Source organism: Chiloscyllium plagiosum, chromosome 10 (genome assembly GCF_004010195.1).
Source record: "Chiloscyllium plagiosum isolate BGI_BamShark_2017 chromosome 10, ASM401019v2, whole genome shotgun sequence".
Classification (NCBI taxonomy): domain Eukaryota; kingdom Metazoa; phylum Chordata; class Chondrichthyes; order Orectolobiformes; family Hemiscylliidae; genus Chiloscyllium; species Chiloscyllium plagiosum.
The window spans coordinates 29,354,828-29,472,640 of record NC_057719.1 but is presented as its reverse complement, the minus strand read 5'-3'; the positions used below and the strand labels follow the sequence as shown (position 1 = coordinate 29,472,640).

Sequence of the window (117,813 nt, the reverse complement as noted above, 5' to 3'; positions counted from 1 at the left end):
TGGATGCTGCCTGACCTGCTGTGCTGTTCCAGCAATAAAGTTTCAACTTTGATCTCCAGCATCTGCAGATCTCACTTTCTCCTCGAAGATTTCAACCTACTGCGAATCCTCTTACAAGGATGCCTTCCTTGCAGAAGCTCTCTGCCTCTCTCTACAAAGATTTCAGTGAGTCCCTCTCTCACTGCACACCCCAGACCTATCACATTTCCAACGCCCCTCCTCCAAGTCCCTCCTCCCTACCTTTTATCTTCTCCTGCTGAACACTCTCTGCTCATTCCTGAAGAAGGGCCTGTGCCCGAAACGTCGAATCTCCTGTTCCCTGGATGCTGCCTGACCTGCTGTGCTGTTCCAGCAATAAAGTTTCAACTCATAAATTTCTAAAATCAACTGTTGTGTTTCAACTGAAAGCTGTTAAAAAAAAAGCAATCGTGGATAATGAATGTAAAGTATGAGTAGAAGAGTCATAGAGTACAGCATGGAATCGGGCCCTTTGGCCCAAACTGCTCCATGCTAACCATGGGGCCCACTCAGCTAGTTCCAATTGCCAACATTTGGTCCTTATCCCTCTAAACTCTTCCCATCCATGCAACTTTTTTTAGATGTTCCTATTGTACCTGTCTCAGCCATTCCATATATGCACCAACTCTGCATGAAGAAGTTGCCCCCTCAGGTCCACCTTAAATCTTTCCCGTCTCACTTAAATTCCCCGTCCATGGGAAAAAGACTATATGCATTCATCCTATGTTATAACATGGCAGTGAACCCCTCTGTTAATTAAACCAAACACCCAGAAAAATTCACCTTGCCTCGTAATTTGTTAAAATATTTGACTGAGAACTCCCAAATTCCACTATTTAAATAATCAATTTATTTAATGCTAAAAGTGAACATTAAACAACTCTAAGACCCTCTTTCTCTTAACTGCTTATTACCTGCTTCCAACTCTATACTAATATGCTGTTCCAATAAGATACTTATTAAAATTACATCAACTTAATTTCAAAACCATCTTCTGTGACTTCACTCTTCTGGCTGCTGAATTCCCTGGGTTGTCTCTTTTTACTGCAAGTACATTTCATATGAAAAGGTACCTTTGATAGAGAATGGTTCCTTAATTTCTTGGATCTGTCTCAATGGCAGTTGGTCTCTGACCAGTTTTCAAATGCCCACATTTTAATACCCCCATAGTCTCATTGGTTCAATGTTGTCAAAACAATAAATTCAAACTTGATTGGCTTTTATTATCCTGGGACATAATTTAAACTGATTGGTTAATTCGAATTGTTGTCAAAGCAGCAAAACTCAGGTATCCATTTCACAGCCAAATGTTACATAGTTTCAGTTTTCCAATACACAGGACTGTAAATCCCCATGAGTCATACCTCATGCTTTCTGAGTATAAGGAGGAAAATACTTAATATAATCACAGATGAACATTTTTTTCCTCTTGTTTTACTCTCTATAATGACTATTCATATCTATAGAGCAGTAATACTTTGCTTTACAGCTTTAGTAACCAGTCATGCGAGTATAAACTGAGCATCAGTATGAAGTTATCACATGGGTGTTATTAAGTCATAAGATGAGGAAGCATGGCTTTTTTTAAAACCCCCATCTAGCCACTAGGCTATAGTGAAGCTTAGAACCAATCTGGTCATCAAACCAACTAAGTGTGCTTTGTAAATATTCAAAGATGATATGTTAGTATTCCTTTATTAGAGAAATGAGGAAAAACATATAGGATTTTGCTGGTGGTTTAACTGCACAGAACAGAGATAACATGTCATGCATTGATGTAAAGAGAGATGACCATTATACCTTTTACCATGTTCCATGACTCAAAAGAGTAAAAACCAACGTGTAAGCACAAGTATTAAATTTAAACAAACAGTGTATGAAAATGATGTTAGATTGTAACAAAGGTTTAATTTAAATCAAAACCATCAGCAAGTATGGCTGAAAAAAAAATCCTGTTAAAGCACCCATTGAAAAATACTGCAAAGTAGCATGAAATAGCTACCTTTACCTTTGCTCAATTTGGAGATATCTTACCTTTGAAGGGCACTTGGGGATAAACTGGGCACTATTAGTAGACAGGGCCCTGACCCTTGCCGGCAGAAAGACATGTACAGACATTGCATTTGCTTCAACTTTAAATAGGCAAGTCAGTTGGGCATTGCCTTCACAGTTGAACTTCCCAATTCAAAATTAAAGCTCGGCAGTTAACTGTCATTCAATGAAATGATAGTCTCTACGGCAATGCCTCCATTAATCAGCACTCTTCTCAAACAGTATAAAATGTTGTTCCCTTTACATTGGTATTCTTGTAAAATATCATGATAAGTCCAAGACCAAAAAAAAATCTTTTTCATAAGTTCCATACTACCAGACGATTAAAATGTTCCAAACTTTCACCTTCTCCACCAGTACAATGGCTACAGTTTCAAGCTGCTTTAATCTTTAAATCTCCAAAATAAGATACATCAGCATCCTGAAAATATGAAAATAAGAGTTAGCAAAGGGAGGAGGAGGCTGGGAAACAAAGGTGTACATTCCAGCCGATTGAATTGTAACCAAGTTTCTGTTATGAACCATTAATATTTAAAACAGAAAACTGGAACATTGTTCTATTGGTTAAAACAATGCCACAACATTTTGTATGTAAAGTCATTTCAGAATGTAAAGTTTTAAATTCAACAAGGACCAGTGTAATAATTAACCATATTGCAAAGCATTTAGGCTTGCTTCTGACATGCACCAATAATTCTCTCTCAAACACACACATCAAAGTTATTTACTTCTGTAGGAATCACCAATAAGTGGGCGACACGGTGGCACAGTGGTTAGCACTGCTGCCTCACAGCGCCAGAGACCCGGGTTCAATTCCCACCTCAGGCGACTGACTGTGTGGAGTTTGCACGTTCTCCCCGTGTCTGCGTGGGTTTCCTCCGGGTGCTCCGGTTTCCTCCCACAGTCCAAAGATGTGCAGGTCAGGTGAATTGGCCATGCTAAATTGCCCGTAGTGTTAGGTAAGAGGTAAATGTAGGGGTATGGGTGGGTTGCGCTTCGGCGGGTCGGTGTGGACTTGTTGGGCCGAAGGGCCTGTTTCCACACTGTAAGTAATCTAATCTAAGTGTGCCATAATCCTTTAAAGAATAATCCTCAACTCCAGCTATTCTCAGAGGTACTTATCCTCTTGACTAAAGATACTCAATCCCTTGGTTCTGGTTATAAATCCAATATTTCTGGTTACTTTCTTTTGCAATAAAACATGTCTAATGGTGTTCTCCTAGCTTCTTTTCATCAAAAGATTCAACCCAAGATCAAGTCTCACCCATCTTCCATGTTGCTAATGATAGAGTTAGTGTTTTACTCTCCATATGGTGATAGTCTGACTAACAGTCATTTATTTTGGCCAACTTTTCTCTCAAGTGCAAACTGCACACACCAGTACAAAATCTACAACCAATTCCCAAACAAACTGAAACCAGAGATCATTCCTAACTTCTACCATCTCCATGACAACATAACCTGGCCTGTACTTAAACTGACCTGTAAACAAATTATTCCTGATTTATAATTTTTTCATGAAAGTAAACACCAAGTGTTGTTATACAAGAAAATAACTAGAACCAGGAGCAGGCCGTTCAGCCCCACCATTCAATAAGATCATGGCTGATCTGCTCCAGGCCTAAGCTCTTTTGTACCAGCTCTTCATTGCCCCCAACTCCAATATTAAACATTTACCTCCTCTTTAAAACATTTTCAGTGACCTAGCCTCCATAACTCTGGGATAAATAATTCCAAGCAATTCTTTTGTATCTCAGTTTTAAATGAGTGCCCCTTACTTTGGATCTATGCCCCCTAGTCGAGATTCCACCATTAATGGAAATGTCTTCTCATGTCAAAGCCCCTCAGAGTCTTGTATGTTTCAAAGAATATTACTTGTGCTGCTGTACTACTAGTTGTTCAATAATAGCAATATGATTTACATCATTTAAATACCTTACATTTTCATACATTAAATTCTATCTGCAAACTTTTGCCCACTCAGACTATCTATATCCCTTCCTTGACGTTTTACATCCTCATCACAACATGCCTTCCCACCTATTTTGTATGGTGAGAAAATCTGGATACACTCAAAGCACACTGTACCTCCATGCACCACCACACTCCCTGACTAAAGAACTACAGATAAATAATGAAGACCCCGAGGCCTGATCCTGAAACAGGATCATTAATCCCAATTCTGTCTTGTTTGTGTTAACCAATCCTCAAATGGACACTAATGCATTACCCCAATATCATAAGTTTCCATCTTGTACAATAATCTTTTATAGTACCTTACTGAATTCTATCTGAAAATCCAAAATTATATCTACCTGTACCCAGTTCTCAACTCTGCTTAATATATCCCCAAAGAATCTAGCAAACATGTCAAATAATTTCCTTTATACAAAGCATATTGACTATTTGATTGTATTAAGCTAATTAATTAACTGTCCTCCATTTTGTCCCTATTAATAGACTCTAGCATTTATCAGTGATGGATGCAAGGTTAACTGGCCTGTAGTCTACTACTTTGTCTCCCTTATTTTTTTGAACAGAATATCACCTTAGTGGTTTTAAAATCTCCTCTTCCCAGAGGCCACTTCAGCCCATTAATTTTTCAAATACTTTGTTCTTCGAGATTCAGACCATTACAAGACTTTTCCTCTCATTAGCACCTTACTCATCTGTCATCTTCAGGTATCTTATAGCGTCCTCCATAGTGGAGATCAATGCAAAATATTTGTTTATGCTACCTGCCATTTCCCTGTTCCCCTATTATTTCTCCAGTTGCATCCTCCAAGGATCCCACACACTTCGTTTAGCTACTTTTTGTATGTATATAGAAGCTCGAGCTGTTCATTTTTAGATTTCTCGCCAAATTTACTTCTCAGTCAATTTCTCCCCTTTTAGCATTTACTCATCCCTTGCTGATTCCTAAACAATTTCAAATCCTCTGACCTACCATTACTTTCTGACACTTTGTGGGCTATAGTTTTTTGATTTGATACTCTCCTTAACTGCCTTTGTTAATCACAGAGTCCATCCTGTGAAACAGCAACAAGAATGCCAATGCCTGACACAAGACTCTGTCAGGTGAGAGAGACAGTTTGATATAGGGGACAAGTTTGGTGCAAAAATCATGGAACAGGCCTCGCATGGGTGAGAGGCATAGTCAATGCGAGGTCAGGACCAATGATGTATAAAGTTCAGTTGCTCAAAAGACATTATAACCTCCCCCTCAAACAAGTCTCCCAAACTAGAAACTCCTCTCGCTGCCCATAGTTTGAACCCTGAGTCCATCATCCCTGGTCGGAACCCTGGCATGCCAACTATAGGTGCTAGTGGCGAAGTCTTGGATAAACAACCCTCACTCTGACGCATCACCCTCTGTGCCTTGACTGTACTAATGACAATGGGGTTCCGGCAGTGTTCCATAACTGTCCTCATCTTATCCATGAACAACAGGTTAATAAGAGGGCACTTTGTCTGGGAGGCCTCGATATCCAGCCATATTGAGTTTGGATCGTTACCTACCCAATCACAGACAAAGGACAGCAGGGAACTCAATTGATACCTCCTGATGTCTGGGAAATCAACTCCTCCCCTCTTTGAGGGAACTGCAATTTAGTAAATTTGATGAGGGGCTGCCCATGATTCCAGACAAAGGAACCAAACCACCCCATAAGCTTTCGCAGCATTGATCTGGGGAACATTATAGGGAGCATACGCATGGGATAAAGCAAACGAGGAAGAACATTCATCTTAATGAGAGATATTCGGCCCAGCCATGAAATTGGAAGAACCTCCCTTTTCTGGAGATCTAGCCTAATATTGTTGAGCAAGTGAGCAAAGTTAGTCCGAAATAACAGATCAAACTTGGGGGTAATAAAAATGCCTAGGTATCGGAACCCTGCCCATGACCACTTAAAAGGGAACTTAGGGCCACCTTCAACTTCTGGCACATCCTTAAAGTTCCCCGAAGGCATAGCCTCCGATTTTACAAACTTAATTTTATATCCTGAAATAGCCCCAAATGAATTGAGGGGCGGTGTGGACTTGTTGGGCCGAAGGGCCTGTTTCCACACTGTATGTAATCTAATCTAATCAAATGAATTGATACATTGTATCAAATGGGGTACGGAGGTCATCGGGTTCGATAAAAACAGAAGAATGTCATTCGCATACAGTGTAATCTTGTGTGCCCTCAATCCCACTTCCGGAGCGGTTATGTGGCCTTTCTGACGAATGGCTTCTGCCAGCAGCTCTATCACCAACGTAAACAACAACGGTGAGAGGGGGCAGCCTTGCCGACTACCCCTACCAATCCTAAAATTCCCAGACTTAACCTGTTGGTGATGACTGCGGCCAGAGGGTGGCGATATAAAACCTCCACCCATCTAGCAAAGACTCCACCCAACCCAAACTATTCTAAGACATAAAAAAGGTATGGCCATTCCACCCGAACAAATGCATCTAAGGAAATCACCAACCCCTGAATCGATTGTTGCTGACAAACTTGGACCATATTCAGCAACCTTCTAATATTATTAGAGGACCTACGGCCCCTTATAAAGCCAGTCTAATCCTCTTTAATAATATGGGGCAACACCCTTTCCAATCTCAGTGCCAGGATCTTGGACAGAATCTTGAAATCTGAATTTACTAGAGAGATGGGCCCGTATGAGGCACAATCCTCAGGAACCTTCCCCTTCTTAAGAATTAAGAAAATATTAGCTTCTCTCAAAGATGGTGGTAGGCATTCATGCATATATGAGTGATTGTACACCTCCAACATCAGCCCTATAAACCCCTTATAAAACTCACCCAGGAGAGGCCTGTTCCAAGGTTACCCCTGGGAGGTCCAGGTTCTTAAAAAGGGTCTCAATTTTAACCCTCCTGTCCTCGCAACCTTCAGACCGATACAATTCAGAGTAAAAACTCCAAAAAGCTTCATTAATCTTTTTAGCATTGTGTGTAAGGACCCCGGCACTGTCTCTGATTGCAGTATTGGATTGGGGAGCATGCTTTTTCCTAGTCAGGTACGCTAAATACTTCCCTGACCTATCCCCATATTCGAACAACCTTTGTCTAGCAAAAGCAAGTTCTTTCTTTACATTTTGTGTCAGTACTGAATTCAAGGCAGCTGGAGGGCCATGATCCGCTGTAGCTTAGTCACCGAAGGCCACACAAAATGTGCCTCCTCGGCGGCTTTCAAACACGTCTCAAGTAGATGCTACAGTTCCTCGTGGCTGAAATGGAGCACTGCGGGGTATCTCATGGAGTACTGGATGCCCAGGTTCCTCAACCTCTTTCTAACTTCACTTCAAATTACAGCTGCAGAGAAATCCTGGAAAAACATTATTTTTGACCCCTTGTACAGCAGTGCCTGCGGATCTTTTCCCAGGGATCTGGAAGCTTCTATGACTTTTTGCTTGTCCTTATATGAGTGGAAGTGCACTAGGACTGGGCGGGGGTGCTGCACTGGGCCTGACCTGTGCACTGTAACCCGATAAGCCCTTTCAATCTGCAGGCTGCTGGACTTGATGTGAAGGCCCAAAAACTTCGGCAGCCAGCTTTCAAAGAAGTTGACTGGCTGCTCACTTTCCTCGCCTTCAGGGAGCCCAACAATTCGGAGATTTATCCTCCGACCTCGATTTTCAAGGTCGTCGATATGATCTCACAAGGCCCGCACCTCTTGCTCCAGCACCTGGATCCGACTGGATGCGGATTCCAATGCAGCTTCCAAGGCCTTAGTTCGACCCTCCACCTCCTCCAGCCTCTCCCCGAGGCTCTGAATCTCCTGCTCATGCTTCTGCAGCATGGCTGTGATAGGTTGGACCTGGGCACGAATCTCCCCATGGATCTCCTCAATCGCAGCCCCAACGTTCAAGGTAAGTCCCTCCATCGCTGCAGCCAATTCCTGTGAGTCTGTCAGGTCCCCGGGGGGTTCAGGAGAGGTTGCTGCTGCTGCAGTCTCTGGTGTGGTAGGTGGTCCAGGGGAGTGTCCTCCCTGCTGCTGTTTGCTCGCTCCTTTTCCCTTTGGCATCCTTCCCACTCCCAAATATTAACAAATATGTGTTCTGTAAGGTGTTAAACTAATAATTCCACCACATAAGTTGGCCAGGGATGGCAAAAAACACCAGTATACCTTGGCTGTTAGGCAGAGTTGTCCACAGCAGTTCTACAGAATCGCCACCATCTTGCAGAGTCTCCAGATGCCTTTTAAATGCTGTCAATTGTACCAGCCTCCACCATTTCTTCTGGCAGCTCATTCCATACATGCACCACCCTCTGTATGAAAATGTTGCACCTTAGGTCCCTTTTAAATCTTTCCCCTCTCACCCTAAACCTAAGTCCTTTTCCCAACTCAGGGAACTATCCCAACTATCCATTCCCCTCATGATTTTTTAAAGCTCTTAAAGGTCACCCCTCAGCCTCCGAAGTTCTGGGGAAAACAGCCCCAGACTATTCACCATCTCCCTAAAGCTCAAATCCTTCAACCCCAGCAACATCCTTGTAAATCTTTTCTGAATTCTTTTAAGTTTCACAATATCCTTCCGATAGGAAAGAGACCAGAATTGCATGCAGTACTCCAAAAGTGACCTAACCAATGTCCTATACAGCCGCAACATGACCTCCCAACTCATATACTCAATGCTCTGACCAATAAAGGAAAGCATCCGGTTTCCTCCCACAGTCCAAAAATGTGCAGGTCAGGTGAATTGGCCATGCTAAATTGCCCGTAGTGTTAGGTAAGGGGTATGGGTGGGTTGCGCTTCGGCGGGGCGGTGTGGACTTGTTGGGCCGAACAGCCTGTTTCCAAATGTAAGTAATCTAATCTAATCTAAACTATATCAATACCAAAAGCCTTCTTCACTATCCTATCTACCTGTGACTCTACTTTCAACAAACTGTGAACCTGCACTCCAAGGTCTCTTTGTTCAATAACACTCCCCAGTACTTTACCATTAAGTGTATAAGTCCTAGTCTGATTTTCTTTTCCAAAATGCAGCACCTCATGTTTATCTAAATTAAACTCCATCTGCCACTCCTCAGTCCATTGGCCCATCTGATCAAAATCCCTTTGTACTCTGAGGTAACCTTCTTCGCTGTCCACTACACCCCCAATTTTGGTGTCACCTGCAAACTTACTATCTAGACCTCCTATGTTCACATCCACATCATTTATATAAATGACGAAAGGCAGTGGACCCAGCACCGATCCTTGTGGCACTCCACTGGTCACAGGCCTTTAGTCTGAAAAGCAACCCTCTGCCACCACCCTCTGTCTTCTACCTTTGAGCTAGTTCTCTATCCAAATGGCTAGTTCTCCCTGTATTCCATATGATCTAACCTTGCTAACCAGTCTCCCATGAGGAATCTTGTCAAATGCCTTACTGAAGTCCATATAGATCACATCTACCACTCTACTTTCATCAATCCTCTTTGTTATTTCTTAAAAAAAACTCAATCAAGTTCATGAGACATGAATTCCCATGCACATGAAGAATTTGGGTTTCTTATATAAGGAATGATATACTTACATTGGACACAGTCCAGACAAGGCTCACTAGGCTGATCTCTGGTATGGACAGGCTGTCTTTAATAGGTTGGGCCTGTACTCAGTGGAATTTACAAGAATAAGAGGCAATCTTATTGAAATATACAAGATTTTAGGGGAATTTACAAGGTAGATGTAGAAAAGTTGTTTCTCTTTGTAAGAGTGTGTCAAGGACCAGAGGGCACAATCTCAGAATAAAGGGTTGCATTTTAAAGAGAGAGGGAGAAATTTCTTCAGAGGGTTGATTCAGCGGAGCTCTTTGCTGCTAAAGGCAGTCAAAGCTGTGTGATTATATTAAAGGCTAAGAGATTTTTAATCAGTAAGTGAATCAGGGTTATAGGGAAAAAGGGCAAGGAAGTGATGTTGAGGATTATTAAATCAACCATAATCTTACTGAAAGGTAAATAGACTTGATGGATTGAATGGTCTATTTCTGCTCCTATGTTTTACAGTCTTAAACTTTAATATGAACTTGAGGAGAGCAAAACCTTAGCTTTTGCCAACATGGATCCTAGTGTTCTTCTTAAAATTCAGGTGACCTTATTGGGAAGGAGTATGCATATCTATAATTAAATGTAGAAGCACTGCCTTTGTGAACTGCTCAGGCACTTGTACAACAATTAGTCTCCATTCATGCCAGTCATAAAAATGTACATCTAAAACTTAGCTTAATGCATCTATGACAGATTGTAAACTCAAAAATAAAGTGTAACATTTAATCTTGTTAAAGTCAATTATACATCTGCAGAGATACCAAAAAAAACCATGCAATCACATTGCAATCTAGCAAAGACTTATTCATTCTAATATCTCTCTGGAGAGGGAGGGGAGGACGGAGGGAGAAAGAAGGTGTCCCCTTAACCAATGGCAATAAGATATTGTTTTCATAAATTTATATGCAATAATTTCTTTAATTCAAAAATAATAGCATTACCCAGGAGTACATTTAAAAGCTAGCAAATTTTGCCATGCATTATAATGTGTCCAGACAACTGACAGGTAACAATAATATCAGCAGGTTACATTTTCCAAAAGTGTACTTACCAGTCCACTTTTCAGGTTTTTTATTCTTTTCACAGACATCTTGTTTGCAACTAACCAGGCCAAGGTGGGAGCATACTGCCACAAATAAACATAAAGCAGAAGTGGCTGCCCAGAAATCCACATTTCCTTTAATTCATTTGCCATACCAACTAGCATCAGCTGGACACAGCGTGCAGTGGACATTTTGCAGGTTTGTGCAGAGTTGTCAGATATAGGCTAAAAAAAAAGCAAAACTACAGTATGTTGCAAGCAATTATAATTGTAAACGTAAACTGAAAAAGCTATAGGATTTCCAAATTCAGATTGTTTAATCATACTAGTCCAGCTTACAAGCTGTCCCCAAGGAGAGAATTCAAATGAGATCAAATTTGGGCACTGTGCCCTCAATTAGACAAAGAACTAGTTATCATTTATATCTCCAAAAGAAAAATACTTTACTTCTCTGTTCCAATAAACATCAAGATAAAAGGTGACACTGAAACTTTAGGGTTTCAAGTCCTCCCTCCCCAGCATACACCTGGCAAAAAATCCAAGCTATTGAGAACAAAATGGATGAACTTAAAACGAGACTCACTTTCCAAAGAGAATTGAGGGTCTGCTGTGCATTCTGTTTCACAGAGACATGGCTCATCCTTGCTGCATCTGACTACCTTACAACCTGAAGGCTTCTCAATTCACCGAATGGATCTCTTGGCATCCTCGGGCAAGGTAAGGTGTGGTGAAGTCTGCCTCCTGATATCAACATCTCCCGGTTGCTCAAACATGGTGAGCTTAGCAAGTCACTGCTGCCTGGATTGAGATTATTTAACAGTGAAATACCATCCATACTATCTGCCGCACAAGTTCACCTCCAATGACAGCGGTCTACACCCCATTTCATGCAGAAGTGAAAAATGCACTTGAAGTATACAGTGCTACAAATAAACAGCCTTGAGTTGGAATACCCAATGCCTTGTTCATCGTAGTCTGCGGCTTTAACCAGGCCAACCTCAAGAATGGATCAGTGGTGCTGGGAGAGCACAGCAATTCAGGCAGCATCCGACGAGCAGCAAAATCGACATTCGATTTTGCTGCTCCTCGGATGCTGCCTGAATTGCTGTGCTCTTCCAGCACCACTGATCCAGAATCTGGATTCCAGCATCTGCTGTCATTGTTTTTACCTCTTTCAACCTCAAGAATGTGCTAGCAAGATTCCACCAACACATATCTTGTCCCACTAGAGGACTGGACATCCTTGATCATTGCAACACAACCATAAAAGATGCCTACTGCTCCATTACCCATCTGCATTTTGGAAAATCAGACTACAATGCTGTGGTCCTCCTGGCTTACAAGCAGAAATTAAAGTCTGAGGACCCAATACAGAAAATAGCGCCACAAAGCTATCTACTCAGCACCCAACTTTTCTCCTTACACACACACACACGTGTGGCCAAGTTCCACACCAACTCCATTTACAAGTTTGCTAACGACACCACCATTGTTGGTTGGATCTCAAACAACAACGGGACAGAGTACAGGAAGGAGAGACAGTGCTTAAAGGCATGATGTAAAGACAACAATCTCTCCATCAAAGTCTGCAAAGTGGAGATGGTCATTGACTTCAGGAAGCAGAGTGGGGGGCATTCCCCATCTGTATCAGTGGTGCTGAGGTGGAGATGGTCGAAAATGTCAAGTTTTTGGGAGTGACAATCACCAACAACCTATTCTGGTCCACCCAAATTGACGCTACAATCAAGAAAGCACAGCATCGCCTCTACTTCCCCAGGAGGTCCAAGAATGTCCATAAAGACTTCCAATTTTTATAAATGTACCAGAAAATGCATCCTATCTGGATGCATCAGAGCTGGCAACTGTTCTTCCCAAGACCAAAGGAAACTAGAGTTGTAGACACAGCCTAGTCCATCATACAAATCAGCCTTCCATCCTCTGACTTCATCTATACTTCCTGCAGAATTGGGAAAACAACCAACATAACTCAAGACCCCTCCCACCCTGTATATACTCTCTTCCATTGGGCTGAAGGCATATAAGTTTGTGTACAAATATGAACTGATTAAAGAACAGCTTCTTCCCCAGTATAACCAGACTTTTGAATGGACCTCATTAATGCTAATCTCTGTACCTTCTCGCCGGCTGTAACTTTGTATCCTGTACTCTGTTCTGTTACCCTGATGCACTTCTATAGTACAATATGCCTACAGAGCGCGTAAGACAACACTTTTCACTGTACCTTGATACACGTGATAGTAATCAAATCAAAGATACTGAGTCTAATATGTTGAACTCTCAATATTCATTGCATGAATTTCACTTTAAATGATTACAATAGTGGATGCATTTTTAGTTTTCGCAATAAAGTTTTCTGAAGGTGTAGAGAGGTACCGAACCTTTAAGAGAGTTGAAGGACTTAGCAAGCACAGAGAGTGCTGGAGAATTTACAATGCAACATTTGGTCCAGCAGCTAGCAGTATCTGGGTTGCTAAGAGACAAGAACAAATTCAAATTCGGCCAATCAGTTTAAATTATGCACTAAGATACAAAACTCCAATCAAATTCAAATTTAGTATTTTGATAATATTAAAATCAATGGAACAATCCGATGTTTTGGGGTATAAAACCGGAAAATAATTGAACAATTCACCAACATATGCAGGAGAAAGTGAGGACTGCAGATGCTGGGGATCAGAGCTTAAAAATGTGTTGCTGGAAAAGCGCAGCAGGTCAGGCAGCATCAAAGGAGAAAGAGAATCAATGTTTCGCTTATGCCCGAAACATCGATTCTCCTTCTCCTTTGATGCTGCCTGACTTGCTGCGCTTTTCCAGCAACACATTTTTAAACCAACATATGCAGACTGCCCACAGAATAGCTCTCTTAACGGTACCTTTATCTATTCAATAACCATAAGAAGAAGAAAAGAAGACAGAGGAAGATACAAAGAGAAGATTCAACAGCTGGCTGATTTTGAAATTTGAATTTTTTGGTAAATCTCAATCGGGAGTTTTATCGGCCCAGTACAATAGGAGGGAAAGTAAAAGGTAGGTTAGAGAAAGGAGGTGTAAATCGTTGTTAATTAATCTCTGTTAGTCTTTTAAATAAAAAGTTGTTAATTTTTAATGTAAATGGTGACTTTGGGATAGTTTGTGGCCTCTTGAATTTTAACAGATTACAGCACGGGTTAAAATTATTTCTGTGTTGCTGGTTTAAACTAGCAGGGGTGGGATTACCCTGTGTCTTAACAGTTTGGAAGCTTTTGTCTGTCATTTGAACTGGTTTAGACAGATTTGAGTAGATCTGGAGGTACAAAAACCCCAGCAGATTTAAACACTTGCAGGTTAGTGTCCTAGATCTTTAAATAAAACATAGGCGCCCAATAATGGGTGGCATGGTGGCAAAGTGGTTAGCACTGCTGCCTCACAGTGCCAGAGACCCGGGTTCAATTCCCACCGCAGGCGACTGACTGTGTAGAGTTTGCACATTCTCCCTGTGTCTGCGTGGGTTTCCTTCGGGTGCTCCGGTTTCCTCCCACAGTCCACAAATGTGCAGGTTAGGTGAATTGGCTATGCTAAATTGACCGTAGTGTTACGTGAAGAGTAAATGTAGGGGAATGGGTCTGGGTGGGTTGCGCTTCAGTGGGTCGGTTTGGACTTGTTGGGCCGAAGGGCCTGTTTCCACACTGTAAGTAACTTGTTTAACTTTGGTGACTTGTGGTTGATAAATTAGAAGTGAAAGAAATGGCTCTTAAAATTGCTAAAGAGGTTCAGGGATTTGAAGATGATTCTCAAATTTGCCAAGAAAGTTTAGAAAGAAGGAAAAAGGCAATACTTTTACAATTAGCAAATAAGTTAGATTTGGGTTTAACCAAGGACAAAAGTAAAGTTCAAATTGTTAGGGTGTTACTTAAACACTTAGGTGTATCAGATAAACAGACAAATGCAGTAGACGTAGAAAGATCTAAATCACAATTGAGGAAAATGAAGTTAGAAGATAAACAAAGGGGAAGAGAAAGAGAGAGAGGAGAAAGAGAGAGAAGAAAGAGACAAGAAAAAAGAGACAGAGAGAAGGTTCTTTGCTGAGCAAAGAGAGAGAAGAAAGGGAGAGACAAAGAAAGAGAGAATTTAAACTTGAGAAATTATTTTTTTAGGCAAAGTAAAGTTAACAGGATGGAGATTAAAAGAGAAGGTAGTGATATATATGAATATGTCAAAACTCTGCCACATTTTGATGAGAAAGATGTTGAAGCCTTCTTTATTTCATTTGAAAAACTGTCTTGGCAGATGGAGTGTCCGAGGATTTATGGGTAATGCTAGTTGAGACTGAACTGGTAGACATAGCTAGTGAGGTATTTGCCACACTGTCAGATGAGGGGTCAAGAGATTATGAAGAGGTTAAACAGGCTATTTTAAGTGCTTATGAATTGGTACCAGAAGTATATAGACAGCAGTTCAGAAACACAAAGAAGAAACCAGGTCAGACCTATGTTGAGACTGAAAGAATTAAACATAGTCATTTTGATAGATGGGTGCATGCTTTAAAAATAGATAAGATCTTTGAGGCTCTATGAGAGATTATTCTGCTGGAGAGTTTAAAACTTCACGTCCATTGGTAAGAATTCATGTGGAGGAACAGAAAGTTCAGCAAGTGAGAAGGGCAGCAGAATTAGAGATAAATACATGTTGGTGCATAAGACAAGCTTCCAGCCAAAATTTCATCCTGTGAATGAAACCCTATTAAACCAAGAGTAGAGAACACTGGTAAGAATTTACCACAGGATAAAAAAGAATCCCAGAAGGGTGGAAAGGAGGTGATAAAGTGGGACACGTAAAGTCACATTGCTGGTCATTAAAAAAAAGGCAGTGTAGGAAAAGATGCGGTAAAAGAAGCTAAGCCAGTGCCATTAGTGAAGGTAGGAGACCCCAAGAAGAGCCGAGGAGCTGCAGGAGAGTGCAAAGCCTAGGCAGGGGCTGGGTATCGAATTAGTAAAGAATTCACCTCTGCGGGTAAAGTTTACTCAAAAAGAATGGGGGAGAAGAACAAAAAGTTATAATTTTGAGAGATGCAAGATCTAACCAGTCACTGATAGTAAGGGATGAGCAAATATGCACTCTTTCTGATCTGTTACCTGAGACTGTGGTAATTTGTAGGATAGATGGACAGAAATTTAGCATTCCCCGATGTAAGATCAGGTTGGAGTGCCAACGCTAGACTGCGGAAGTTAGAGTGGGAATGACTGACAGAGTGTCAGTTCCAGGAATTCACTTTCTTCTTGGCAATGATTTGGGAGGATCCAAGGTGGGAGTGACACCCCTTGTTGAGGAGAAGCCCGAGGAAGACCAAGAAACTGAGGAGTTAAAACAGAAATATTCTGGTATTTTCCCAGGCCATGTAGTAAACAGATTTCACTATCATAAGTCACAGCATGAAGAAAAAACTAAAAATAAAGATGAAGGAGTTGAAGTTCAGTTAGTGGATATCCTGTTTGATGTAATGGTGCAGGGAAAACCTGAACAGGCAAAGGGTCAGGCAGAAATGTTTAGTCCTAAAAGGCTAAGTGACTTGCAACAGCAAGACAAGACAATAAAATATATAAAATTGGATGCATACTCCAAAAAGGAGGCAGAGAATATTCCGGAAGGTTATTATCTGAAAGATAGAATCCTAAGACAGAAACGAAGACCACAGCAGGTTAAGTGCAAAGGAGAAACAGGCCAAAGTACACTGATTGTATTGCCAGTAGCATACAGACAGGAAGTATTACGGGTAGCACATGAACTACCTATAAGCGGTCACCTAGGGATATGAAAGACTCAGGCTAAGGTACAAAAACATTTTTATTGGCCTGGAATACACAAGGATGTGGTTAAATTTTGCTGTACATGTCAAACATGTCAAATGGTAGGTAAGTCACAGGCGGTAATAAAACCAGCACCTTTGTTGCCAATTTACATTTTTGAAGAACCTTTCATGCGGGCTATAATTGATTGTGTAGGTCCCCTCCAGAGAACTAGGAGAGAGAAGGAACTGGAGAAACAGATGTTAGTTACTGTCCTGCAGAGTGAGGAATCAAATCCAGCTTATTTGGATTTTGATGTGCCTCAAAATAGATTTTAAAAATGAAGAAGTCCTTGAGGAGTGGGCTAGGTTGGTAAGCTATCTGTCTTCAGAGCATAGAAGGCAGTTGAAAGATTTGTTACTACAATATAAGGACATACGTAAGAATCAGATGGGGAGGACTAATGCTATTGTACATGAAGTAAACGTAGGGATTACGGCTCCGATAAAACAACACCCCTATCGGCTTAATCCTTTCAAAGCCAGACAGGTCGAGGAGAAGGTGGAGGCCATGCTCAACAAGGGTATCATCGAATCAAACGGAGTTCGCCGATCAGCTTAGTTCCGAAGCCTGACGGCACTCAACGATTCTGCTTGGATTATCGGAAAGTCAACGCCGTTACAAAATTGGACTCATATCCAATTCCTACATTGGAGGACGGTATTGAGAAAGTCGGACAAGCCAGCTACATCACCAAGTTGGACTTAATGTGTGGTTACTGGCAGGTACCTTTATCAGAGACAGCGAAAGAAATTTCTGCGTTTGTAACCCCAAATGGACTATATCAATTTAAAGTGATGCCATTTGGAATGAAGAACGCACCTGCCATATTTCAAAGACTCATGAACAGAGTTGTGGCTGGGTTAACAAACTGTGCAGTCTATTTGGACAATGTAGTGATCTTTACTAAGTCCTGGAAAGATCACATGGTAAAGTTGCTAGAGCTCTTTGAATGACTACGAGAAACAAAATTGATAATAAAATTAAACAAAACTAATTCGTGAAAGCAGAAGTGATATTCTTGGGACATAACATCAGTCATGGAAAGTTGACCCCATAGAACACAAAGACAAAGGCTATCGAGGAATTTCCATGACCAACCTTGAAGAAAGAGGTGCTTTGATTCTTAGGACTCAGCAGATTCTATTGGAAGTTTGTTCCAAACTTCAGCAGTGTAGTGGCACTGTTAATCAATTTGCTGAAGAACACAAAATTTCGGTGGACAGAACAATGCCAGGAGGCATTCAACCACTTGAAATCAATATTGACCGCCAAACCAAACTTTTCAAAATCTTTGAAAGTCGCCATTGATGCTAGTGACATAGGACTTGGAGCTGTACTGCTACAGGAAGATGAGAATGGGATTGAACTGCCAGCTGGTTACTTTTCAAAGAAACTCAACATCCACCAGAGGAAATACTCCACAATCGAAAAAGAACAATTGAGTTTGGAACTGGCCTTACAACATTTTAATATGCATGTCACGAACAATGTGTCAGAGACGGTTGCATACATGGATCACAATCCTCTTACATTCTTAGAATGCTTTAAAGACAAGAATATGAGATTATTTCATTGCAGTCTTATATTACAGACTTTTAATTTAAAAATCATACATGTTGCAGGTCGTAAGAATGTAATCGCAGATGCATTATGTTTAGGTGAGATTTGTATATTCAATGTTATGTATATATGTGAAGATGTTAAGGTGAACCTAGATTAAAGTTATGTGTATATTATGGTAATATGGTTAAAGAATTGAAAAAAAAAAGAAGCCATCTTTTCATTATGATGGTTCATTTTTCTTAAGGGGGAAGGTGTTTTGAAGTTGTGGGTCTACTGTACCTTTAAGAGAGTTGAAGGACTTAGCAAGCACACAGAGTGCTAGAGAATTTACAATGTAACATTTGATCCAGCAGCTAGCAGTACCTGGGTTGCTATGAGACAAAAACAAATCCAAATTCGACCAATCAGTTTAAATTATGCCCCAAGATACAAAACTCCAATCAAGTTTGAATTTAGTATTTTGACAATAGTAAAACCAATGAAATGATCCGATGCTTTGGGGTATAAAACTGGAAAAAAAAATTGAACAGTTGGAGGAGAACTACCAAGCCACCAACATATACAGACTGCCCACAGAATAGCTCTCTTTATCTATCAATGATTTGTGAAACAGAAACCCTAAGAAGGAAATAAGACAGAGGAAGATACAAAGAGAAGATTAGACAGCTGGCTGGTTTTAAAATTTGAATTTTTTGGTAAATCTCAATTGGGGGTTTTATCAGACCAGTATTATAGAAGGGAAAGTAAAAGATAGGTTAGAGAAAAGGGTTGTAAATCAGTGTTGTTAATTGTTCTCTGTTAAGACTTTTAAATTAAAAAGTTGTTAATTTTTAATTTAAATAGTGACCTTTGGGATAGTTCTTGGCCTCTCGAATTTTAACAGATTCCAGCACAGGTTAAATCATTTCTGTGTGGCTGGTTTAAATTAGCAGGGAGGGATTTACCCCATTCATAACAAAAAAGTGTAAACAACAATTCTTTGAACAATCTTAGTAAAATTGCACTGGTAACTCTGGTGATTAACATTCACTGTACCTTATTTATCTCTTCGGTAAATGCATTTTTCACAATATTAGAGTGGACCAGTCCTGGACAAACAGTGCTAATTATAATCCCTGGGTAGTTCGCAAGCTCTGGTCGAAGGGAATTAAAAAATCCCTAGAAAAGATGTAGAATTATGCATAGGTGTTACGTTTGCTATTTTCCAATCTACTAGCACCGTTCATTATAAATGGATAAAATCAACTATGACCTGCTACCCAGAAAAAGAATGCAGAAAGCAGTAAACTACAGGCAAGTTACCCTAAACATCTATCATAAGGAAAGTTTCTTGAATTTATTAAGAAGGTTATAGCAGGATACTAAGAATATCATGTGATCAGAGAGCTATCACAGTTTTATGCAAGGGAAATCATGTTTCATTTATTAGGGTATTTGATGAAGGAACATTTACAATAGAGAAACAAAATGGTAGATGTACGACAGTTGGATTTCCAAAAGGCATTTCATGAAAAAATACCACAAAGATTAAAACACATCCTGCAGGAGGGGCAACATGGATAATGGATTCTTTAGGTATTAGGAAGAACAGAGCAAGGATAAATGGATCATTTGTCATAAGTCACAGTTTGCCAATGGATTGGCAGAGGGCTAAGTGCTGGGTCCTCAATCATTTTCAATCTCTACCAATGATTTGGATGAGGGGATCAAATGTATGATAACCAGTATCAAGATAAATTGGGAAATAAATTGTCAAAAAGGGAAGGGGGAGAGGCTACAAAAGGGATGTATACAGATGAAGCATGTGAGCAAAAACTTGGTAGATCACAGAATCTTTCCACACATAAGGAAGCCATTTCAGGCCATCATGTCAGAGCTGGCCCACAGAGCATTTTGACTTAATAGCAACTCCTGCCTTTTCCCCATAACTCTGCTCATTTTTTTCCTATCTAAATAATCATCCAATGCATTGAATGCCTTGATTAAACCTGCCTCCATCATATTACCAGGCAGTGTATTCCAAACCCCAAAGTACTTACTGGAGGAAAAACGTTTTTCTCACTTCACATTTGCTTGTTTTGTAAAAGACTTGGAAACTGTGTTCTCTGTCCTTTTTTTTAAATACTTTTATTGAAAAACTATTCTTTACAAAATTAGAAAGTTACAGAAACATGAAAATATAGCATCATAACATCAAGACCAACAATAAACAATAAACCAACTACTATACGACTCTGCAAAAGAAATAAAAACTGCACTTATTACAAATCAATATACAAGTAAATAACACTGCTCAGCGCAACTAGACCACAGCTCTCAACCTGAGACAGCCTCAATTATTAAACCCACATTTGTTTGAAATTCTTCCTCTCACAGCCTTAGGTTTGCCAGACCAAACCATCATGGCTAGACAAAAGCCCTAATCAAAACGGTGGACAGATCTGCTTCCAAGTATTTCAAAAAGGGCTGCCATGTCTTGTAAAAGTTGTCCATTTTCTGGCGCACCGTAGAGATAAGAAGGAAGATCTAAAGGAATGTGTTCCACAATTAACTTACACCACCCCAACAGACCCAGGGGATTCTCAGACACCCAACACATCAGAAGTTCTTCCTCGCATAAAAAGTGAGAATGTTAAAAAGCTTTTTCCCATGTACATCTAAGTGAGGTAAATTCGCCAGACCCAGGAGTAAAGGGTCTGGGTCCACCTTGACTTTGAACCCCTAGACCCTCTCTATTACTCCTGCCACAGGGCTTCAATACGCACGGAGCTTCAAAAGCATGTGAAGCTATCTGCTAACGCCCTTGCTATTTCTTTCCTTGCCTCTTACAGTAACCCAGGATAGATCCACATCTGGCACTGGGGACTTGTCTACCTTAATGCAATTTAGGATACCCAGAACTGCCTTCTTCAATATATTGACATTCTCTAGAATATTCACACACTTATCTCTGACCTCAATGTCAGTCATGTCCTTCTCCTTGGTGAATATCAATACAAAATACTCATTAAGGATCTCTCCCACTTCCTGTAGCTCCTCGCTTAACTTCCTTTTTGTCCTTGAGTGCCTGAGTGGCCCTACTCTTTGGAGATAGTTAGGACTGCAGATGCTGGAAAGTCGGAGTCAATAAAGTGTGGAGCTGGCAAAAGTACAGCAAGTCAAGCAGCACCAGAGGGACAGGAGAGCAGAGTGAAGGGTACCAACTGAAAACGTCGGCTCTCCTGCTCCTCTAATGCTGCTCGAATTGCTGTGCTTTTGCCATCTCCACACTTTACCGACTCGGAGCCTACTCTTTCCCTTGCTTCCCTCTTTCTTCTAATATATGCATAAAAGGCCTTGTAATTCTCCTGAGAGCAGTCAATGTTCAGTGTTTTCGCCATTATACTGAAAAGGTGGGAATGGAGTACAAGAGCAAGAAGGTGATAATTGTTAGACCTCAACTGGAGTATGGTATATAATTGCAGGGTGCCCCATTACAGAAAAGATATGAATGCAGAAGTGATTTACAAGAATGATTCCACGAATGAGAATAGCAAGAAGAAGTTAGCACTGTTCACCTCGGAGAAGGCAGTAGAGAGGAGAGTTGGTACAGGTTTACAAAGTCATGAGTGGGCTGAACAGAGTAGACAGAGAGAAACTGTTCCTGCTCGTAAAAATTTTAAAAAAGAACAAAGAAGACATTGGTGAGGCCACTTTTAGAATACCGCAATCAATTCTGGTCTCACTACTATACGAAAGATGTTGTCAAACTTGAAAGGGTTCAGAAAAGATCTACAAGAATGTTGCTGAGGCTGGAGGGTTTGAGTTACAGGGAACAGGCTCAATAGGCTGGGTTTTTTTTCCTACCCTGGGGCATCAAAGGCTGAGAGGTGACCTTATAGAATTCATACAGTGTGGAAGCAGGCCATTCAGCCCATCAAATTCACATCAGCCTATGAATTCTCAGCAAAGAAACAAGATCAACTGTATACACCAAATCTGCTTTAACTGAAAAATCACATCACTTTAAAAATGACGTTTCAATTTTCTTTAGTAAAATTAAAACAGTCATATCACTGTTGTTCATTTTAGTTCTATGATTTAACATAATGTTTATACATCTCTTTTAAAAATAATTAACTCAATATAGCACAGAATTGTGAAAAGGAACCATGACATCAGAAAATTAACAGTGAAGAAAAGGTCAATTAGATAACTTTGTGACAACTAAAATAATTACTGAATGCAATTATTATCACCTGAAGAGCATGTTTACTACTTGCATAACCTGTAGAAATAGGGGCAGCAACAAGACCTGCCAAACTACTGACAGTGATTATTTGTCCTTTCTCCTGCTTTATCATGTAAGGTAGCACACATTTGGTCAGCGAGATTGTACCAAGGAAGTTCAGGTGCATTATGGCTTCATAGACATCAAGGTTGGTGTCCAGGAATAAGGAGCGTTGGGAACGACCAGCATTGTTGATCAAAATGTCAATCTGCAAAGTAAAGAAGAAAGATCAAAGCTACTAAGACATAGTAAACAAGAAAATGAAAAGCTATGATTATTTCCTAGCTTAACAAATAAAATTTCCTTGGATTTTCAGTCTTGTTTCACAAAAAGCAGATCTTGGGTGTTCAATTAGCAATATAACTGCAATATAACAATTCAAGTAGTTCGGTAGATAGCAGCAAATGCTTTAGATAAGTAAGATTTTCATTTCTAAATATGTCAAACATTGCATATTTTAATGGGTAAGAAAAGTGGAAAATGTTAAAGAAGCTTAGAAAAGGATATGTTGAACTTCCCATGTGTAATAGCTCAAAGTATAAGAGCTTTGGTTATATTTGGCAGAACTGTAATGACAGTCCATTTAAAACACTGATCTACCAAATCTTAAACAAACCAGTATAAAAAGGAGTTCCATTTCCATGGAAAAGTCAAAACTACCATCACCGCCTCACTAAACTAAAAAAAAATTGCAAACACAAGCAAGGAGTAGGCCACTCAGTTCCAAGCTTCCTTAGTCACCTCTGATCAGATTGTAACTTCAAATCTGCATTCCCACCCAACCACTAATCCCCCACCCCTTTACTTAACAAGTGATATATCTATTTCTGCCTTAAAATATTCAAAAAGGACTTTACTTCCCTATTGTAACACCTGAATAACAGTTTTAAATTTGCTCTGAAGACAAACGTTAACTGGCTAGTTTCCCACTTTTTATCTCCACTTTTTGACTAAAGGAACTACATTAGTTATCTTCCAATCTAAAAATGGAACATTCCATGAATCAATGGACATTTTGGAAAATTCAAACCAATGTAACTATCTTACTAGTGACTTCAGTTAAAAGCCTAGGATGACATCCAAAATCTAGGCAATTATCAGCTCCATCAATTTTCTCAACACCACTTAAGTTCTTTTCCAGAGTTCCTCTCTCCCTTTCATTTCCATAAATATCACTGCTTCTAGATGTTACTTTTATCCTCTACACTGAAACTGAATGCAAAATCTCTGCTCAAGTCAACTGCCATCTAATTTTTCCATTATTACTTCTCCAGACTCACTTTCTATAGGACTAACTCATTCTGTTAACTCTTCTTTAAGTATTTATTGAAACTCTTACGATCCTTGAGTATTTCTGTTTTGCGCTTGTGCTAGATTTTGTTACTATAAAGCAAAAACATTTCTGTCCAATGTCATTTGACAGACCTGCTACTGTCTTTGCACATGGGGTTCAAGTTTGACACTATGTTTAACCTTTCTAGTTAACCACAAATGGCAGGTCTGTGGCTTGGAATGTTTCTTACTTTTTGGAATGTATCCATTCTGTGCATCCTGAAATATAACCTTAAAAGTCTTTCACTGCATCTTTGTTGACCTATCCTTTAAAACTGATTCTCCAAGAATAATTAGTGCTGCCAATTATTAAAACCATGGAGGACAGTCAAATGGTGTTCTTGTTTATTTAATTGGAAATATTGTAGAAATCACAAAAGGGCCAGATTTCATTAAATCACAAGCTCATTTCTAAACTATTTTTTGTTAAGAAAAAAGCCTGGTTCAATTCATATGGTTAAAATTTTACATCTTTCAGGTATTTTCTGGGAGCATTTTAAAACAATAATCAATTTATTTTTAATTTTTGTACATGAAACAATAATAGCAATTAACATGCAAAGTTTTCCAAACAAAGTTTTCTTACTTGACAAGGTCAATGATGTAAACAACTACACTAATATGGTGAAAAGAGTAAAAACCAAAATTAGTTATATTCATGTTACTTTATTTTTCTCCTCTTTAAAAGAAAATGAGCAAATCTCATGAAAAACAGAAATTAATTGTTCATACAGTGAACAATAAAAAGGAAATTACAGAATACAACCTAGTTATGCAAAAGGCTTGAGAAATCTGGTAGAAAGGGCATGGAACTAAAGGGAAACCATAAATGAGTGAAATTGAAAGCAGCAAAAAAAAAAGCAGCATTTGCATACAGGAATATTCAAATTATTCATTAAAAAATTTACTATTCTTCCAGTTTGTTGGTGACTGACAAAATAAAATCAGTTTCACCAATGAAATGCAACATTGTTTTCCATTCTGTTCATAAATTGTTTAAAAGGAACATCAGTTTTAAAAACATTTAATTGTTTCATACTCAGTCATGAAGGACAGATCATATCAGGAGTAAAACACAGCCAAAGTGAGTATATAGTTCAGGGAATTTGGAGGCAGCATGGGAATTTGGTGCGGAGTGGAAGGGGTGCTTTTTGTTATGTATGCAACTGAGCATGTGTTGCCTTTAGAGAGAGCAGGTCAAGTAGGAACTAGGGGAAGCAATCTGTTACGAAGACGTGTGTGCTTTTAAGAGAGTTAAAAGCAACAGAACCAACTGACAGAACAAACTGTTCTGAAAAAAAAAATAACATTTGGTCGAACAACTCAATTAGCTGGTTGCCTGGAACATAAACACAGATTCGTATTAGGCCAATCAGTTTAAATCATACCCCGAAAAATACCAAACTCCAATCCAGTTTGAATTTTGTATATTGACAATCTTAAAAGCCAATGACAAAATCTTTGGGGGTATAATACTGGGGAACATTGAATAGTTGAGAGGAGAACTGCCAAGCCACCAGCATGAAAAAACACTTTCCCAATGGTACCTTTATTGATCAGTAACCTGTGAAGCAGAATCCCCAAGAAGAAGAAAAGAAGACTGAAATACAGAGAAGAACCAAAAGCTGCCTGGTTTTGAGGTAAGTTTTGTTTTGTAAATCATAATTGGGAGTTTTATTAGACTAACATTGTAGAAGGGGAAGGTAAAAGATAGTTTGGTGGAAGGAGTTGTAAATAGTTGTTAGTTAATTATGCTCTGGTATACTTTAAGAAATAAAGTTGTAATTTCTACTTTAACTAGTTCTTTGCCTATCAAATTTTCACAGATTACAACATGGGATAAATCCTTTCTGTGTTGCTGGGTTAAATTGAGCAGGAGGGTTTACCTCGTGTCGTAACAGTTTAGGGGCTCGTCATCAGGATTTGAACTGGTTTAGACAGATTTGAATAGATCTGGGGGTACAAAACTCCCCAGATTTAAACACTTGGTAGGTTAGTGTCATAGATCTTTAAGGAGAAAATGAGGACTGCAGATGCTGGAGATCAGAGCTGAAAATGTGTTGCTGGAAAAGCGCAGCAGGTCAGGCAGCATCCAGGGAACAGGAGAATCGACGTTTCGGGCATAAGCCCTTCTTCAGGAATTTTGTAGAGGGAGGAAGAGAGCTTCTTCAAGGAAGGCATCCTTGTAAGAGGATTCGCAGTAGGTTGAAGTCTTTGTTTGTAAAGGGAGGAAGAGAGTTTCTTCAAGGAAGGCATCCTTGTAAGTTTTGTAGAGGGAGGAAGAGAGCTTCTTCAAGGAAGGCATCCTTGTAAGTCATAGATCTTTAAATAAAACGTGGGTGAGACAATTTGTTTAATTTCAGTGACTTGTAGTTGATTAAATTAGAAGTGAGAGAAATTACTCTTAAAATTGTGGAAGATGATTCTCAAATTTGCCAAGAAAGTTTAGAAGGCAAGAAAAAGGCAATACTTTTAGAATTAGCAATTAAGTTAGATTTGGGTTTAACTATTGACAAAAGTAAAGCTGAAATTATAAAAGAGTTACTCAAACACTTAGGTATGTCAGAGAACACAGAAGTGCAGTAGAGGTAGAAAAACTTAAAATTACAATTGAGGAAAATGGAGTTAGAAGAGAAACAAAGGTGAAGATCTGGACCCCCGGCGGGGTCTCTCGGTTCCACGATTGGTTAATAAACATTCGCAATTGGTCTGGTCCTTTAAGACTTCACTCTTTATTTCTTCATACGGTTGGGCACAGATCGTCCAGAAACACAGGAGGTTATACACTTCTGTGTTCACCAGAGGAGCTGCGCTCATGGCTTAAAACAAAGACATTTTTACACTTTTCTTCAAGGAAGGAACAGGCTATGATGGCATAGTCCATTCAGACAATTACCAATCAATAAATGATATTGTTTTATTTGACAGTTACTTGGTCCAATGATATTTCCTGGGAACCAACTTTGTTTTCCAACACTTCGGCCACACTTATCTCACTAACTGAGCCATTGCACCTGCATTTGAAGGTCAGTTAGGATAGCCAGTAATGTCTTATCTAGTCTAATTATTTCTATGCTGTAAAGGGAGCATTGTCTGCTAATCTCTATTGAAGCAAACAATGGTTCGTCAATTATGCAGCTATAGCAGAATTAAAAGCCATTTTATGCAGCTTTTAGCAGAATTGTCAGTTTGCAGCCTAGAAGCCATTTTGTCATATTATTTGCATTGAGAAGCCATTTTACTGCCAGCTAAGTTATTAAGAACATCTGTTAAGTGGTTGTTCCTGACAACAACTAGTTACCTCAGCCTGTATTCTGGTTTCAGATCCTCAAAGAGAAAGAGAGAGAGAGGAGAGGGAGAGAGAGGAAAAAGAGAGAGAGGGAAGGTTCTTAGCTGAGCAAAGAGGGAGAGAGAAGAGAGAGAAAAAGAGGAGAGAGAGGGGGGAAAAGAAAGAAAGAGAAAGTTCTTAGCTGACCAAAAAGAGAGAATTTGAATTTGAAAAATTGTGACTTATTAAGCAAAGTCAAGTTAACAGGATGGAGATTAAAAGAGAAGGTAGTGATATATTTAAATATGTCAAAGCTCTACCACATTTTGATGAGAAAGATGTTGAAGCCTTCTTTATTTCATTTGAAAAACTGTCTAGGCAGATGAGTGGTCTGAGGACTTATGGGTAATGCTAGTTCAGACTAAACTGGTAGGCAGAGCTAGTGAGATATTTGCTGCACTGTCAGATGAGGGGTCAAGAGATTATGAAGAGGCTAAACAGGCTATTTAAGTGCTTATGAATTGGTACCAGAAGCATATAGACAGCAGTTCAGAAACATAAAGAAGAAATCAGGTCAGACTTACATTGAGTTCGAAAGAATTAAACATAGTCATTTTGATCGATGGGTGCATGCTTTGAAAATAGATAAGACCTTTGAGGCTCTACAAGAGATTATTCTGCTGGAGGAGTTTAAAAACCCACTTCCAGAGATGGTAAGAATTCATGTGGAGGAACAGGAAATTCAGGAAGCAAGAAGGGCAGCAGAATTAGCAGATGCTGGTGCATAAGACAAGCTTCTGGCCAGAATTTCATCATGTGAGGGATAGAAGGGAGAAGGGAGAAGGGGAGATCCTACACTACAAAACCAAAAATTAAGAGCGCTGGTAAGAATTTACCATAGGATAAAAAGAAGCCCAAGAGGGTGGAAATGAGGTGAAAGGCCTGAGGTGTTTTCACTATAATGGAGTGGGACACAGAAAACTACAGTGCCAGTGGTTTCAGAAGGGCTCTGGGAAAAGGTGTTTTCACTACCAGAAGGTGGGACACGTAAAATCACAGCGCTGTTCATTAAAGAAAGGCACTGTGGGAAAAGATGTGGTGAAAGAAGTTTAGCCAATGGCATTACTGAACGTAGTAGAGGAGACCCCAGGAAGAGCCGAGGAGCTCACAGCCTAGGCAGGGGCTGGGTATCAAGTTAGTACCTGATTTCAACAAAGAATTTGCCTCTGTGGGTAAAATTTACTCAGAACGAACAGAGGGAGAAGGACAACAAGTTATAATTTTGAGAGATGCAGGATCTAACCAGTCACTGATAGTAAGGGATGAGCGAATATGCACTCTTTCTGATCTGTTACCCGAAAGTGTGGTAATTTGTGGGATAGGTGGACAGAAAGTTTGCATTCCCCTATGTAAAATCAGGTTGGAGTGCCAACTCAAGACTGGTGAAGTTACAGAGACTGACAGAGAGTCAGTTCCAGAAATTCAATTTGTTCTTGGGAATGGTTTGGCAGGATCCAAGGTGGAAGTGACACCCCTTGTTGTAGAGAAGCCCAAGAAACACCTAGAAACGGAGGTGTTAAAAGAGAAATATCCTGGTATTTTTCCCAGATTGTGTGGTATTTGGATTCCACTATCATAAATTGCAGCACGAAGTGAAAAGTAAACAGAAAGATCAAGAAGTTGAGGTTCATTTAGCAAATACCCTATTTGACGTAATGGTGTAGGAAGAACCTGAACAGGCAGAGAATCAGACAGAAGTGTTTGGTCCTGAAAAGGTAAGAGACTTGCAACAGCAGGTCAAGACAATGAAAGATATATATGTGGATGCATACTCCAGAAAGGAGGCAGAGAATATTTCAGAGGGTTACTATCTGAAAGATAGAATCCTAAGATGGAAATGGAGACCACAGCAGGTTAGTGCAGAGGAGAAACAGGCTGAAGTGCACCAGATTGTCATGCCGGTAGCATACAGATAGGAGGTGCTACGGGTAACACATGAACCACCAGTAGGACATCACCTAGGGGTATAAATGTCTCAGGCTAAGGTACAAAAACATTTTTATTGGCCTGGAATGCACAAGGATGTGGTTAACTTTTGCCGATAGTCTCATACATGCCAAATGGTATGTCAGCCACAGGCAGTAATAAAACTAGCACCTTTGTTACCAATTCCTGCATTTGAAGAACCTTTCACACAGGTTATAATTAATTGTGTAGGTTCCCACCCAAGAACTCAAAGTGGGAACCAGTACTTGTTAACCATAATGGATGTGTCTACCATATTTCCGGAGGCAATTCCATTACTGAGTATCAAGGCAAAAAGGATAGTCGAGGAGTTAGTAGCTTTCTTCACAGAGTATAGGCTACCCAGAGAGATTCAGTTGGACCAAGGATCAAATTTTACTGCTAGGCCCTTTGAGGAGATTATGGAGAGCTTACGTACACAGCTCTTTAAATCCAGCGCGTATCATCCTGAATCCCAGGGAGCTTTAGAAAGGTAGCATCAGATCTTGAAGACCATGTTGAGAGCAAACTGTCAGGATTACTCAAATGATTGGGATAAAGGTATACCACTCATATTGTTTGCCATTAGAGATGCCCCAAATGAATCTACTCAGTTCATTCTCTTTGAGTTAATATTCGGTCATGAAGTGAGAGGCCCTTTGAAATTAATTAAAGAAAAATTGACAGGACCAAAGTCGGAGATCTCACACTTATGTATTGGAGGTGAGAGAGAGACTAGAATAGGTGAGTTAGCTAAACAGCACCTAAACAGGACGCAGTATAGAATGAAGCGGATGGCAGATAAAAGCTCTGAGACTCGGATATTTTCCCAAGGGGATGACATGTTACTACTGTTACCAGTTACAGGAGATCCCTTCAAAGCCAGGTTTAGCGGTCACTATCAATTGAGAAAAAGTTGGGTCAGGTGAACTACCTAGTAAAGATGCCAGAAAGAAAAAAAGGTATTGAGTATTTTATGTGAAATGTTGAAACCATATTATATGAGAGAAAAAGAACTGGAGAAACAGGTGTTAATTAGGGGGATGGAAACCAAAACTGTAGCTCGAATATACGGGAGGAGGAGAGTAGTGAAGTCAGAACTAAGATTTCAAGATCGCAAGAAGACACCAGCAGACAAGGAGTTGGTTTGAAGTATGTCTACTTCAACACCAGGAGCATCCGGAATAAGGTGGGTGAACTTGCAGCATGGGTTGGTACCTGAGACTTCGATGTTGTGGCCATTTCGGAGACATGGATAGAGCAGGGACAGGAATGGTTGTTGCAGGTTCCAGGATTTAGATGTTTCAGTAAGAACAGAGAAAATGTAAAACAGGGGGTGGTGTAGCACTGTTAGTCAAGGACAGTATTATGGTTACAGAAAGGATGTTTGAGGACTCCTCTACTGAGGTAGCATGGGCTGAGATTAGAAACAGGAAAGGCGAGGTTATCCTGTTGGGAGTTTTCTACAGGCCTCCAAATAGTTCCAGAGATGTAGAGGATAAGATAGCAAAGATGATCCTCTATAGGAGTGGGAGTGACAGGGTGGTGGTTATGGGGGACTTTAACTTTCCAAATATTGTCTGGGAATACTAAAGTTCAAGTACTTTTGATGGGTTAGTTTTTGTCCAACGCAGGAGGGTTTCCTGAAACAGTATGTAGACAGGCCAACAAGGGCAAGGTATATTAGATTTGGTACTGGGTAATGAACCCTGCCAGGTGTTAGATTTGGAGGTAGGTGAGCACTTTGGTGATAGTGACCACAATTTAGTTATCTTTACTTTAGTGATGGAAAGGGATAGGTATATACTGCAGGGCAAGAGTTATAGCTGGGGGAAAAGCAATTATGATGCAATTAGGCAAGATTTAGGATGCATAGGATGGGGAAGGAAACAGCAGGGGATGGGCACAATGGAAAAGTGGAGCTTATTCAAGGACCGAGTACAGCGGGTCCTTGATAAGTATATACTGGTTAGGCAGGGAAGAAGTTGGTGTGCACGGGAGCTGTGGTTTACTAAGGAAGTTGAATCTCTTATAAAGACGAAGAAGAGGGCTGATGTTAGGATGAGGTGTGATGGCTCAGTTATGGTGCTTGAGAGTTACAAGAAAGACCTAAAGAGAGAGCTAAGAAGAGCCAGGAGGGGTCATGAGAAGTCATTGGTGGATAGCATCAAGGAAAACCCTCAGGCTTTCTATAGCTATATCAGGAATAAAAGAATGACTAGAGTAAGATTAGGGCCAATCAAGCATAGTAGTGGGACATTGTGTGTAGAGTCAGAGGAGATAGGGGAAGCACTAAATGAATACTTTTTGTCATTATTCACACTAGAAAAAGAGAAGAATACTGAGAAATAGGCTACGAGATTAGATGGGATTGAGGGGCATAAGGACGAGGTGTTAGCAATTTTGGAAAGTGTAAAATTAGCTAAGTCCCCTGGCCCAGATGGGATTTATCCTACGATTCTCTGAGAAGACGGGGAGGATATTGCCGAGCCTCTGGCTTTGATCTTTAAGTCATCATTGTCTACAGGAATAGTGCCAGAAGACTGGAGGACAGCAAACGTTGTTCCCTTGTTCAAGAAGGGGTGTAGAGCCAACCCTGGAAATTATAGACCTGAAAGCCTTACTTCGGTTGTGGGTAAAGTGTTGGAAAGGGTTATAACAGGTAGGATTTATGATCATCTAGAGATTAATACGTTGATTAGGGATAGTTAACACAGTTTTGTGAAAAGTAGGTGGTACCTCACAAACTTTATTAAGTTCTTTGAGAAGGTGACCCAACAGGTAGATTTGGGAAAAGCATTTGGTGTGGTGTATAGGGATTTCAGTAAGGCATTTGATAAGGTTCCCCACGGTAGGCTATTGCACAAAATATGGAAGCATGGGATTGAGGGTGATTTAGTGGTTTCGATCAGAAATTGGCTAGCTGAAAGAAGTGGTTGAAGGGAAATAGTCGTCCTGGAGTTCAGTTACTTCTGGGATCTGTTTTGGGTCCACTGTTGTTTGTCATTTATATGAATGACCTGGATGAGGGCATAGAAGGATGGGTTAGTAAATTTGTGGATGACACAAAGATCGGTAGAGTTATGGATAGTGACGAAGGATGTTACAGAGGGACATAGATAAGTTACAGAGCTGGCCTGACAGGTGACAAATGGAGTTCAATGCGGAAAAATGTGAGGTGATTCACTTTGGAAGGAGTAACAGGAATGCAGAATGCTGGACTAATGATAAGATTCTTGGTAGTGTAGATGAGCAGAGAGATCTCCGTGTCCATGTGCCTAGATCCAAGAAAGTTGCCCCCGAGATTGACAGGGTTGTTAAGAAGGCATATGGTGTGTTAGCTTTTGTTGATAGAGGAATTGAGTTTCGGAATCATGAGGTCATGCTGCAGCTGTACAAAACTCTGATGCGGCCACATTTGAAGTACTGCATGCAGTTCTGGTCACCGCATTATAGGAAGGATATGGAAGCCTTGGAAAGGGTTCATAGGAGATTTAGTCGGATGTTGCCTGGTATGGAGGGAAGGTCTTACGAGGAGACGTTGAGGGACTTGAGACTGTTTTCGTTAGACAGAAGGTTGAGAGGTGACTTAATTGAGATATATAAGATAATCAAAGGTTAGATAGGTTGGACAGTGAGAGTCTTTTTCCTCGGATGGTGATGGCTAGCACGAGGGGAAAAAGTTTTAAATTGCAGGGTGATAGATATAAGACACATGTCAGAGGTAGTTTCTTTACTTGGAGAGTAGTAGGGGTGTGGAATGCACTGCCTGCAATAGTGCTAGGTTCACCAACGTTAAGGGCATTTAAATGGTCATTGGACGGTCATATGACCGAGATTGGAATCGTGTAGGTTAGATGTGCTTCAGAGTGGTACTACAGGTTGGCGCAACATCAAGGGTAGAAGGGCCTGTACTGCGCTGGAATGTTCTATGTTACTGCTCTGCAGAGTGAGGAATGAAATCCAGATGATATGGATTTGGTGTGCCTCAAGATATATTAAAAAAGGAAGAAGTCCTTGAGGAGTGGGATAGGTTAGTAAGCTATCGGTCTCAGAAGCATAGAGCGCAGTTGAAAGATTTGTTACTGCAATATAAAGACATATGTAAGAATCAGATGGGAAGGACTAATGCTATTGTACATGAAGTAGATGTAGGGAATACTGCTCCAATAAAACAACACCTCTACTTGTTTAATCCTTTCAAAGCCAGACAGGTCCACATGGAAATGGAGGCCATGCTTGAAGAAGTTCACTGATCATCTTAGTTCCCAAACCGGACAGGACTCAAAGATTCTGTGTGGATTATTGGAAGGTCAACGCCGTTACAAAATCAGACTCATATCCAATCCATAGATTGGAGTACTGTATCAAGAAAGTCGAACAAGCCAGTTACATCAAGTTGGACTTAATGCATGGTTACTAGCGTGGTTAATGTGTGGTTACTGAGACGATGAAAGAAATTTCTGCGTTTGTAACCCCAAATGGGCTATATCAGTTTAAAGTAACGCCCTTTGGAATGAAGAATGCATCCGCCACATTCCAAAGACTCATGAACAGAGTTGTGGCTGGGTTAACAAACTGTGCAGTCTACTTGGACAATGTAGTGATCCTTACGAAGTCCTGGAAAGATCACATGGTAAAGTTGCCAGAATTCTTTGAATGACTATGAGAAGCAAAACTGGTAATAAAATTAAACAAAACTGAATTCGTGAAAGCAGAGGTGACATTTTTGGGACATAACATCAGTCATGGAAGGTTGACCCCACGGTATGCAAAGACAAAGGCCATCGAGGAATTTCCATGACCAACCTCAAAGAAAGAGGTGCTTTGATTCTTAGGACTCAGCGGATTCTATCAGAAGTTTGTTGCAAACTTCAGCGGATTCTATCAGAAGTTTGTTGCAAACTTCAGCACCATTAACCAATTTACTTAAGAAGAACACAAAGTTTCAGTGGATAGAACCATGCAAAAGAGGCATTCGACCATTTGAAATCAATATTAACCACCAACCAGTTTTAGCTACACGAAACCTTTCAAAATCTTTTAAAGTAGCCATTGATGCTAATGACATTGGATTTGGAACTGTACTCCGACAGGAAGATGAGGTTGGGATTGAACTGCCAATTGGTAACTTTTCGAAGAAGATCAACATCCACCAGAGGAAATAGTCCACAATTGAAAAGGAACCATTGAGTTTGGTACTGGCCTTACAACATTTTAATGTGTATGTCATGAAGAATGTGTCGGAGATGTTTGTGTACACGGATCACAATCTACTTACATTCTTAGAAGGCTTTAAAGACAAGAATATGAGACTATTTCATTGGAGTCTTATGTTACAGACTTTTACTTTAAAAATAATACACATTGGGGGTTGTAAGAATGTAATTGCAGATGCGTTATCGCGAATTGAACTGATAAAGTTTAGATGAGATTTGCATTTATTTAATGTTTTATATGTATGTATGTGTAGGTTTATGGGAAGAAGTTAAGGTGAACTCATATTGAAGTTATCTGTATGTTAGGGTAATGTGTTTTAAAAAGAAATTGAAAAAAAAGCCATCTTTTCATTATGATGATTCCGTTTTCCTTAAGGGATGAGGTGGTATGAAGATGTGGATGTACTATACCTTTAAGAGAGTTACAAGCAACAGAACTACCTGACAGAACAAAGTGCTCTGAAAAAATGGGCGGCATGGTGGCACAGTGGTTAGCACTGCTGCCTCACAGCACCAGAGACCCGGGTTCAATTCCCGCCTCAGGCGACTGACTGTGTGGAGTTTGCACGTTCTCCCCGTGTCTGTGTGGGTTTCCTTCGGGTGCTCCGGTTTCCTCCCACAGTCCAAAGATGTGCAGGTTAGGTGAATTGGCCATGCTAAATTGCCTGTCGTGTTAGGTAAGAGGTAAATGTAGGGGTATGGTGGGTTGCGCTTTGGCGGGGCAATGTGGACTTGTTGGGCCAAAGGGCCTGTTTCCACACTAAGTAATCTAATCATGTAAGTAATCTAATCTAATATATAATGTAACATTTGGTCGAAAAACTCGATTAGTTGGTTGCCTGGAGATGACAAAACAATTAAGAATTAGGCCGTTCAGTTTCAGTTATACCCTGAAAAATACCAAACTCCAATCCAGTTTGAATTTAGTATATTGACAATCTTAAAAGCTAATGCCGATGTTTTGGGGGTATAAGACTGGAGAACATTGAATAGTTGAAAGGAGAACTACCAAGCCACCAACACATAAGAACACTGCCCGAAAAATAGCTCTCCCAAAGGTACCTTTATCGATCAGTAACCTGTGAAGCAGAATCCCCAAGAAGAAGAAAAGAAGACTGAAATACAGAGAAGAACCCAAAAGCTGCCTGGTTTTGAGATAAGAAGTTTTGTTTTGTAAATCGTAATTGGGAGTTTTATTGGATTAGTATTGTGGACGGGAAAGGTAAACGATAGCTTAGTGGAAGGAGTTGTAAATAGTTGTTAGTTAATTATTCTCTGTTATACTTTAAGAGATAAAGTTGTTAATTTTTACTTTAACTAGTTCTTGGCCTATCGAATTTTCATAGATTATTACACACAATAAATCGTTTCTGTGTTGCTGGGTTAAATTTAGCAGGAAGGTTTACCCTGTGTGTTAAAACCCAATTCAGGCCTCCAGTCCGAAAAGCAAACATTAAAAAAGTTAGTTGAACATTGGAAATTCAGAAGGTTCCTCCAAGAAGCCATGTGGGACCATTTGAATTTTCCTAACACAGAGAGACCTGGATTTTAAGACAATGGGATTAGCTGCAGGGAAGCAAAAACTCGGCAGAGTGCAATACCAACTGTTGAATGTAGAATGTTGCAAGAGTGGCCATGGAAGTCAATGTGTTGGACTGGGGAACTCCAGTGCCACAGGTGTAAGCAAGCGGGCCACATTGCCCGAAATTGTTAGGTACAACTCAAGCAAGAGAAGTGGTGTCTCAAAGGAGGCAGTTCAGAAAACAAGACATAAGGTACATGTTGCCAACCAAGGAGTGAACCTGGAGTCAGCTACAACTGAAGGAGAAACAGAAAGCCAGGCCCAGAGTCAGAGTTTTGGTTAAATATCCTGTTGGTACAGAGCGAAGCTAATCACTTCTGAGACCTTCCCAATTTGGAAGCGAAGACAGTAAAGACGGAAGTGGATACTGTTGCAGCGGTGTCTCTGATTCCCAAATTAACAAAAAAAGAAAAAGTTAAAGGCAATGCCATTGAAGCCCACTAATATTACACTACAGACACAGAGGAAACAAGTGGTGCCACTGAAAGGCTATGTACTGGTAAAATCACAGCTAAAGGGACCAGTGTGCCAAATTGCCTTAGTACATAGTAAAGGTGACTCCCCTGCATTATGTGGACGCTCTTGGTTACAGAAATTAAAGTTAAATTGGGGTGTAGTTGGTTGACTGGCAAACTCAAAACGATTTGGCAAGAGATTTTGTACATACATAAAAGACATCTGCAAGGGAATCCTGGGGTAATGAAAGGAGAAGAATTTAAAATTCAGTAGAAGCGGAAGGCTCGTCCAGGGAGTGTGAAGTTGCGATTGGTACCACATACCAACTGGCCAAAAAAGTGGACACAGACGTAGAACAGCTAGTGAACCTGGGAGCACTGGAACCAGTAACCAGTGAATGGACCACTCCAATCTTCTTAGTTTTAAAAACTGATGATGCAGTGAGGATTGTAGTGGACTTGAAGGTCACAGTCAACTCAGCGCTCTATGTAGATCAATACACACTTCTACTCATTAAGGACGTGTTCAGTGGACTGGCTGGGGAAAGGGAATTCTTAAAAATGGTTCTGCTGCAAACCTAATTGCAGATGGGAGTCACAAAGGATTCCCAGCTGCTGCTGACAATAGTGACAGATAGGGAACTATTCCACTATAAGGGGCTTCCTTTTGGCATCAAGTCCATGCTAGATCTATTCTAGAAAGACATGGAACCAAATTATGTGTGATTTGCCAAATGTCCACCGTTAGCTGGACAATATTTTGGTTACTGGATCCTCCAAATAGGAGTATTCGAAAAACCAAGAAGGTTTTAAGAGCATGGCTTACAAGTGAAAAAGAAGAGAATTTTTTTTTAAAAAAGAAAGGAAGATCCCCAGAGAGTACCTGTGCTAAGTAAATCGATGACAAGGGATTACACGAGGTGCCCCAGATATGGGCGTTATCACAAAGGCCCTAAATCAGATACTGTCTCAAGAGAGATCATTCTTGAGACTTATCAATTATGATGGCAAATTTGTGTCTGATCTGCTAAATCCCTGCAATGATTGCTGGAAAAGGGTAGCCATGGAAAAGGCCCATTGCATTCACATTGAGGTCACTAGTCACTATTGAAAGTGGAGGAGAAGTATACCAAGTGGAAAAAGAAGAATTGGGCACTGTGCTCAGTGTTAAAAGTTTGCATGTCTGGCAGGCACTTAGTGCTGCTGATAGACCATAAGCTGCTAACCTTCATTATTGGCCTGCACACAAGATTACTGTCAATAACGACAGCACAATTTCAGAGATGGGCACTGGCTTAGTCAGCCAAATCATATTAAATCAAATACCAACAGTCGGAGAAACACGGCAATGCAATGTTTTGTCAATGTTACCATTCCTGGGAAATAAGGATGTTTCCAACTGGAACCAGAAAATTATATACCTTTCCCAGGAAGGCAAGGTATCAATGCAAAACTTATCTCTCCCCAGTTAAGAGGAAATAAGTGCACCAAGGGAACCCCGGTGTGGTGTGAAAGAAAGAAACAACCACAATCTACTTTTGGTGACCAAAGATAGACTCCCAGATTGAGAAGAAAGCAAGTTGATGTGAATTCTGAGCATTCGTAAGGAAGGCATCGCTGTTGTCACCCCTTTACCCATGGGAATGGCCTCAATAATCATGGTAGCTGATTCATGTCAATATCATGGGACCGGTAGAGGGATGGATGTTAATAATGGTCATGGATGCCCACTCCAAGTAGCCAGAAGTGGCAGTAATGATGTCAGTTATCGGTTGGAGCAATAAAAGATGAACCTAGATGAAATGTTTACCAGATTCAGGAACCCTGAACAAGTTATGAGTGACGATCGTCCACAGTTTGTGGTGCAAGAATTCAAGGATTACCTGGAAAATCACGAAGTCAGATATGTGAGATCAGCTTTGTATAACCCTGTGACAAACAGCCAGGTGCAGAGATATTTTCAAATCTTGAAGCAGGCCTTAAAGCCCTCAAGTTTCTCAGCATGTACAGGAACACACCACACAATGATGACCCAGTGCTCACCAGTGTCCTTACTGTTCAGCCACCAACTTAGAACCATGTTTGTGGTTGGAAGAAATCAGAGAGGTGGTCGAGTGAAATCAAGACAGACAGACTGCTGGAAGGGCAGGAACATCATGGTCAAAGGTACTCCAAAGAGGAGAGATTGCAATGGCATGGAATTGGATGGGAAAAACTGATCCCATCTGTGGTTGGCTCAAACAGGTTCATTGACATATACAGTACAGACTTGGGATGAACTGGGCTGGTGGAGATATGCAGAGCAGCTGGTTGCCACACCTCACCAACTATGTTTGGGGGTGGAAGCGGTAGGAAAAGAGAGAGCGAGAGCAAGAACAAGAAGGTGTCCCTCAGAATACCAAGCCAGACCAAATGGGATCGGTTGTGTTGACCAAGTCAAGTGTCTCCGACCCCAGGTTGGATGTATCCAGGGAGGTGACAACAGTCAGAGAGGGACAAAACTGCAGAACGATAGGAGCTTCTGAAGCCCAGGAGATTATGCTATAAAAAAAGGCTGAGATGAGGAGACGGTCTTCGAGAAATAGCCATTCCCTTGAGAGAATGATCATGTCATATATATTATGGAAGGATCACTTTCCACCTCCCCCCCCCCTCACCGCCACAATTTGTTTTGTAAATAACTGATATATTAAGAGAAATATTAAAGGGTACTGGCATTATGTATGTAGTTGGGTGTATTTTACCCTGTAGAGTAGGTCAGATGGAACAAGGGGAAGCAGTCTAAACCCAACTGTGGAGCTGAGAGGATGCATAATCAAGTATTCCCTGTTCAAGATTTCTCTTCGTCTATCTTGAGTTCTAACATAGAACATTACAGCATAGTACAGGCCCTTCGGCCCTTGATATTGCGCCGACCTGAAACTAACCTGAAGCCATCTAACCTACACTATTCCATTTTCATCCATACGTTTATCCAATGACCATTTAACTGCCCTTAAAGTTAGAGAGTTATTGTTGCAGGCAGGCCATTTCATGCCTCTACTATTCTCTGAGTAAAGAAACTACCTCTATCATCTGTCCTATATCTATCACCCCTCAATTTAAAGCTGTGTCCCCTTGTGCTAGCCATCACCATCTGAGGAAAAAGCATCTCACTGCCCACCCTATCTAACCCTCTGATTTTCTTATATGTCTCAACTAAGTCACCTCTTAACCTTCTTCTCTCTAACAAAAACAGCCTCAAGTTCGTCAGCCTTTCCTCATAAGACTTTCCCTCCATACCAGGCAACATCCTAGTAAACCTTCTCTGAACAGTTTCCGAAGCTTCCACATCCTTCCTGTAACGCAGTGACTAAAACTTTATGCAATAATCCAAGTGCAGCCGCATCAGAGTTTTATACAGCTGCAGCATGACCTCCTGATTCCGAAATTCAATCCCTCTACCAATAAAAGCTAACACACTGTGTGCCTTCTTAACATCCTTATCAACCTGGGTGGCAACTTTTATGGGTCTATGCACATGGACACCGTGATCTTTCTGTTCATCTACACTACCAAGAATCTTACCTTAGCCCAGTACTCTTTATTCCTATTGCTCCTTCCAAAGTGAATGAATCACCTCACACTTATCCGCTTTAAACACCATTTGCCACCTCTCAGGCCAGCTCTGCAGCTTATCCCTCTGTAACCCATAACATCCTTTGGCACTATCTACAACTCTACCAACCTTAGTGTCACCTGAAAATTTACTAACCCATCCTTCCACGCCCTCATCCAGGTGATTTATAAAAATGACAAACAGCAGTGGCCCCAAAACAGATCCTTGCAGTATACCACCATTCTATTTATGGTTCTCGAGCGCCACGAGCTATATTTTTGCTTCCTTTTTTAGCTCATAATTTGCAAGGTTTTTTTTTGAACAGGTTAAACTGAAGCCCAGGATCTAAGTCCAGCACAAAAGATTTTCATCACAGATAAACCACAAGTTCACTGGTTGGTGATAGCTATTAATTTGACTATTACTTTCAGACTGAAGATAAATAGAGGAAATATTTACAGGCTACAAACCAGAGGACCAGTATGAAACTTGTAAAAATTAAATTAAGAACTAAGTAATTAAAACAAAGATTCTGGTCCAGCACTGTGTTGTACCTGCATGATGTGGGTTCTGGAGGATCCCATTGTGGTTCATAGTGATCACATCTATAGGAGGTGTTGATTGCTCAAGGAATTCCGGCTCAGAGCTGATGAGCTAGCATTTGAATTTCAAACAATGCGACACAAACAAGCGGCAGATTCAAACCACTATAAATGCCGGAGGAAACATCACAGAAGCACTTCACAGGAGGCTGCCAAGCACTGAGGATGTCACCTAGACAGGAGACGAAACATCTGCAACACAAATTCCCAGCTCAGCAACAGAACCACAACAACGAGCACCTGAGCTACAAATCTTCTCACAAACTTTGAACACCCACGGGCGAGGAACGCTAAGACAAGCCAGGAAATGGGAATCCTGTGCCAACCGCCTTAGCACCACATACAAACAACTCCGGTTCCTGCAAAGCAGCAGATTCAAACCACTATAAATGCCGGAAGAAACATCACAGAAGCGCTTCACAGGAGGCTCCCAAGCACTGAGGATGTCACCTAGACAGGAGACGAAACGTCTGCAACACAAATTCCCAGCTCGGTGAACAGAACCATAACAACGAGCACCCAAGCTACAAATCTTCTCACAATCTTTGAACACATCAGGGAGGAAAGGAGTTACTTGGGCACTATATCAGGATACAGTCACACCCCTTAGATTAACCATCTTGTACATGATCAGTGGTATGTTTACTAGTGAGACTGGTAAAGGAATGCAGGAGATAGAGGGATATCTAATAGTTTGAGACACTTGTTCCATGTGTGGATGAGAGTGGGGACTGTAGAGAGGATGAGCAAACTGACCATGCCACCATGGTACAGGATGCCATTCAAAGAGAAATGAAATTGTAATTGCGGATAATACAGTCAGGGGAATAGACACTCTCTGACCAGGATTGAGAATTCCTAAAGCTCTGTTGCCTGCATGGTGCCTGGATTCAGGATATCTCATCTGGACTGCAAAGGAACTTCGAGTGGGAAGGGAAGACCCAGTTGTCATGGTCCATGTAGGTGCCATGATATAGGTAGGAAGAGAAAAGAAGTTCTGCTGGGAATATGAGCAGCTAGGGGCTAAATTTAAAAAAAAGAACAAAAAGACAATCTCCAGATTACTACCTGAGCCACAAATAATTTGGCACAAGGTCAACAAGATTAAAGAGCTAAACATGTGGTTCAAAGAGTTTGAATTCATGGGACACTGGCAAAATATCGAGGAAGCAGGACACTGTTCCAATGGGACATGCTGTGTACATCTGTGCGTGTGTGTGAGAGAGAAAAATGGAAGCAGAGAGGGGATGCTCAGAGGTAAAGTGGGTGCAGTACGTAAATGAAACAAGGCAAATGAGATTTTAATATGCACTAAATTTGGCAGGTCTGAGGTTATGGGTATCACAGAGATGTGACTGCAAGGGCATCAGGGCCAGGAACTAAATATTCAAGGATATATGTCCTATTTGAAAGGACAGGCAGATGGGCAGAGGGGGGCAAGGATGCCTTTTTAGTAAGAAACAACATTTTTGCTATCAATTTCATATTTTGTTTCTCTAATATTTTTGAGTCTAACACTTCTTGCTATCAATTTAATAGTGACAGTCAGAATTTGTGTGGTGTGGGTAGAGTTGAGGAACCACAAAGAGAAAAAAAAGACCTTGAGGGGAGCTGTGTACAGACCTCCTAGCAGTCGTAAGGATGTGCGGCAGAAAATAAATCAGGAGCAAGGAAAGACACTATTACAATGATTATGGGGTACTTCTATATGCAGGTCGACTGGGGATGAATCAAGTTGGCAACTGATTTCAAGGAAAGGAATTTATGGAAGGTCTACAAGACAGTTGTTTTCGAGCAGCTTGTAGTATAGACCACTACAGTACAGGCAACTCTGGATTGGTGATGCGTAATGAATCATACCTGTTTGGGGAGTTTAAGGTGAAGGACCCCTATGGTTGAAGTGACCATGACAGAATTCACACTACAATTTGAGAGGGAGGAACTGGAATCAGATATAATGGTATTACAATTCAGTAAAATATAACTGCAAAGACCTGAGGGAGGAGATGGCCAGAATTGACTGGAAGGAAAGCCTAGCAGGCAAGATAACGCAATAACAATGGAAGGGGTTTCTGGGGGCAATTTGGGAGATACAGCAGAAATTCATCCCAAGAAAGAAAAAACATATTTAGGATATATCAAGGCAACCACAAGGGAAGTCAGGGACTGCATGAAAGCAAAATAAAAGGCATACAATGTGGTGAAGATTAGTGGGAAAACCTGAGGATTAAGAAACCTTTAAAAAGCAGCAGAGGATAACAGAGAAAAAAAGCGGGGACGGGGAGATACGTGAAGGATGAAAGAAGGGTGCCACGGTGGTTAGCACTGCTGCCTCACAGTGCCAGAAACCTGGGTTCAATTCCCACCTCAGGCGACTCTCTGTGTGGAGTTTGCACAGGTTAGGTGAATTGGCCATGCTAAATTGCCCGTAGTGTTAGGTGAAGGGGTAAATGTAGGGGAATGGGTCTGGGTGGTTTGCGCTTCAGCGAGTGGGTGTGGACTTGTTGGGCCGAAGGCCTGTTTCCACACTGTAAGTAATCTAATCCAGAAAAAGATGAAATAAGAGAGTAAGCTAGCTTGTAATATAAAATATTGCTTGAGTTGTTTTAAATATCTAAAAATGTTAAGACAGAGGCAAGACTGGACATTGGACCACTAGAAAATAAGGCTGGAGAAGTGGTAATGGGGAACAAAGAAATGGTGGAGAAATTGAATTGGTACTTTCCATCAATCTTCATGGTGGATGAAAACAGAAGCATGCCAGAACTTAAAAAAAGTCAGAGGCATAAGTGAGTGTAGTGGCCATCAGTAAGGAGAAAGTGTTGGGGAAGCTGAAAATGTCAGAAGGTTGCTAAATCATTGCAGAATTCTGAAAGAGATAGCAGAGGACTTTGTGGAATCTCTCAGGAATCACAAGAGTCAGGGAGGGTCCAAGAGGACTGGAAAGTGGTTAATGTAACATCCCTGTTTAAGAGGGGAGGCAGGCAGAAGACTTGTCAAAGGTTGGATACTATAGGCTTGACCTAGATTGTTGATAAGAAGTTAATCTATTATTCAGGAGGAGATTGTGGAGTACTTGGAAGTACATGGTAAAACAGAGACATATTTGGCAAGGGGAGGTCATGTCTGCTGGAGGTAATGAGTAAGTTAGATGAGAGTTGAACCAGTCAGTGTGGTCTATTTGGATTTCCAGGAAACCTTTTGACAAGGTGCCACACAGGAGGCTGCTAAGTAAGACAATAGCCCATGGTGTAAGGGACAAGGTTCTGGCATGAAGTGGATAGCAGCCAAAGAGTAGTGGAGTTTCACACGGATCTGTGTTGGGACAACAACTATTCACTTTATGAATTAACAATCTGGACAAAGTAACTAAGAGTATTATTGCTAAGTTTGCAGATGACAAGATAGGTGGAGAGACAGGTAGTGCTGGGGGAGTAGCGAGGCTGCAGAAAGACTTGGGCAGACTAGGAGAGTGGACAAAGAATATCACATTGGTAAGTGTGGGGTTATGCACTTTGGTAGGAAGAAGATAGATTATTTACTAAACAAGGAAAGGCTTCAGAAATCTGAAGCACAAAGAGCCTTGAAGCCCCACTACAGAATTCTCTTATGATTAACATGCATTCAGTTGACATTTAGGAAAGCAAATGAAATATTAGCATTTAGTTCAAGAGGGCCAGAATACAAGAGCAGAAATATGCTGCTTAGCTGTTTATGTCTCTGGTCAGATGCATTTGGAATATTGAGAGTAGTTTTAGGCCCAGTATCTATGGAAAGATGGCCTTGGAGATCCAGAAATTGTTTCCAAGAATGATGCTGGGGATAAAGGGTTTATCATGAGTACTGTCTGAGGATTCTCGATCTGTACTCAGTTTAAAAAGGATTTTTTTGGGGTGTCAAGGGTGGACAGGGTGAGAGAAGAAACAGACAGGGAGAGACATAGAGACAATAGAGAGGGAGAGGGAAGAGATTTTTATTAAACCTACAGAAAGGTCTGGATTGAGTGAAAGTGGGTAAGAGTTTTTCACTAGTCGAGGAGACTGGGACCTGAGGGCATAGCCACAGAATGAAGGGACAACCCTTTAGAACTGAGCGGAGGAGGAATTTCTTCAGTCAGAGGGTAGTGAGCCTATGGAACTCACTTGCCAGTGAAGGTTATGGAGGTGAAGACACTGAGTCTGTTCAAGACAGAGATAGATAGGTTCTTGATTGTTAGGGGGATTGAGGGTTACACGGAGAAGGTGGGAAAGTGGGATAGAGAAACATATCCGTCACAACAAATAACAAAACAAACTTGATAGGCCAAATTGCCTACTTCTACTTCTGTCTTATGGTCTTATAATAAATGGAAAATCATGAGGAAACGTACTTTACCAAAGTACTGGATAACACTTTTTGTCGCATCCTTGTGGGAACTGCTTACATTCAGGTCAAGTAGCAGAACAAGAATGTCCTTTACTCGTAGCTTGCTATGATCTACAAAACAAGTCATATTCACTGAGTGAATACTAAAACAAATGAATATTTTATGCTAAATCATTTCATTCTTTTGGTTTTCATTTTTAAAGCCTTGCCTAAAATATAGCTATTAATAAATAGTTAAACTAAAAATCATACCATGATTAAAATTTGAAACATAACAAATTTGAACTTGAAACTTGAGACACAAAACACTCTACCCCATTTTAAAGTCTTATCCGGAGAGTTAGCAGGTAATCGTTTTGAATATTTTGCATTTCTGCAGTGAAATTATTTTTCCTGTCATACCTTGGGATGTCAGAACCTAGGACACCCAGACAGTGTTGAAATAATTCCACAAAATCTAGTATCCCATCACCAAGTCATCCTTTCTTTTTTCACACATGCATAGTACATGACATTAATCCAGCCAGCTCAGAGCTGGCTCCTAGAGTGAACAGAACTCCTGAGATTCTGGTCAGCCAGGACTCCCTGACTGGTCCAGATTAACAGCCCCAAATAGGGAACTTTGGATTCTATGAGGTCCATCTGGCTGACCTCGTTCCAATCACTATGAGTGCATGCATGCAAATCCTCTGAAAGCAGCAGGACAGGCGAGTTGGTAAAGAGTAGGCCATGGAGTTTAATTTAGATAAATGTGAGGTCATACGTAAGGCAAACCAGGGCAGGACATTTACAGTTAATGGTAGGCCCCTGGGGAGTGTTGTCGAACAAAGAGACCTAGGGGTGCTGATATATAGTTTCTCAAAAGTGGAGTTGCAGATAAACAGGGCAATGAAGACGGCATTTGGCAAGCTTGCCTTCATTGGTCAGAACATTGAATATATGAGTTAGGATACTAAACTTTTCTAAAACTGGGTTTTAGAGAGCTATGAGAAATAAGCTGGAGTAAAAGAAAGTGACTAATTAGGCAACACTGACAGGCACAATAGTCAAATAGGTTTTTCTCTTTGTCTCATTCAAAATTTGCAGGATTGCCATGAAACAAGTCTAAATTTGGAAAGTTCAAAGGGTAGAACATTGAACAGTACTGTTGATGATTGACACAAAAGCCAAATAAGAGAGTCCATATTCATGGTAAAATATACAACATGATAGCAGTTTCCAAAGGTCAGCCAACTTGATAATATTTAAGTCCTTACTGACAACAATATCCACGTGAAATCATTTTTAACATTCCTGTAGAGCATTTATATTTAAATATTTTCTTAATTTACAAAGTAAAACTGTACATTTTAAAAAATGTCCTTTGCAAAGCACAGATCAAGAAGAGGGTGGTGTACCTAAGAGGGCAATTCCAATCTAAAATCTTCAGTCTTAGTGATGTTTGATTAATTTATGATACTTGGAATATTCCCCTACTAGATGAAGAATTTCTAAGATCTAAATATTTGGAGGATCTTACAGTAAAATATTGGAAATGGAAACAAAAAGTAAAAATATAACAAAATGAAAGTGCTCCAACAGTGTATAGTGTTTCATTTATACTCCTTGCAAAAGCTCACATACCAGTCGACCATAGTTTTTGTGACACTGGTTAATTGTTCCATTGAGTGCAGCACTGGAATGTGGTATCTCAGAAGTTTGTACCCTCTTACAACTTCTTTTTGGTGATCTTGTTCACACTTGAAAGGTGAATTTAACCCTTTAGTAAATTTTAGAAACCCTAGTCTTTTGGCACATACTGACAAATACCAAACAACCTATAATTTCGTCCCCTACCCCTTCCCTTTCAGTCCCGCCTATTGGCTCTTGGCAAACATCCAAGTAGGCCAAATAATGGGGCCCGCATTCTGAGGCAGAAGCAGGATCACAAACTCTCACCACGGGCTTAGTCACCAAAAGCCATTGTTTATTAATTCTTTCCAAGCTCCATATAGCATAATCAATTATATAAGTCATTCTGATTGACCAAACCAAGTATGACACTGATTAGTTTAAGCACTGCATGATTCATCGCTAATTAGCTCTTCAGGGTGATGGACACTGACCAAAGTCACTACCCACTAAGGTCTGACTGGCTGACATTGTCACTGAGGAGTCCATTCTCTTCATCAGGTGTGTTATTAGTTTGCTAAAATAACTATTCTTTGCTCAAAAACTAAAGCAGAAATTGCTGGAAAAACGTCAGCAAGTCTGACTGCACATGTGGAGAGAAAGCAGATTTATTTCAGGTCCAGTGACCCTTCAAAGCTAATCTGAAGATTTGGACACTAAGATTTAACTCTGCTTTCTCTTTACAGATGTTGCCAGATCAGCAGTTTTTCCAGCAATTTTTTTTTGTTTCTGACTTCTAGCATTACAGTTTTTAAGAAAAAATAAATATTCTTTGCTTCTTTGTTAAAGGAAAAGGGAAGCTTATGTAATCTGGACTCAATGATGTCGATGTCTTGAACTCATGTCTTAATCCCAGCACTTAATTGATAAAGTTCCTGCAAAAAATCAGATACTTCATCATTAACAGTTTGTTTTTCTCTGGATTGATTATGTTGCATGAAATCTTAAAAACAGTTTAACGTTTCTTATACCTTGCCCAAAACATGAAGCACATTAATTTCTACAATTTATAATAAGGTTGATTACATCAATTCTAAAAGAAAAGAGTTACATTTAATCAATTAACAGATTATAACTCATTGATCAGAACTGACAAGCTCGAAAGTTTATCATCTCTTATTTGACAATGGAAGTCTGGATTTGAAACAAAACAAACATTCTCAGTCTTACAGCTGCAATTCTAAATTCCCAATATTTTTATCTTGCATTTGCAAGCTCTATGTTGGCTTAAGACCTTAACCCGATCCCACAGTTCTCAGTTGCAAGGGATTCCAAAGACTCATATTCTTCAAGAAATTCGTCCTCATCTCAGTCTTAAATTGGCACTCCTTAATTATGAGATGATATCCTCTTGTCTTAGAATCTCCCATGGATCCTCTCAGCATTTATACTGTCAAGCCCTTTAATAATCCTACTTGTTTCAATGAAGTGGAGGAGCCGGTGTTGGACGAAGGTGAACAAAGTTAAAAATCATACTACACTAGGTTATAGTCCAGCAGGTTTCTTTGAAAGCACTATCTTTCAGAGCGCTGCTCCTCATCAGGTATCTGATGAAGGAGCAGCGCTCCTAAAGCTAGTGCTTCCAAATAAACGTGCTGGATTATCATCTTTGTTGTGTGATTTTTAACTTTGTTTCAATGAAATTTGCTCTCATTCTTCTAAATTTTAATAACTATTGCTCAAAAGACAATCCCTCCCATATTGGGGATCAACCTCGGTGAACATTCTCCAAACGGCCGCCAATGAAATGATATATTTTCTGAACAAGGGGACACATACTGTTCACGGGACACCGGTATCTCACCAGCAACTTGTACGGTTGCAGTAAAACCCAATTTTTCATACTCTAACCCCCTTGAAATAAAGCTGAAAATGTGTTGCTGGAAAAGTGCAGCAGGTCAGGCAGCATCCAAAGAGCAGGAGAATTCCATACACGCACCATTCCATATATGAAAAAGTTGTCCCTTAAGTCCCTTTTAAATCTTTCCCCACTCACCCCAAACCTATGCCCTCTAATTTTCTGGACTCCCCCACCCCAGGGAAAAGACCTTGTCTATTTATCCTATCCATGCCCTTCATGATTGTATAAACTTCTATAAGGTCACCCCTCAGCCTCCGACGATCCAGGGAAATAGCCCCAGCCTATTCAGCCTCTCCCTTTAGCTCAAACCCTCCAACTCTGGCAACGTCCTTGTAAATCTTTTCTGAATCCTTTCAAGTTTCACAACATCCCTCCTAAAGCAGGCAGACCAGAATTTCACAAAATATTCCAGAAGCGGCCTAACCAATGTCCTGTGCAGCTACATGACCTCCCAACTCCTTTATAGGAGCGAGATACACAAATTATTCTAAATTCCAGAAACACCAGCTATAGTACATAGTAATGATACAGATGTTTGTCTCCACTCATCTGGAGTATGACCAATACCTGTTGTTTGAAGAATTGCCCTTTTAATTCCAATATCCTAGATTTCAACAGAGAATGATCTGCTTCTTTGTGGGGCTGTTTAACTTTATCTAAGGAACGTCCTGTTCTGGGACGCTCATGACCTGAATTGACTGCCTTTTTGCGACCTACTCAGACTGAAGACTCGATTTTTCCAAGTCCCTCTAATACACACCCATGTTCTGCCAAACTCCAACTTTGTAAAACTTCAGGTCCCCAACCTGGCTCAGTGACCCCAATTCAGATCTTATTGGTCTCATTCGTCTAAGATCCCCACCTGATGTCAAGCCACCCCAAAAGGTAATGGCTAATCTGAGCCACATCAGCCTAGTAAGTGAGATATTAAACCTTTTTTCCCCACTTAGGCCAGACAAGACTCGGGTTGCTTAAAAGTTTATTCACGCATGCATCAGAGATGAATAAATCAAAAAGTGGCATATTGCTGAAAATCTTTATTACAAAACCAAAACTCTTATATTTTTACATATAAGGCTTCCGACCAACTATTTCTACAGATAATTTCCAAAACATTACATTTTTACTTATACAAATATCTATCTTAACAATAATAATAGTCTACATACCATTGTGGTACGCATAACAGCATGATCCAATCATATTCAAACTAATACATATGATTATGTTATTCAATCATATAACCATCTTGTAGTTGAAAGTACATCTAACTGAAAACCTATACTGTCACTTTGACCCCTTTCTCGACTGATGGGTTATCATACGCCATTTATCACTGAGCACAGTGGTGAGCAACACACTGCAGGAAACTCCAATTACATGCAGACTGACAGTGATGATCTCAGCATTGCTGCTAACAAAATCACTGCTGGGAAGTGCACATTACCTATAATACTCATTGGAAGCCATGCAGACAGAGATAATTGGATAAGGGTGATACTGCTCTTTATTTCTTAACAATTGGATCAAGAGGATGGTGACAGCTTTCTTCATGTAAATGACGCCTGGGCATGAAAGATTTAAGGAGAAACTGAGGACTGCAGATGCTGGAGATCAGAATTGAAATCTATGGCGCTGGAAAAGCATAGCAGGTCAGGCAGCATCTGAGGAGCAGGAGAGTCGACGTGTCGGGCATAAGCCCTTCATCAGGAACTGATGAATAGAGGAAAAATGAAAAAAAAAGTCTAGCGTTTCAACTGAGGCAAAGAAAGATAATTTCAGGCAGTTCACAAGAAGAAACTTTACTTACATCCGTTACAAACGCTGATAGTGCTAAAATTATTTCACAACTCTTCAACTCTGTTTCAATCTCCAAGGATAGTGAACAGCACAACTAATTAATTTCCTTTAGTTACATACTAAATTTACTTTTCCAGTAATCTATACGATCATTAAAAATATTTTACTTACCAAGGCAGTTTTGTTTAACTCGTTCCAGTTCAGCAACTCTCCTAGCAGATAGCACCAAAAAAGCTCCTAATTTTGCTAGTTGATATGCCAGCTCCTCTCCAATTCCAGAAGAGGCCCCCGTTATCCATACCACTTTCTTGTAGAGTTTGTCTTCTATTGAATATTAAATACCTAGCTTGTAAATGTTATTCCTTGACTATCAAAAATACCTTTACAAACTATTAATTTCCATTCATGAATAAGTTGAGTCTTAATGATAGCAGAAATATTTCAAATAAAGACCCCTAGATCTTGCATTTTTGTTGATGTAAAACAAATGCTCAAGATTGGAAAATTGTGTAGGCATCTACCACAACAGATCTCTGCATACCTAAGATGAGCTTCTTAGAGGAGTGCAGCTCCAATCAAGAAGCTCAACACTATCCAGAAAAAAAAGCTGTGTGGTCAATTGACACACCACCCATTTACATTTACTTCCTTCATCAATGTATAATGGCAATAACGTGTGCCATCTCCAAGATGCACTGCAATAACTCACCAAGGCTCCTTCTGCAGCACCTTCCAAATCCACCTCCATGCAATAGTATCCCACTACCTTGATGCAATGTGTCACATTTACATAAATATAAACAATCATTTATTTGAGAATTTGGATTTTGAACTAGTGGCACATGGGGTTTGGTCTGCATATACAAGAGTAGTGTAATGAACAACTTGTCAGTACTTTGGGAGCTATGAAGATTTAAAAGCCAATGTAAAAGGGGTGATAATGGTAATTTGTTTGCATAGGGACAGTTTTACAAGCAGACAAAGTAAAATAGTAGAGGTGCATGAGCTTGTTTTCAGTTTGGAAATGTAAGGGATTTGTTTTTGGCTTAAGGGGTAAACTCATTGCTGGGGAAGTTTTTGTTTTCAGTTCACAGATATCTTGAAGGAAGTTACATGTAAGAAACACACACAAACCTGAAAAAGGAAGATGGTTTAGAATTGTTAAGAAATGGTTTAGGAGAAAGTGAGGTCTGCAGATGCTGGAGATCAAAGTTGAAACTTTATTGCTGGAACAGCACAGACATGTAAGAAACACACACAAACCTGAAAAAGGAAGATGGTTTAGAATTGTTAAGAAATGGTTTACTTCACTGTTAAAAAAAATCAGTGTGGAAGTTCCAGATCAAAAGTCTTTGGTTAAATCCTGAAATGGTTACTTGAAGTCAAGTAAGTTAGTTGTGGAACTAACCAAGGAAAAGAAATTGCTAAATTGGGAATTGAAAAGAAACAGCCATGTTAAAAGCTATAGATGTCATTAGCACAAAATGAGATTTTCTACCATACTGAGATAGAAGGGATTGTATTTTTGTGTAATTCAAAATCTTTCAAATTGTGTTATATGTAAATAGCTTGGTCAACCTTTCTTTTACAAACTTCTGTTTGTTTGTTAAAACCAGATCTACATTATTGCAGGCTTATGTGTCAGTGAAAGACCATCTTAACTTATTTTTAAAAAATCTATCAAGCCAGATTTCAGTTTGAAATGTGACTAGCCAATAATAGCATTAACTAGGATTTGGGACTCTTGTGGGATTTGAATACACTGGATGAATTATTCTGAAAAAAGATCACTAGATCCAAAATATTAACTCTGCTTTCTCTCCACATTTGCTGCCAGTCTTGCGAAGCTTATCCAGCAATTTCTGTCTTTGTTTCAGAGTTTCAGCATCTGCAGTTCTTTCGATTTTTATTTACCAACATGTAGACTGAGCTGGAGAGATTCAGCCCAAGAAAGAGACGAGATAGCCTGGGGTGGTTTTCCTTAGAATAGCGAATGAAGAATAGAATATAATATAATATAGGGAGACTTAAGAGAGATTTACAAAGCTATGAGGGACAACATGGGGATGGTTAACCTCATGTACCCTTAGTAGAAGGGTCAGCAACCAGGAGACATAGCCTTAAGGTAAGGAGCTGCAGGTTTATACAGGAAACTCTGCCTAAAAAGAGTGGTAGGAACACTCAAGGCATTTTAGTGGTATTTAGTTAAGCACGTGAAACATCATAGCATACAAGGCTACAGGCCAAGTGCTAGAAAATGGATTAGAATAGATAGGTGCTTGATGACTGGCAAACTTTAGCCGATAACTTAGCCATGGGCCATAATAAACTTGACAGTAATTGTTAGTGGACTATTTGATTGAAAGCAGAGAGTTGGGCACAATGACAATATAAGTATTGAGTACAGGAGTTGGGAGGTCATGTTGCAGCTGTACAGGACATTGGTTAGGCCACTTTTGGAATATTGCATGCAATTCTGGTCTCCTTCCTATCTGAAAGATGTTGTGAAAGGGTTCAGAAAAGATTTACAAGGATGTTGCCAGGGTTGGAGGATTTGAGCTATAGGGAGAGGCTGAACAGGCTGGGGCTTTTTTCCCTGGTATATGAATAGGAAGGGTTTGGAGGGATATGGGCTGGGTGCTGGCAGGTGGGACTACATTGGGCTGGGATATCTGGTCGGCATGGATGGGTTGGACCGAAGGGTCTGTTTCCATGCTGTACATCTCTATGACTCTATGACGCTATAAATGCCAAGATTGTGAATGACATGAAAATTGATGTTAATGTTATGAATTGCCAGATGAACTTGATTTTTCTTCACAGATTGTGCCTTATATGGGTTGAAACTATGGAGAGTTACTGCAGTTACTAGATTTCCCTCCAGATGGTATCAGGAACGTTCCTGGATTTTCAAACTACTTAATCCAGGATAACGGAGTTCATTGTAAAATTCCTAATGCTATTAAGCTGAAATTTGCCAATTAATATAAACCACGTATTAGATTTGGATGTTTTCATTATGTCACTTGAACATCAAAGAATATGGGGAAATGATAGAAGTTTACAGAATTATGACGGGCATGGTTACTTAGAGTTTTTTTTCAGGCTGGGGACATAGTTTAAGGTAGAAAGTTTAATTTGTCAATAAAGGTAGAGTTCAGTGAAATCTGAAGTGAGTTTGTATTGGTGCAATGATTAATTTTTACAACATTATTTGAAGTAGATTAATTACTGAACATAGAAGTAAAATTACAATCTCTGTACCTGGCTTGTTTCCAAAACATTCACACCATAACAATGTCAAATCTCCATCAGCTCTCAAGAACCGAATAAACTGCACGATCACGTAAATCACTAGACAGTAATACAGTAATGATAAGAGATCCATTGTCCTAGTGTTTGATAAAATAAAGAAAAGCCATGTGAATTGAACTAATCAAAACGTAACATGTAAACTTAATTCCCATTTCTTCACTAGTGACCTATAAAGCATAAACACGCCTCAGCAAATTAAGTTTAAGCCAGAAGTCAAAACATATTATGTATTATACATATTTTGCTCTGTTCGGATTGCTATTTGTGAATTATAATTACGCTTGCGACAACATTCTTAAATTGAATATCAAGTTTTCCAATGTTAATATTGAGTTACGTGGTTTACTAACTTTATCCAATCGTTTCCAAATTGGCGCTTTTAAAATGCAGTAAACCGTGTAATGAATTTGTACAATCGTTTTCTATACGAATGTGCCAATTCAACAGAAAAAAAACCTGAAGTACGACAACGCTAGAAATTTCAAATAAAGAACAACTTACGCTGAGATCATACATTCAACTTATCAGAAGGTCCCTCGGCGCTTCACGGCAACGTCAACGAACAAAATCTGACAGCAAGGCAGAAAACAAGATGTTAAAATACCTATCCAAACGTTTAGCTTGTCAGGAGGGTGTTGAAAGTAGGTGGGGTTTAGAGCAAGCGCACGAAAGTTTAAGAATCCAATGCGGTAAGGTCACCAATATCATAGGCAGATTGGAAGCTAATCAAACTAATTTTATCGACCGAGTTGTTATCTAATTTTTATGAAGCTTTCGTCTCAGTAAGAAAGTCGCCTTTGCATTTTTCTCAGTCGTGAAATTCCGAAACTCAGGCTGTCGGTCTTTGTCTACCTGAGAGTAAACAATTTTTAATATCTGAGCCTCAGGAATGACCCACCTTCAGTTCGATCAACATTACATCCGGGACCTGATCCACCGGTTCCAGCCCGCGAAATTCAAACCTTGCGGGAAGCTCGAGGCTGCGATGATGACAGCACGTGCCCGTTCGACCCATCCTGCAGGGTCTAATCTCTGCCGGGGAGGGGAACGTGCAAACCCTGTACCAACCCCCTGAAGCGCTTTCTGTCTCCGTCACACCGTCCGGCATATAATCAGCATTCCAAATGCCAAACATTCGCTACGGCGAAAACATAATTTCTCTCGTCGTGATCTTGCCAATCGCACCACAAACACGGTGGCGTTACTTTCACATTCCATATCGTTAAAAATCACACGACACCAGGTTAGAGTCCAACAGGTTTATTTGGAAGCACTAGCTTTCGAAAAGCTGCTTCTTCATCAGGTGGTTGTGGAGCGGGACCATAAGACAGAATTTATCGCAAAGGTTACAATGTCACGCGGCTGAAACATATTAAACAAACTTAGATTGTTTTTCAGGTTTTTCGTCTTTTAGAATTGTTTTGCTAGTTTCAGTTCCTTAATATGTAAATCCAAGAACTCCCTTTTTGTTAGAAACCCTGAAGTTATTTTGAGAATCTGACTTAAAACGTGACTTGAGAATGTACAGACCTCTCAGTTGAAGAGCATTTCAGTGACAGTCTCGCCTTTACCATGGCCATGGAGAGAGATAGGAACAGATAGTATGTGAACGTATTTAATTGAAGGAGAGGAAATTACACTGCTATTAAACAGGAGCTGTGGAGTATAAACTGGGAACAATTGTTTTACGGGGAATGCACAACACAAATGTGGAGGCTATTTAAGGAGCACTTACTGTGAGTGTTGGATAACTGTCTCACTGAAACAGGCAAGGATGTAAGGTAAAGGAGGCCTGGAATAACAAGAGAAGAGGAGCTTCTCGTCAAGAGGAAGAAGGAGGCTTACTTAAGGTTGAGGAAGCAAGGATCTGACTAGCTTTAGAGGATTACAGGGTAGATAGGAAAGAACTCAAAAATGGACTGAGGAGAGGTAGGAGGGGTCATGAGAAAGCCTTGGCAGGAAGGATGAGGGAAAACTCAAAACCATTCTACACTTATGTGAGGAATAAGAGAATGATCACAGAGAGAGTAGGGCCAAGCAGGGACAATGGAGAGAACTTGTGCATGGAGTCTGAAGAGGTAAGGGACACCCTAAATGAGTTTTTTGCTTCAGTATTCAATAGAGAGAGAGGGACCTTGTTGATAGTGAGAACACCATGGACCAGGTTAATAGGCTTGAACAGATATTGAGGAAGTGGATGTGCTGGAAATCCTGGGAAGCATCATGACATAAAAGTCCCCAGGGTCGGACCAGATATATCTAAGGTTACTATGGGAAACAAGGAATGAGATTGCTGCGCCTCTGACAATGATCTTTGCACCCTCACTCTACACGGCAGCAGTATCAAAAGAGTGGAGGGAGGCGAATATTGTCCCTCTGTTCAAGAAAGGGAATAGGGAAATCCCTGGGAATTACAGACCAGTCAGTTTTATGTCTGTGGTAAGCAAGGTACAGAAAAGGATTCTGAGAGATAGGATTCATGACTATTTGGGAAAATATAGTTTGATTAAAGATAGTAAGCATGGTTTTGTGAGAGGCAGGTCATGCCTCACAAGCCTGATTGAGTTCTTTGAGGATTTAGGGTGTAGATTTGCTTGCTGAGCTGTAGGTTTGATATCCAGACGTTTCATTACCTGGCTAGATAACATCATCAGTGGCGACCTCCAAGTGAAGCGAAGCTGTTGTCTCCTGCTTTCTATTTATATGTTTGTCCTGGATGGGGTTCCTGGGGTTTGTGGTAATGTCATTTCCTGTTCGTTTTCTGAGGTGTTGATAGATAGCATCTAGATCTATGTGTTTGCTTGTGGTGTTGTGGTTGGTGTGCCAGGCCTCTAGGAATTCTCTGGCATGTCTTTGCTTAGCCTGTCCCAGGATAGATGTGTTGTCCCAGTCAAAATGGTTTTTTTCCTCCGTGTGTAGGGCTACGAGGGAGAGAGGGTCATGTCTTTTTGTGGCTCGCTGGTGTTCGTGTATCCTGGTGGCTAACCTTCTTCCTATTTGTCCTACGTAGTGTTTGTGGCAGTCCTTGCATGGAATTTTGTAGACGACATTGGTTTTGTCCATGGGTTGTACTGGGTCTTTTAAGTTTGTTAGTTTTTGTTTGAGAGTGTTGGTGGGTTTGTGTGCTACTAGGATTCCGAGGGGTCTTATTAGTCTGGCTGTCATTTCTGAAACTTCTTTGATGTATGGTAAGGTGGTTAGGGTTTCTGGCTGTTTGGTTTGCTTGTCCTGGTTTGTTCTTGAGGAATCTGCGGACTGTATGTTTTGAGTATTCGTTCTTCTTGAATATGTTGTATAGGTGGTTCTCCTCTGTTTTCCGAAGTTCGTCTGTGCTGCAGTGTGAGGTGCTCATTGGAATAGTGTTCTGATACAACTTCGTTTGTGTGGGTTGAGATGGTTGCTGGTGTAGTTAAGTATTTGGTCAGTGTTTGTCGGTTTTCTGTATATGCAGGTTTGTAGTTCTCTGTTGTCCGTTCTTTCGATTGTGACGTCCAGGAATGCGAGTTTGTTGTCGGTTTCTTCCTCCTTGGTGAACTTTATGCCTGTGAGGATGTGATAAGATAAGTTGACGAAGGTCTAGCAGTGGATGTGAAGTATATGGATTTCAGTAAGGCATTTGATAAGATTCCCCATGGTAGGCTCATTCGGAAAGTTAGGAGGTATGGGATACAGGAAAATTTGGCTGTCTGGATACAGAATTAACTAGCCAAAAGAAGGCAGCAAGTGATAGTGGATGGAAAATATTCCACCTGGCGGTAGTTGACCAGTGATGTCCCGCAGGGATCTGTTCTTGGGCCTTTGCTCTTTGTAGTTTTTAAAAATGACTTGAATGAAGAAGTGTAAGGGTGCGTTAGTAATTTTGCCGATGACACAAAGGTCAGTGGTGCTGTAGATAGTGTCAAGGTCTGTTACAGGCGACAACAAGACATTGACAGGATGCAGAGGTGGACTGAGAAGTGGCAGATGGAGTACAACCTGGATAAACGCAAAGTGATTCATTTTTGGAAGGTCGAATTTGAATGCTGAATACAGGGTTAAAGACAGGATTCTTGGCAGTGATGAGGAACAGTGGGATCTTGGGTCTATGTACATAGATCCCTCAAAGTTGCCACCCAAGTTGATAGGGTTGTTAAGAACTGAAAAATGTGTTGCTGGAAAAGCGCAGCAGGTCAGGCAGCATCGAAGGAGCAGGAGAATCGACGTTTCGGGCATAAGCCCTTCTTCCTGCTCCTTGGATGCTGCCTGACCTGCTGCGCTTTTCCAGCAACACATTTTTCAGCTCTGATTTCCAGCATTATATGACTTCTTAACAGCCCTGAGAAAGTGAGGACTGCAGATGCTGGAGATCAGAGCTGAAAAATGTGTTGCTGGAAAAGTGCAGCAGGTCAGGCAGCATCCAAGGAGCAGGAGAATCGACGTTTCGGGCATAAGCCCTTCTTCAGGAAGAAAGGCTTTTGCCCAAAACGTCGATTCTCCTGCTCCTTGGATGCTGCCTGAGCTGCTGCGCTTTTCCAGCAACACATTTTTCAGCTCTGATCTCCAGCATCTGTAGTCCTCACTTTCTCAGGGCTGTTAAGAAGTCATATAGTGTTTTGGCTTTCATTAACAGGGGGATTGAGCTTAAGAGCCACGAGCTTTTGCTGCAGCTCTATAAATCCCTGGTTAGACCACATTTGGAATATTGCATCCAGTTCTAGTTGCCTCATTATACGAAGGATGTAGATGCTTTAGCGAGAGTGCTGAGGAGATTTACCAGGATGCTGCCTGGATTGGTGGGCTTGTCTTATGAACAGAGGTTGAGTGAACTAGGGCTTTTCACACTGGAGAAACGAAGGGAGGTGACTTGATAGAGGTGTACAAGGTAATAAGATGCATACATAGAGGAGATAGCGAGAGACTTTTCCCCAGAGCAGAAATGGCTGTCACGAGGGGTCATAATTTTAAGGTGATTGGAGGAAAGTACAAGGGAGATGTCAGAGGTAGGTTCTTTACACAGAGAGTGGTAGGTGCGTGGAATACACTGCTGTAGTGGTAATAGAGTCAGAGACATTAGGGACATTTAAGTGACTGCTGGACAAGCACATGGACGGCAGTAAATTGAAGTGTGTGTCGGTTAGGTTGATCTTAGATTAAGATAAATGCTTGGCACAACATCATGGGCCAAAGGGCCTGTACTGTGCTGTTATGTTTTATGCCCGAGATGTTGACTCTACTGCTCCTTGCATGCTACCTGACCTGCTCTGCTCTTCCAGCACCACACTCTTCCATCCTTCTTCCATACAAGTGGGCAGTGCCAAAACATCGTATCATCAAAGCTGCTTTCAGAATAACTCACATGTCAGTTCTGTGTTGGGGCCAGTTCATTAAGATATATTGAAGAGACGATGTTGCTCTTGCGGCTAAAGGGATCAAAGCATATGGTGAAAAAGCGGGAACAGGATACTAAGATGGCCTACTCCTGTATCGATTTTCTATGTTTTTATGTTTATAATATCCTTAACATTATCCCAATAACTGACGTTAACTAACTGGCCTAATGTTACCTGTGTTTTCCATCTCCTTCTTTATTTCTGAAACAAAAGGTGTTACATTGGTAGTTTTCTAATCCTCTCGGACTTTTCCAGAATATAACAATTCCAGGAAGTTTACTACCGATGCATCAACTATCTCTGTGGCTACTTTCTTTAATATTGTAGGATGCATCCCATCAAGCCCAGAGGACTTTAAGCATTAGATTCAACACAAAATAAGTCCAATTGATGAAGAGCAGCAATTAGGACTATGTCAATAGGATGCTTATTGAAATAACTAAACAGTAACATTTAACAGCAGAGAATGTTATGGTTAAGCTGTACTATGGCCAGATTACAACTGAATAGTTTCAGATTTAAAACATTAACTCTGTTTTTCTCTCCACAGACCTGTTGAGTTTCTCCACCATTTTCTGTTTTTATTACAACTGGAATTACATGTCCAGAAACAAAAGAGATAGTCAAGCATTATAGAGGCAATGCAACTAAGAGGCTGACTTCTAGTGTAAAAGGTTTGAGTTATAAGGAAAAACAAGTGATAACTGTGGCCTTTTCAGTCCGAAAAGAAGTGTGAATAGCTAATGCATGGTTAAGTATACATAAAAATAAGCAAAACATTTAAAGTCAAATGAGTAGGATAAAGAGGCATAGTGTAATGCAGGGCTGGATTCATTTCAGACATACGTGATTGAATAATTGGCAGAAACTCTCATTTTAAACTTTCAATTGGCAACAAAAGTAAAGGAAAAGTGAGTGACTTGTGTCTGCAGAACTGGTTTTTCAACATGAGTCAGCAAAGGGGAGAAAATTGAAGGACAAGCTTTGTCTTAGGTGCTTCTTTAAACATATCAAATGTGCTTCAGATAAAATTAATTACTTTGAAATATGGGATTTTATATCATTCCAAACTGCTAGAAATGGCCATGATTTAACAAGTCTTGAAAATAAACCTTACTTTAATGCAGACACTAAAGTGAGATATGATTTTAAAAATTGCTAACAGTGGAAAAACAGCTCCAAATAAGATATACTCATACTGAATTTCTCTTGACAGATCTCATTAGTAACAAGCATTTATTAACAAAGAGAAATTTCTAAAACACAGGGTTTTTGTTTTATATAATCGAAACATATTTATATTAATACAATGAAGTATAGTAGTAACCAGTTTTCATTATTATTTGATCACAAACAACTTTGCTTACAGAACAAAAAAAAAGCGGCATGGTGGCTCAGTGGTTAGCACTGCTGCCTCACAGCACCAGGGTCCCAAGTTCGATTCCAGCCTCGGGCAACTGTCTGTGCGGAGCTTGCACATTCTCCCCATGTCTGCGTGGGTTTCCTCCCACAATCCAAAAAGATGTGCAGGTCAGGTGAATTGATTGTCGATTGTGCTGGGATGCATTAGTCAGAGGGGGGTGGGTTACTCTTCGGAGGGTCGGTGTGGACTTGTTGGGCTGAAGGGCCTGTTTCCACACTGTAGGGAATCTAATCTAATCTAATCTAAATCTAAAACAAAAAAAATCTTGAGCACCGGTACCATGAGAGCATCGAATATAGCATTGTTCATGTGATCTGAGAGTTAAGGAAGTGAGTGGAAGAAATCAATACAAAGTGGTCTGAGAGAGTAGACTGCTGTTGATGGCAAATTAGCTTGTCTGCTTTTTGAAACCACAAAGGTTCCAGTCATTTTAAACAATGATGATTAAGTGCACATTACGTGATACATTGTCGAATTGGGTTAGTTTCTAGAATGTGCTGAATATAACTAGATTGGTGATGAAGTGCCAAGATTTGCCTTTAAAAGCCTAAACTAAAGGGAGGAAGGGAAAAGAATGGATCAGGGCTCTGGTTATCTCAGCCAGTTCTCTCTAACATCTAGGAGTGCAATGTAACAAGACCTAGCTCAGTTGAGATACCTTATATAATCAAACACTGTTTTCCATGACTGAGTGTGAAAAATAGTTTGTTACTGAAAATGCTGTGGATATGTGACATTGTCTACCTTATCATAAGTTAATAATTTCAGGAAAAAATGCATATAAAGAGTAGATACGAACATATGACAAAAATGGACAGAAAATAAAACAGCAGGTTTTCAACTACTTTGAAATTAGATATCATTCTGACATCACCAACCACCAGCAGTCATGAAATCTCCAAGACAAAAGAGGAAAAATATTAAACCTATTCAAGGAAAATCCATTTTTCACCCTACCAAGGACCTTCCTTTTGCTTATTTTTCTCGGCCTCCCTATCCCCACGCATTGTCTCATTCAAAAGCTGTAATATTTTCAGACTTTTCCCAATTCTGCTGAAAATCCATTGACCTGGAATGTTGGGCTGGGGAATAGAAAGTTCTGGATACATTTAAAAATGTGATGTAGGAACCAGATGAAGAGGTCCTGCCCCTATTTCATTCCGTCAAATTTTAGTTAAACTTCATCAAAGCCATTTGAACTTCATGCTGAGTTCAAACAAACAATTTTGGTTGTTCCAAGAACCTTAATCCAGCATATGTGTAATTATTTGATGTAGTGAACTTGATGCTTTTGATGGGCAGATGAAATAAGCTGAAGTGTTATGATCTTTTAAAACTTCCATACTCTTTAAACTTGAAAAAAAACTTAAGCTGTTCATGAGAATAAAAAAAATCTGCCGGACGGCTTTTATGGTCAAGCCATCTGGTAGAGGTTAGGAAAAAACATGGCTATCTGTTCCACAGTTTCAATAAGGTTATTTAGCTTCTTTTATATAAGGCACTGGTGAGACCACATATGGAATATTGTGTACAGTCTTAATCATCTTATTTAAAGAAGGCCGTAAATGCATAGTAAGCATTTCACAAAAGGTTTACCGGACTAATACCTGAAATGAGCAGGTTGTCGATCAGGAAAGGTTGGACACACTAACCATGAATTGTGAAGAGCAAGAAGTGACTTGATTGAAACATATCAGAACCTAAGGAGTCTTATCAAAGTAGATGTAGAGAGATGTTTACTCTTATAGGAGAATCTAGAACTAGGGGTCATTGTGTAAAAATAAGGATCACCAATTTAAGACAGATGAGGCAAAATTTTATTATTAGTAGAAAATCTATTCTTGAAAAATGATTGAAACCGAGTCTTTGAATATTTTTAAAGCAAAGATATATTCTTGGTAATAAATAGCGTGAGATTACTAATTACTATTTCTAACTTATATTTTAAAGTAATGCAACTACTTTTTATTTCTCTTTTGTCCAAGATTTGTACTTAGGTACTTGTACCTAAGATGATGCCATAAGACATTGTAAAAGCTTTTCACTGTACTTCTACAATGGAGTACATGTGACAATAAAAGAATGTTCTATTCTATTATATAACAGGGTAGACGGCTTGTAGATTTGAGCTTACAATTAGATCAGCCATGATCTTATTAAATGACAGAGCAGTCTTGAAAAGCTGAACACCTGCTCCTTGTTCATATGTCCATGTGTTCACTTCCTGTATTTTGCTTTTATTTCAAGGAAAATAGCCTTTGAATATTCTTCTTCTATCCCCAAGGCAATCAAAAGCTATTTTCAGAAGATAAAAATAACCCAACATCCTACCTTCTGAATACAGCTTCATCGGCTTCTTCCAGAAACATGTCCAGTTCCCTTATGAGCATTTATTATAAACCAGTAGCACCTGCTAATGCCAGCAGCATTTTCCAAAAGGCGAATAACCCTCTGGGAAAAGAAGAATCTCCTGACATCTGATGTAAAGCTATATTTACGTAATTTGTATGCACGCACTCTTTATTTCTACCTGACTTATCTAATTCAAATAACCCATCCAGATGAACATTCTTCTAGAATAAAACAAACTAAGACCCTGAACGTATTGTGATAGCTTAGGATTTTCAAGTTAGTTATTAGTGAATTCCTAAGAATCTTTTCCAGCATCTTCAAGCATGTGAGAGAATGGACACCGTATTCCACATAGGAATTAACTAAGGTCTAGTATACAGAACACGGTAGTGCTCTTATCTGCTTCATTTTAAACAAGTAGTTTAAGATGACTTTTGTTGCCACTGGCTCTCATCACTAGTTGTGCACACTTGGAGACTCTGTAACATCCATGTCTCTGCCTTGGAGGTATGGAAGTAAATTATTCAGTGTCTTGAGCCTTTGGCACCATTCAAGTAGATGATGGCTGATCAAATCCAGCTGCTTACCATTATACTGAACTTCTTGATGTTGATATCACTGCCTGATTTCACTCCTATATGTAACATTATGACTTGTCCTGTATTCATTCGTTAGATGAAATAGTTTATCTTTATATACTGTAAACTAAACATAATAAAATAAATCAGTAATAATATAATATATAATACTAACATGTAAGTTTTATTAGGGATAGGTTGGCCTTGGCAATAATGCTCAAATCCCAAGAAGGAAATTTTATAAAAGAACACAGTGACATATCCCTCTTTGTCTTTTTATTCAGCACAAGAAATGTAGTTTTTATTTTCATAAATCAATGTATCTTTAATAATATGAAGATAGATAATAACTCTCAAAGGCAATAGAGCAGTAAAGTTCCATTCTCAGATTGGATTAAAATTTGGAGTTTTTGTTGCAAGTTTACACATACAGTAAACTTTACACATACAGTAAGAAATCTGCAACAGAAATAATTTTTTGTTATTCAGTTCAACTTACAGCTTTCAATGCCGTAAAGATATTTTAACATGGAAACTTTTCATTTTGGGAGATAAGGAGCTCATGTAAGTCAGTAGGGACAAATGGAATGGTGTATGGGACCAAATGTAGGATGAGTTAGAGATGGTTGCTTTTCAGCCAGGCTAGAATTCACAGCAGATAGGAGACGGGATACAAAAAGAGAATCTTTGGAATAATTGGTTCTAAAGATAACAGGCGTACTTGAGGATTTCAATGGTGGCAAGTTTGAGCTAGGAGCAAAGCTGACTCATGTTGTAGAGGTAGAAATTAAGTAGTTAATGAAAGGATATAGGAAAATTAAGAAAGAAAATATCTTGCATTTAAAATAATGCCTTTGACAACTAATATACTGTAGTACCTCTGAAATGTAGTCCCTGATGAAATGTAGTGAAATTTGTGCACAGCAAGGATTCACAAACAGTGAATGGCCAAATAAACTGTTTGAGCTTCAAAGTTATGAGAAATGTATTCCCTATTAAGCATACAGCTAGTTTGATTTAAAACTCAAATATGTTATTTTCTACTTTAATTCACTTGTACATTTACTGTTTAAATTTTCTGGTCATTCAAAACATAAAATGAGTCTTAGTTCACTGTCAGTGTCAAACCAATTAAATTATTTTACATGGATTGGCTAGAAGATAAATGTTTACCAGGACTCCAGGAAATCTCTCGTTTTTTTTGCCTCTGAGTAGTCAAGTGATTATTACACACCATGATATCTAGATCATCTAAGATAATGAATCATGTTTTGTAGATTACTTCAGCCACAGATTTTACTGGATGCACATAAAGAATCCTCCTTATCTTTGAGATATAGTAAAGAAACTTTTACTCTGAAATATAATGTACACTTTATATGCCAAGCAAGTTTACTAAAAAAGTAAACAAAAATTTAATAACAGGAAATAGCACTTGCGGTAATTTTGCATTAAAGCAACTAAGTAGGGAAGAAAAAAAAATGTTCATAACTGATGGTCATAATTAAGTTCTGTTTTTATGCAATTGCTCTTGAAACACTTTCTTCATCAATTATAAAAAGTTGTCTATGTTAGATTTTCCTCTTTACAGGTATTAGGAGAAAGTGAGGACTGCAGATGCTGGAGATCAGAGTTGAAAAGTGTGGCACTGGAAAAGTAGAGAATCAACATTTCGGGCATAAGCCCTTCATCAGGATTGTCATTCCTGATGAAGGACTTATGCCTAAAATGTTGATTTTCCTCCTCCTCGGATGCTGCCTGACCAGCTGTGCTTTTCCAGTGCCACTCTTTAAAGATATTAGTCAAGTAGCCTTTCTTCAAAGACTTAAAAGCGAAATTTGTGATTTGAAAAGTCAGGGACAATAAATAATCCTACAATAGTAACCAGACATAAGGAACTAATTACTTAATTTCTTGTTAAATTAAAATGCAATTGTCAACAGCACAATCAGATATATTGGAACAGATCATTTTTATACTTGAATCAAGACTGTCACCTCCACTTCAACCATTTGGTAACCAACTGAGTGGCAGTTGCAACATTTAATTTAAAGTAGGACATGACTTTGGTGAGTAAAATTTATTTTTCTTCATTAGTAAGTGTTATGACAGAATGAAAGAGAATAAGATCTTTGAGAACAAAAGTCTCACCTGAAACAGTTTAAGGTCTTGAGACAGAAATCACCTACGATATTTTTCTGATACTTTTCTTAACTGGGTATACTTCATTAAGTTAATTAATAATTCAAATGTGAACTTTTCCAATTACTTCAAATTAAAATCTTGCAAACTAAAGGAAAAACAACATCATTATCTTGCCTGCAATTTGACACATAAGAATTTGGAGTAGAAGGCCATCTAAGACTTTAGGTGTGCTGCTCTGTTCTATCAGGTCATGGCTGATCTTTAATCTGTACTCTATTTTCTAACCTATGCCTATATCCATTATTTCCTTTACAGCTGAAAGTCTACAATCTCATCCTTCAATATACTCACTTACCGAACATCCACTGCCCTCTGACCTCCTTCAAGTCCAGAGGTTGCTGAAGAAATAATCCAAGTGATGAATTGTTTTTATACAAATCTGTTCTCAGGGGTAAGTTCTTCAAGCCACACAGAGTTTAAATTTAAAGGAGTCACAAGAAGATCTTCTCAAGTTTAACAAGGACAGGATTTGCCAGCAGTGCCCAATCCCACACAAGGATTTTTTGAAAACTGTCTTTATGGTGAGATTTTTCATAAATTTTAGTCCTAATTGACTATTACTCTTATCCTGAGACAATGATCCCCTAGTTCTCTAGAGTCTTCAGCCAGAAAGCAAAAACTGACCCTCAGCATCTAGCCTGTCTTTGCTTCTAAAATATTTATGTATGTTTCAATGAGATAACTTCTTACCCTTTCAAATTCCAGAGATGATAAAATCATTCTACTCAATCTCTCCTCATGGGACAACAATATCATCCCAGGAATCACTCTAGTGAGTCTTTGTTACACCCCCTCTAAAGCAAACGCATCCTTCCTTAGGTACAAAATCCAAAACTATTTCAAATGTGTTCTCACAAAATCCTATAAAGATTGCAGTAAATTTCCTTAGTGTACTGTCATATTTAAAACCATTACATTAAAGACATTAACAGCTGCCTTCCTTCTGCTTACTGTACCCATGATAGCTTTCTGGAAGTTTCTCAATTTCCACTGCAAATCAACAGCCAGTCTTTCATCATTTAAAAAATATGCCTATTTTGCTCTTCCTATCAAAGTGGATAATTTCATTTTTCTCAGCATTATACTTTATTTGCCACTCTTCTGCCCAATCTCTTATTTATATTTTTTCAAACTACATTCCCTCCTCCTATCAATTTTCACAATCCATAACCTCCTACAGAAAAGATACAGAAGCCAAAGCTTGCCTACTGCTCCTTCCCCACCGCTGTTTCAGCAGGCTGAAAATCAGAATGACTACTAATGTTGACAGCATCAAATAGCATAACAGATTGATATAATTAATTCAAATTGATTCAAGAAATTGACAAGACATTTAGTTCAGTTATGTAGGAAACAACCTTGTCACCTGATGTGAGGTGATCATTTATCTATTTTAATGAAGCTGCATGCCTCAGATTTTAGGATGAGTTTAACATGAATTTTCTGTTTTTCAAATTTATTTCTCATTGAATGAACTATAATTCTCTGTTTTCCATTTTTATGGGATAATTAATCTAGACTACTCTTTCTGATTTGTGTGTCTGTTTGCATTCCCAAATTACTCTATTCCTTTTACTCTTTTGAAATTAATTGTTTATATAGAGACACAGCCAAATTATTCTTCCTATCAAAAAGTCCTACACACACCAATCTATTTTTAACTGAATTTGCCAATTGCATGTTTCCTGCATTTTGTCACAGTCTTCCTCTGTACTCACCTCCCAATTTGGTTTATCTGCATATCCTGAAATTGTGCTTCTAATTCTAGAGTCCAAATCTTTTAAGTAAATTGTGAACAATTGAATTGAATTTATTGTCATGTGTACCGAAGTGAAATGCTTTGTCTTGCGAGCAATACAGGCAGACCACATAGTTAAGTAGCGTAGATAGTAAACAATAGCAGTCCCAGCACCAATCCTTGTTGGATATCATTTTCCATTTAGTTACCTTTAAACTCTGTACTGAGCTCGCAATTTTATTCAGGCCCTCAAAGAATTGCTTCTCTCTAGGTCAAACTTTAATCGAGAAATAATTGAGTGGTATAAGAAGAGTATTACAACTGTCATGGGTGATTTTAAGCAGCATATCGACTGGACATGGGTATGGGTAATATGAAGCATGAAGAATTTCTAGAGTGTATCGGGGATTATTTGTTACAAAAGTATGTTGCAGATGTTATAAAGTGGAGGTTGACCCCCCCGCCTTCTAAGACCTAACATTTAAATACCCAAAGAGGAACACCACACCCTATCATTTGTAAAGAGTGTGAACAATGGTGTAATCTACTTTTCAGAACCTACTAGTAATTAAATAAAACAAATCCCTGACACTCACTTCAAAAATCAACAAGTAACAATTTATTTATCTAACTCTAACAGTGAACAAATTAACTAAACTATTAACAAACTGAATAAAGCCCTTATAACTACTAACTATTACTGAATAAAACAATATTCTAATGGTTTAATGTTCCAATAAATATAAATCCCACTCATATAACAAAAAATATAATTTAGTCACTCAGAATTACAGCCAGGTAACATGTCTTCTGGTATGTTTACTGCCTTCTTCCATTGTTTCTTCCGTCAGGAATGTCTTCTTCATCATTGGTACCGATATTATTTAGATAGTGTTTTCTCTAATACATAGATGACTGAGAGAACTAATTTCTCTCTTGAGAGCTGAGAGATATTAGCTCTGGGGTCTTTGTCCAATTGCCCCCTTTCTTTTATGTTCTTGATAGGACCAATTGTATTGAAGAAATATTGATATACTATGTTGTCAGAACCATTAGATTTAAATTTAATAGGTTTTTGGTATCTAAATGCCTGGTTCAAATTGACTGGCTAAATTCAAAAACCTGTTATCTTAGTAAAAAAAACTGTTGCTTGACCTGCTAACAGTACAGCCTTTCGGTACAAATTGTTTTCTGTGGGCGTCGTTGGCTAGGCAGCATTTATTTCCCATCCCTAATTTGCCAAGAAGGCAGTTAAGAGTCAACCATATTGAAGTCTGAAGTCATATGTAGACCAGACCAGATAAGGATGACAGGTTTCTTACCTAAAGGACATTAGTGAATCAATTGGGTTTTTGCAACAATTGACAATGGATCCAATATCATCATGCGACTCCTAATTCCAGAATTATTTTTTATTGAATTCAAATTCTGCTTTCTGCTATGGTGGAATTTGAACATGGGTCCCCAAAACATGAGTCTCTGAATTAACACTCAGCCATCGCCTCCCACAGTGTTTCACTTCAGGCTGTCTGTGTACTGGCAAACGCAAGCTGCCTCTCATAGACATCTCTAAGCACAGAAAAACACCATATTTTAAAGGACCATGCAATGCTTTGCCCATTTTACAATTTAAAATTTTACAAACACCAAATTCTAATGTCCTGCCTCCCAACCTACAATTGTTTTACCAAACTTGGCAACACAGACCAATAACCAGGATCAGGCTATTTTAGATCTAGTACTTTGTAATGATGTAGGATTAATAAGCAGTCCCATACTTAATGATTCTCCAGGTTGGGGGGTGGTTGTCATGGTAGAATCTAAATTTCAGTTTGAGCGACAGCAAATCTCAAACCAATATTGTCAACTTAAATAGGGCAATTATAGAAGCATGGAAATCATTTTTCATGAATCCTGTTCACTGAACTCATTTAATCTTGAGGATATGTTTAAAAAATTTCTTATCTCCTAAAGGTAGCTAAGCACAATTTACTGAAAATCCATCTAACTTTTCCTATTCATTCCATATATTTGCACGAATTAATTACTTCAGATTATACCCAGCTCTCTGTATCTATACTATCCTCTTAACCTTGAATTTTATATATTGAAATGTTGTTACCCGTATCCTATCCCAACTATGCTTGTTTAGTCAAGCTCACCACGTCCTGCAGCGCAAGATTCAGTTCAGGGTTAACATTTCAGGTTGACAATCTTCCTTCTTATTCTCGTATTTCCGCACTGCATTAGTCTTGAATGGTCCTCACAAGATACCTCAATGTAGGATGTAATCAACTAATGCAATCTTAACTTTTAAATATAGTTTTTGATTATGTTTTCTAAAATTGCTAAGTGATGTAAAATTGCAGAAAAATAATAAAATCTTTGAGATGGGGGCAAAATGCAGTGTAAATGCACTGGTGGTGTTTAACATGAGGGTCACCACACCACAGGTAAAGGGAAAAGTTCAGAAAGAGAGTCCTTCATGGTAACCTCAGCTAGTCTGGCAATTGAACCCATGCAATTGGCATTAGTCTGCATCACACACCACTGTTCAGCCAAATGAACTATAATAACAATAAAAACTCCACTCCTGCAAATATCTGTGAACTACCATCCAGGAACTTAATCCTTGTGCCATAGTTATACTCAGGTCACTAGGTGCTCAGCAGAGACAAAAACAGAAATTTCTGGAAAATCTCTTGCAGGTCTGGCAGCATTTATAGAGAGAAAGCAGAGTTTACATTTCTGGTACAGTGACCCTGCTTCAGAACTGATTTTAGCTAGGAAAAGGTTGGTTTATGTGATAAAGATGAAGTGTGGGGAGGTGGGAGGAGTCAACGATAGGTAAATGTGGAATTCCTGAAGAAGGGCTTCTGCCCGAAACGTCGATTCTCCTGCTCCTTGGATGCTGCCTGACCTGCTGCGCTTTTCCAGCAACACATTTTCAGCTCTGATCTCCAGCATCTACAGTCCTCACTTTTTCCTCAAAAATGTGGAGTCCAGACAGAGAAAGAGAAAAACAATTAAGCAGATAAAAGAATGGTTAAAGGTCAGCCTGGAAGAACCTACTGCTGCTAATGGGGACCATTCATGGTTGGTAATGTGTTGTTTGTGCTGGTAGCCCACGTGATGATAAGGCCTGGCTGTGTACATGTTCAGGTAAGGGCAAGGACATGGGAGAAGATGCTCAAGCCCTAAAATTGTTGAACTTGATATTGAGACCAGAATGCTTCAGGATTCCCAAAAGGAAAATGAAGTGCTGTTCTTCCTGCTAGTGCTGAACTTCGTTGGACCACTGCAGCAAGCCGAGACAGAGATGTTGGCCAGGGAGCATGGTGGTATGTTATAGTGGCATGCAACAGGAAACTCAGGTTCATTTTTGCAAACAGAATTCAGGTGTTATGCAAAGTAGTCACCTAGTCTGCACTTCATCTCCCCAATGTAAGGGAGAACACAATGTGAGCAGCAGATATAGAAGACTAGATTGAGTCAAGTGCAGGTAAATTGCTGCTTCACATGCTAGGTGTGTCTGGGGTCTTGGATAGTGAGGAGTCAGGAAGTAAACAGACAGGTGTTACATCTTCTGCAATTGCAAGGGAAGGTGCCATGGGACTGTAGTGAGGTGTTGGGAGTGGAGGACGAGTAGACCAAGGTGTTACCGGTGGAACAATGTCTGCGGAAAGCTGACAAAGGACAGCAGCTAAATGTGATTCTGGAGATGGCATCCACTGTAGTTGGCGAAAATGGTGGTTAATGATCCAATGGATATGGATGCTGCTGGGATGGTAGGTGAGGACAAAGGGGGCTCTATCGCTGTGTGGGAGGCAAGACAGAGTGTGAGGGCCAAAGTGCAAGAGAAGGGTCAGACATGGCTGAGGGCCCTGCCAACCACGATGGTGAGGAATCCTCTGTTGAGGAATAAGGTGAATATTTTGGAGGCCCCTCGTCAAAGTTAGCATCATTGGAACATGAGTCAGAGATAAAGGAACTAGAAACATAGTCTTTACAGGAAGCAGGGTTTGATGATGAATAGCCAGGTAACTGTGGGAGTCAGTGCGTTTGTAGAGAATATTGGTGGCCAGTCAAGGAAGGGAGGAGATCCGGCAAGGTGAGAACAAGGTAGAAATTTTACAGTTTTCCAGTTCCAAATGAGAGAGGGAAGCAACACCAATGATGTCGTTGACATATGAAGAAAGAGTTGTAGGTTAAGACTAGACTAGGATTGGACAAAGAATGTTCCACATACCCCAAGAAGGAAATGCATAATTAGGGCCCTTGTGGGACCCATGGCCATACCTCTGACGTGAAGAAAATTAGATGAATTAAAGGAAAAATTCAGGACCAGTTTTGCTCAAATCGCTGACCATTCCACGCAACCGCACTTTTGCTCAGATCGCCGGCCATCCCACGCAGCCGCAGTTGCAGCCAGGAAGCCGGCAGATCAACGCAGTCGCAGTTGTGATCTGGGAGTATGTTACCGTGATTAGGTCGGTCAGGCGGGCGATGCGTCGGCATCTTGTTGTTATAGAGAGGGACTCTGCTTCGTGGTGAATGTGTTCACGGTGAAGGCCGTTGTGTTGTCTGGCTGAGGGTTGGTGAGTGTCCATGTCTGCGCCACACACGCCGTGATTATCGCAGAGCTGCAGGAGGCAGAAGAGGGCGCCATGTCCAACCATAGGCCTCAGCTCTGAAATTTATTGTTGAGGCTGTCATTTTCATGGTTTCTCTCTCCCACGCTGATCCCAGACACCCAGGATGTTTGCGGTTCCTCTAACTTTATTCTTTATTCACAATGTTTTTGTTTTTAAAGATGGTTTGTGCCTATGCATTGATCTTTGATAATTATTGGATTAGGAAAGAGGAGGTGTTTCCTGGGTGTGTGTTTAGTGTTATGTAACTGCGTTTTTTTCCTGAGCGAAAATGCTTTGCCCCTTGAACTCTCCTGGCAATCGCATATTTATTATCCTACCATTTGTAGGATGACCTTCTTTAAATGTTTTAATATTTACTGGGTAAACAAAATTCTAGTTGTGTATGATTATGAATGTCATTGTTGGATTTTTTTTAAAGCTACTGAAGATTATTTTAAGTTCGTTTAAAAATGGTGATAAAAGTTAGTGATATAACAATATCTTTAGATGTTGGGAAGATGCATTCATACATTGTTACCATTTTCAGCTGCTAAAGAATTTAAAATAGTCCTTACGTCGTAGTTCATTGTTGGAAAAAATCTGAAAGGGGTCAGAAAATATAAAAATGGGGATAAGTATAATGTACATTTTTGTTTTCCTCAGCATCATTATACGTGCTGGATGGACAGATTTCAATTCTCTATGCTTATTGCAAAGATGTTAATTGATCATTTCCTTTTTTTTGCCTTTTTTCATATTTTCATTTTGTCAATTATTTAACTTTCTATTCTGGCTTTGAAATGTACTTGTTTCAATTAATGGAGCAGTGAGTCATTGTGATCAAAGATTGTCCTGAATTTAATCTCAGTGAAGGGGGGGAAGAAGCTTGGGATCGCTTTTATGACAGAACGTAGATGTTCTGTAAAACACTCATCCGAGCTGTGTTTTGTCTCCCTAATGTAGAGGAGACCACGTTAATTGCTCCCAACACCTCACCTCACCACACCCCCAAGGCACTTCACTATGCAATCGCAGAAGGAGCAATACTTGTTTTTTGCCACCTCCCACTAACGCCACAGACACATCTTTCAGTTGAAGTAGCAATTTACCTGCGTTTCATTTAATTTAGTCTACTTTATTTGCTATTCACAATGGTTTTTCTACATAAGGGAGACGAAATACAGTCTGGATGATTGCTTTTCAGAACAGCAATGATGTGTCTGTAAAAATGACCCTGAACTCCTTGCCACTTCTGGACACAACTGTTTTCTCGTTACAGCATTTCTGTCTCAAACTTATTACAGTAGTCCAGTGAAGCTCAATGCAAGCTGGAGGAATAACACCTCATCTGCTGCTTGAGCCCTCAGGACTCAACATCAGGTTTAACGATTTTTAGTGCGTGATGACCCCCTTCCTTGTTTGTTAACCTTTCCCACTACCCAACGTTCTATCATGAGATGGGACGCTTTTAGTACAGCCAATTCATTTTCAACTATTCATTGTCCCCATTATCATCTATCTGGCTTCTGCTTCTCTGGTTGGCTATCAACAATCTCTTTGTCTGCCTACTGCTTTTTCTGTCATTCTGGACTCCCTCTCCACCTGTCTGCTCAATGCCCATTTGTTCCTCAGCATAAATACCTTTTTTTGGAATTGTTTCTCATTCTTAAGGAGGTTCACAGGATGTGAAATATGTTTTCTCGCTACAGATGCTGCTGGACCTACAGAGTTTCCAGCAATTTCTGTGATTATTTATTACCAAGTATGATATTGTTTTTGAAGAGGAACAATATTAACATCTATATTTCAAATGTATATATTATGTCTGAAAAGACAGTATGTTACTGTTGGTACTGGGTAATTTAGGTTTTAGTTAACTTATGTTTACTGTTCTGAACTACTTTGGAAATTACCTAGTCAAATTCCATGGATGAGTAGAGCCTGGTACTGGTACTATTCATCAATTGATTCAAAGGTAATCGGGTTCAAATTCTACTTTAGAGACATGAATGCATAATCTATCCTGATAATTAAATGTAATACTGAGGAAATACTGTGCTCTGAGGTTTCTGTTTGTATTGTCAATGAGCATTAAAATCTCATGGCCATATTTGAAGTATAGGATAGCTCTTCTGGCATCCTGGCCAATATTTATTCCTTAATCAACATTGCTAAAAACAAATTAGTTGGTTAATCACTTTTTTGCTATATGTGAGGCCTTCTGTGTATAAATTGGCTATTTTCTCTGACATTACAACACTAACTTATCAAAAATAATTAGTTGACTAAGTGCTTTTGGATACCCTGATATTCTAAACAAAGCCTATATATGCAAGATGATAAAAAAAATGCAAATTAAACATTTGTGCATTTGTTGATCAAACCCTCTCCTTCCTGTACTTGCGTACTAATTATCTCTTTGCAGTTCTCCTTTCTGGCTGAGTCGTCATATTCTAAAAATAAACTGGGGCAGTGGTGGGATGGTGGTAATGTCTTTGGACTAGTAATCTCGAGTCCACAAGCTTTCATACCATGTGACCTGGCTAAGAGCTATTTAGATTGTAGTTTAGAATCTATGACAGCCAGTGCCAAGACATAAACTTTGTGACTAATCTTAAATGCTTTGAAGTATTCCTAATCCTAAAATTCCTTAACAAATGTTTGTTTAAATTAGGGTGAGCTTTTAAAAATACAAATAGATTTCCTCTACTTCACCTTAAATTAATGCAGTGTTGACCTTCTAGTTTCCCAGGCAGTGCTTGGTACAAGTAATATCAGGACCAGATTGCTGAAATTCATTGTTTTAAAACTTTCAGATTAGCTTCTTATTTGGAACATTACAGTGATATTAGATAATCTGTCTGTGTATATCGGTTAAGAGAGTATGCTTTTTTGGAGATGGTTGTCCCTTTCCTATTTCTTCCCCCCCCCCCCCCCCCCCCCCCCCCCCCCTTCTCTTCATCAGTTCCCGGCATGGCAGTAAGTTCCAACTTCCTATGAATCATTTATTCCATGCAAGTAAAGCTAAGATTAACGAAATAACTCAAAGAACTGTGAATGTTGAAGGTCTGAAACAAAGATAGAAAGTGCTGTTAAACTTAATAGCTCTGCCATCATCTGTTGAGCAAAAAACATTCTGAAAATGACCATTCTGACAAAGGTCACTTAATGTTTTTCTCTCCACAGATGCTGTCAGACCTATTGCATTTTCTGTTTTTGTGTAAGATTACCAAAACTGTCTTGTTAAAGGACTATCTGATCAAGATAACACTTATTGTGCAATAAATTGCATAGTTCTATTGCCTGTGTAAAGTGCCAATGGTTATTACCATGGGGAGGATCAAGAGTGAGGCAGGGGGAGGTTGGTTAGTTCAGTTGACTGGATCGCCTGTTTACAATATAGAATATTGCTAACACTGACTGAGATTTCCATGAGCGCCTTTGCTTCTCAAACCCTCCCGTTGCCTGAGTCATGGTGACTTTGAGGTTAAACCATCACCACTTATCTCTCTTTGAGAGAGCAGCCCTACTGGTCCATTAGGACCAAGGTGACTCTACCTTTTTATTGTATTGAGTAGTCAAAAATTTATTTTTTCAGCAGTTCTTTTCTTACAATGAGTATGGATAAGTCCAAGGCATTTCTGAATCCAAATTAAATAAATACTGCAAATCCACCCACATTTGTATGGAGCAGTGAATGCACATGTTTAAGAAATGACCGTAGAAATGCAGATCCAAAAATAACTCCCAAGTCTTTGCATTTGTCCAGTGAAGATATATTTCAACAGTTACTAGTAAGGAAAAGGGTTAAAAAAAACCCAGCAGAGAACAGCTTTTTAAAGATGCTTGAGAAAAGTTATATTGACCTTTAACAATCAAGTTATTTTGTACCACATCCTGTGTAGAATGCTTTTTGCTCACTTCAGTGGATGATAGAGTCATAGAGATGCACAGCAAAGAAACGGACCCTTCAGTCTAACTTGTCTGTGCTGAACAGATATCCTAACTTAACCTAACCTAGTCCCATTTGCCAGTATTTGGCCTATATCTCTCTAAACTCTGGGCAGCCATGATCATATTGAATGGTGCTGAAAATGTGTTGCTGGAGAAGCGCAGCAGGTCAGGCAGCATCCAGGGAACAGGAGAATCGATGTTTCGGGCATAAGCCCTTCCTCGTCGATTCTCCTGTTCCCTGGATGCTGCCTGACCTGCTGCGCTTCTCCAGCAACACATTTTCAGCTCTGATCTCCAGCATCTGCAGACCTCACTTTCTCCATATTGAATGGTGGTGCAGGCTCGAAGGGGAGAATGGCCTACTCCTGCACCTATTGTCTATTGTCTTATTCATATACCCATCCAGATGCTTTTTAAATGCTGTAATTGTACCAGCCTCCTCCACTTCCTCTGGCAGCTCATTCCATACATGTACCACCCTCTGTGTGAAAAAGTTGCCCCTTAAGTCCCTTTTAAATCTTTCCCCTCTCATCTTTAAATCTGTGCCATCTCATTTTGGACTCTCCTGCTCTCCCCCTCCCCCACCGCCAGGGAAAATACCTTGTCAATTTACCCTATCCATACCGCTCATTATTTTATAAACCTCTATAAGGTCACCTCTCATCCTTTTATGCCTCCAACGCTCCACAGAAAACAGCCCCAGCCTATTCAGTCTCTCCCTATAGCTGAAATCCTCCAACCCTGGCAACCTGCTTGTAAATCTTTTCTGAACCCTTGCAAGTTTCACAACATCTTTCCTATAGCAAGGAGACTGTAATTGCGCCAAAGTATTCCAAAAGTGGCCTTACCAATGTCCTGTGCAGCCACAACAGGACTTCCCAACTCTTCTACTTAATCACTGACCAATAAAAGCAAGCATACCAAACACTGCCTTCACCGTTCTATGTACCAGCTACTCCACTTTCAAAGAGTTAGGAACCTGCACTGCAAGGTCTCTTTGTTCAGCAGCACTCCTCAGAACCTTACCATTAAGTATATAAGTCCTGCCATAATTTGCCTTTCCAAAATGCAGCACCTCACATTTATCTAAACTAAACTCCATCTGCCAGTCCTAGGCCCATTTGCTCATCTGATCAAGATCCCATTGTAATCTGAGGTAACCTTGATGCTTTTAAAAATAAAACAAGCAGTTGCTGTAAGCGTATATCAGATTTTTCAAAATATAACATTCAAGGGATGTTCCTTTGGAACAGTTCAGGTTAAATGTTATTTAAATTTTGTCACCACTGATGCTTGTGAATAAAGAAAGCATGCATCACACTGTTTGTACTGTATTTTGACTATTGTCTTTACATCAGATTTATATGGTTATGCAGATTAACTGGCAAATTAATATCTAATCAGTTGTCTGAATGAATCACTTTTCTGTACAAATATTTGTATAAGCTGTATTAATTGATAAATTGAAGATGAGCCTGCCTTTCAAATGTGTGTCTTGCTTTAACCTTGTTTGGGAATCTATTTATTTTCTTTGCTGAAAAGAATTTCTTCTGAGATCCATTTTTAACTAGCTGCTGGTCAACTATAAGAGAGATTATGCTCACGTTTCTGCTATTGTAAGTACATTCATTCAAAAAAAAAATTCTGTTTACTTTTTCAGTGCTGAGCATATTGGCTGAAAATGGGAGCGTTTCTGGATAAGCCAAAGATGGAAAAGCATAATGCCAGTGGTGCAGGAAATGACCTACATTATGGACTGAGCAGCATGCAAGGTTGGCGAATTGAGATGGAGGATGCACATACAGCTGTCATTGGACTACCACATGGACTTGAAGCATGGTCTTTCTTTGCAGTCTATGATGGGCATGCTGGATCCCAAGTTGCCAGATATTGCTGTGAGCATTTGTTAGATCACATCACCAACACCCAGGATTTCAAAGTTACTGATGGCATGACTGAACCTACGGTTGAGAAAGTAAAAAGTGGAATCCGAACAGGTTTCTTGCAGATAGATGAGCATATGCGAACAATCTCTGAGAAGCGCCATGGTTCAGACAGAAGTGGGTCAACGGCAGTGGGTGTCATGGTTTCACCCAAGCATATTTACTTTATCAACTGTGGAGACTCTCGAGGTTTGCTTTGTCGGAATGGCAAGGTTCATTTCTTCACGCAAGATCATAAACCAAGTAACCCACAGGAGAAAGAACGGATCCAGAATGCTGGTGGCTCAGTCATGATTCAGCGTGTGAATGGTTCCCTTGCTGTTTCAAGGGCTCTTGGAGACTTTGATTACAAGTGTGTCCATGGGAAGGGTCCAACAGAGCAGCTTGTCTCACCAGAACCTGAGGTTTATGAAATTGAGAGAACAGCGGATGATCAGTTTATTATCCTAGCGTGTGATGGTATTTGGGATGTCATGGGGAATGAAGAGATCTGTGAATTTGTTAAATCCAGACTAGAAGTTAGCAATGATCTTGAGAAAGTGTGTAACCAGATTGTTGACACGTGCTTGTACAAGGTATATCTGAAGTCCTTCCCATTTTACTGTATAGGTCATTCTGTTATAACGTGTGTTTCATCGATGCGAATTTGCTGTAACACAATTGACAAATTGGGGATGCTGTTTCTACAGCGAGAACCTTTAAAATGTGTGTTGGCTGTAATGCAGTTACAGCACCAACACTTTTAAGTGCTGTTTCTAAAGCATGATTTTTCTATATCACGGAGTTGCACAAGAATGCAACCATTGCATTATAGAAGAACTAACTTGATCTTTCATTTTTAATCTTTAATCCATTGGTTAAACCAAAGGGCCACCAAGTAAAGCATATTGTTACCCTGCAGTCTTAAATTACATCATCTTCTATGCAAGTAACCCAGTTAATATTATGTTGTATATACTAGGAGAAAGTGAGGGCTGCAGCTGCTGTAGATCAGAGCTGAAAATGTGTTGCTGGAAAAGTGCAGCAGGTCAGACAGCATCCAAGGAACAGGAGAATCGACGTTTCGGGCATCAGCCCTTCTTCTGAAGAACGGCTGATGCCCGAAACGTCGATTCTCCTGTTCCTTGGATGCTGCCTGACCTACTGCGCTTTTCCAGCAACACATTTTCAGCTGTTGTATATACTAGCAAAGTTCTGGATGCAATTTCATATGTAGCTGTATTCTCCCTAGTCTGGTTGTGTGCTAAATAAGAGTACTGGCTAGGTAACATCAGGACTAGGTCGCTAAAATTACTTCTTGGCCTACTGCTAAGTCTTTAAGAAAGGATCCATAATTTCTTTTGAAATAACAGAAAAATTCAAATTAATTTTGAGGAACATCAGTGAATATAGATTTTGGGTCTAGTAGCGTAACATGTTGGAGTGCCTTGCGTTAGTGTGTAGTGAGTGTGAAAGTGAAGGCATTCTTTTTCAACTAGCAAGTTTGGAGCTTGGACTGGTCATTCATGGGAGATATTGTGCAGATTTCTGACTCGAGGAATGGAAGAAAATGCTAATTGTCATTGAAGGCTATCTCAGTATTGTATTTCTTTCTAGAGCTGCAGATTCATATGACTTGATTTTATTTATAAAATAAGCTTTCAAAAAGCTACAGTTGATAAATAGTTACATTTACATCGGGATGATAGCCAACACTTTCAATGGGCTGTGCTCGAACTTAATGTTGTTACCTATTGCGCTTATCATACTGAAAATGGAATATTTAATTAGTTATCCTACTAATAGACTGCAATCTTATTTGAACTGGAATTGGTTGTAGCTAATGTAGGATTTCAGCCAGTAAACCAGTGTGTTGCTTTAAAACTTTTAAACAAATACTTGATCTTGAAGAGGTAATAAACCTGTAGTAGAATCAAAGTCAGTTAAGCTCGATGGAGTCTATTCAGCACACAGATCCTGTGCCATCCCATCTGTAGCACAATCTGGTCAATCTTGGTCACTCACTGTATCCTTGCATCCTACTAGTTTATTTCCCTTGAGTATGTATTCAGTCTAGTTTAAAATTATTCATCATCTCCTCTTAAACCATACTTGGAGGTATGTTGTTAAAGATTATTGCCACACCCTGCATAAAGATAGTAGTTTTTCTCATTCCCTTCAGCATCTCTTACCCAGAACTTTTAGCTAGTGTTCCTTAATATATGTTAGGAACAGTTTTCTTTGTCTCTCTTTCTTAAACCTGTCATAATCTTGTACACCTTTAACATATCTCCTTCAACCTCCTTTGCTCAATGGAAAACAGCTGCAGTTATTTGTTATTTCATGTCAGCTTAGAATGGATCAAGATGTTACTCACATACCTCCAAGCATGGTTTAAGAGGAGATGATGAATAATTTTAAAACTAGATAGGATACATACTCTCGAGAAATAAACTAGTAGGATGCAAGGATACAGTGAGTGACCAGGATTGACCAGATTGTGCTACAGATGGGATGGCACAGGATCATCAAAGCAAACATAATCTTTATGTCTTTAATTTTTGATTTAGAAATCCATAAACTAAATTTCAGCCATCTTTTTTAAAAAAATTGTGTAAACTTAGTGAAGACAGTGATACATTAAAAAAGTAAAGAACTTGCAAGTGCTTAAGGAAAATACTGCAGAAATGTGAAATTTGATATTAAAATGAGAAGATGGAAATGGCCAGTGAGTCAGGCACTATGTCTTGAAGGAAAGTTACCATTTCAAATTTTATCAGGACCTTGAGTTTTTAATATCTTTAAGGTAGAATTAGCTCCTTGATTAATTGTGGTGTCAATTGATATCGGGTAGGCTGGTAAGTGGAGTTGAAACCACAATTTGATCAGCCATGATCTTTTCGTGACAGAACAGGCTCGATGCACCGAACGGTTTACTCCGTCTCTTTTGCCTGTTCATTATATATGCAGACAACTGAGCCATACTGGAGTGTCATTTAAACAAGAGTGATACATTTGAATCAGTGCGATATTAAATGCTTATAGTCTGAGTGCCATATGGTTAGTGTAGTTTTAGGATTCATAGTAAACTTGCCAACTTTTATTCAAACATTGTGAACTATTCTCAAACATTGTGAACTATTCAAACATTGTGAAACTGCATTCCTCATTTTAGTGCAAAGAATTTTTTTCATTACTGCCATAAGCAAGGGCTTATCAGAAATGCCCAGAATTTTGAGAGAAGGAAAGACTGATTTTAAAAAAAAGTTGAATTTGAACAATTGTAATATTAAAGTAATAGGGGAGACTAAAGCAAAGTAAATAAGATATGGGTGAACAACATTAGTAGATTGACAAAAGATTGAGTAAAGGATAAAGATGAGAATTGAATATAGAAATTAGAATTAGTGGAAGAAAAGGATAAGGAGCTATCCATTGTAATTCTTTTTAGTCTGTCTTCAAATGCTGGTTGAAGTTATTAGTCTTGGCTGGTAAATATTTGGACTTGGTAACTTGCTATATAGTGGAACAAGCATTACCTTACAAAGATCCTATCACTTTAAATGTTTTGCTTTACTAATTTGAGTGCTGTGTATAGTCCACATGTAAAGCTGTGAAAACTGAGTATCAATATTTCTGCCCTTCTGCATATTTGCTGACTATTATAAATTACTATATTTACATTTAAAAATTGAAACTGCCTGCTCAAATGTAGCACAGCTGAATGTGACTGGAGAAGTTTATAATAAATAAAAAAATAGAAAGCATCAATTTAAATGGAACTACATCATGTTTGATTCATGTGGTCCAATTAGTTTGCATCCTTCAATTCAAGTTCATCTGAAGGCTGCAGTTAGTGTTACCCGCTCAGGTAACTTCATGATAGATTGACTGGCATTCTTTAACTTTACAGCAGCTGATATACTAAAGGCTAGGTGGGTTAGCTATGGTAAATGGGTGGTAACAGGGAAAGGTTTGGAGGTCAGTTTTAGTTGGGATGCTTTTTGGAGGGTTGATGCAGACTCGATAGGTCTAATGTCCTCTTTCTGCACTGTAGGATGTCTGTGACTGTATGTTTATTTTTTTAAAACTCTTTCATTTTTGCAAAACGTAATGGGAATAACTGGGTTCCTGGTTGTATTCCCAAAACTCCCCAGAATTTTCTTATTTTTTATGAATGTTTGTTCCTCTATATTTTAATATTAGCAAATGTCTTTATTATGAGCATAAAGCACATATTGAAGGGAAACTTGTTTTCTACCTGAACTTCCAGCAAAAATAGACAAAAACCCTTCATGCACAGATATTGAATTGCAACTTGCTATAAATCTTGCAATTTGTGTTATTATAAAAGAAAGTATATGACTAACAGTATTTTCTCCCCCTCAAACAGGGGAGTCGAGACAACATGAGTGTCGTGTTGATTTGCTTTCCAAATGCACCAAAGGTATCACCTGAAGCAGTGAAGAGAGAGGCTGAGCTGGACAACTATCTGGAGAACAAAGTGGAAGGTGGAGCATCTAAAAAAACACTTGCTACTAAGTAATATAGTTTAAGTTAAAGTGTTAACCCTCTAAGTTCATTAACGTGAACTAGCCAACTAAATTCTATAAATCTTTAACTTCAAGGAGCAACTGAAGATAAGTGATTCTGTCTTTCATTACACTTAATGGATATGATGTCTAATATCTGAGATTTTGTTACAATGGTATAGTTTTAAAATTGTACTTTTATATAAAAACAAAATCTCCTGTAGTCATAATTACAAGTCTGAGCTTAGAGGGGTAACTTCTTGAAAAAAAAATACTGTGCTTTCAGTTGCGTATCTTGTAGCATATATTGTAGATTAATCTTTACTCTTGACATTTTGGCTGTGGGGACCACACCACTTGCAGGACAACCAACTCCCAATAATTCTAATGTGCAAGGTTATGTGCATTGTTAAATTAACTACAGAAAACTACATTGCTGCTAGTGTGATGATTTGTTGGTTGTTTGTTAGTTTTTTTCTTGAAAACAGCCTTTATAAAGTGTAGCTCTGCACAGGAAATGTCACTGTTTCGGTTCTGCCAGCCAAAAAAATGGAATTGTCACTTGTTTGTCTATATACTGTATAATTCTATAGCGGAATGTTGTACGAGGTTGAAACAGAATATCCTCTGTGATGGAAGTTTATGCATTAAGGTGTCCTGGGTATAAGTCTGTCATTTCAAAAAAGGTTTATATTTCTATTTTAAGTTTTCAAGAAGTCAAGTGATATGCAATATCTACAATCTACAAATCTACAATTTGTTCAGTTAGACAGTAATAAGGAATGACTGTAAACAATATTTATCCACAGCCAATAATCCCAATACTACTTTATGAAGAATATTGAAATGATACCATTTGGAACTGAATCTTAACTATGCTTACACCTCATGAATTCACTACCCACAGATCCACATAATTGCAAATTGGCTCAGACCCAATTTGTTTTTTTTCTCTCTTCCCTAATTGACTGGTTGCCGCAGATTAAGTGATCATTCATGTAGATCAGGATTGTGGATAACAGGGATTTGCTATATTAAAAGTGCAATCAAAAATGTACAATTTCAGGCTACCTGATAGCTGCAATAAAATTTCAGATTACTAGATTTAAATCCTAGTCTGTACTGTTTTCCCACTAGGTTGTGCATAACATGCACAATTGAAGGGGAGACAAAGCAGGTGTGGAGGTACCTGCACAACTTAGATCGCTGTGGTTGCGATATGTATTTTATCTCAGTCTTCTCAAAGGCATCTTGGGATGGACATTAAATTCTAGTCCTGCCACTAATGTTCATATCTAATGAAACTTAAAATATTTTTTTTAAAAATGAGACATTGTGCCCTTAAAAGCTTTTTATAAAGGTTAATATGAAATATGTTAAATATGAAATCTGCAACCATGAGTCTGTGAGGTTATCCTACTTAGTTTATAATCTCAAGGCAGCTATGTACTAAATAGGAGCTATGACAATACAGCACACTACAATCTGATGTGCTGTAGCAAAAATGGAGCTTCAGGTCTGAATTTGTCCCTCAGTTGATGCCTGTATAAGTCTATGGTTAGGATTATGTTGACATCAATTCAGGTTGTACATATCAGCCTAATAAGGGAGTACATCAAAGGTCAAATTTCCCGCAGTTTGAGGCCCAAATCTGATTTCTGAAACTTGCCTCAGGGTTGTTAGATGTCATTCAGTGAATAAAACTATCTGAACATTTGAGAATGGTTAATATGTGTGTAGTTGGTCTAGTTTAGTGAAAATACAATTAACATATGTATGCGCAAGCCATATTCAATTTTTGTAAGTATTCAGTTTTTACAATGTATGCATCAATTTTTTGGAGATGTTATTTTCATCTTGAAGTGTGTTGGCAGTGTTATCTCTACGTTGCAATCCCTGTTACCAAATTTTATACGTTACATTCCAAGTGACTATTATTTTCCTTCTTAATATAATGAAGAATGCTATTTTATTTATTGAATAGAAAATAAGCCTATTTGAATTATGGGAGGCTGGTGTATTTGGAGTCGCTGGGATCTGTCATTTTTAATATACCTGGTGAAGGCCTTAAGTGAAGCAATAATGAACAAAAGGTGTATATTGAAAAATGATGCACAACACATAATGTATTATTTGAAGTAATATCAAATGTATGCTAATAGCTGGATTACCTTCTGATAAACTATTGCACACCAGCAATAACTCATTTTAATTGATTTAATGTTATTACATTATGCCTGACTTATATCTTGAAATACTAACTTTGCTTAATTTCATGTTGAATCCATCTCTCTTATATTCTGGAAAATGTTTTTAAATGTTTCATGCTACAGTTATACAATCATCTGGTCCCCAGAAACCGTAAGACCACAAGGTGTAAGAGCAGAAGTAAGCTATTCACCCCATAAAATCTGCTCTGCAATTTACTGAGATCATGGCTGATCTGCTAATACTCAACTCCATGTTCCTGCTATTTCCCCATAACCCTCTGTAACCTGATTTGGCAATTTAATGTTTTCACATTATCTTGACTATACCTTCTCCTGCCTCAAAAATTCAGTATTTGAAAATCTGTGTGGAGGAACAGAATTCAAACCATTTTCATTTTGTATGAGTTCAATGTAAACAGTACACCATTTTTGTTTTGCCTTCATTTTAGAGAAAGTTTATAAATGGAAAATTGATGCCAACATTCCTGTGCTTCCTAGTTGTCTACATTTTTTTAAAATAAGAAATTTTCTTTGTGTGAATTACTTTTCAACCTGCCTTCACCTCCATCCCCTCCCCAGGGTGAGAATAGTGGGAATGATTTGTATTCAGTAAACTATTAGGATTTTAAGACAGCGAAAGGCATTATGTAAGCTTTGCAGTAGGTGATTTTAAAAGCATTTTTTACCATAGTAGTGGTACTTCAGGTAACATTGTAACAAACAATTGGTTAGCTCCCTACAGATAGATCGGTACAATGGACATACATATAGGAATAAACTAAATGATGATTAATTACTAAAATTCATGCCTGTTATTAATGAGCTTTGTTCTGTGGAAGTACCTTTTGATTGCTCTTGCCTGTGACTGGTAAAGGCAGTTTATTTTGACTTGATTGCAGAAGAAAGGATGACGTTCTAAGTTTATCAACTTGTTGGCATTTTTATCTCTGCATTTTAGTCAAATTAGAACTGTAAGAAGGGTGTTTAAGGAAATATTTTGTGACAAAAGGTATTAATGTAATGCAGTCATTGCTTAATGTTTGCACACAAACTCTAGTGTCACAATTATCTGATATGCATAATATTGAGTAGTTTAGTTATGGTTTATAATATATGGGTAGCAAGTGGCTGTAAATCTTTTATTTTTGTATAGTAAATTATATATAGGATGATTAAAATTCAACATACTGATGTAGATAATATGTTAGCCATATTTATGAAGATATGTTGAACGCTTCTAATAAAATTATTTACTGAATCAATTCTGACATCTTTGATTTTTTCATTTGGCTAAATCTTAGGAAGTATTTATGGACGATTTCACTAAATTTGTTCTGCTTCAGTTAGTCTCAATTAGAGTTCAAGTCTTCAGATTGTTCCCAAATTAAAAACTATAATCTTACAAATATATTTTTTCTTTTTATTTATGTTGTTATTCATGTTAAATGTGGACTAATGATACTTTTCAATCCAAAACATTCAAATTGCAATGCAGTTTTTAAAATGTTAATTAACCATTTGTTCTCTATGCACAGATATGAACAGAAGTAAAATATTTTTCTGACTGACAAAATGTTCCACTGTTACACTTATCCAGATGATGCTTCTTAGACAAGAATATTGCTATTATAGTTAGCTCATGCAAAACTATATAAAATTCTGTTTTGGTGTGATGGGTTCACATTTCATAGTTGCTGTTTATGTTTTAGTATATACATTTCTGAAGTTCTGTTATATGCATACAACTTTGATATGCATGTCCCACTGACCTGGAAGTCCTTCTGATTCCCCAGAAATCTTTGAGAAGCAGGGTGCTGAGGGGGTACCAGGTCTAGTCCAGGTGATGCGTGCTTTGTCGTCGGAGAGCATCCCAAACCTCCCACCAGGAGGTGAACTAGCCAGCAAGTGAGTGTATAATACGTGGAAATAATCTTTAACTAAAAATCTAATTGCACTGTTGAAAGGATCTTAAAGGGGGCTGCTAATCACCTGCAATTATGTCTTTTTTTTTCCAGCACGACACTTGGCTCTTTAAATGACTTTTCTTTAACAGTAAGAATGGACATTATTCCTAGAGCCAAGAGAATAAACTTTGACTCAGCATTTCAGTACAACATCTTTGTTGAAAAGTGGTGATGAATAAATTGTAGGTGATATGAAAGCATTAGACAATATATGTTGATTGGATGATATAAGTAGTTATGTTTCATACATACTGATTAACAGTCCCATTTTAACCCTTTGCAGTGCAAAATGAAATTAATTGTCTTTTATTTGTGTTGATGCTGAAATTTGTAGATGATAGAAAATAAACAGTTGGTACTTAAAATGTGAAAATAAAACAGACTAGTATACACAAATGTGCCAAGCAGAACTCGTAAATTTTGACTCTTGGGTGATTTTGATCCGATGTACCCTTAAAATTGGGAATTATGATTTTAAAACTGCAATGTCCTTTTTTTGTTTTGTGCTTCTTGAATTGTATTGAATGCTGTTAAATTAAACCTATTGTTTGTCTTCATAAATATATGGTTTTTTTGCATTTAAGTTCCATGTGCAATTTTGTTCACAAGACCATACAATTCATGTTCAAATGGCATAAAATTCAATCTAAGGTATGAAAAAGATACTGCGGGTATTTAAATGAGATTTTTGCCTGGTTATGGTTGGTTGCTAGTTTCATTTCTGTTTGAAAAATGTATTTGTCACCTTTGGTTAATAGTAAAGTGTAAATATACTTTAACGTAACTAAAGCAGTACATTTTTTGTACAAGTTTTTCAAAATTGTGTAATTTATATTTCTAATGCAATCAGGAAATTCCTGACATTGCCACGCTGGATGATGAAATGGCCTTGAGTGAAAGGTTATCACTTTTTAATTTTTCTCTCTCACAGTGAAAAAATTTCAGAGAAGTAAGATGTAGCACAACACTAAACTAAATTTATGAAAGAAAGTTTCAAAGCAATCCGTCAATAATTAAGTGATTGATTTTAAAAAATGACAATTAAAACTTGCTAAACACCAGAGTTAACTACTAACATTGTTTTTGCATTTTTGGTTAAGAAGCAGAGCTAGAGACAGAAAAAGACTAGGCCCCAACTCCTGGATATCAAGAATTGGGTGGAGATTGGTGGGGTGGTTTTGGTGGGGGATCTAAGGAGTTAGGTTTAACTAACGCTGAAATTGGTTCGTCTCTTGTGGTACACACTTCAAATTGGCCTTCACAGAATTCATAGGAAGGCTGGACGTTTCAGCCTGAAATTTCCTCCTCCCCCACCATTTTTGGAAAAGAAAGAGGCAAGGTTGGGTGTGTATTTGCCTCTCTGTTATTCTGTAGGTTCACATACACACATTGTCGCATGCATACTCCACCCCTTCCCCCCCCGCCCACCACCCCACACACACACACACACACACCAGGATTCTGTCCCTTCCTCCCAGCTCTGTGCACTGTTATTCTCCATTCCTTCATGTAACATCAGCTAGGATATAGGTCATGATTTGTAGAAGGTGGAAACCAGGCTGAAAGAGAATTAAATAATTACGATTATAGTTGAGCAAAATCATGAATCAGAGTCTTGGCAGCACATGACTGAGCTGTAGGTGAAGCTGAGCCACAGCTCAGCTGGAACTGGCAGTATCATGGAGTCAAAGCAGGTGATCTTAGTGATGAAGTGGCTGTGTCATGAGAAATTTAAACCCTTGTCAATTTAACAGCAAGGTTGCAAGTGGTCTGCTTCGGCTTTATGTTTGCCAGGGCAAGGGGTCGAGTCAGTTGTGAGAGAATTGAGTTTATGATGGGAACTGAAGACAATGACTTTGGACTCCAAATATTTGAAATTTCTGCTCATCCAGTATTATATGTTGAGCAAGCAGTTTTACAATTTCGAGACAGTGGAAGAGCCAAACGAAGTGGACATGAGGTAGAGATTTTTTTTTCCTGTGTACACACAAGCTGGTTTTGTACTTCAGATGATGTCTCTGATCAGCAGCAAGTAATTGAGAAATGGGCAGGGCTAGAAATAGATTTTTGAAGGACCCTAGAGTTAAAGAAGTTGGAAGTGAAGCCATTGCAGATGATTCTATGGCTATATAGGGATTCAGGCAAGCGTAGGCCCACTTAGTTGAACAAATGTAGATTTGGCAAATATTCAATAAAACAATACTTCAGTTTAAATTCAGATGTATTTTTAAATTGGAAAATAGTGTTATAAAGTAAAAATGATTTTAGTAAAACAGCTTTTGCAATAAACCCAAATGATGTTTGTTTGAACGAACTTTGCTGAAAATCAGTTTTCCTTTGTCAGTTTTGCGGAGCACTTAAACAAAAGCCATATCCCATTGACAACCACCTTACTGTTGCAATTTATTATGGTTTGTTTTTAAAAAAGCAATAAAAATCTGAAGTAGATATTGTTTGCCACACAAAGGCAACAAAAATGAAGCTATGCACATCGGTTCTCCCGTGGCCAATCAAAAGTAAGTGGCATTTTCATTTGCTGTTGTAATGTTTTTTCACAAACATTTGATAGTTCAGTCACCTGGGATTGTATTGTAATTAGTGAATGACTTTGCAATGTGAATTTTCAAAAACTGCTCTTACTAGTAAAGAGCCATCTAAAACTTCTTAAATGTTGCATACTTACAATTTACTTTAATAATGTGTGAATCAAATGGAGATCTGGATGATCTGTTGAAGCTTTAATGTTAAGAAAAGCTGCCCTAATAGTAACCTATAACTATTTGATTGTCATAAAAACCCATCTGGTTCACTGATATCTGCAATTCTTATCTGGTCTGGCCTTCTTGTAACTCCAAATTTACAATAGTTCGGTTCACTCTTAACTGCTGTCAGGGCATTTAGAGCTGGGCAAATAAATGCTAGTGATGCTCACATCCATATATGAATTTTTTTTAAAAAGGTGACTGACACATTTTACAACTTCAGAAGCATTTGAGTATTTATTTTATATCAATATCAACTTGAATATGCAATGAGAAATTAATGTTTCATTTTAACTTCTGTTTTCATTTTTAGGCAGAGTGTTGTTGAAGCAGTTTACAATAGACTGAGTCCCTACCAGGCTGACACAGTGAGTAATCACACATCTAATTCAAATGCCTTAATACTCATCATTTCTATCCCAGAAGATTGTATAAGGTAATTGTATTAGTGAACCTCTTCATCTATGATTAGAACCAATCAATGTCATTATGATAGAAATGTTTTTTGCTTCAGGCAAAATTATTTTCAAGCTGAGAACTTGCTGTTATTAGCAATGACACTTGTATTATAACACATCCTCTTCACATTACGAATTGTCTCGATAAAAAGAAACTATTAAATGATACAATATTGCAGTACAGAAGGAGGCCATTTTGTGTGCTTGCTCTTTGAAGTAACAATTCAGTTTAGTTCCCCATCCCAGCAATTTTTCCCAAGCCTTGCAAATTATTCTTCAAGTACTTGCCTTTTGAAACTTATGATACAATATGACTTGTTTAACTTTTCAGGTAGTGTGTTCCAGATCTTTAAAACCTTCTGTGCAAAAAAAATTCCCATTTCCCTTCTGAATCCTTTCCCAATCTGTGATATCCAGCGACAGACATATTTGCCAAAGAAAGAGAGAGCCAGCAAAACCTTTCATTACTTTGAATACCTGTATTTAGTCTCCTTTTTCTGCCGTGACATAAAGAATCCTAGATTTCCCAAAATAAGTTGTTGAAATGACCCAACAGGACTGCAACATCTGTGCAGAGTGAAACAGAGTTAATGGTATGAGTTGAGTGATTCTTCTTTGAAACTGATGCTCCACACAAAGTTAAAAATCTCAACACCAGGTTATAGTCCAAAAGGTTTAATTAGAAGCACGAGCTTTCTGAGCACTGCTCCTTCATCAGGTGGTTGTGGAGTATAACATGGTCGTTCTAACAGGTGAGAGACTTTATTGAAAAAGACCTGGATTGTTTGTTAAAACTCTCATCTGTTAGAACGACCATGTTGGTTTCCAGGTCTTTACCAATATATAATTTCAGTTACATCACGCTGTAAACTCTTGCTATAAATTCTATGTCTTATAATCTTATACTCCACAACCACCTGATGAAGGCGCAGTGCTCTGAAAGCTAGTGCGTCTAATTAAATCTGTTGGACTATTACCTGGTGTTGTGTGATTTTTAACAATGTCTTTGGTCTCATTAGTCACCAGTGTGTGGAGATTGTTAAAAATAGAATCTAGTTTACTGAAAGGACCAACATCTTAGAAATGTCAAAGCAAAACCACTTCTCCTGCACAGTCCCTTAGTGTAATAATTCCTGAAGCATGGTTGTTCTCAATCATTCAGCAACCTTTTGGAAAAATGATTGATCCAAGATGAGAAATTTCTTCACCGTGTGCTAAGCCCATGGAATTTCACTACCACAGAAAATGGTTGAGGCAAAAACATTGTTGTAAAGAAGAAGGTAGTTATAGCTGTTAACCCTAAAGAGACTAAGGGATTTGGGGGTGGGTAGGAAAGACATCTGCCTTTTACTGCCTTACGTGGCTTAGTATCATACTTGTTTAGGACCACTTCTATGGGCTATTCAGCTTGATGATCAGCTATGATCATATTAAATGGTGGAACAGACTCCAGGGTCGAATCGCCTACTCCTCCTGTCTTCCATGCTTCTATGAAAAAAAAAGCACACTAGAGAACTCTGTTTTATCTTGGCTATTCTATGATTCTTCTATGATTCTATTAAATACTTAAATGCATTTGTCCACATAAACTCCTCTGTTAGGTGCAATATTGTACTTAAAATATTATTCTGATGTCTGAGCTTGACTGATTTAGAATAACAGCTAAATTACAGGATGCTAAGAATTCTTCTAAAATAATATAGCTATTGAAATTACCCTGTTATTTCACTCAGATTGTAATGTTAATTTGTTATTTTCAGAAACCAGTAACAATTCTGATAATTGTGGCCAATTTATTTTTTGAAACACCAGTATATCTAACCTGAATGTCTTAATGGCAACTGTCAAATGATATTCTTCAATCCCTGAACAATCGCCTCATTTGTTTGTTAACACTTGTTTTACTTCCTTTTATCACCTCCAAGTAAAAGACCAATTTGACATATTGTGACTTGAATTCTGCCTCCCAATCTGATCACTGCAAAGTTTTGCCTAATTTCTCCAATTGACACAAAATATGTTAATAGGTTATGCAGCTCAAGTTTTTTAATCTACCCTGCCACTATAGGGAGTATTATGTTGATTAATACTGCCCCATATGGAGGCAGCAGGAGCCAGGATGGACAAAAAGTCCAGTCTACCAGCTCCATCTCAAACTTGGTTCATCTTCCCAAGGATGACAGGAATCACCACATCTGCGTGAACATCAGCCAGGCGAGTAGCCTGTTAAAACCCATTGACAAGAATTTTCCAATTGGTTTTCTCAGACCCATAAAACTTGTAGGGCAAATGGGATGGCACAGTGGTTAGCACTGCTGCCTTACAACACCAGGGCCCTGGTTTTGTTTCAGCCTTGGGTGATTGTGCAGAGTTTGCATGTTCTCCTTGTGTCTGTGTGGGTTTCCTCCCACAGTCCAAAGATATGCAGTTTAGGTCGATTGGCTTTGCTAAATTGCCCTGCAAGGAGGTGTATGTTAGGTGGATTAACCATGGTAAATGCAGGATTACAGGGATGGGGTGAGCCTTATTCAGATTCTTCTCAGGGGGTCAATGCTGACTCGATGGGTCGAATGGCCTCTATTTGCGCTGTAGGGATTTCTTAACTGTACGATATGGGAGTGGAATTAGACCACTTGGCCCATCAGGTTGTCTCTGTCATTTGATCATGGCTGCAATGTTTTTTAACCCCATCCTCCTTCCTTCTCCCTGTACCGTTGATTCCCTTAATAATCAAGCCCCTAGCAATCTCTGATCAAAGTACACTCAGTGATTTGGCCTTTTGTGACAGTAAGTTTCACAGATTAACCACGCTTCTGCTGAAGAAATTCTTCCTGATCTCAGTTCTTCAGTCTGAGATTCTAGTTTCTCCTGTTAGTGGAAACATTTTCTCCACTCTGTCCAAGCCTCTCGGTACACTACAAGTTTCAATGAGATCTCCTCCGCAACCAATCCTTTTCGGCTCCATCGACCCGCTCCTCATACTACAAGCCGTTTATCCCTGAGATCATTCTAGTAAACCATCTCTGGATACCATCCTTAGATACAGGGCCCAAAACTGCTCTCAGCATTTCAACAGCCCCTGCTGTTATACTCTAGCCCTCTTGAAATGAATGCTAACATTGCATTTCTGAACTGCCAACTGAATCTGCATGTTAACCTTGAGAGAATTCTGAACGAAGACTCCTAAACCCCTTTGTGTTTCAGATTTCCTAAGCCTGTCCCCATTTAGAAATAGTCTACGTCTCTGTTCTTCCTACCAAAGTGCATAACCTCAGAGTTTCCCACATTGTACTCCCTCTGGCATTACTTTGCCCACCCTTCTAGCCTGTTCAAGTCCTTCTGTAGTCTCCATGCTCACACAACACTTTTTGTTCCTCCACCTATCTTGGTGTCTACTGCAAACTTAGCAATAAAACATTAGTTCCTCACTGTGTCATTGGAACTAGGCCAGTTGACAGAGTTGGCCACCCCTGTTTGCCTAGCTATAATAGCAGCCAGGGGCTTTCACAATAGTGACACAGCTGCTGATGTATTTTAAAATTCCAGGTTTCTAAACGTTGAACAAAAGATGAACAAATGGAGATTCTCTCACCTTCTCTGCACCTCTGATCTGGAGAACTTCCAAATTGAGATCTTAACCACCATCCTTAATTGGCTTGCTGTCTAGCCAATAATTGGCCAAACTGGAGAAAATCATGGCCATGTGATTGTTTCCCACAGTGCAGGTTTCAACCCACGTTTGATCTTGATATCCCATCTCAGCTAAAAGAGAGAAATCCTGCTGAAAACAGCAAAACTAGAAATTGAAGCCACTGTAAAGTAGTATGAGGAAACTCTTGTTTGAAGCAACTTAATTTTGAAACCAAGATATAAAAGCTATGACATGAATTTAATGTTCTCACCGTAAAAATGTGAAAGTAAAGGATTAGTGAACTTAATTTAGGGCTGATTTTAGATCTGAGCATTAAGGTTTGGCTGTCTTTTCTTTCAGGGAATGGAAAAGTACAGATTGCATCCTGAACTGAGTTTGAAGCCACCTAAAATTCGGAAAAGTTTGAAGTAGCATTAAAACTTGCAATTCTAAATAATAAAGCCTAGGTTCCTCAAATAACCATTTATCAAGTAGAAGTATTGGCCCCTGAGGTTTGCCTTTTTCTTTCATGACCATTAATACAGTTCCTTGTTCTTATTTTTTAGTCTCCTTTCCTTTTCCAGTTGTTCTTGCACACAATTAGCAATCTCAGAATAAGTCCAATACAGGGTCTTGCATCAAAGCTTGGCATGCATTATCATTCCTTACTTTAGCGTACAAAATACATACTGTGTTAATGAAGCTAAACACTCCATAAGTTATTTCCAATTTGGAATGGAGGAAAGAAGGAATGAGGTGGGAAAATAAATGTTACTACTCTTGTTGATTAGCTTCTCAAAAAGAAACTTGCCTCAAATGATGTTGTGAATAAAAATTTTCATGACTCACCTGGCATCTGTGTGCTGCAGTGGTACTATCTTTATACTCTGCGTTTTACACTGTGATTTTTAAAAATAGCGGAAAATAGTCTGTAGGATAGAATTGGTGCATTTCACTTGAAATAACTAATTTTCTTTTAAACAGTGCTTTCAATCAGCAAAAATTACCTTGGTGGTAGTGGCTAGAAACCAGTATGTTCTTTTATGCATGCACTGACCACTTCCAGTGGTCTTTCCTCATTGATCTGAGTAAATATTGTAGTTTTAACATCCTCCAAACTAACTGATTGATGTGGTATAAAGGATGTATAAAACTTCAAGCTCTTGCTTTTAGGTGGTTTCAGAAGATCAGAGTGTGCATCTGATTTTTTTGGGATTGTTTACCCTTAAACAAACGGGAGAACAATTATTTATTAATTATCTGTTTATAATCTTCTTTCAAGTTTTAAGTTAAGAAGACATTTGTATGAAGATGATAGTGCCATAGTTATGAGTAGTGAGTTCTCACTGCCAATTAAATTGATGCAATATGAGGTCGTCTGACATGTTATATACTTTCCCCTCCAGCCCCTACGCTGTCCTTTTTCACTATTATACTGCTGATTTTCATTAATATGTGATTATAGCTGTGTCCTGAGTGAATGACTTCTTCTGCTTTAACTGGAAGGATTGTCTCAACCATGGGCTCTGTCATTGTGCGATTGACTTGTTTACAACACTTTAATATTAATTTTGTTAGCCATATATTTTTAATTCTTTTGCAATTTCATTCCCTTTGTCTGTCACTCCAAGGATGTTTTTTGCTACTGTGTGATGCCCCATCAGAAGTGAGAAGTACTATTTGATAAGAGCTGCTCTGCTGTCCGAGAGTCATAATTCTGTTTTGCCAGAAAGTAATGTTTGTGAAGTCTGGAATTTAGAATGGCTGCTACTTGATTTTGAATGGAGAGGTTGACTGTGACTGACTGAGATTGTTAAAATTCAAAGCTACTGGATGGAGTATTGCCAACTACTAATTTATGTCAAATATCCACCACAGAAACTTTGCATGTTGTTTTATTAAAAACTATAAATCCAGTCAGTTATTTTGGTTCTTAACTCTTTACAGTCTGGGTTGTCTAGATATTTCTGCACTTTTTGGCACTCCAGACTTTAAAGGGTTATGCTTCTTTTTTTTTAACAAGGAACCTTCATCTCCTGATGATATGTGGTAACAGCTGACCAGGAGCTTGCATATATCCACAATCAAGGCCATCGCATATCTGCGAATCAGAAGTCTGCAAAACATTGTTGATGTTGCGAAGGAAATTCAACAAGGGTGTGAATACAATACCGGAATTCAGTAACCAGCAATGATTCACCTAAGATCTGATTTATTTACGGTGGCTGAAAATACGAAGATCGAATTATTTCCACTATAAATTGGGCATTGTTTACTTTAATTTTATTGACTGATTAAAAGTGCAATTCTGTTTTATTTCAAGAAAAACCTTCTATTTAATGGAATATGACCTCCTTGCAAAATGTACTGGGTAGAAAAACTGACCAATATTCCCTGGTAAAGAATTTGCAGTAGAAGTGGTTTATCAAAAGTAAAATCCTCTTCATGGAATTTTTGTTCCTATGTTTAAATTGAGCCTTGGGTAAACTATTCTTCTAATTATGTCCCAATAACTGAGATTATGAATGCTCTGTAAAATTTTAATTTGGATTTGGCAGGCCAAGATGTGAGTATGTCACAGATTAAACTTGAATGATAGCATTCACATTATTGTCGGCATTTTAAAAGCTGACTTTGCAGTGCTGGTGCAAGTGATTTATTGGGAATTATATAATGCCCTGTCTCTTATTTTGAAAAATTCTAGCTAAGGATTTACACTATTAAATGGCCCTGTATTCTTGCTGTTAAATAAAACATCCACCAGATTCTAGATTTTCTCGCCATTGTACTCAACAGCTAGTTATAATTATACATTTTAATGCTGCCTTTCCAGTTCCAAAAATTAGTGTTCCTTATTTATCTTCCTGGGTTTATACCTTTGTTTATGTATCATCAGCTGGACAGACAGGTGAGCAGACCACATGTATTTAAGTTGTATTGCTGTGTCATCCAGTAGATGTGTTGTCTGTCATGGTGAAGACCATTAGGTTAGGTTTTTTCCACCCAGAAGATGGCAACCTTTCACTGACTCATTCCGCTTAAACAAATCACCACGAATGATGCTAGATTCTTCTTCCAGCATTGGAATGGAAGTTTGTGATCACAGATAGGTGGTGAGTTGCATTATTGTCAGGATTTGAAGCACCAAAATACTTCCACCATTGATAGCATATAGAAACTTTGCATATGATCTGTACTCAGTCAAACCTTTTACTTGTTCCTTTTCAGCTGTGTGTGAATGATATAATAGGTAGAATTCCTTCCTAAAATCATGAATAAGAGATATGGATGCATTATTGTAATTCATTAGCAATTTTTATTTCTTTTTTGATATTCGACAATCTGTGGCATTATATAATAACCTCTAAATGTATTCTTCGAGGATAAATAATGCATTTCAGGATTAAATTGGCCTAACACTTTATTCCAAGTGATTCAAATGTGCAAATTTTTCAAAATGAATTTTGAATATTTGCTAATAAGATTACTTTCTCATTGGACTAAATATTTCATTCATTAGAGTTAACAGTGGAGAATTAAACATAAAAATGAGGTCTATTGCAGGGTGGGAAAGTTTTATTTAATGTATGTTCAAAATATGTGGATTAATGGTACAGCGTTAGATCTACATGTTGAGTAGGATTAGTTTCATGGAAAAGGAATTGGTTGTGACACTGGATCAGGTTTCCTTATACCACTGTGACCAGACAGCTTGATATAAGAGATTATTGAATGAGCTTCCAGCTGTTTCATGTTCTGAAATAAAAAAAGTAGCTTGTGACATTGGATTTTCTTTTAATCTCATCAGAGCAAGAATTTTGTTTTCTCCATCATGGTTTAAAATTGCATTGTACAGAACTTCAGTAGAATGGAAATCTAGTCATAATAAATTGATGCTTTTTAATGGTTTTTGGCATAGTGCTATCTGGCTACAAAACAGATTCCATTTTGAAGACAATGCCCAAAAGTTCTTTTTAATTACACTAGCTATAATTCCCAACCCAAATGCAAAAAAAAGAGTAAAATGTTCTAGCTAATGAAGCAACATATGTTTGCTTGTTTGTTGCTACTTCACAATACTTTTCATGTAGTTTAAAATCTGAAGTTGCTTTAGGAGCAACTTTACTTAAATTTTCTCCCATATTTGCTCTCTAGTATAATTCTGTTGTGCAGACCTGACTTAATAAATTTATCATTGAGCAAGGTGAATTTCAACAGGAAGTTGAGCTCCAATATTCCAGTTCTCTGGCTGAGACATGGAATTCACTGCTATGCCTTTTGAACAACCAGTATAATTTAAGGAAAAAAAGAACCAGGCACAATTATGTGACATTTTACAGGGTAGCATTATGAATTCTAACCCATCTCTCCATTTTTTAAAAAAAATCTGCAGTTATAAACTAGAATATTGAGATGGTTTTTGAAATATCATCAAATGGATCTTGTGTGGAAAATGATTAAGTTATGTATTAATGTACAAGATTAATAAACTTACAAATTTAAAGTGTGCCCTTAATAGTCAGTACTTGTGATTTTAAGTAAAGATTGCTTTTTACAATCCATAATGAAATTTACATTACTGGCAAAATAGTATGTTGACTAATTTTATGAAGAACATTATTCCCAAGTGCATTTTCTAATTTGAATTGTTTGAAAGGAATACTTGTGCTCAAGACAGTTGACTGCAAATTTTATGCAAATTTAAATTTACATTAAATGAAGAATATATTTTAGGTAATTTTTGAGTGGGGCTGACCAGAAAACTTGCAAATGACGAGTTATGGAAATTCTGATTAGCTTTAAATGTAGATATTCAAATGATTACTGGACTGTTCATGGTCTGTTTTCCATTGAATGTCTGTTATATTTTAAATAAAATTTATTTTAATATATTTTGGATAATTGCTTAGAAATACAAGTTCCATTGGACTATCATAATGACCAAATTGCATAATTAGTTCAGTACAGAAGTGTTGGAGAAATGGGTGAAATGTAAGAGGGCAATTCGGTTCTAAAATTGGCTCATCCTTCATGTTAGTTTTGTGAACAAGCATCAATTTAATCTGAAGCATTTATTGTCTTTTGTATAAATTGTCAAGTGCACATTTACTTTACCCATCATTGTGGAATGATGTCAGATAAATGAACTTTCCCACCCACTGTTGCTTATGCTATGTGTCAGAAAATGTAACTGTAATCAAACCAGTTTGCCTTACTTTGTTCTAGAATAGCATTTGTCCCAGCACATTGCAAAAGAAGGGATTATATGCCGCTTTAGTCTAAAATTTGCTGTGCCTATATTGGAAGAAAACCTTTTGAATTACCATAGATATTCATCCTCTACAGAAATATTGATTGTTTATGATGTTTGTTATCAGGTTGCATCTACATACTGCTGGACTTCACTTACAATCGATATATATTTTTACAGATCAAAAATAATGGCATTGGAAAATATTTTAATTTCGCATAGAAATAATTCCACTATCAGTGAGAAGTAATTTAAATTTTATATTCAGTTTATCTCACACTAGAATGTATTGTTTGACGTGTAGAATATGTAACAAAATTTGGTACATTATTGTTCAGAGCAATTAAACTGTTATTGGAAATTGATTGTGTTTACAGAAAGCTTGTTAATTGTATATTTTGTATTATGTACTGATCCCAACTCCAAAGGAAATAGTGTGAATTTAGTTCCTAACTGTGAGGTTGTTCTATTCGTTTGGAGTCAGTTGAACAAATTGCATATGCCTGTGTATTGTTATGTTTGCACACTGTGGTGGTTTTGAAATACATTTATGGATGAAGATGCCATTAATTAAAGTGTCAGGCTATTGCATAATATTTTTGTGTTTTTACCAGAATTGAATCATGAACATTGCATGAATGTGCAGATGAATTGTTTTTGTTTGTGGTATGGAACCTTCAAAGACTGTTTGTTTAAACTAGGCAGAAGTTTTAAATTATGCCTGTAGAAAATCTACTCATTCTTCATCTGAATTTAAAGCAAAGTGTGCAAAACATTTTGGTACTTTAAAAAAAAAATAATGAATGGAAAGATTAACTGTATGGTTTAGACTAGTTCTTTGGTTTTCAATATACCACAGCATGCAATAATATTTTGTTATTCATGAGCTCTCCATTCTCAGTGCAGGAACTGGAGGATAAGCCAACTTGAAAGGAAGAAAAGTTGCAGTCACAATAGGCAGTGTTCTGAGGCACCTCAATTAGTGAATCAAGAGCAATCATAGATTTTGGTGTATATGGCCTGGCTGTACTTTATTGGTAGTGGTTTATGACCAAAGGTGCATAATTTCTTTTAGGTAATTATAACTTTAACATGCAAATCATAAGATCTGTTGTTGGCATTTTGCTTGTAATGGCTATCAGCATGCAAATTGTTGTCACTTGTGCACTGGTTCAAATCTCATTTTCCCAACTCAGCTGATCATGCTGCATGAAAAGGGTATGAATCAACTGACTTGTAGCCAATACCCAATTGTTAAATACAAAGAAGGAATTAAAAATGGGCAATCAGCAGCATGTACATTTAAAAAAGGGATGTATTAAATTATGCAAAATACTTTGTGGAATACTTAATGCTATTTTTACTTTTGAGTTGAAAACTAGGCAGGTATATAACACTCAGATTTTTACATTTTATTGTTTTATCCAGTGACTATCAAATGCCAAGTTTCTATCTGTAACACTTGGCATTTTACTGATATGCCATGCAAATGTCTGTTACTAAAACAAAAAATCATGATATACCTTTAGCGTTTACATTCAGAACACATCAAAACCTGCTTTAATTTTGTCTATCTTCTGTAAAGTTATTGAAACAAGATGCTTCGAAATAGAATTTTTGAATACAAGGGTCCAAATCAGTGTTTTGCATATTTTGTTATTGTACATTCTTGTGACCAATCTTTACTTGATAGATCAAATGAATTAATTTTTGAAGTTCCACAAATAATTTTGAGCAAATAATTGGAATACACATGAGCCAATTAAATTTGGGTTTATCTGCTGTCATTGATAATAATCATTGGTTGTACTTCCTCTTTTTAGAACTGACTTCTATGATAAATGTAGCCTGCAGCTTTTAAACCAATTTCACTTTTGATATGTTATATCTCATGTTTATAACACTAAGATTATTTTTCAGTAGGTAAAGTCTGTTCAGCTTTATCGAGTAGTGAAACACAGTATTGCGTGGATCTGCTTGTAGTGATCAACATGATTTAATCATCGAACAGAAGAATGCTTTTTCTATTAAAATACATCATTAAGTAAGAAATCAACTTTTTTCCTAAGTAATATTGAAAAGTGTGCATATTACTAGCTCTTATTGTGCAGCTGCAATTGTCACATTCATTAAGGGACTGAACACAACTTGTGCAGGTGAAAGGAAAGCCGGTGAGTAGGGAATGTCCTTGTGTGTGTCTTTGTATTGCTCTATAAATGGTTACAGCAGCTGCTTCTACTTGATTTTATATAAGCTACGATGTTGGTAGTTTTTTCAAATGTGGATGGCAATTGGAATAAAAGTACTGAATTTAAAACATTTTACCAAAATGTTTTGCTTAAGCTATTTTATGAACTATTCAAAAGATAGCACATACAAATGAATGGACAGAAAGGAAGAAAGTACCTGCCCTCACTATTTTAAAGTGCATCACAGCCAACAAAAGTCATTATAGGTGTAATCAAAATTGTAGGAAAATGACAGTCAAGGTTCCATAAACAGCATTGAAATAAATTAAATAAAAGATAAACTAAAGAAAATGTTGACCTGGATACCGGGAGAACAAAATCCAAACCATTGATTCTTTTATATTCACCCAAGGAACCAGTTGATTTAACGTCTCCTGAAAGATAACACCTCTGACATTGCAGCACACTCTACTCCATTCAAGTGTCAGCCGAAGTTGTGCTCAAGTGTTTGAAGTGAAGCTAGACTCGTGACTTTCAAATGCTGTGATGAATGTGCTACAAGGAAGCCGAGGCTGACTCCAAAAGATATGTTAATTAGAAAATGGTGAAGAAAAATTCTAATTTTAACCTTCGCTGTGAAAGTTTGCATCTTAACCAAGTGCACAGTAAAAGTAGAAGGTTGCTACTGTATACCAATGCTTACAAAACATTTTTGTGCTTCTTATCCCAAGTCTGCTATGTGAAGAATAAACTTCATAACTGTCGAGTTCAGCACCTTAATGAGAAACCTTTTTCCCTTCCTTTTTAAGTGTTAAAGAAGGCAAGTTCCAATGCAAGTGCCAGTTCTCCTCTTCCTCCCCTTCCCTTCCCTCTGACTTCATCTGTTTTTCCAATCCCACCTCTTGTTTATTCACTATACCCTCTGACCTTCCAGTTCCTATTGAACAATCTGTGCTCAGCAGAGGACTTAGTTTTATATTATTTGGTTCATACTTCAGTGAATTTTGGGCATGACAATATGTTGAAGTGTTCTTCACGTTTGTCTCAATGCACAGGAGTTGTCTCCACAATCCATGGATCCTTTCATACATCCAATAGTCTCCTTTCACATGGACCATTCCCCTGTTTTCTTGCCTAGACTCGATTTCTTCATTGAGAATTGTGAGCATGGTATTTGCGGCTGTAATTTCTTTGCTGCCATCCTTCAACCTAACCTGCACGTTGCTTCCTGTAAGGACTTCATTCAATTTTTCCAGTTCTCCATCTCTATCCCATCTGTTTCGATGACACCTTTCACAGGAATGCCTCCAATATGTCCTTTTTACTCAGTTGAGGACTCCCCCCACCATAGTTGACAGGAGCCTCAGCAGTGTCTGGCCTATTTCCCACACCTCTGCCCTCCCCTTTCCCTTTCACTTTCCACTCCACCAGTTTCTGTATTTAAAGGATCATCCTCCACTATTTTGTCACTTATGGTAAACATATCTTCACTTCCCATCTGCGCTGTCTGAATTCTACATGACCACACTTGCTGCTCCCTGGTCCACTCCCAACAGTTCTACATCTGTCCTCACCGTATGGATCTTCCCATGGAATCGCAGAAGGTGTCAAACTTATCCTTTACTTCTTCCCTCCTCACTGTGAAAGTGATTTACTTGCAAGTCTTTCAGTCTAGTCTACTGTATTTACTATTCACAATGCAATCTTCTCTGCATTGGCAAAACCAAATACTGGCAGGGTACCTGCTTTGTAGAATGTCTCCCCTCCCTCCATAAGAATGACCCTGACCCTCCAGCTGTTTGCCATTTCAAGCACCATCATTCTCTAAGGCGAATATTTACCCCCTTGGCCTGCTGCAGTGTTCCAGCAAAGCCCAATGCAAGCTGGAGGAATCACACCTAATTTTCCATGTAGGCAATTTATGGCCGTGAAGACTCAGCATTTGAATTCAACAACTTGAGAGCATGACCACCGTCCTCTGATTTTGATTACACTCTCCTCTCTCCCCAGTGTGATTTGCATGAGTTTGCTATGAGCAAGCCAACCTCTCTCCATCTATTCACAAGTAAGATCAGCATCTATTTTTCATGTGCATCTCTGCTCCCATTAACATTCCCATTATCTTTTCTCTGGGCAGTCTCACCAACGGCCTCGCTGTTCCTCCTGTTTTGGCAACAGCATAAAAACTATGACTCTCCAACCCGCATCAATTCTAAAGATGTCATTAGACTTACTGTTAGCAATATTTGTCTTTCCACTGATGCTGTCAGGCTTGTGTTTCTCTTTATTTCAGAAATGCAGCATTCCATCTGTTTTGCTTTTATTCATAATTATCTATCAACAGTAGTTAAGGAAAATCCTCATTTCTAGAAATCAAAAATTACTTCTCTCACAGGTAAGATCTCTGCAAAATTCTATCAATACTAACTCTCTTTCGATTCCACAATATAGTACGTCTTAGTTTGGCGTGAAAGATTTTCTGGGGTACAATGCAAAAACAGAAATTTAGAAATCCTTAGTGAATTGAGGCCTTGAAATTTGCCTGTCAATTATAGATAAGAACTAAGTGCTAGAACATATTTGTTGCATGTATACATTGTTATGACAAGCATTATCAAAAGCCAGTTAATCTTTAAGGCTAGACATCCATGGTAGAATGTATGACTGGTGTGCTGCATTTATATTTCTCCAATTCAATGAAATTAGTAAAGGAATGAAGGAAACTTCCTTTCAAATACTACAGTCTTGGAAAAAAGGTATCCATATGGCTTTTGAAAATCCATTCAAGAGGAAAAAACTCTCTTGAACGGAGATGAAAAAGGGGATTAAAGGTCACAGGGACAAGGCAGGAGAATGAGGTTGAGAAACGTATCATTCATGATTGAATGGCAGAGCAGACTGAAAGGGCCAAATGGCCTAATTTGTGTTCTTATGTCTTATGGTCTTTTGATTGAAGTCTATTTCTGCACATTAATGGAGTGCTGTGGCTATTAGCGGCAGAAGAATTGTATTCAACCACAACCTGTAATCTCATGGTCTGTGATATGTCCTGCTCTGGTGATTGCCTGGCAGGTAATGCAATCATGATTAATAAAACAGCATAAGAGAGAATGCCAGGAACAGCACTTGGCATACATAAAAATTGAACTGTCAACCTGGTAAAGGTACAACATAGACTGCTTGCATGCTCAGTGGCAGAAGTAGCATGTTGTAGACAAGGGTAAGCAATCCCACAACCAACAGCTTTGCAGTCTTACTGCATCCAGTCATAAATGGTGGTGGACAATTAAATCAGTAACAGAAAGAGGAGGTTCCATCAATATCCTCATCTTGTACAATGCTGGAGCCCAACACATTAGAGCAAAAGACAAACCTGATCTGTTTGTCAGTGTTCAGCTCAAAGTGCTAAGTAGTTGGCCGATTTTGAAAACCTCAGAGGTCCCCAGCATCACAGATGTCAATCTTTAATCAATTTGATTAACCCATAAGATAGCAATTACAACCATAAAATGGCAATATTTTTGATCATCAGAAAATATGTTGGAAATGGGTCATCTGAACCACTCTTAATCGTAAATAGCCTGTTCAATTTAGGCTAGTCTGCTCCTGACCTCATTACAGTTCCGGTCCAACACGGACAAAAAAAACTGAATTCCACCTGGAATCTCTCCTCTAGCCTTTTTAACTTTTATTTGTTCATTTGAGAAATGTTAAGATAGCAGCATCAGTCACGTTAATTTCTCCCTCTTCCACCCATTTGAACCTATTTTCCTCTGAATTGGCTGCACTCCACGCTGTCAGATCCAGTCCTGACTTTGTCATGAAGCTTGTCAACAAGGGTGGTGCTGGGTTTCTCTGGTATGCAGAGGAACCTTTTATTATCCGAATGAGATAGATAGGCAGTATTTCATTTGGATAATTGTTTGGAATGACAGATCCAATACCTCTCTGGGAATTTTCTGAAGTTTCCTATTTCCTCTCTCTGCCTGCCTTGGTCCATCTCTCTGTCTCAGGGTTTGTTTCTGAGTAGACACACACTTGTGTGTAAGCTTCCCATCATTTCATGAAGCAGTGACAGAATGAGCACTTGCTGAGTTGGCTCCCCATTCAAGAGACTAGGCAACAACACAGTGGGTCAAGTAACCTCTCAACCCCACGCCTGCCCTCACCTTCAGCTGGCCCATCTCTGACTCCTCCCTTTCCTTTCTTGACCTCTCTGTCTCCATGTCTGGAAATAGGCTGGCCATGGTATCTATTCCAAACTCTCAGACTCCCACAGCCACCTCAATTATGCATCCTCGCACCCTGCTTCCTGCAAAGACTCCATCCCATTCTCAATTTCTTTTTCTCTGTCACATCTGATCTGAAGATGCTACCTTCTGCAGGGGGCCTCAAATGTCCACCATTTTACTCAATTGAAGATTGCCTACTACCGTGGTCTGGCCCTTAGCTGTGTCCAGTCTATCGCCCACACTTCTGCCTTCACCCCTTCTCTTCCCTCCCACAACAGTAATAGGGTCCCCTGCTCTTCACTTACCAGCCTCAAAATCCAAAGGATTGTAAGCCATCAATTCCGCTGTATCCAGTGGGATGCCATAACCAGACATTCCCCTCAATTTGTCAGCAATCCATTTGGACTGTACTCATTGGGTAACCCTGGTCCACTCCTCTGCATTCCCAAAACTTCCCCACATTCCCAAAGCATCTGTCCATGCAATCGCAGATGGTGTATTATCTACCTGTTTACCTCCTCACTATCCAAGGCCCCAGACATACCTTCCAGGTGAAGCAACGATTTACCTGCACTTCATGCAATCTAGTCTACTCTCTTTATAGACTTGCCTGGTAAAGGGCTTTTGCCCAAAGCGTCAACTCTCCTGCTCCTTGGATGCTATGCCTTTTCAACACCACACACTCGATTCTATTTGTTTACAGTGTGGTTTCCTGTACACTGGGGAGATCGCTTTGCAGAATGCCTATCTGGTGTCTGTGAAAAAGAACCAGAGTTTCCAGTTGTCTGGCACTTGGTGCTTCTGTTCCTGTGTCAACATTTCTGATGCAGGCCTACTGAAGTGTTCCAGCAAGCCTTAGCACAAGCTCGAAGAACAGCATCTCATTTTCTATTTGGGGACCCTGCAACTTATAGGACTCAACATTGGGTTCAATAACTATAGAGCCTGATTCCATTCTTTCGTGTTTACCCACCCCGATACCCAAAATTAACATAGATTGCTTTGAGCACAACCCAACCCATTTTCACCCACTTTTAGGCCTGTTATCACATTCCATGGTTTGCTTTCCGCACAGCCTACCATTCTGTCCTGGCCTGATGTTAATTCCCTACCTATCATTTTCATATCTCATTGTGGTCTCCATCTCCACATATCTGTTCATCTGTCCAAATGCCTCTCTCCCCATCCTTCATAAATATCAGCTTTTCCCAGCCACTATCAGTTCTGGTGAAGAATCACTGGACTTGAAATGTTAATTCTGATTTCTAGCAGTAGTAGATGCTGTCATAGTCATAGTCTTAGAGATGTACGGACCCTTCGGTCCAACCTCTTCTTCCGACCCTCCGAAGAGTAACCGACCAGTTATCACAACCCAATCTAGTCCCACCTGCCAGCACCCGGTCCATACCCCTCCAAACCAATCTTAAACATGTCAGATCTGCTGAGTTTTGCCACCAATTTGTTTCTTTTTCCGAGCAATGTTGTTTCAGTATTTGTTTTGTATTTTCCCATGGAGCATGGCAATCATATAGGTCAGTTGGCTCGTGTAGCAAAACAGTGTCTTGCCTCATTTAAAGGTGCTTTCTTTCAAATGAAAGTTTCAGGTATGAAACAGCTGATGAAATTTAAAGATTAATGAGCTGTTTATTACAACATCATGACAAAAGGTGCAGAGGAAATTAGATTAGATTCCCTACAGTGTGGAAACAGGCCCTTTGGCCCAACCAGTCCACACCGACCCTCTGAAGAGTAACCCACCCAGACCTATTTCCCTCTGACTACTGCACCTAACACTACAGGCAATTTAGCATGGCCAATTCACCTGACCTGCACATCTTTGGACCGTGGGAGGAAACCAGAGCACCCGGAGGAAACCCATGCAGATACGGAGAATGTGCAAACTCCTCACAGTTGACCAAGGCTGGAATTGAACCTGGGACCCTGGTGCTGTGAGGCAGCAGTGCAAACCACTGAGCCAAACTAGTTCCAGAGATGAGGGATTTTAACTATAAGGTTGGGTTACAAAATTTTGATCAAGAGAATCATGACTGGATATGAGGAAGGACTTTTTCACACTTAAGTGGTAGTGAGCTGGAGCTCTCTGCCTTTAGGGATGGTGGATGCAGAGGTGATCAATGATTTCAATAAAAGTTGGAAGGGCACTTGAACAAAAGTTTAAACACCTATTGGGGATAGGGTGGAAAATTGAGGCAGATTTTCCACTACAAAATCCTCTACAAAGAATTGGCATAGACGCAATGAACTAAATGGCCTATTCTGTAGTTATAACCCTATCCCTCTTGGTGACTATGTAGAAAACAATGATAATATGATTTAAATGTGGCTAAAATGAGGCCAACCAGCTAGCATACTTCCAATGGTGATATGCTAGAAACAGTAGAGGTCCAAAGAGACTTGGACATCCAGTTGCCTTGGTCATTGAAATGTTATAAAGAGGTACAGAAAATAACCAAGAAGCTAATCAAATTCTAGAATTTATCTAAATGTCTAGAATGCAAGAAGATGCAAGTTATGTTTCAATGACGTAAAGTTCTAGTTAGATGTGGATTACTGTCAGCAGGTCTGGGTGCCATACCTTTATAGGATATAATGCCATTGGAGAGTGCAATACAAATGTACTTGACTCTGATTATTAGTATACAAGGGAAAATTGCATATTCTAGATGGAATTCTAGATTTCAAATGAAATGTCTGATCAACGTTTTCAAGATCTTAAGGAGAACAAATGAGTATTTTTTTTGGTATAATGACATTGCTGCTAGGCCAGCATTTGATGCCCATTCCTAATTGCCCATGAACTGAATGGCTTGCTAGATCTTTCAGAGGACAGAATCAATCACATTGCTGTGGGTCTGGAGTCACTTGTAGGCCAGATTAGAAAACAATGGCAGATTTCTTTCCCTGGATGATATTGGTAAGCCATACAATTTTACAGCATTTACTGATAGCTGTCTTCATCACCAACACTTGGAATTGAAGACTACTCAATTTTATTAATTGAAGTTTAATTCTACTCTTTGCCATCGTGGAATTTGACCATATGCCCCCAGAGCACTAGCCTTGGCCTTTGAATTATTCATTCAGTTATACTACGACAACATGATCATTTCCTCCAGTCTTTATAAAGAGAAACTGCTTTACCTAAACTCAATGATTGGTGGGGCATGGTATAAAATTTTGAGTTAGATCTTTAAGAGTGAAATTGGGAAACATTCCTATGTGCAAGGGTGGTAGAAATGTGCAGGTCCTCTATAAATGTTAATTGCTGCAACTTCAACTGTTGGTTCCATAATCCAAAATTGATGCATTTTTAAGACTCTTGGGATGGAGTCAAAGGTTTGTAACTAGAAATTGGTCATGGCTGGATCACCCATTAACTCATTGAATGGCTGAATAGTCTTAAACAGCTAAACATCCTATTCCCTTTCCTATGTCCCTAAGTAGAAAATATTAATTACATTAAGGGAAGGGTTTTTCTTCAAGAGGTGAGCGTAAGAAGCAAGTTGACTTAATTACTGAATTATCAGAATTGATAATTTTAATTCTGATGCAATATTAGGCTGTACTAATTAAGTTACTATAGCTACTGTGGTGAAAGTGAGGACTGCAGATGCTGGAGATCAGTGTGAAAAAGTGTGTCACTGGAAAAGTACAGCAGGTCAGGCAGCATCCGAGAAGCAGGAGAGTCGACGTTTTGGGCATTAGCCCTTCATCAGGAATGTGATAGCTACTGTGGTGTCAAGTTACTGGTTACAATTTATTAAGAAAATGACTTCAGCATGATTTTTTGTAACTGAATTTCTGGCAGTGGTATCGACTTGTTTTCCTGCATATCTGCTATTTTTTTAAAAAAAAACTTATGTACTGTATGTATCTGTTCTTGTACAGCTCCACAGACTGCTGACAATTCTTTCCAAACCAATCCAAATAGATGTTCTTTAAGCAAAAATCTGAATGAATATCGTATGCTATTTACTGACTGGTGAAGGAAGATATGAGGCTGCAGATCAAACCGCTCCTGTCTCTTTGCTTTGAAATTGGTTACTGGATAATAAGAGGGTGAAGCCTTCCTGACTTTCCTCTCCTGAAGGTCTTTCCTTCTCCCAGCCATCTTGCCTACTGCCCCATAGGGCGGCGCAGTGGCTCAGTGATCAGCACTGCTGCCTCAGGGAGCAGGGTTTGATTCCAGCCTCAGCCAACTGTCTGTGTGGAGTTTGTACATTCTCCCCGTGTCTATGTGGGTTTCCTCTGGGTGCTCTGGTTTCCTTCCACAATCCAAAGATGTGCAGGTTAGGTGATTTGGCCATGGGAAATTGCTCATAGTGTTCAGGGATGTGTAGGTTAGTCAGGGGTAAATATAGGGCAGAGGAATGGGCCTGGGTGGGTTACTGTTCGGGGGGTTGGTGTGGACTTCTCGGGCCAAAGGGCCGGTTTCCACTCTGTAGGGATTCTAATTCTATTTCTTTCATAGTTCATGAGAATCCAAAGGCCAAATTTATCATAACTGGAATCTGTTAACTTGGCACAAATCAGGTTTGCAACACTAATTGCACATATCTACTGAGCATTTTGATATTTCTGTTGACACCAGAGGGTGCTGAAGTGCTTTGGGTATAACTTTTGATTATGCATTGTGGAATATTCTTGTTTGACTCACAAGAGGAATTGTAAAATTCATTCAAACAAGGAAAAATCTTTGATTACTCTCCCTTTTGATAATTGCTGCTCCATTAGTTTCTGATGAAGTGAGCCAGGTCCATTCGTTGTCCATTATTGAAATTATTTTTGTATTCTGCAGCTCAAACATCTTTTGCATTTCAGTACAAGAGCCCCAGTCATTTGGAAGTTTTGAAATCAATGCTGTTCAGTCACCTGGGGCTCTTTTCCAGGGGTGCTAATATCCTTTGTTAACTGGGATAAATTCTATTTCCTTCCATTATATTCCAATGCTTGTTAATGTAACAGTATACCTGAGGGCAAAACCCATACAAAGAGACTAAAGTAATGGCTAGCAAATTACTCATCATGTTTCTGTCAATGTTAAAAGTCAGAACAACGTGTGAAATAAATGCACCTGGTGTAAATAATTATAGACCTGAAAGAGAAGGTTTATGTGCAACGTGGCATGGAACATTAAATGGCAGACTAATTGTTTGCAGAACGGAAAAACCTGCTGCTGATGAGTTTGAAATCTGTTCGATTAATGCAGTCTTTCTGCCAGTTTTGTTTAGCCATGTCATGGTCTGTTTCCTTTAGTAAAGCCATTAAGTCTGACTAATGCAGCCACCCAGCAGTTAGCCCTGTCTTCCCTGGGGCTGAGGATATAATGTCAGTGGGTTACGATCCAATTCACTCTGAGCTGGATACATTAAATCTTTTTACTGCAGGTCTTGTCAGGCAAGGCCAATCATCTGCTATCAAATGCGCTGAAAGCATCCTAGCTCATAAAAGCAATTTCATGTGCTCATTGATACAGAATGGATTGTTGCTAAACCTCCAAGGCATGTTCTCAAGGTCAAACCATTGATTTTTTTTTAAATATAAAAATTGGCTTGTATCAAAATATGACCTTTAGAAAAAAATAAGTGCGAATGAATGTTTTTGTGTGTGTGTGTGTGTGTGTGTGTTACCTGGTGTTGTCACATCGCACTGGAGCCTACAGTATGTTTGTCACAGAGGCCACCAAAATGTATAATTTATTCACAGCTACACAATATAATTTTGAACAAGATCAAGCTACAGAGTCTATCAGGTTGCTCTTGGTGTACAGGGACTTGTACTGGGCACTGAGTTACGCTAGCAGGTAACTGAGAATTTAACCAGTTCCTGTGTTCAATTTAATATATAATCATGACACATTTTCCATCATTGTTGGTATTTGGATTAGGACTTTTTTGGGACATTTACCACATAGAAAATCAATGTTATCAAATTAGCAGGCAGTAACTAGTGGGATGCCATAGGGTGGGTACTGGGATTCACAATATATATTAATGATTTGGATGAGGGAACAAAATGTAACATCTCAAGTTTGTAAATGATACCAAGTTGGGTGGGAGGGTGAACTGTGATAAGGATACAGAGATCCGTCAGCATGAACTGGATAAATTGGGTGAGTGGGCAAATTAATGGCAGATACAGTAAATTTTGGATATATGAGGTTATTTACTTTGAAAACAAAAACAAGAAGGCAGATTACTACCTGAATGGCTATAGTTTGGGAGAGGGGAGTGTGCAGTGGGACTTGCATGTCCTTGTGCAACAATCGCTAAAGGTAAGCATTCAGGTGCAACAGATGGTAAAGAAGGCAAGTGGTATGTTAGCCTTCGTTGTGAAAGGTTTTGAGTACAGGAGCAGGGATGTGTTGTTGCAGTCATACAGGGCGTTGGTGAGGCCACACCGAGAATATTGTGTACAGTTTTGGTCTCCTTCTCTGAGGAAGGATGCTCTTGCTCTTCAGGGAGTGCAGAGAATGTTTACCAGGCTGATTCCGAGGTTAGCGAGACTGACATATGAGGAGAACGTGATTAGGTTAGGACTGTTTTCTCTGGAGTTCAGATGAATTGGGGGGGGGGGTGATCACATAGAGACTTAATTCTAACAGGACCATACAGGGTAGATGCAAGGAGGATGTTCCTGAACCAGAAGTCATAGTCTGAGGAGTTGGGATAGACCATTCAGGACAGAGATGAAGAGACATTTCTTGACCCAAAGAGTGGTGAGCCTGTTGGATTCATTACCACAGGAAGTAGTTGATGCCAAAACATTGAACATATTCAAAAGGTGGTTAGGTATAGCACCTGGGGGCGAATAAGATCAAAGGTTATGGAAGTAAACAAGATTAGGCTATTGAGTTGGATGATCAGCCATGATGGCGGAGCAGGCTCAAAAGGCTGAATGGCCGCCTCCTGCCCGTGTCTTCTGTGTTTCTGTAGTGTAATGTTGCACATTACACATTAGAATAAACATTTTATCGTGGCTGTGTTCACAATTACAGTTATCACATTATGGTAGATATGATTACAGTTTTGTTTTAATTTTGTGGTTCCTAAGTAGAGGTATTGAGGGGTCAAAAACAGGAAGCACTCTTTAGGATACAACAAGATTAGTTTTAAATTACTGTTTGTCTTTTGGAGAGCCCGTTGCCTTTTGTTTGTCTAAGTAAATGTAGATGACTTAACAAATACTAACTTCACAAACCCAGCTTGAAGATTCTATAATACTAAATTTTGTTTTTAATTCGCCAAATCAGGATTTTTACTCCTGACTAATGTTAGTTCTAGCAGCTCCACTGCCTCCTAACCATTGATGCCCATAAATCAGAAATCTCTAAATAATTAATCTGATCTGTGTAGCCTGATAGACAGAGAGTTTTGTAAATGATAACGATATCACCTAAGGACATCTTGACCTTTTTCCTCTCAATCTTGAATAATTAAACATATTTTGTATTCCTTTAATGACCAAGTGCAAAGTATAGATGGTGAAAACATTAGCTCAGATGATCTAGTGACCACAGAGGTATTGGAACAGCATAGACTGTAGTTGTGCATCAGGACCATATGGAATCTCAGAAACAGCTGACTCTGCAGGAATTATCTGGGAAATTGAATTTTCTGTTGGGCAATTCCCTTTCATTGGAACTCTTTGAAAGAGTCCATCAAAGCCTTAGAGGGTTCCAACTCTTAATTACTCAGGACAAGTTAGAACGTCATTTCTATCCCTTGATTAACTACCAAACTGGATCTGTGACTCACCATTGACCCCTCAACTCTACCAGAACTACTCCCCTCCTGGGCCTTTTACACACTCCAGATTTCTGATAATTACACTCTGACCAGAAACTCACTCCCACCATAACAAGTAACCTGACTCTGTTCCACATCCCTCCAATCAGACCTTGCAAAACCCAGCTATCCACCATCCATTGCACTTACTGTGCAAACCCAATAGCCTGACTCACTGGCCAGGGGAGCTGATGGCATTGTGGTAATGTCACTGAACTAATGATCCAGAGACCCAGGCTAATGTACTGAATACTAATTCGAATTCTACCACAGCATTTGTACAGTATAAATCGTATTAATAAATCACTGATATAAAGTTAGTGTCAGTGAACGTGACTATTCAACCCACCTGGGACCCCCTCCTTCTGGCATGCTAATGACCTTACCCACTTGATATCATACTGACATCACCCACCTGGCACATTATCCCAATATTTGTATTGCATAATTTTTCTTTTTAGCCCCTGTTTAAGTGGTGGCTGTGCTACACTGCATTTAAATCACAGTCACTGTGCACTGACTGCTGTAATAGGGGACACCGTTGCTACAAAGATTGTGTTTGCTGCAGGTTCATGTACTTGTGGACAGAGACGTAACAGGAAGCCTCTCTACAAGTATTGCAGTGCAGAAGACATCTCAAACTAATTTTTAATCTGAACGAGTTGCAAATAGGTTTCTGCCTCTAACTGGAATGTCGAGGCTATTGTTAAAAAGAGACACCAAGTTGAAACTTATCACCTTGCACTTATCAGGACAGAGATACAAGAAATCCAATTGATTTGCTTTCAAAGTTTAGTTTCTTGCATCTCAGTCCTGATGAATGCAAGACAAAATGATTCAACTTTGTGTCTCTTTTTTTTAAACAATAGTTCTTAACCTTTCATCCTATCCCTGATACTGAAGTGCTGCATCAAAGAACATAAATTTTGAACTGATCAATAACTGAATACTTGTTACAGTAATGCAGGCCTGACTATTGGAAAAATAGTCTTCAGATTCACAGACAATACAAATAATTTTGTGAAGTTCCTTGTTAGAAAAATAGATTGCCGTTCGATCTAGAGGTGGGACTAAATGCAAGAAAATATGTAAAGCATAGTCCAGAGCGTGTGCATCTTGTGGGTTGCACCTTAAGACTTTTGAGTAGAAGAAACACCAAGGGGTTGTTGTTGTAAAGTAATAGCAACAAATTCAGTTTTGAATATATGTTACATGGACGTAACTAGATGAAGTTGACTCTTTCCAGAGTGCCTTCAACATGTGAATCTGATTTGTGAATTGTGCAGTGTGTGATCATTTGCAAAGCTTTCAAAAAAGAAGAAAGCAATGTGTACAATAGGCAAGTCCAGTATGGTCAATTTCAATTTTGTTAACAGGTTTCCTGCACTTTTCTGACCAAATATTCAAGTCAATGACCAGAACCAGACCATCAACTGAATTTGTCTTTAGTATATTTGCCTCTCTTGCACTAAATTACAGATATTGTTTTTCTAACAAAAAAAATTGCAGAGGTGGTGAGAGCGAGCAAGTAAGAGCGTGTTGCTACAGCTGCACAACAGCCTATGACTATAACTGCTTGCGGTAACAGGATCTGCACTTGGCTATGTACATTTATCAACTTACTAACAGAGGATCATATGACACCAAGAAAAGTCTTGCAAATCGATAACTCCTCTTTAAGAAAGACTAATGTAGTGAAACAATGTTTTTTGGTTTACTCCTCCACACTTAGTATGCTTTCATAAAATGTTCCTAATTTAAATACATATTTATGGTTGATCATTGATAATAATCAGAAACATGATACACTTTGGAGGTGCTTAAAAAGGAAGGAATCTCTAGCACAAATGTAAAATAACAAATGAATAGATCATTTATCAATAAATAAGGAGCACATTTCAGAAAGAAAAGGCAGTAACTTCACGCTGCTTGTCTTTAATTTGCAGTTGAAGATTTGCCAGTGTAATTGCCAATCTGCATTTCTTTCCTCAGCAACTATAAGGCACTTCTTACTTGAGGACAGTATGTATGTACTGCAACGATATGCTGTTAAAGGGGTGCCTTTATATTAAAGGAGTATTTAATAGTAGCAAAATACAATGGCCTGGATTGCTTTATATTCATTGCACTTAATTATGCAGGCTATCGTACTGATGTGTGTCTGCAGCAATGAGAAATTCACTTCAGAGTGGTGCAGTCTCTTGCATACTTGGAATCAGTATGAACAAGGCAGTCAGCAGTGCATCTTCCTAACTGATGAATTCTTTATTAGCAATGCAGTCCAAAGCAAAGTGTAAGTTAGAATATTTAATCTAGTGGATATATGCAGCAATTTCATACCTTCCATATCTTGGGAATTTTTTAAAAATCCAGCAAAGGATAACAAAAAAGGGTGAAATTGAAGTATGAAAAAAAAATCAAGCTAGAAATATAAATATCAGACAGTAAAAGCTGTCACGGGTATATAAAAAGGAAAGAGTAGCCAAAGCAAGTCTTAGTCACTTAGAAACTAAAACTGGAGAAGTAATAATGAAAAGCAAGGAAATGTCAGAGTTTTTGAGCAAGTATTTTGTCTGTCTTCACAGTAGAAGATAGAGTATCCCAAGATTGATAGGAAGTAAAGACAGAAAGGGGAGAAGCTTAATATTCACAGTATTTGGAAAATGGAACTAGGAAAACTTGTGACACTGATATGATGGCTTGCTTCCCAAGGTCTTGAAGTAGCTGCAGTGATGGATGCAGTGGCTGGAATTTTCCAAATCCCTTTAACCCTTAAAATGTCCTACCAGTTTGGAAAAGCACATATGTAATACCACTCTCCAAGAAAGGAGGGGGTGTTAAAGCAGGAAAATATGGCCAGTTAGTCTAATAAGATTCATTGGAAAGTGCTAGAATCTGTTATAAGGTAGTAGCAGAACTGTTAGAAAATCATTAAGTCAGGCAGAGTCAACATAGATCAGTAAAAAGGAATTTGTGTTTGACAAATTTCTTAGAGCTCTTTGACGTTGTAATAGGCAGGGCACATGAAGTGGGGCTATTGGGAGTATTGGATTTCCAATAGGAATTCGATAAGGTGTCACATAAAAGGCCACTGCACAAGACAAGAGCTCATAGTGTTTGTGGGAATGTGGTATAAGCATGGTTACAGAATTGTCTAAGTAATAAATCAGAGCTGAAAATGTGTTGCCGGAAAAGCGCAGCAGGTCAGGCAGCATCCAAGGAGCAGGAGAATCGACGTTTCAGGCATGAGCTCTTCTTCAGGATTCCTGAAGAAGGGCTTATGCCTGAAACGTCGATTCTCCTGCTCCTTGGATGCTGCCTGACCTGCTGCGCTTTTCCAGCAACACATTTTCAGCTCTGATCTCCAGCATCTGCAGTCCTCACTTTCTGCTAAGTAATAAATCAACCAGTCCAGATAAATGTGCTGTTTTCAGTTTGGCAAACTAAGCAATGGAGTGCCATAGTGTTGGGGCCTCGGCTATTTATGACCTATGTTACTGGCTTGCGTAAAGGGACATCTAATATAGCAAAGTATATTAATTATGTAACGAATCATAGAAATTCAATTTATAAGGAGGATATGGAGTCTGCAAAAGGATATAGGTAGGCTATAGGAGTGGGCAAAAAATTGGCATAGAGGGTATAATGTGAGAAGATTTAGATTTTATTGTCATGTGTACTCAAGTACAGGAGTACCGTGAAAAGTGTATAATGTCACCACATGGCGCAATCCTAAGTACAAGGTACTTTCGTACAAAATAGTAAAAGAGAGAAACAAAGTTTAAAACGTTAAGCATTACAGTCCTTCATAGAATAAGTAGAAAAGTAAAGAAAAATCATAGTAGTTAACATTAAAGTCCTCCTTAATATGAACTGGAAGAATATAGGAATAAAGTAAAATGTTCAATAATCTTTCTTGAATATTTAGCCATGCTGGGGCCCAATCTCATCTGCTTAGTGTGCTCATAGGGCGCCTTTAGCTGCCTGTTCTTGATGCCACCACTGCAGATACTGGGAACCTCCCTCGCTGCCCGCTTTTTCCACATGGGGCTGCAATGCCATTGCATGCTATCCTCTCTGACCTCATGTTGCCTCCACAAGATGCTCAGGCAGGACCCACTCTCAGCTTTCTGTTGTTGGGTTCTCATTGGGCCCTGCTGTCACTGCTGGCTGCCAAGACACCGTCATGGGCCACCAAAAGATTCCAACTCTGGGTGAGAGGGGAAAATTATAAAAGGGACCCAAAATGTAACTTTTTTGCACAGAGGTTGGTATGGGTGAGCTGCCAGAGGAAGTGTTGGAGGCTGATACAACTCCAACATTTAAAAGGCATCTGGGTGAGTAGCTGAGGGATATGGGTGAAATGCTGGCAAATGTGGCTAGATTAGTAGTCTGGATGTCGGATGTAAGTTGAATCAGGAGCTGAAATTGGCCTGTCGCAAAGATGTTACTACAGTTGTTATGGGGGATTTCAACATGCAGGTAGACTGGGAGAATCAGGATGGTATTGGACCTCAAGGAAGAGACTTTGTGGAGTGCCTCCGAGATGGATTCTTAGAACAGCTGGTGCTGGAGCCTACCAGGGAGAAGGCAATTCCAGATCTGGTATTGTGCAACAAACCAGAATTGATCAGGGACCTCGAAGTGAAGGAGCCATTGGGAAGTAGTGACCATAATACAATAAATTTCAATCTGCAATTTGAGAGGGAGAGGGTACAATCAGAAGTGACAATATTTATGTTGAATAGCTATTGAGCTATGAGGGAGGAGCTGGCCAAAGTTCAATGGTGCAATACCTTAGCAGGGATGACAGTGGAGGAACAATGGCAGATATTTCTGTGTATAATGCAGAAGATGCAGGATCAGTCCATTCCAAACAGGACGAAAGATCCTAGGAGGAGGCATGGGTGGCCATGGCTTACGAGGGAAGTTAAGAAACATATACTTTTTCTCTTTTAACTTTATAACATAGCAAAGATAAGTGGGAAAACGGAGGACTGGGAAGCTTTTAAAGAACAACAGAGGATTACTAAGAAGAAAATACGCAGAGAAAAAATGAGGTACGAAGGTAAACTGGCCAAAAATATAAAGGAGGATAGTAAAAGCTTTTTTAGGTATGTGAAAGGCAAAAAAATGGTTAAGACTAAAATTGGGCCCTTGAAGACAGAAACAGGGGAATATATTACAGGGAACAAAGAA

The 117,813-nt window shown here is 39.0% G+C and overlaps 2 protein-coding genes and 1 long non-coding RNA gene across 7 annotated transcripts; 1 reads left to right on the top strand and 2 right to left on the bottom strand.

The window, feature by feature from the left end:
* Window positions 1–1,563: 1,563 nt before the first annotated feature.
* dhrs7 (dehydrogenase/reductase (SDR family) member 7) lies at window positions 1,564–54,389 on the bottom strand. 2 transcript variants are annotated; one of them, XM_043698466.1, is made up of 9 exons: window positions 54,301–54,389; window positions 53,904–53,971; window positions 53,352–53,479; window positions 50,259–50,411; window positions 44,760–44,866; window positions 22,299–22,538; window positions 19,096–19,218; window positions 10,661–10,876; window positions 1,564–2,491 (listed from the first exon to the last, which is right to left on the bottom strand). In XM_043698466.1, the coding sequence occupies exons 2-9, from the start codon at window positions 53,912–53,914 to the stop codon at window positions 2,444–2,446; spliced, it is 1,026 nt and encodes a 341-aa protein (XP_043554401.1). In that variant the 5' UTR covers window positions 53,915–53,971; window positions 54,301–54,389; the 3' UTR covers window positions 1,564–2,443. The 2 variants fall into 2 exon arrangements, with proteins under 2 accessions (XP_043554401.1, XP_043554402.1); XM_043698467.1 differs by lacking the exon at window positions 19,096–19,218.
* Window positions 54,390–56,905: 2,516 nt separating this feature from the next.
* LOC122553472 lies at window positions 56,906–71,434 on the bottom strand. Its single transcript, XR_006312728.1, has 3 exons — window positions 71,367–71,434; window positions 58,738–58,801; window positions 56,906–56,944 (listed from the first exon to the last, which is right to left on the bottom strand). It is a non-coding gene; the product is annotated as an uncharacterized LOC122553472 (long non-coding RNA).
* A 57-nt stretch (window positions 71,435–71,491) lies between these two features.
* Window positions 71,492–100,704, top strand: ppm1aa (protein phosphatase, Mg2+/Mn2+ dependent, 1Aa). 4 transcript variants are annotated; one of them, XM_043697261.1, is made up of 6 exons: window positions 71,523–71,665; window positions 77,316–78,173; window positions 81,971–82,088; window positions 86,113–86,224; window positions 89,359–89,413; window positions 95,082–95,198. In XM_043697261.1, the coding sequence occupies exons 2-6, from the start codon at window positions 77,337–77,339 to the stop codon at window positions 95,127–95,129; spliced, it is 1,170 nt and encodes a 389-aa protein (XP_043553196.1). In that variant the 5' UTR covers window positions 71,523–71,665; window positions 77,316–77,336; the 3' UTR covers window positions 95,130–95,198. The 4 variants fall into 4 exon arrangements, with proteins under 4 accessions (XP_043553195.1, XP_043553194.1, XP_043553196.1 ...); XM_043697262.1 differs by having other exon boundaries at window positions 71,524–71,665; window positions 95,158–100,704; XM_043697260.1 differs by lacking the exons at window positions 89,359–89,413; window positions 95,082–95,198 and adding an exon at window positions 86,335–86,792 and having other exon boundaries at window positions 71,492–71,557.
* The last annotated feature ends 17,109 nt before the right edge of the window (window positions 100,705–117,813 follow it).

Bases quoted from the DNA above. Each gene is read 5' to 3' on its own strand.
- dhrs7 (XM_043698466.1), bottom strand. The intron at 19,219-22,298 runs GTGATAATAATT...CATCTTTTCTAG, and splicing joins GTAGTAAACATGCTCTTCAG to GGATTTTTTAATTCCCTTCG. The intron at 2,492-10,660 runs GTAAGTACACTT...TCATATTTTCAG, and splicing joins AAAACCTGAAAAGTGGACTG to GATGCTGATGTATCTTATTT.
- ppm1aa (XM_043697260.1), top strand. From the start codon at position 77,337: ATGGGAGCGTTTCTGGATAAGCCAAAGATGGAAAAGCATAATGCCAGT. The intron at 78,174-81,970 runs GTATATCTGAAG...CCCCTCAAACAG, and splicing joins TTGACACGTGCTTGTACAAG to GGGAGTCGAGACAACATGAG. The intron at 86,225-86,334 runs GTGAGTGTATAA...TTTTTTTTCCAG, and splicing joins GGAGGTGAACTAGCCAGCAA to CACGACACTTGGCTCTTTAA.